This window comes from Syngnathus leptorhynchus, chromosome 21, assembly GCF_054491065.1.
Source record: "Syngnathus leptorhynchus isolate UIUO chromosome 21, UIUO_Slep, whole genome shotgun sequence".
Taxonomy (NCBI): domain Eukaryota; kingdom Metazoa; phylum Chordata; class Actinopteri; order Syngnathiformes; family Syngnathidae; genus Syngnathus; species Syngnathus leptorhynchus.
Genome location: NC_141215.1, coordinates 1,713,452 through 1,846,916, shown reverse-complemented (window position 1 = coordinate 1,846,916; position 133,465 = coordinate 1,713,452). Strand labels below are relative to the sequence as shown.

General features: G+C 42.8%; 4 protein-coding genes and 1 long non-coding RNA gene across 5 annotated transcripts in view; 3 read left to right on the top strand and 2 right to left on the bottom strand.

The window, feature by feature from the left end:
* The window catches only part of hgfa (hepatocyte growth factor a), a 20,302-nt gene extending 11,384 nt beyond the window's left edge, over nt 1–8,918 (top strand). Inside the window, exons 11-20 of the mRNA XM_085901737.1 lie at nt 1–29; nt 1,490–1,519; nt 1,598–1,730; nt 1,819–1,893; nt 2,732–2,869; nt 2,959–3,065; nt 3,139–3,272; nt 3,434–5,227; nt 5,570–5,719; nt 8,158–8,918. The exon at nt 1–29 is cut by the window's left edge and continues 111 nt beyond it. Coding sequence (XP_085757863.1) covers nt 1–29; nt 1,490–1,519; nt 1,598–1,730; nt 1,819–1,893; nt 2,732–2,869; nt 2,959–3,065; nt 3,139–3,272; nt 3,434–3,610 — 823 coding nt within the window. The 3' untranslated portion in view covers nt 3,611–5,227; nt 5,570–5,719; nt 8,158–8,918. The remainder of the gene's footprint in view (nt 30–1,489; nt 1,520–1,597; nt 1,731–1,818; nt 1,894–2,731; nt 2,870–2,958; nt 3,066–3,138; nt 3,273–3,433; nt 5,228–5,569; nt 5,720–8,157) is intronic.
* pax4 (paired box 4) lies at nt 5,583–8,428 on the bottom strand. Its single transcript, XM_085902877.1, has 10 exons — nt 8,360–8,428; nt 8,152–8,316; nt 7,234–7,449; nt 7,074–7,155; nt 6,906–7,010; nt 6,750–6,832; nt 6,633–6,681; nt 6,528–6,571; nt 5,901–5,958; nt 5,583–5,695 (listed from the first exon to the last, which is right to left on the bottom strand). The coding sequence occupies exons 1-10, from the start codon at nt 8,426–8,428 to the stop codon at nt 5,583–5,585; spliced, it is 984 nt and encodes a 327-aa protein (XP_085759003.1).
* Nucleotides 8,919–12,776: 3,858 nt separating the features above from the next.
* snd1 (staphylococcal nuclease and tudor domain containing 1) lies at nt 12,777–109,866 on the top strand. Its single transcript, XM_085902324.1, has 24 exons — nt 12,777–13,055; nt 14,188–14,337; nt 15,138–15,258; nt 15,460–15,541; nt 16,743–16,903; nt 17,906–17,997; nt 18,372–18,530; nt 18,623–18,729; nt 18,898–18,988; nt 23,324–23,428; nt 28,449–28,550; nt 34,338–34,438; nt 35,123–35,233; nt 36,091–36,163; nt 39,150–39,291; nt 44,371–44,480; nt 75,324–75,512; nt 90,789–90,930; nt 95,275–95,398; nt 95,550–95,619; nt 96,731–96,844; nt 99,568–99,771; nt 108,273–108,317; nt 109,663–109,866. The coding sequence occupies exons 1-24, from the start codon at nt 12,981–12,983 to the stop codon at nt 109,726–109,728; spliced, it is 2,736 nt and encodes a 911-aa protein (XP_085758450.1). The 5' UTR covers nt 12,777–12,980; the 3' UTR covers nt 109,729–109,866.
* lrrc4.1 (leucine rich repeat containing 4.1) lies at nt 56,959–62,364 on the bottom strand. Its single transcript, XM_085902323.1, has one exon. The coding sequence runs from the start codon at nt 60,766–60,768 to the stop codon at nt 57,919–57,921; it is 2,850 nt and encodes a 949-aa protein (XP_085758449.1). The 5' UTR covers nt 60,769–62,364; the 3' UTR covers nt 56,959–57,918.
* Nucleotides 109,867–115,679: 5,813 nt separating the features above from the next.
* LOC147040040 (uncharacterized) lies at nt 115,680–119,343 on the top strand. Its single transcript, XR_015063132.1, has 2 exons — nt 115,680–117,972; nt 118,087–119,343. It is a non-coding gene; the product is annotated as an uncharacterized LOC147040040 (long non-coding RNA).
* Nucleotides 119,344–133,465: the final 14,122 nt, after the last annotated feature.

Sequence of the window (133,465 nt, the reverse complement as noted above, 5' to 3'; positions counted from 1 at the left end):
GGCTTGGGATTACTGCAAATTGAAACCCTGTGAGTGGACGGCACGTCCTTATTTGTGTTGACGTTAATTAGCCTTTAAAATGCAGACCCCTCAATCATGCGGCAACACAGAACTACATATTTGGCGAGGCTGAAAGGAAAATTTGAGTCTGTTCCTTCAGATGACGTGTTAGCTAGTCATCAAAATGCTAACGTTATGCCGCTAATATGTTGCCTACTCTCTTGGTGCTACTGCTCGCACCATGTTCTCTGGTTGTCTATGCTGCATAGGCCTGCTGTCCTTTCTGTGTTGATGGTTGACGTGATCTGCAATCTGAAGTGCCTTGGCGTCCATCTTGATTTGTTTTGCATTATTTCCTTGTCACTTTGACACGGCGCATGACCGTAACCTGCACAGGCACGCTGCCGTATCTCTCGTGTCAGCTTGGAAAGCTTGGCCGCCTTAGCAACCGTAACTAAGGGAAAGGTCAGTGATGTCATCGGGCCTGATTAGAACGGACGACGTGGGAACTCTTCGGCAAGGCCTCAAGGGACGGCTTTGCGTTTTGCCCACAAATCCGCTTTTTTGGACCAGGTGCCAAGCGTTTGATCTGTGCTCGATCAGCACATCGGGTCCCAAAAAGCACACAAGGCCTCTGTTGCCGGGATTGTGTTTGGGAATGTTGGGAATGTGCGCAAAATAAAGAACAAGCAGGTGTCGGGTGCGTTTTGACACCTTTTCAGCCACCTGGCTAATTATCGGAGAAAGCAGATACGTATGGAGAGCCGCCAGTGTAACAAGTAGCATCTTGTGCTGCGAGGCTTCTTCTGGGAAACCGGAAGTTCTCGTTGTGTGCGTGATGTGTAAAACTCTGCCAGCCTTCTGATGTTTACAGTCCGCTAGCCAAGTACACTGTACACCCCGCTCACTGCCAAGAATGTGAACAATGTAGCGCGCAACACTGTTGCTTGTCAGTCCGACCGACAGAGAAACGCGTCTGATTCGCAAATGTGCCAAATAACAATCAATCATCGTAATTCATTGCTTGGATTTGGAATGAGTTCCACGATCCCGCCTATTGGCAACAAAACTAAACAAGTCTGAAAGTAAATTTACATGTCAGTCGTGAACTTCTATCTGCCTAACAAGATTTTTGTTGAAGAAATCAAAGGAGCGACCTTCAGAGGACAGTTGAAACCAAAATTAAAACCAGTTAAGACCAATTGTACAATTTCAACAAAAAAAAAGCTTACTTGGTTTGCTGTGACCTTTCATATAAATGAAATTTATATATATGATAAACAAATATAAATATTAATAAATATTTACTATTTATAGTATAATTGATATAAAACAATATGATGTCTTGTATATTGAATACGTGAATAAATAAAACAAATAAAATAATTGTTTTTTATGTGGTAAAAGATGCCATTTTTTTTTGCTTTATAAAATGGATTCAATAGAAATTGCTTGGTAATCCATGCTCTGCTTCGTTCGCTTTGTTCAGGTGATTCCACAACAGCCACACATCCTAATGGTGAGTAATTTGACCCGCTTTCCACCGGCTTGCCGCAGCCCATGTCGTGATGTGCCCCTTTTATCTGGTGACATCCAGCGACACAAACACCACCTGGTCCGGCACCGACCGTGCCCAAGATCTCGTGCTTCGTCCACATCACCACTCGCATCGTCGGGGGCCACCAAGTGCGAGGAGCGGATGGCAGCTGGGTTGTCAGCATCCAGAGAGAGTGAGAGGCTCTCCTGTTGTTGTTTTCAACTTCCCGTGAAAGCTAATAAAAAATAATAATCTTATGTTGTTTCCTGCTGTTGTTCCAGAAAGATCCATATGTGTGGAGGTTCTTTGATCAGAGAAGATTGGGTGTTGACGGACCAGCAGTGCTTCACATCCTGGTACGAGCGTTTGACGAATCCTGTTTACTAGGCTTTAATGGCGGCAAATGTCAATCAATTTTTAGTACAGGGTCATTTTTGTAAACCATTGGTGATATATTTGTTCCCCATATTCAATATTAATATATATGAAATATATTTTTTTAAGTCACGTATTCTGTTCACTTATATGACATTGTTTACACTTTTGATGCTTGATTTGTGAACTTTATTCTTGGGATTGATTTGCTCATATAATGTAATGTTTATCGACTTGATTGAATCAATTTATTGCATTATTTATTCCTTTATCGAATGTATAGTATTATTAACTGATTTGATGTGTTTATTGAATTAGTTTTTGAACGTTATACATTTAAAATTATTTCTTATTTTACTTAATTTATAAGAGGTGATTTGTACAGTAGTTATTGAATTTATTAAATTATTTAATTCGTTTTATTCTTGTTTGACAGAAATAATTCACTGCTCTTTAATGTATAGTATTATTGATTGATATGTATTTATCATATTAATTATTTGATGTAATTCATAAAAGTAATGAGGTTTATTTAAATGTTGATATAAAATGACGTAATTATACAGAGTAAAATGTTATTTTATTAATTTATTGAATATACTCACTATTATCTATTAATTTGTTTAATTGGTTTCTTTGACAAATGAATTTTGTTTATTAATCGATTGAATACAGGTCACTGCTTTAATGTCATTAATTTTATTTGTTGTTTTCAATTAATTAGTCTTTTTTTTATATAAATCCAGGGCTTGTGGTTCTTTCTTTATAATGTCCTCTGAAAGAATTTTTTTTTTTTTTCTTCTTGAATGTGTTTGCCAGCGTTCCCGACCTGAGGGAGTACAGCGTACAGGTGGGACTGCGCCACCTGAACGAGTCGTCGCGTCACCCCAGACTTAGAATATCTCGCCTTATCTGCGGCCCGGAGGGATCCAATCTGGTCATGCTGAAACTGGCCAAGTGAGTTACCAACATTCCTCCAAGTGAGCGCCCTTAGCTCCATTGTCAAGCCACGCGGCATGACTATCTATGATTGATGCGCGTTCTAGCCCCGCGCCCGTGTCAGAGGGAGCCGCCACCATTCATCTTCCCGTCAAAGAATGTCACATCGCCGAGGGCACCAACTGCACCATGTACGGATGGGGCGAAACCAGAGGTAGTTTATTTTTCTTTTGATTTCACTCGCATTCAAAAACTAAAAGTCTTCCCACAATCGCTGTGCTACACAGATAAGGAACGGGAACGGGCGCTGAACGCCGTGACCATGCCGATAGTGGACGACGACAAGTGTTCGCGGATTAAGGGGGACGCTGGAGAAAGAAGGATTTGCGCCGGAGGCAAGAGAGGAGAAGGCGTGTGCGAAGTAAGGGAGTTTTAACTTGCTTGTTGCTAGGAAGACTTCATAAAGCGCTCTAGCAGATTCAAGCAAATTTAGTGACCCCAGGTGGACACAAATAACCTCTCTCTTGGTAGTCGAATTCATATTTTGCTGATTTGTTTTTTTTTTTTTTTTCCTTTCTCCAGAAAGACAATGGTGGTCCGCTGGTGTGCCAGGAGCAAGAGCGCCGTGTGGTGGTGGGCGTGAGCATCCAGCGCACCAAGTGTGCATCATCACGGCCGGCGCTCTTCGTCAACGTGGCGTTCTACTCGCAGTGGATTTACAAAGTTTTCAAGCTTTACCCCGGCCCCGACACGAACTGACCAGAGCAGGCCTGGAGAAAAAAAAAAAAAAACTTGCAAGAAGGAGTTATTTTTTTCAGGGAAAACAATCACTGACTACCAAATGGAATCTCCACTAAGCAAATGAAGATTGTGTGAAGCGAACCGTGACTAAGAATCGTCTCCTGGAATTTACTTGAATACTCGGACGGTGGTCCGTAAGGGACAAGAAGCTTCGGCGAGCGATCGGATGCTGCTGTCAAGCTCCGAGGTTCTCGTGCTAATGCTTGTAGCATGAGCGAGCGGCGGCCCTCGCCAAGGCAAACATGCCTCCGATTTCTGGAGGGAACTGCCGTGGCCCCTGGTGGGCTGTGTGCGGTCACTCGGTTATTTTTCTCCTTTCATGCAAAGTGAAGCCTTATGTACATAACGGGACGGATATTCCAACGCGAGTTTATGGGTCTCATAGATCCAACTTCCCTTCCCATCACTTCCTTTTGCCGGTAATGATGTTTGATATATTTAAAAAAGAGAAAGAGGTAGCTTGACTATATTTATTGTCGACTGCGGTCCAAATGGTTTTGGAATTAATTAAGCCCAGATGAGCACATAGAAAAAGAGCCTGATGGTTTGCTGGCTAAATGAAGACGTTTTTGGCTAGAGACTTTGTCAGTTAGATGCTTATTCGTCATTTCTTTGGTTTAGGTTTGGACTATTTACTATTTACAACATCTGGATCGATTTTTCATGTGATGGAGCATTTGAAGGAATTGAGTTGAATATGTCATCTATGCAAAAAAAAAAAAATCTGAACATTTAAAATATATGTGGTTTTTGAATTTAATAGCAACAATTAGGGCGCAACCGATGAATTGGCAGGCCGATTTGGTCGGCCCATTTTTCGTCTTTTAAAATTGCAAAAGTCAACCAAAATTTTGCAATTTTTTTTATTATACACATATTAACACATTCGAACATAAGAAAAATATAATGACTGGAATATTCACTCCCAAAAAAATTGGCAAAAATAATCAGCTCTTTAAAATTTAACAAATATTGAAGGTGAAAATTATGTAAATCAGTCAAAAGCCCTGCCTGTAATTATTTTATTGTTGCTGTAAAAAAGGAAGAAAAAAGAGATTTTATTCATGATATATTTTTAATTAATCGATTGTTTAATTGAATCCCGAAAGTGAGAATCTGCATCGGCGTTAAAATATCCATATCAGTAAGCCCCTAATAACAGTTTCCTCAACGGACTGTGGCTCAATCCAAATAAGATACACATTTTTTTCAAGTGTTTTTTTTTTTTTTTTACTAACTCTTATTTAATTGCCCGACGTTGTACATAGCCCAGTGTAAAATTCTGTAAATATCACATGATATTTTTTAACATCACAGCAACTGGCTGAATTTATTTTTTATACAAGCTGCTATTTTTGGCCCTATGACTTTTTGGTTTTGTGTTTTGTTCCACTTTGTTATTCCCATTTTAATAAAAAAAAGAAAAAAGGAAACAAATTGTGCAATTGCAGTGTAACACAATCGTCTATTGCTCACATGATTTGATAAATGACAATAGCTGTACTAATCATATTTCTTCTGTCTTGTTGAAGGGAACTCCAAGATTCCTACAAGAAATATGAAAGTGGATTCCAGGTAATACTTTTTTTATTTTTATTTTTTTATATCCTTGGGATGACTAGACGAACACTAAAAATGCTCACAGATCATTTCCTTAGCACAAGCATGTGGACATGTCATCTACTTCTGCTTATGATGCGTGGCGTTATGATTGGCGGCTACTGTCTTTCTGGATGTTAAACGCGCCGTTGACGCGCTCGTCCAATCGTGCTTTATCACTTGTGTCAATAAATAGGAATTCTTTAAAAAAAAGTAGCAGTTTATCTGTGACTGTCAAGAAATCAAACCAAAAATGCAATAACAACTTTTTATTGAAATCATTGAGGCAGAATGGTGTGATCTGTGTTCCTCCTGCAGGTGGCGCTCCAGGTTAAGTCCAGGCCTTATCTTGTGCGCTGTGATGATAATGGTTCAACATGGAAGAGCTTTTGGGATGCTGGTGATCAAGCTGCGGGACGGAGATGCACGTGGACCACCCAAAACCTGACGCCGATTTTTGCAACAAAGGTTAGTGGCATGTTGTGGACTGTTAGTAGCTTCATGCTAACACATGCTAATATAGCATCTATGGAGCAATACAATAATATTTTATGGCTGGTATTTCCAGATTATTATTTTTTTAATTTGCAGTTGGCATCATCCCTACAATCTTAAATCACAATTTAATGCTAAACTGAACTTTACAAACCTGAGTAACCACCGGGGAACATCTGATATGTGCTGTAGTATGAAGGTCCATTGGTCATCTGACAGCATAATAAGCAGCATGAATATTTCTACAGTGTGTGTAATGAACATTTGGGTAAGAAATAACAACAAATTGGCTGAAAAACAGACCAGCCCAACAACACAGTTTGGTGGGTTATGCAGTTGACCTAATTTTGGGCATTCAAAAAATAACTTCCAAAATATGGTTGGTTGCTTTTTGACCCAATTTTTGTCATTTTGATAAAGCAATTTACCAATTAGTTAAAGCTACAGAGAAATTGGCTGCACTCAAAACCGATGGGTTGAAAATAACCCAATTTTGATACCAAATGGGTCCGACCCTAGTAGAGTGTCAAACTTTTTTTTTTTTTTTTTTCAAAAAATGTTAATTACTAAATTGAATTTATTGAATTGTATGACAAAACTGTCCAAAATGATGACCGGGTTCAGCCTGCCCCAATCCAATCTTCAACCCAATCTACTTGGTACATTTTTTTAACCCAACCTTAGGTAAAAGTAACCCAAGTTGGTGGAAATCCACAGCTACCAAGTGAACGGTTAATGGTAACAAACCGGCATTTTTTTTTTTGGGTGTGTGAGATATTACCTGTGAAGTTTGGATGCTTCCTTGCACTTTTGGATCTATAGCAGCTGGGAAGGACAAAATTATTGAGTGTCCCCACAAGTTTCCATTGACATTCAACAAACTTACATTGTTGGACTTCCCTCCTCCACTTGGCCCGTCTGTTTGAGAACCACACCTTGGAATGGAAACACAGCAAGTTCATTTTGGAATTAGCGAATTACCTAGAACTGTTTCTTCCCCTACCTTGATAGTGTCCTCGGGAAGTCTGATCCGGGCTGAGAGTTTCTCTCTGGTGTACACGTCGGCGTACTGGCTATGAGAAAACTCTACAGTACAAACACTTCAAATTGTGAAAAAAAATTCCTTCATTGTGACTTGAATTTTGTCATTTATTGCCACCTTCTTCCAAGACTTTGCTCTGCTCTGGAGTGAAGGTGGTCCGGATTCTCTGGTGGGCACCTTTGGGATTGGTCACCATGGCTTCTTCTTCTTCTGTGGTTGTGCCTGCCCCAAAAATTAGTTGAACTGCGATCGCTACTGATAAGATTCCAAACTATTAGAACTTACTACGTTCAGCCCTACAGTGTGCCTCGCTCCATGATCCCTCCTCCATTGGGATCCTCCTTAAAATCCGGTTTATGGACGACACCTTATGAAACAAAACATTCAAATGTGGCTAAATGTCCTTTGAGAAGAAAATTAATCACAATTCCAAGCTGTGACTTACGCTGGGAACCCTGGAGGCCTTGCAGCTTCTGGTGTCCTGCAAACTCTTCCTAATCTCCCAGGCGAAAATGGACGGATTGTACCTCTTGTGTCGGACGATAGCAGTGATGACGCTAGGCGTGAGGAGGCGCGGCCGGCTTCCGCCTATCGTCTTGGGTTGGACGAGGCCGGTGAGACGGTATCGATTCAAAATCTTACTCACGCAGCCTGTGGACACCTGGAAAAGACATGTAACATTTTGGGCAAAATTCGGCAAAATAAATAACAGTGGTGCCTTGAGATACAAGTGACCCAACATTTAAGTTTTGGCAATGCCCGAGGAATTGAAGCAAAATTATGACGTTCTGTTTCATAATGTAAATTCATAAATTTGGCAAACTTGTATGTTCACTGTGGAGTAACATGAACTGATAGTGGCCAGATGTTGTTAAGTTCTCTGCCGCCATCTATTGGCAGATAGTGTCCATTTTTGGTCACAAAATTCATAAAGGGTGTTGTTCTTAATTCAAGGCACAGCTGTTACTCGAAAAACTAACAAAATACCTTCAAAAACAAAAAATGCTTTTTAAAACATGAAAACAAAGAACTAAAATTAACTAAAATTGTTACAAATATTGATATCATACATAAACTTTTGAGCTCATTTTAAATGTAGTGTAATTGGTATTACTTTAATTCATCCAAATGATAGAAGATTTAAAATTTGTTTGAGAATTGTAAATTACTTTCTTACACAATACTTAAAATAAATAATCTTGCACTTGCTCAAAAGCTAAAACTAATACAAATCCAAAAAAAAAAAAAAAAAACTTGCTGTATAAAATAGAAAAAAAATAACTCAATTAAAAAGGCTCAAATAAAAGTAAAAAAAATAACCATAATGAAAAATCCCAAAATATTCTTGTCCTGCTCCAAATACCCTCAGGATCCTGGAGATCTGACTTGGTCGCACCCCCTCTGAGGCCAGCTCCACCATTTTCCACCTCTTGGCATCCGGAAGAGGTCTGCCGTTAAGGAACGTCCCACCTAATTGATTGACACTTCCACCTCCTGTTCTCCCCCCCACAAAAACAACAATCAACTCCTTAGTACATCACCTTCTCAAAATGACCCAAAATATAGCTGACCTGGATTTGCCTGCTCCAAATGCATCCCGCACATCCCGCTTGGAGGTGCAGGTGACTCGTGGCGCTCATGGCGTCTCCTCATCTTATTTATAGCTCAGTGTGTGCGTGACGTGGGAGAACCTGAAATGTCAATATTGGCTATTTCAATCTGGAGCCAGAGGCCTTTATATTAGATTACATGCTTTCTTCAAATAAGAACAAAAATGTCAACTTTCATCTTGTTCCCAGTCTTGTCATGTCACTAAATAAGGAAGGAAGCACAAAAACTATTATTATTATTTTAAATTTCTGTCAGTGCTTTTAAAAATAAATCCAAAATGCAAATATGCCATTACTCATGTCAATTTTCATCTTGGTCCCATGAGTTAAATAAGATTTTAACTACAAGGAAGCACAGAAATATGCTTCAGTTTATTTTGGACAACATGCAAATGCACAATTAAATATATCTAAATGAACTTTTATTGAACACTATGAGCTTATATTCCTGGCAGTGCTTTTTATACAAGCAACATTTTTCCCTCTCTCAACTTGTTTTTAGTCACACAAAATTAGAATTACATAAGATTTTCTGTTGATTTTTTTTTTTTGGTCTCTTCCATTAAAAGTCCTCAACTGGTGCCCCATTTTGATTCATTGTATTAAAATAAACTTTTTATCTAATATGACAAGGACTTGTCCCCACTGACGTTTTTTAAATGATGGCAGAAATGTTTTTTTAAGTAATCCAAATGGTGCCCATTATGCAATTAATTGTTTGGTAATCTACTTTTATTCATTCAACATGATCAACTCATATTCCTTGACACTTTTGAAAAAGCTGTATTTGCTATGTTAGCTTTCAACCTGTTCCTTATGCAACCATAAAATGAAAGTGAAATGAATTTTACAAATGCTTAAAAGACTTTAATTACAGGTATAAGCAAAATACGCAAATGATGCCTTCACGTCTGTTGGAAAAATGACTTTCATCCCGCATCTATGACACATGTAGATGGAGGAAAGCGAAATATTCCAAGATTTCAGCGTCATGAAATGTTCAACTTCTCTCAGGGGTGGTTGGTCACATGACCCCCGCATCCTTTTCCCACGTGCTGCGTTCAAGTGTGCGGGGATGAAGAAGCAGCAGCAGGAGGGGAATTTCCATAAAGCAAACATTTGGAAATGTGCCCCAAGGACCAGTGCCATATGGTAAAGTGCTTTTGATCACTCGTAAATCCATCCCGGAGTGCCTTTATTACATTTTCCCTGCGAACGTCAACAAATCGGGACGGAGGAGGGCCAAACGCGCGAGGGCACCTTGCTTGTGGGGGGCCCAAAATCACCCTCACAGATGTTCCTCACCCTGCCTGCAAGATAAAATGCGCTGTAAACGTCCCCAAGGGAAATATTTGACGAGCAAATATTAGTACATGCATGCGCACCGCGGACTGTTCGGGGGGGGCGGTGGTGACGAGACTTTAGGGGGGGGGGACTTGTTTGGTGACTAATTGAATATCATTAGTTGGGTCCACACAGATGGAAGTGCGTGGTGATTTGAAAAAAAAAAAAAAAAGTACAACCATATGGTGCAAATTATACATTAACCACCTGTGAGTGGACACACCGTCCGTGTGTGTGCGTGGAATGGATCCGAGCCGATGTGGATCTCCTTGCCAACCAGCGCACCCCCAATCAGGTCGGCCATTTCTTTGATTACACGCTGTCATTGATTGATCAACTTTTATAGTGTGCCGCGTGCACGCGCGAAATCCCACGCACACGTTACAGTTTGATTAGGAAAGCCGCGCCTCTCCTGTGCGTAAACTTCAAGTAAGATCGGATTGTTCGTCTTTGAGGAGACTCCACTGTTACTCTCCCAAAATGCAAGATGGTCGAACGACGCATGCCATGTGATTGTTTGGGGTGTTTTACACATAAATTCACGTCGATTGTGCCACGGAAACGATGAGAAAGTCGTCAAAATCGCCGGCGTAAAAGGCGAGGAAAAGTAGGCCGATGCGCGCGCGCCACGTCGGGAGAATTGTGCGTAAAAGGAGAGCGCGTTCTTTTTCTCAGCATCGTTTATACAAAATAATAAACACACTTTCAATAGAAACACGATTTAAGTTATGTATTTATTTCACAACAGTCTACTTGGGGCTTTTATGGGATTAATAACGTCTTTCCAAGATTGCCATGCTTGCTTTGTGAGTATTCTACTCCAAAGTGACCTAAAATGTCAATTACCGTTTCAGTAAATGTTTAAAAATAATGACATTTAATGTGATCATTCTTAATGTTATTCCTAGACTTTTCCCATTATTGTCGTAACCAAAGCAAACGTGAAAACTGTCCAAATAAAGCAATTACCATATATTTTTACAGCTGTGTACAAACGACACATTAATTTCAGATCCATATCAGAAGTCAGTGCTCTCGTGCTCTTACGTGATTAATATTTGAATTATTAATGTGAGTTTTAGCCCTGGCTGTCATTTATCTTGCATTTGAACACACCATCGCATTTTAAATATTTATACAATGTTTTTATTTGATGGCACCAGTGATTTTGAATGAAAACGTAAAAACATATTACGCGTAAAAATGATATCTTATTTCGAGATTTCCCTTGAGTTTTGTATATTCCCCTGACACAGATGACTTGACATTCCCATGATTAAAATTGGTTCAAAGTCACCGAAGCAGCTTGTTGTGAGTAGATTGGAGCTGTCTATGGTTCTGAAAGTGGCTTGTTTGTTTTGATGAGCCAAACTATAATGAGTTTAAATATTCAAACAAACTTTTTATTGTAGTTGTGCTTTGCAGTGTTGTACAACTTTCCCTTCGGTTCTAATACAGCCAAAATATTAGAAACTGCTCTTGAGTTTACAGTAGACTAGTACACCACTGCTAACCGTAAAAATAAACACATTAATTATATAACGTGAGCATCGTTTTGATTCGGAACTCGTACTGAGGGTGCATGCTGTGTTCCTCATGGTAAGTATCTTTTTTTTTTTATTCGTATTGTTTCCTCTAATAAACCAAACGTACCACAATATTTTTGTCACACAATTTAGAATATGTCAAAAAAAGAATCATAATATCAAAACGTGTTTATGGTCATATTGAGTCGTGATGCTGTCTTCGGATGAGAAAATGTACTTGAGGGAAAGGGCTAAACTGAGAATTTGTTGCAATGCTACCGTCTTGTGGCTAATTGGAGTAATTACAGTTGGTAGTGCGTTAATGGAATAAACACACCAATCAAATCAAAGCCTATTATTGGTCCAAAGGATGAGTGTCAAGTTGCTGGCAAGTAGTTAACAGGTCATATTCATAACGTCGTCTTTTCTTTGGTTACCCACAGATCCAACAAAAACTGAAATATCAAGCATTTATTTCTCTTCTAAATGCAATTGTAATGGTAATTTTTGAAGACTACATCGTCATTAATTAATTCATGTTATTTCTTTATTCAGATAAGCTTACCGGTATCGATTTGAAACTTGCTTGCTTCACATTAGATTAAAAACAAAGTGAGAGAAGCATCATTCAAAATTATTCACTGGTATTATCCATGCAATTTAAAAAAAACTTTTTTTTTTTTTTTTACAGTGGTTCGAAACACATTTTTGTGAAGGAGCTCCCAAAAAACGTGTTTCATTTTGAATTTTCATTTTGGGATTGTCTATTAGGGGCTATTTATTTATTTATGAATAAAACGTTTTATATAATTGATCCTATTGTACTATTGACTTGGCATATTCACACGCGATGCATTAATTTGAAACAAAATTTTTGTATGTTGAAAAATGAAGTCGAGCAATATATTAGAACTATTGGACAAACAAAAAAATTCTGTTTTTTTTAAGTAATGTTTTATTTGTGTGCATTTTGTAATATATTTCTGTCATACAAGTTGATTTGCTTCCATTATCCAATCTATGGCTATGACGTATGATCTGAGTAAAACAATTCAGCGTTGTTTTACAAGTGTAGTTAGTAAGATATACCAGTAGGTGTCAGCGACGATACATACGCTCCCAAATGTAAAAAAAAAAAGGTTTTGTGTATATGACAAAAAAGTTATATGTTGCAATAGGACCATCTTATAAATATTACAAACTATATTTTTATACATACATTGTTTCTTTACTATTCAACATGAACGAGACAAAGTTGAGGCGGCTGTCAATCATGACCCGACATCCCTGACGTCACACTGGAAAACACAAATGACAACTGAATCAAAAGAAATTGGTAGTAATATGCATTTAAAAGAACATAACCAAAAATAATAATATTTGTAAATGAAAATCAAAAGAGAACAAGTGCTTCAAGCAGTGCTGACGTGTCTCAGGCAATGTCCCGGAAGTGCTTCATTTGATTTGCTTGCGCGGCCACGAGCCTGCCCCATTCACTTCCATTCATTCACGAACGGAAGTAGCCCGAGTAGCTAAAATGACGTATGTGAGTGTCACGGTCTTCTTCCGGTACTACGTGTGTGTTGACCAACGCGCAGCCTTTTTCGCTTGGCTTTCTATAGAGCAGTCACTCCTCCAGTGTCCCAGGCTCCTTTTACCCGGTCTGCCCCTCTCTGTCTTACGGCGTCACGCAAACCTCTAAACCGCTGGACATGGCATCTGTTTCTGCTCCTGCTCAGACAGCTTCCGCTCCCTCTGCTGGGCTCCAGCGAGGGATAGTTAAGATGGTAAGAGCCCCCCTCATGTGTGGGCGCTAGTTAGCCAGCTAGCTTCTGCGACGTGATTTCCAGCAAATCACAATTAGGATTCAGCTGCGACATCGGACCATTAATGTCTTACGAACGGAGGTGCTGTCAGTGTCATCTAAAGTCACTGGAGCTAGCAACTTATATTAGCCCGCTGCAAAATGTGCTACTGCTAAATGACGTTTGGAACATACATATATTGGGGTTTTTCCCCCAACTTGCGAACGCGCAACGTGGCGGGTGACATAAGAGTTCGGCTGCCGTTGTGTAGGATTTTCAACTTTGAAAGTCGACTAGTTGGGCGACAGATGTGAGCTTTCCCAGCTAACTAGTGGTTAGCTTGAAGGGGGGGGGGGGGGTGCTAAAGCTGTTGGAGTGTTGACTGGACGACTGGGATGTGAACTTTGAACTTCGGAGTTGTCGTTCCAAGTTTGTTGCTGAAAAGAAACGCGCGTAACTTTTAAATCATTTTCTGTTCGGACATTGCTTAAAGTGCTGTATTTTTTTTTCAAAGAGTTCGTATGTTCGGAACCCCCCACCCCCCGTTTCCCCCCATCCACTGGACTGACACGTAGCTACTGTTTTCAAGCACATCATCATCATGCGCTCACTCGCGTACTGGTACATAGTTCCCTTTTTTTGCTGATTAAAAACTCAAATGAAAGTTACGCTACCTGAACATCAGAAGACTCAGAAGTTGGACAACCGTTGGGAAAATATCTCTTCACACGTGTTAACATTTAAAAACAAGTGTAAAACATTTTGTCTGGTCACTATTCACAAGTCTAGTGCTCGATGGTGACTCAAGTGAAAGTCTATTCTCTTCTGAATTAAAGTTTTCAGTCCAAGCCCAGGATTAATTAGCATTTAGTTAAATGGTGTGATTTTTTATTTATTTATTTTTTTCTCCATGTAGTTATCGCTCTCCATCTTAGATCAACATCCCCCACAGATAAGCCATTTGCACAGATCCACACAAATGCCAAGGTTGTCAAAAGCCAACATCTCCCTCGGGCCGGTTGTCGCCATAGCAACCGGCAGAAATTTGACAGCTCTGTATCCATTGTCTCTCTCTATTTTCATTGTTGTTAAGGTTTTGGTCATTTTTGTCCAGGTGCTGTCAGGGTGCGCCATTATTGTCCGGGGTCAGCCTCGCGGCGGCCCACCTCCGGAGCGCCAGATCAATCTCAGCAACATCCGAGCGGGTGCCCTGGCTCGGCGAGCGGCCCAAAGCCAGCCTGACACCAAGGACACACCCGACGAGGTTTGTTGCTTTTGTTTGTTTGACCTGTTTCAAGATAGCACTTTTATTTTGGGCGTGGTGGTGTTTGTGGGAGGAAGTTGAACTGCATAATTGCGATCAATTGCGCCGGCTGACTTCAACGTTGTCTTCAGTTCAAAACTGTTGGTCTAATTGCTACAGGGTCAAACAGCCACTCAGCTTTGTGAAAACTTTCTTGCTCTGTTGTGACATTTTAACATACTTTTAAGGGGATGTTAATCACTGTGTGGAAAAAAAGGATAATAAAGAAAACTCATTGTGTTATAAAACTAAAGGAAAGTCAAACAACTGTCAAAACTTCTAACAAGAAGCAATTATAAATGTGACAAACTATAGTTGGACAGCTGTGTAATAAAAGTAAAATAAAGTAACACTATTTGAATAGAAATTCAAACTTAACAGATAATAAAACCAAACCATAAATGAAAAAAATTATAAAACAAAAAAATGTCATTTATATATTATGCGTAATCCATATGTAAAAATCTAAATTATTGACCCAAACTGTTATAAAATGTGTACCAATACAAGTAAACAATAAAAATGTGAATGTCTTTTTTTTCTACCCGCCACATTGTGATGAGCTCGCACTGCCTGAAATCCATATCATGGTATTAATTAAATCCCTTCACAGTAATGGTTAGCATAAAAGTGTACATGTAAAACTAGTCCCTAAGCAAAATTAAATTGATTAAAAAAGAAAAAAAAAAAGACTTGGGTCTTTGCTGACTCTGCTTAGCTTCTCCATCTTCTTATTTCTCTTTTGTTACTCGGTGCTGCAGCCGTGGGCCTTTCAAGCCAGAGAGTTCCTGCGCAAGAAGCTGATTGGCAAAGAGGTGTGCTTCACCGTAGAGATCAAGACTCCATTGGGACGCGAGTATGGCATGGTCTACCTGGGAAAAGGTTGGTACGCTGTTTCCACTGGTAAAATCTAAGTACTCAAAATAGTTTCCATATAAAGCACTATAATGAAAAAAAAAAAAAAGTAACATAAGTTTTAGGAAGGCCGGAACAGGTTGTGCGATTTCGATTCATTTCTATGCTCACATTTGATTTAATTTTTGAAGGCCCGCTTTGGTAACATGAGTCTTTTTCCTTGTTCAGACACAACGGGCGAGAGCATCGCCGAGTCGCTGGTGAACGAGGGCCTCGCCACGGTGAGACGAGAAGGAATCAGAGGCAACAAGTAAGACGGTTTTCCTAATTTAAACCTGGCTTGAAGCTTGTGAGGATATTTGAAACGAGAACCTCAAGGATCCGCGTTGCATAACCAGGGGCGACACCGGCTTCTCTGGTTTGTAATTAGCGCGGTCCAACCTTGCAGTGGCTGGCAGGCAATAGTTGTGTTTCGGGCACTCGTGAAACAAACACACCAATCAAACCAAATGCTACTGTCGGGGAGAAAAAGTTTAGACTAAGGTAGTACCAGCAATGTCCAAATAGTGGCAGCAGTGTTCTTCCTGTCAAAGCTGATTGCTCCACCATAGACCTTAAAGTCACGTGACCTCTGATGAAGCACACCTAAATACTGACTGAGTTTCACCCCAGTGGCTCCATTAGTAAGTTATCCAGTGTGACTTTGTCCACTGATGGTTATGGGAGGATAATGAAGATTATGATGATTGCGTTGCCCAATGGAGGCCAACATGTGTTCACAAGCTGACTGTCATCTTAGGAGGAAATAGCTACCGGTCGTTTTGACGCACCCGTGTGTGTAAACGCTTCAATTTGGCCGTGGTGATGAGCAATATTTGGAATGACTCCAAGTATGATGGACAGGAGTAACAATCACAGCAGCATTTTTCAGTGGTGCGGTTCTGTCGAAATGAGATGAGGTAGTAGGAACTAGGAAGAAGACATTGTATATTTAGTGTTTTCTTAGATATTTTCTCAATGTTTCCGTGTACTATAGGATATATATTTATGGGGATTTTGTACATTTTTGTTTGAATGTATACATTTGAGTTTAAGGTTTTTAACAGTTTTTTGTTCATTTTCCTTTTGAAATTATATCATATGAATTTTTTTATTTTATTTTGTTATCTATATATTTTTTATATTTATTTTATTACATATTTTTACTTTGTAAATATTTCTATTATAAATCTTATTTTTCTGTCATTAATTAATTCTGTCATTCATTAATAAAATATTGCATTCCATACATTGTAATTTTTGTTTTGTGCTCTTTTTCTAAATTTATATTTTTTATTTTGTCATTTTTTGTATTGTGTGTTGCATAATTATTTTTTTTGTAATTCAGAATTGACTTTTTTTTTTTTTTTCTTTCTTCTCTGACAAAGTAGTAATTAGCTGTTGCACTTGGCCCATAACGTCTTGCGAGTGTTCTGCCTGATGTCATACCAATTGCACATTTCTTCTTCCAGTCTGGACCAGGTGCGACTGTGCGATTTGGAGGATCAGGCCAAAGCATCCAGAAAGGGCATATGGACCGAAGGCGGCGGCGCGCACACCATCCGCGATCTCAAATACACCATCGACAACCCCCGCAACTTTGTGGACTCAATGCACCAGAAGCCCGTCAACGGTATGCAACCCCATCTGGGTTTTTTTTTTTTTCGGGTTGTGCGACTCGGGAGATTCTCTTTAGGTTGTCATGTAACGGCGTGCCCCGCCAGATCAACCTTCAGAGGTTCAATGTGGCGCTCAGTGCCGTTAACAGCACTCAGCTCATTTCACCGGCCTGCGAGCCGGCCAGCTAATGAGCGAGAAAAACAGACTCTTCATTGCCCTTCGCCGCTGCAAAGATGGTGCTCCAAACGTTAAAGTGCCATTTAAGAGCAAATTGACTTTCACACAGGTGACTCTCATCCTGCTGGCTTTTTAATACGTGCAAAACATAAGACCTTGTTAAACAACATGAGATTTTTGTTTTTATTTATCCGTTTAATGACACATTTTAGCAGTTAGCATGTGGCTTTGTTGCAGTGCTGTTTTGGCAAGCAGATTTGTTTTTGTTATTAAAATATGCTAATTATGGAGCCTCACACAAGTGACTCGTTGATCTTAAATTTTAAAAAATTCTCCCTTTAGTGATATTACCTAGCTTTCATTTTTCAAATTGGTTTTTTTTACCTCAACTGTATAAACAAATGTATTGTGTCTTTCAGTAATTATTTTTTGTTATGAAATAGTTCGTATTTAATTTATTCTACAATTCAAGTTTTTTTTTTTAATCAAATGTATTTTATGAATTGTACTGAGATGATTCGTGTGCTATGAGAGGGAATCTGTTTACTAGTATTAGGATCATGACTAAATTAATTCAAAGTAGTCATTTATTTATCAATATTTTCATTTTTTGCTTTTTATTTTGAAATTAGTCAAATTTTGTCATTTCTATTGATTTCTCAGCATTTTTGATATTTTTAAATCTAATATACACACAGGCCTATATACTACATAGTATAATTTTTTTCACTGTATCCAATTTAGATGATATGCAATTGATATTTGTTCATAGAATGCTGTCATGAGAAAACACGACATTATCTAAAGATACCTGTGCCTCTGTCTTCACTCCCGTCAGCCATCATCGAGCATGTGCGTGACGGCAGCGTCGTGCGTGCCCTGCTGCTGCCCGACTACTACCTGGTCACTGTCATGCTGTCTGGAGTCAAGGTAACACTTCACTGATCCAAACAAAAAAGGCTCGCCTGAGGCTTGTTATGGGAAGATATATAAAAAACAAAACCCCCCAAAAAAACCAGGGCAATAAAAGAGCACTTCTGTTGCTCGTTTGTCTCTCTTTGTTCCGCCGCCATATCTTATCCGCTTGGCAACATTTCACCATCAATCTCATTTTTTGACTAAGCTGCGACCACTTGAGATAATCTTACTCATCTGCCACTTGAAGATTTTATACTTCATGCTGGCGGCTGAAATGCTCATTGTTTTTGGATCCTGTCAAGGTGACATCCAAGAAATTTGCTGGAACAAACAAGGCAATTGCACAAAGTTTATTCATTTATTTCTTTGTTGTTGCGTCCCCGCAGTGTCCCACGTTCAAACGAGAAGCGGACGGCACAGAGTCCCCGGAGTCCTTCGCCGCCGAGGCCAAGTTCTTCACCGAGTCGCGGCTGCTACAGCGCGACGTGCAGATCATCCTGGAGAGTTGCCCCAACCAGATCATCATCGGAACCATCTTGCACCCGGTAAGAGAGGAGAGCAGTTTGCACGCGGCCTGGCAGCGACCCCGACAAATATCCATCCAATCACAGTAATTACTCCTCACACTTCCCTCTAGAATGGCAACATCACCGAATTGCTGCTGAAGGAAGGCTTTGCCCGTTGCGTGGACTGGTCCATGGCCGTCTACACGCAGGGTGCCGAGAAACTCCGAGCCGCTGAACGGTACTAAAAACATATTCTCGAGGTCTATTTTGGGAGTCATGTTCGGGAGCTAACAATGGGTCATCACTTCAACAGCAGAAATGACTGAGGGTCCCTTTATAGCCTTTTTATTTGATCATGTCGGCCGTCTTACACGCTTCTTTTTTTTGTGTGTGTGTGTGTGTCCAGATCTGCTAAAGAGCGCAAAGTGCGCATCTGGAAGGACTACGTGGCGCCCACAGCCAATTTGGACCAGAAGGACAGACAATTTGTGGCCAAGGTGAGGCATTAAGTATTTTGTCGCTGTCAATTGGAATCCGTGCTATTTAGGCAATCATCATACGAAAAAAAATGCAGTGATAAACACCGCATTGAGTCATCGTCAAAACCTATTCTTACCGAAACTCAAAGTTTTAAAATTAAGTGTGCGATGCAGTAAGAAATTACAAAAAATAAACGCTTGAGCTGACTAGACAGTTTAATGCCGGAAATTAATCTGCACGCGAACTTCGCCTCTCGGCTTTTCCTTCTGCAACTCAGCAGTATAGCTATCGATTCTGAACAGAAGTAGGTCCGCAAAAATATCTTTTGCCTATTTTCACTCGTTTTGGTCGACAACATAGACTTTCAATATTGGGGCCACAAAACGCCGAGAGGCTCGACAAGGAAAGGAAGAGTTAGATTTGCTCCCAAGCTAGTTTCAAAACTTCCTATTAGTTAATCAGTTTTAAAATGGACTCACTATTCGCATCTATTTGTAAAATAGATATAGAAATTCTCTATAATTTGATATGGAGGTTTTCTACCTGACACATCCTGTCCGTTTTTATAGATGAGTATGAAAGCAGTAAAATTAATTAAAAATAAATAAACATAGAAACATTGTAAATACAAAGAAAATGTATGAAATGTAGTATTTTTTCATAAAGAAATAATTGAAATGTTATAACTATAATTTTATGAAATAGTAATTTACAGTTATGGTAATTTTCAGGGACTAAACAACACACACAAAAACATAAAAAAACAAACTAATTTTAAACGAAACTAAGAGACATTTTTTGAAAAATAAACTGTTAAAAAATGAAGAAAAATGACTGTATATCGGAATATCCTAAACAATTCGAACCCTGTTGCCAATCCCTTTCCCACATTCCCCTAATATCCGACGCCGCAGCAGCGCTCTGTTTCAAACACAAGACTTGATTACCTTTTCGAAGCGTCACCAAGGTGTAAAAGAAAAAAAAAAAAAAAAAAAATGCCGACCCCATTGCGTTCCCCCCCGACGCTTGTTTTCTCCTCTCACCATAAACAAACTGGACGGTCACTGGCCACCTTGAAAGGGTCTCCCGTCCAATTAGGCCCAAAAGCGCTGGCTCATCCTGCTAAAAGACAGCCACATATTAGCTTTGGAGGTTATTGGCCGGGGCCTTAGAGAGGGAGACGAAATGCAGTCCTCAATGCAGAGGATATGCGCTCCTCCTTGTCAGCACTTATTAGCTTCAATGGAGTCAGATGGACAGTGCTGTCGCTGTAAGATAATATTGTACATTTCCACAACATCTAAGCCCTCATTGCTGCCTTAATTTTCTTTTTTTCCACATGCAGTAGAGTATAAAAATAATAAACACCCCCCCAAAAATCTCCCTCCAGACTTTTTTTATACCATGCTGATTAAATTCACGGCTTGCCCGAGGCTTACATAAAAGCTGGCGATCAAGGGAGCTCGCTTAATGAATGCACACCAAAAGAGGTGGAATGAAACATTCATATTGTCTCTCAGATCTTCCGAAAAGACGGGCTGGGCATGTGCCGGGCAATATTTGGCAAGTCAAAGTTGTTGTGGTCAGCTCAGCGTCGCTCGGAGAACACCAAAGTGCTCATCCGGAGCTCATCAATGAACAGAATTTTTTTTTTTTTTTTATCAAATAATTGTATTTTTTTTTTTTTCTTTTTCCTCAACTGATTTATGAAAAAAGCACACTGATTGCCAGATATGTGCCATCTGTCCCCGGTGTACGGCCGTCCAGCCATCCATCTGTCTCGTTCCTCTCTGCTTTTCACTTCCTATTACTTGACTGATGGTGAGATAGTGGCGGGCCATAGAAGGGCCAATCCCCACAAGTCAATCCTGCTGACGCCTCTTCATTTTTTTTTATTCGGGACTGGATGTAGGCCATGTCCCGAAAGTCCTACCCTTCCCACCCCCAGTAAAAAAAAAAAACCAAAAAAAAACCAAGGTGATAGAGTGAAAATGATGTGGCGTAAAAGGCTTTTTACTCACCTTTCATGGTTGGGGAGAAGACGTGACACTTGATAATACATCCTGCCTCGTTTTCCTCCCCCGTAACATTTCTTAACTGTACTAATAGTATTTCGGCGAGTATAAAATGGAAGGATACAGTAAAACCGCTCACCCTTTGAAGACTTACTGATATTTAAGGGAGAGCAAGTGTGGATTTGTCATCTTTTATATAAGAATAAAAAAAAGTAATAACATAAGTAGCATGATTAATCTGTGGCAGCTCCCCTGATGTGTGTAACTTGGCCACTGGAGGGCAGTATAATATCGCAATGCAGACAAAAAAACCCGAATAAGAGTATCACAATTCATCCTATTGTGTGTTAGCATGAGGCAAGCGGACTGAAAGATTCGGATTAGTTTGACGGTAAACTTCACCTTGAAGTGACATTAAGCACCTTCAAGTATTTTATTTTTTAAACATGCATTGGTTTTTAGTCATCTCAAACTGGAGCAGCTCCACCTGTCACGTCAGTCCCATGATTTACTCACCGCAATTTTCTCGTATGCTGCTGGCTGGAAAACTCACACGGCCTGTTTATTTATCGGCTGCATCATAAACTATTTTTTGTATATTTCTTTTTGGTGACGAGTCACCTCTCGGGGTAGTTTTGATGGAAACGCTGCCAGAAATGAGTAAGTCTCTATTCCTCTTGTCTTTTTTTTTGTTTTGTTTTTTCCTTCCACCACCCTGCGGGTTAAAAATACTATCTCACTATGCTGTGACAGATCTTGCCCACTGCAGATGACTTTCACAGTGGCGGGCAATAGGTGGCAGTAGAGTGCCACCTCTTAAAGCCCCACCGACTGAGGCCATGAGTCACACCAAGTTACCCCCCCACTCCACACCCTACAACGACCCACCATCTTTGTCATATCAGATGACACGGCACCATCCTCCATCTTTGCTCCCGCTATTCGGGGCGTTGATTTGTCTCCCCCCTTCCTCTAATTAGCTGCTAAATGCCTTATTTACGTGCGTGGGCCGCCCAGTGACCTTGTGTAGGCTCGCTGATAAGCATGTGATGTATTATCGGCCACTGGGCCCGGTTGAATTCTTGATCCCCGCTGGCTGTTGGACGTGATTATTGGAATGAAAAATTAGGTTCCTGTTGAGCTTGTGTTTTTAATGATTTTTTTTTTAGGTTTTCAGTCAGAAACATGTACTGTTACGGTGTTTTTTTTTATTTTTTTATTTCTTCCCCCGTACCTGTATCAATATCACAATAAGGTGCCATTGAAACGTTGAGTTACATGGTGGACCTTAGCTCAACAAGTTTACTGTTACATTTTTAAATCAATTTATATCATTATGTATGACAGGGTAGACATTTTAAGCTAGACAGCATTCAACCACACGCATGATCTGAAACGACCCTCAAAGTTGAATTATTTTGGCGACATTTTGATTATGACATTGATTCTGATAAAGATGCAATAGGCTTTTTGTGGCGCTAGTATAGACCCACCGGCTTGTTTGTACTGTCCTCGTCACGAGATGAGTTCTTCCTCCTCTGTGAGTTAAAGCCAATCTATCCAAGCATGGGGAGGCCTTTCCAATATATATTTTTTTCCATGTAGAACTCACAATTTATTTTTTTTATTTTTTTACACACCACTTCATTGGTATTCATGACTTTAAATGATGACTTTTCATCTCAGGAGATTTGCATAATTTTCCCCAGCAGACTTGTATGACTCAAGTTATTTGGTCGCCGGGCACACGAGTCCCCGCGCGACGAGTGATGCTAATGCTGCGCGCGAGTAGTAAGATAATGATATTTTGGACCAACGTAGCTGACCCGCCCACTCGCAAAGTGTAACAATGGACCCAACTTGTATTTTAATTGAGTCAAGAGTTTGGGGAGGGGGCCACGCTAATGTTTTTTTTTTTTTTTTTTGGCAAATTAGCCTTTGAAGCTATTTCCAGAGTTTAGCGTGTTTCTTTTTGCCGTGCTGTTTCTGATGAGTGTCAAAATCTGCTGTAGCGTCTCGTGCCCGCTTCCCAAACGCAAGAGTGGCGAGCCAGTGACTTATTTTAGTGGGCAACACGATCAGATCAGCAATCTGTGTCCTTAGCCAAACTCGCGGATATTTCTGTAAAATATGGCCGTCCGCTCGGGGTTGCGACAGCAGTGTAACGCTCTGCCGACCAATCTCTTGACAGCTTGTTTGTGTTTTAAATCTCTCGTCTTCTCCCCCGGATCACGCGGCGGCGTCCTCGGTCCGTCCTTCAAACCTCACTGACAATGTCCCCCCTTTCCCTCCTAAATCATTCTGTATGTTTTATTTAACGCTCTTCCTCATTCGCAGGTAATGCAGGTTGTCAACGCCGACGCCATCATGGTCAAGTTGAACTCGGGAGAGTATAAAACCATTCACCTGTCCAGCATTCGGCCCCCCAGGATCGAGGGCGAGGTACGTGGAAAACATACAAATTGCATGCTGATGATGTCATTACTGATTTTTCGGACTTGTATAATTTTCTTTAACTGCCCAATTTTTGTTCTTTTGAAGATTTTTGGCATAGCATAGAAACGAAGGCAGTAAATATAACAGGAGGGTTAAAGGCTCTCGACAACCTTGTTGAAATGCCCGCGGGAACCCTTCGTGACCACCCGGTGGCACCCCCCGAGGCGCCGCTGGCACACGCCCAGCGTTTGCAGCACTGCAGAGAGCGAGGCGAAGCTTAAGATTCAAACTAGAAGCATATTGCTTGGTTACCTCGCATGGCAACCTTCTTCGTCGTAACCAAGGTGCTCTGACGCAAAAAAAAAAACCTGTGTCAATAAAAAGACCAGCAAAGAAATATATTGAAATGTCTCTTGCCAATAATAACAGTAGTGTGGGATTACTTATTTGTGGAGTTGCTGTCTGTAAATGAAAGCGCTTTCAGTGAGTCACTGCATTTCTTCTCATAAGACAAACAAGAATAAGACCTTTGTGGAGAATTATGTCATGCACACCCTGCTTGATGTCACTCTGAAAGCTCACACAGAATTGTTCTCCATTTTAGAGGTTCCACCATAGCGATGGCGCCTTTTCTTCTTTCTTGTTATAGACGGTTCGGGAGCAAATTTCTGAATTTGATTCCTCGAAGGCACTCACTTGTTGGTCACTCAATGGTTGGTGACACTTTTTAAATAGAGGCAGGCTAAGCTTCGTTAGCGAGGACCCCCGACGGCCGTCTGCTTGGTTCGACTCGCCGTCGCCATGGCAGCGATGCAGCAACACGATGGCTCGGCAGCCCCTCGATGGCGAGAGTTATCTGACAGCAATGAGCCTTTTACTGATATTTATTTGATGCATGTCGCATATGTGTCGTTGAGTCTCTTTCAGATTGCCAATAGTAAAAGCCTTCCAGGCGAGCCGAAAGCACAGTGTACTCGTAAAAGTCAACACATTTACGGCCCGTTAGCCTTGTTAGACGCCGCGCTGACGGACGCTCGCCGGCGGGTTGGAGGTGAGCGAGAGGTCGCGGCAGGTGCGTTTCTCGGCCGCTCGACGCGTTTTGACACCGCGGTGGCCATCGACAGTGAGCTGGCACGGGCAGATGGCCGAAAAACCCGAGACGTGCCGTTTAAGTCACAGCGGCGATATTTTCACTCAAAAGAATTGAAGGAGACAGCAGTGTCTGTTTAGTCATCTGTGACTGTCACTATCTTATATTTTTAGAGTCAATTAGTCTATTGATTATTCCATCCATAATCAGATAGCAAATTAATCCACCATTTTTGTCTGCTTCCCACCCAAACTTTTTTGGGGGGTGTACTTCTGAGCATTCTGCAAGCATATTCCTGTGTTTAGTGTGTACTTAAGTTGGGTTAGCGAGGCCAAACGCTATGTTAGCCGTGCACTGATGGAGTGTGACAGCCCCCCCCCCCCCCCCAACCGCGCCTTTTGCTTTCTTTTTAAGCCCTCGCGACCACCCGCTCTTCCGGCGCCCCCCCCCCCCCCCCCCCTCCTTTTTTGCGATGATTACAGTAATTGTTGTAAGACTAACACATGGCATGTTTCCTCTCACTATTAGCGCAACGGCACAGAAATTTCCAGCTGGAAGATTTCCCCCTTCCTCCCCTTCTTCCAGCTTTTTTCTTTTTCCTCTTTTGATTTTTATTTTAGTTTCTTTCCTTGTAGCAGCTGAGTCAAAAAAAAAAGAGTGAAGAGGGACATCGGTACCAAACAAGTGACTCATTGTTAGCTCTTGTCCACTCGCTTGCATGCTGTTTTTTTTTGTACCTATGAGCTTTTCAAGTAAGGTTAAGGACGTACTGCATCACTGTATAAAACTCACACTCTACTAGTCAGTCCAAACCCTCAAATTTCTCTAGACCGCCTCCGAGGCTTAAACAACATACATAACAAGTCAAATTCTCCCTGAAAGAGCAAAATCAACATGCAGAATATTTGGTCTCTGGATAATAAAACATGAAGGTACGAAAGCAATTTAAGCATCGTGCTGTAGTTCTATTTTTGCCCTAAATGCACCCCACTCCTCCCCTTCCACACTTCTGCCCCCCCCCCCCCCCCCCCCCCCCCGTCCCTCTTAATCCGAGCATCCTGCCACGACATGTGTGCGCCCACAGCGCACCCCCAGCCTGCCGTGACATGTCTTGACCCCTTAATTTGGAGCAAAGATGACACTGGATGGGGGGGAAGGGAGGGAGCGCTGCCCAAATCCTGAGTCACTGGTGCACCATTATTATTTTTTTTGCTTTGTTTTGTCTATTGCCACTGTCCATTAGCATTAGCTGACAGCGCAATGCACGTAACTGGGCTCAAACTTCACTTGTTTTGAACTTCACCCTGTAATATTGTATTTAAAACGATGACATCTTTTGGAATTAACCCCCGTGTGGGTTTGAGATCTCGAAAGATTGCATAAGCCTACGTTGATCTCAGGGTGGGATCAAATGATGATTTTCAAGGAGATTTCTATTTATTTGTGTAGTGTTGAGGCAAATTCTCCCTTTCGTCATTCAATGCACTCAAATGGCTTGGAAAAAGAAAGTGAGAGCCCCGAATGGAGCAAACGTGCAAAAACACGTGCGCATTCTCCTCCCAACGTCAATCTACCCTGAGTCATGCCTCCGCCTTTGATGTTCGTAAAGCTTGCCCACATCGTCGCTGTAGCATCCAGCCAGCGTCATGCCTCAACCCCCCCCCCCCCCACACACTCTTTCTCTCTCTACGGGAGTCAAAGACCATTCCTGAGCAGTGGCGCCTAATTTGGGGCGAAGGGAATTTACCCCAAATAGAACGAGAGCTTCCCCCGCAGGACAGCCAGCGCAAACTGCTGTTACTGGGTCACGCTTTGAGACACACGAGCCGAGACGCCGCCCCTGCCGCCGCTCTCCCCTGCCGGCCTTCCCCGGGCAGCTTTAGCTCGCTTTACGGGTGATGCGCTCAGACTTAGTCTCGTCACGGTAATTTCACCACGCCACCGTTGTCACTTTTATCTCCCGTCTGGGCTCGTTGTCAAAGGCAACAAAGATTTTTGGGGAGGGTGCAAATATCTTAGGTGAAGCAGCATGTGGCTCATTGTCGCAGCACCACTAATTTTAAATGTTGATTTCACATTTTAATCTCCATAGAATACTTCATGTTTAATATTACAGTTTTGGGAGTGACATATGTTGGACTAGACTAGCTTGATGTCATTCATTTGGAAACACCTCCTGACCTTGACATCACCATAATTATTATACTAATAATAAGCAGGCTACTTGAATGGCGACAGCTTCGTCCAATGCGTCTCTCTCTCTCTCTCTCTCTCTCTCTTTCTCTCTCTCGCTCTCGCTCTCTCGCTCTCTCTCCCTCTCCTCATTTTCATGTCTTCTGTCGCCGCCGCCTCCAACCCTCTCGCGCCGCTTGCCATTAACCTTCTAAAAGATGGAGAAGTGCTACCTTTTGTCAGCCCCCCCCCACCCCCAATCTCTGGCTCCCTGCGCCTAATTGGCTTAGAGTGCTGACATTTACAGCCCTCGGTGACACGCCTGCCTTTCCGCCGCAAAACAGCTTATTAGTCCAGAAATGATTTTTTTTTTTTTGCGTCCCTCTATATCCTTTTTACTTCCCTGTTGAAGTTAGCCGCTTGTTTGGTGTTCTCACTGTCCAGCCTATTCAGGGTGCGCAAAATTATCTTGAAGGCTGCAATTAAATCTGCTGCGCACAAAAAAATTGGATTTCCATTAATAAGAGATTGTTCTGAGCTACCATAGTGTAGCATTTCTCCTTTTATCAACCCACCATTTGTGCCGTGGGTCAAATTGACCCTTTTTAAAAGCAAGTCAATTAAAGACATAATTAAAGAAATGACCCGCATTGCATTGCAAGCTCTTAGAGATGATTGGGTTATTACTGGGTTTACAGAAATGGTTCGTAATGAAGTTCATAAGATGCCTATTGGGATCCTTTCGTTTTGGGCACTTTCAGTAAAATTTTACCAGGTCAAAGTGACCCAAGAATGTTATTGATGAACAGTGGAACCTCGAGCCTCCTTCAACTAAGGAGCTGTAGTCCTCTTCCACCCTCGTTTGTTAATGAGGAATTAGTTGTAAAAGTGTCTTCACTTATTTCTATTTTGTGTTTATATTTTTAACCACTCACTGAAAATAAAAAGAACAGAATATTAGCGATAAGTATAAGTTTGTTTTGGGACTGGAATGGATTAATTGCATTTCCATCCATTTCAGTGGGAAACATTACCTTGATTTATGAACAGTTCAAGTTACTAATGGCTTCATGGAACAAATTCCGTTTCTAACTCTTTAAAATCCCAGAAATAGAAATTTATTCTAATATAAAAACTTAGCAAAGTAAAAAGTAAGAAGTAAACATGCAATATTAAAAGAAAATTAACATCCCAAATATGAAAATGAATAATTATTGATAAAAAAAAAAAAAAAAAAAAAGGCGGACGTGCTAACCAGTGCGCCACCGAGCCGCCTCTATTATAGACATTAAGGGAAATTATTCAAATCTTCACAATATTGCGCACATGGCTGTGTTCATTTGGATGATGCCAGTTTCTCTTTGTGAGACTTAACAATGCTAAAGTTCGTAGAAACAATCAAAATAAAAAAAATCAGGAAGTTGTCCACCAGGCGTTTATTGTGTCTTCCTTAGCTTCCGCCTTTATTCTCCAGCTGCGCCATTGTCATTTCTTTATTTCTTTTTCAACTCCCGCACCTGTCACCGAGCGTATGCCTTTGTCTTTTTTTTTTTACGCAGCAAACCCCGGCCTCCTTTTCAAAATGCAAATGGCTTCTATTTGCGGCGCTTGTGTCAGAGCGTGGGCGAGTGTTTTGTGGCAAGTTGTTATTGTGTAGCAGTAGCGAGAGTACGCACAGCCGAGCTTATTATTCGCCATATTATTCCACGTATTCTCCTCATTCATGACTTTCTATTTTTTTTCTCCCTTCCTCCTTCCATTCAGGAGAAGAACAAGGACAAAGACAAGCGATTCCGTCCGCTCTACGACATCCCCTACATGTTCGAAGCTCGCGAGTTCCTCAGGAAGAAGCTCATCGGGAAAAAGGTGATTTGTTAAAGCGCTCTTTGTCGCACACGTGGCCAATGAACGAAAGCCATACTTGTAACATCCCAACTCAGCTGGCGCACGTCCTTTGTGTTCCACAACTGTCTATTGTTGTCCTTTCAGACTTTGTGTCCCACAAATCAATTTCAGTCAATTTGGGCTGTAAATGTCATTTTTAGAACAGGGTGCCAATTCAATTTTACTCCTGCTCACCCCCCTGGTGGGAGCCTGCACCACAATATACTGAATTTTTTTTTTAATTGGCTCATCTTGTTGCCTTTGTGCCTTCCAAGAACAGCCCCTATCCAAAAATTGTAAGCCACGCACCCCCTTCGACATCAAGGCACAGCAGGTGCACCCCCTCCGGTGTAACGCACGCCTTCGTTTTACCTTCAGACTTTGTGTTCCACAAATCAATATCGCCCATTTCAGGGAGTTTGGGCGGTAAATGTCATTTTTTAATACCATACCAGGTTGCCATTGCACTTGTGTGCCCACGCACCTCCTGGTGTTTTACAATCTATGTCCTGGAAACCCCCTTTTTAAATCTGCCCTTAGTGATTTTCAAGCACAGCCTTTGCCAAAAATTTTCAAATTTATATTTATCTCAAAATGCCGAGCGCAACATCTCCAGTCCAGCACCATTTTGCAGTTGTTTTCAGCCAGTGTAGTGTGTAAATATTTCATCTTTTAAGACTTTTCATTCTGCGCACCACCTATCAGGCCTTTCACACCACACTTAAGAGAATCCCAGTCATAGATGAATAGCTCGCGTTATCATTTGTACCCATATTTGACTTTGTACAACAGGCTTTTCCAAACTATTTTCACACCTGACACAGCCGGCGGAGCGCTTCGTTTTATTAGCATGCGATTATTTACTCTTTATCTCACCATCACGTTCTGCCAGTTTTATAATTGTACCAGTCCACCATTACCCTTTAAAATCACACGCCCCCCCCCCCCCCCCCCTTGAGGAAGGTACTCGCGCCCCAATTTGGCACCGTAATGGAAAATAACACATTAGCTCCAAACGGCGACTCAAAGTACCACCCGCCCACCCCCGCCGTAAATCTGAAAGTCTCAGCGACGTGATTGTGTGAATGGTAAGTACTCATAGCGCAGTGGAAGTCTCGGGCGCACCCTTTCAAACAAGGAGTGTTGATTTGCCCCACTCGTGTCTATTGATCTGCCGAGCCCGTAGACCTCAGGGGCGCTGCCGTCATTTACTCACCAGCACGCCGCTGCCGCTGAGCTAAAGAGCACTTGAGACTTGCGCTTACGCACCCACCGCTGTTTGACTAGAATTGCCACACCAACCACAAAGTTGCCCCCCGTTTACCTTTACGAAACTGCCACATTAGTTCACTTTGATCATTCCTTTCCTCTCATCTATCGCATTTAATCATCCTCGTTAAAATGGAGATGAAAGATGGCTTTGAACAATGACTTTTTTTTTTGGGCTAACCATTGTGTCAGGGGAATAATGGATGCATGCGTGGGTTAGGAATAACTAATTTGCTTTTAAAGGTGTGAAAACACAATACAAGATGGCACTAGAGTTTGCGGCGTCAACACTGACGTAAACAGCAGGCAAGCACTTTGAAAGCACCGTCCACTTGTAAAAGGCCAAAGATGGATTCTCTTCAAGTGTCATTTGCTACCTCTGTTTAATTGGAGAGCCTTTTTTTTCCCCCTATACGCTGCTAAATCAATAGCTTGACGGTTCGCACAATTGTTTTACAAATGCCCGTGTTTTAAAGAGGGAGTCAATCCCCAATTTTTTGGGGGTATATCTTCTGTGCAGCTCAACTAGTTTCATTCATCAGAAACACGGAATATGAATTCAACAAGCAAAATCCACCAGTTTTTATCTATCTTAAGTGGCGGCCATTTTGCCACTCGTCAACTGAAGGTGACATCACACTTGCCAGGTCTCAGGTCGCAACCAATCACAGTTCACCAGTTATCTGAAGCTGGGTCATGATTGGTTGTGACCTGAGACCGGCAATTGTGATGTCATTTTCAATTGATAGCAAGTGGCAAACTCATAACTCATATTTCCAAAAAAGGCAATTAGGACAGAAATGCTGTGTTTAGAGCATACAGCATGTTATTGTGAAGAAAAAAAATTGGGTGACTTCCCCTTTAAGGAACAAGCCTTGTTTTGATAGTTAGCATTATTGCTAAAATGACTTTTTTGTTTTTATTACTTTTACACGGAAACCTAAAGCCAATGTTTTCAATTTTCAACCATAATACCTGTTTTTATAATTTTGCGTTTTGCTCAAAAACTACAGGCAAACAATGAGCAGCAAAAATGACACTTTTTATTTTTTTTAAGTGCAAAAAAAAAAAAACTGAATCTTTTTTTAAGGTGGCAGCCTCTTTGGTGACCTTGGCAACCGGAAAAGAATTAGTATGGATTAAACCATCACTTGCCTGCTTTTGGGAGCGTGTTTATTTTCCAGCGTAACGACTTAACCCCCGGAGGCTTTCATGTTCATCTGCGCTACCTTGACCTACTTGGGAGTCGCGTCAGGCGGAGGTGGGTGCAAGAGCGCACCGCTTTGCGTTTTGGGGAGTTTAGTCGACCCACTTGCTGTCACACTGTCTCTGTCGCGCTAAGCCTGATGGAGAACAGACGGAGAACAGTGTTGAATCTATTTTTATGGCCAAAGATAATTAGCTTTGACCTATTCTTGGACAACGATAGTCACCTTCTGAGGCAAAAAAAAATCTACAGTCGACACATCATGTCCAGTCGCAAGGTTGACTTGGCACATTTCCCCCCCGTTCGTCGTCGTATTACCCGTCTTAAGCTCAGAGTGCAGCGCTGAGAAAACAAGCTCTACTAAACCCTCCAGGACATTACTCAGCATTAAAGTACGGGTAGCAGCGCGCTAAAGCTCCAGGCCGCGGCAGCGCTACGGCTCGACTTCAGCAGAATAAAGCGCCGCTCGCTCGCTCGCTCGTCATTAAAGCTGCTATTCATCATCCCTGTAAGGAAACCACCGTGATTTTCATCTCTTATCAGTAACGTGTCATTTGCATATTCAATTTTGCTTTCAGCAATGTGGGGCCCAGGTTTGATTTCTGAGGATGATTAGCGTATATTTTGTGTTGAAAATAAATCTTAGTAGAACCTCCAAAGTGGACGGCTTGTTTTTGAATTCATTATAAAAAAAATGAAATAAACTTAACGCTACTGGCAGTGTTTTAAGTATCATATTAATGTTGCTAATAACACTAAAATAACTACTCAACAAGTCTTGTCGTGTGTTAGTGTCTATATGACACCTTTTCTGGTTCCCTTTACTGTGAAGCGGCAGAAACCGTCAAACTTTGTTCGGCCTAGTTTTGCTGTTTCCTGCGAGTTGTCTCATGGTTGCTAATCAAAAATGCGCGTTCCCATAAAAAAAATACGTGTCAAGCAGCCGGCGCCATACCAATAGTCTTTAAATAGCTCTTAAATAGCTTTACTGTATGAATCATAATGATGATAATAATAATCATCATAAAATAAACCTGTGGAGGAAAACAGACAAAACAGCCTATAATAGTAAAAATTTAAATAATAGGACTGTGGTCGTGGTGCTCTTAAAATGTTTGTTTTTTTCTTGTTGCCCAAAGTTGATTGTTTGTGATGATGAATCGTCGAGTGTGCAGCAAGTTGTCACATAATCTTAAATTACATTTTAGGTAAGATGCAAGGTACTGTAGTTTTCTTTCCCTGTCATTTGTTTCTCGTGTGTGTGTGTGTGTGTGTGTGCGCGCATGTGCGTCTACATATAATGTATCCATGTCTGATTCGAAACGGCTGCGTTTGCATGGTGGCATAATCCCGAAAAGATCCATTTGGCTAACTTTATAAGTACTGCTTGTTGTGCATGCCTCGGTCTCAGCCGCTGCAACAACAGTTAAAAAAAAAAAAAAAAAGTCCAATGGAGATGTTGCATTAAGCCACTTATCAGGCTTGAGCACATTCGGATAATCCTGCGGGCTCCAAAGTGGCTTCTGTTCCGTGCAGCTGCTCGCGCGTTAGCAATGTTAGCGCTCCGTGTGAATATGGAGAAAGAATTGAAAGTATAACTGTCGCCTTCCTCTCTTCACTGAGATCGGTTACATTCATTCAGAACATAAACACCAAATGTCACGTTAAATTCATACGTACGTTATTGATTTGTTTTGCTTAATGACCTGATGAGAGGATAAATGATGATAGGACGAGGATGTTATTTGTCGGGATGATAAATTGAATAATAGCTGCTAACTGTGGCTGATTAACTCGCCAACATAAGCGATTGTCTTGGCACACCTGTCTTCTCTACTTAGCACTTTTTAGCATCCAGTTTTTCACCCACTCCTTCGCACGTTTTTGTTAACGCTTAAGAGATTCAGTGGCATTCTTCTTCTTATTTTTTTTTTCTCCCCCCTTCTAATTTGTTTATGTTGAATGAGTACGGAAATTAGCCAGTCAATTTTTTTAAAATGGCAGAAGTTGACATTTGGGGAAAAAAAACTGAGTCAATGTGCTTCACATAATTAAATATACAGCATGAAATGATTCGATAACAAAAGCGAACGTCTATTTTAGAGTTTTCACATCCTGTTTAATGGACTACTAGCTTACCAATATGCCATTGTTAACCCACCTTATATTTGGCTTTTAGTACGTATCACAACTTTTTATTCACCCCCCCCCCCCCCCCCCCCCCACCTCATTATACGCATCTCTCATTAGATTGTTTCTTTTTTTCAATTACACATGCCTGGCCATGCGCTGCCATTTAAATTCAAAGGCAAGCACGGACGCAACATAGAAAGCTTTTGTCTTAATTGCCTCACATTATAATGAAACGCCATGAAAGCACGTCTCGCGTTTGGGCTACGAGGCCTCGGAGGATGTCTCGGGGGAGCGGGCGAGTGAGCTTAAATGAATTTATGACGTGAAAATAAGCCAGTCTTATTCCACAATTGTTGCCAATTGAAGGTTTTTTTCCACACACATAAGCGCAAAATTATGTTATTTCATAACCCAAGGGCTTGTCAAGATTTTATTGGTAAAAATGCACGATTTCACAAGCCACCCTCAGGTTCGTGCCCCCTCCCCCTTCTTTTTTTTTTTTTATTTATTTTTTTTTTTTTTAACCTTGCATGCCATCAGCCAAGATCCAAAGTTAAGCATAATGAGTTCATTACTGCGGCATGAGCTGCAGTGCTCCACTGAAGAGCGATTTCATTAGACACCACAATTGAACTTATTACCAGGAAAAAACAAACAAACACAAACCTTTAAAAATAATAATAATAATAATAATAGTCAATTAAAATAAGCACTGGATAATCAGTGCCCGACACTCTCAAGTTGACGTCTTCATTACCATCCCACCGGGTCGGCGTAAAACTGTTTTAAATAAGCTTCCTTTGATCGGTCTGATTGCACCTTGTGATTGGATTCTGCTCTCGAAACACGCGGTACATTTAAGCGGCGAACTTAAACGCGGCTCATGAGACAAAAGCAAATCTCCAGGGTGTTTGAATTGGTTTCAGGGGAGAACGCGGTCCCCGAGTCATGTGGCTTCACGACTTGTGCCCACACTCGCAATCATCCTCTTGGGAGCTCTGCGCTCATGCCTGACATGATGCACACTGACTGGGGGTAACCTTGAGAACCCCCCCCCCCCCAAAAAAAAAAATGACAATCACTTTAAACTGTGCTTCCTATGGATACTTTATAGATAGAGGTAGAATATTTCATATATTCATTTTAATTTTTTTTTTTAGGTCAACGTGACGGTGGACTACATCAGAGCAGCCACCGGCCCAGGCGAAAGCACCCCTGCCTTCTCAGAGCGCACCTGTGCCACAGTCACCATCGGTGGAATGTAAGTTTAAGTAACCCACGGGCAAGCAGGATTCCCACCCGGCGCATAATGACACCATTTTGAGTGTGTAAAAATGGTCGTTACATTTGTTATGGGGTGGGATCTGCAAGAAAGCAGACTCAAAGGGTGTTTGACTGTAATCACTGTGATTTCAATATCTAGTGTTGTGTTTAACCTTGAAATCCTTTCATTCTTGCCTCTAAGTATTTTTTTTTTTTAGACAGAACCTCATTTTCTCTAAGGCAAACTATCGACACCTTTATTCTATCGAATAATCGTATAAAATTTCGTTTTGCATTAACGTGTGTGACAAAAACATTTGCCGCCATTTATGATTGATTGTTATTTTGGTTTAGAGATTAAAAACAACTAACCATGTCACACATAGTTGATTGTCTTACTCACCAAACTAGCAGACATCTTGTTTTGATTCAACGCAAAAGATAATCTGTTTTCATGAATGAATACAAAAAGTCATCAATAATTATGATTGACAGGATCACATTTGGACAATTGAAAGATAAAATTATTCATATTAACAGTTTTTGATTTATCGATTAATTTTGATCAGCTCTTCCTAGTTATAATGCCAACGTATCACACAATTTTGGAGACACATATTTGGGCATTAATTAGAATCTACCTCCAAATGTCTGGATACTTATGCCTCCTTGTTGCCCACAGTAACATCGCAGAAGCTCTGGTCAGCAAAGGCCTGGCCACGGTCATCAGGTACCGACAGGACGACGACCAGCGCTCCTCGCACTACGACGAGCTACTTGCCGCGGAGGCCCGGTGAGCAACTACCCTTAATTGTTCTTGCAAACAATCTCTGTGACCTTGACAATCGGGATGTTGAATGAAATTGACTTTAACCTTGAGGGGTTATTCCCCCCCACCCCTTCCCGTCCCCCATCTAAAATGGCTTTCCAGTGTTTTATTTTAGTCGCACGTCACAACCGATCATTTTTTTTTTGTCGTTTCCCCGGGAAGCGTTTGGTATATTTCGGAACACGCATACACACACTCGTATGACCGACTGCTGGCTCCCTTTATAAAGCTGCTATGAATATAATTCTATGGAGGTGCAGTGGGGAGATTTAGTGCAAGCTTTATTACTGTGCCATAGATTAAGATCTGGCTATAGGTAGAGCAGATGCAGCTTCCTTTTATAGTCCGCTTTCTCTCTCCCTCTGCCGCTGCTTCCTTCCTTCCTTCCTTTTCTCTCTTCTCGCGCCTTGCTTTTCTGTCCTTCTTTGGCCTTCCCTTTACTCGCTCCTGCTCTCCCTTAATCTCTCCCTCCCCCCGGCAGGGGTCTTATTAGAGCTGATGATAGGTTTCTGTCTTTAGGCTTGCTTGTATTTTTAGTGCCTTCAAGGAACCTCCCTCCCTCTCTCCCTGCCGGCGATTAAACACATACATGATACGTAGCGCACAAGAGCAAAAGTGGTCGACTGCTACCGTTTCCTGCTCTCGAGGTGTTTGATAAAACAGTCGGCATTATGTTGAAATTGAGACAGCAAAAAAAACCAAATAGCCCACTGAGAAAAAGCTGCAATCATAGGTTAAAGACACCAAGCTGAGTGACTCCTTGACTGAAAAGATTTGAAAATAGACATGTTGGCTTCATGTTTTTGCTGGTTTGATTGCAGGGCCATCAAGAACGGGAAGGGGCTGCACAGCAAGAAAGAGGTTCCCATTCACAGAGTGGCAGATATCTCTGGGGTAGGTCTTTCTCAACAACTACGCATGGACCCCCCCACCCCCAAAATAAACCCTAAAGCATCGTCTGGTTATTAGGAAGTCAGGAAATGTCTTATTAACTTCCAGTGCACCGTTGCAGCTGTTCACATTTGCCCGATCCGATGATAGGGTAGCGTTGGTGGAGGGCAAGCCAGAACACAGTGTGCAATGATGAGGACAATTAATGGAGAGTTGGGACTCCACTCGGTTAATTTGTTGCTCTTCCCAAATTTTGTGCAAAATGTCCCGCTGTACTCCTCAGGTATGGCAATTGTAGTTTGGGTTCGTTTGACCTCTAATGCAGAAAGTAAATAATGCTTCCAATCCATCTTCCAATCTGAGCCTCTGCCACAACTATGACAAAATCCCACCCAACCGACACAAACCTGAACCTTTTTACTCAAATTTACAGTTACTGGAGTGGCCAGTATGCCTCGACACGTGTCGCCGAGGCAAGCCTTATACATTTTAATGAACCACTTTAATAGTCCAGGCCGCCAAAGACTCTAAATTGAACTTTGGGAACATTAGCGCCTCATTGTCTCTGTCACTTGAGCGCTCTTGTACATCGTACTCGTGGCCACTCGAGAGACATTTGGGCAAATTAATTAGGCTCTCGTCTTTTTTGCACAACTTGGGGTACTTTAGCTGTATTTCTGCCATATTTATTCAGTGCAAACTCGTAGTCCATTGCAAATGACATCGCAAGGGAACACGATGCTGACGGTGCGAGAACAGTCCCGCCTCATCGGCGGCCAACACAACTTAAGCCGCCATGCTAAGTCAATGTGCCTTGAGTAATTGCGGCCGGTGGTGTATCCGCTGCTCAATAATTAATTTGCTTTAATAATGAAAGACCAAAGCAATATACAGTGGTACCTTCACATAAGAGTTTAATTCGTTAGGCAAGCTGGCAACATTATCAAATCATTTTATATGTTTAACAAAGACAATATAGCATAATAAAAGGGAGTGTTATAAAATATACATTTTTTTCACATCAGTGGGTCCACTGTGTGTACGATATAGTATTTGTGTGTTGAATTAGTTTGTTTAATGGGTCTGGCTGAGTTGAGCATCTGGGCGTGAGTAGTGGCCTACAGCAGCTGCTTGTGAGTTTTCTTGTTTTGTGTGTTTTATAAATGACTCAAACTGCCGTGATTTTGGCTTGCTTTCATGTGAGGCCATTACTCTAACCACACTACCTTAATTACCTTTCCCCTCCTCATGCTTGAATTGTGGCTTGCAAAATTAAGCAGAAAAACAACCAATCATGCGCTTTTAGTTTGAAATATTCGTAAATTGGCTCACTCGTGAATCAAGGTAACGAATATTTCATCTGGATGATACTATGTAGCCATCATTAGCCACATAATAGCTAAGCGAGTGTTACGGGTAGGTCGGGAAAAAAAAGGACCAAAATAGCCATCAGTACAAATCCGCTTTTCCCCCCATCTTTCCATCTCTCGAAGCCCACACACAAATCATACACACTCCCTATACGTCAGTTTAGAGATTATATACGTGGAGTGGGTGGCGTCCTCAAATAGAGCAGGCGTTCTTTGTGCACGCCAAACGTGTGAGACTCAGCAGAGTGGATAAAGCACTTGACTCACCTCGTACCTCCTAAAGGTTGCGTAATGATCTCCCCTATCATGTGCCGTGCTAGGCTACGTCCCTTCCCACGCACCGGGGCGATTGTGTCGGCGTGAACAAGAGAGCGCTCGCATCGCTCGGCTCCCACTCGAGCGGCTACTTTGGACTGCAGTGGGTGCAGTTCAGGCGGGGGACTCTTGTGCCTCCTTAGCTACGCTCCCACCCAGCATTGCGGGAACGCTACAGACTGACCTGGCTTGTTTTTCGGCGGGCTAGCGCTGTAGCGCTAGCTCCAGTAGCTAGGGCATGACATCATTGCATGGCAACTGCGTTTATCTGCTTTTCCCTCCTCTGTCATCAATAGATCATTATCCGTTTTTCTCATTGATCTCATACCCTGCAACTTTCCATCTGGTGTTCCCCAGGGATCCATTCCCAGCCCTCTCCTGTTTTAATTGACACATGCTCCCACTTAGTTCCATTATGCGACAGCATAACATATGTCATTCTTACACTGATGACGCAATTATGTCTGTTTCTGCTTGCCACTTAAGCCCACTTGAGAATCTCATCCAGCGCATTAGCAACACCGGATGACAAGAGATTTAATGAGGACAAAACCAAAAATTTAGCTCGAACTTTGCAGCCACTCAAATATAAAACTGCTCAAATATTTTTTGGGCTTCCTTATTTGAACGCCATCATCCTTACCTCAGAGAATTTGCTCCCATTCCTTTGGCTACTCTACAACATACATAAACACAAACACAGAAAAACAGTCTACCGGGCCGTGACTCACTGGTCTGTTGTGCCTACATGCTTATTGCCTGCAGTGGGCACATAATAAATAATTTTTTTTGTGTTTATGATTCCTAGCCCCTCTCGCCTGCCCTGCATGAATACACATCACTTCCCCACTCTCTTCTCTCTCTCCGTGTAATTTTGGGCCAGGCATTGCAAAAAGAAAAAAAAAAAAAAAAGCCATGTGAGTCACTGTTGCAGACTGAGATAGAAGCAGGATTGGGAATTACTTTGGATTGCATGAGCTTGCAGACGTGTCACTGAGAAGTCGACTTCATTAGGCCTGACTAAGATTTAAAGATGTCTGGAGGAACAACAATAACAACAACAAAAAAGCCTGCGCATCCCCCGTCGTTGCCAATGTCGTTTGTTTTGTCTATTCCGGTTGCTTTTAATAAAAAGTTGAAATCTTCTCCTATTTACTACTACCAACACTCTGCTTCTTTTCCTTTGCTTGTTTGTTGCTAGAATGACTTCAAATTTGATATCGGTTGTACCTTTAGCCAGCTGTATAAATCAGTGGAATTATATTTCATCTCAAATCCCGGCCTTGTGTTCTCTCATCCGCCAGGAAACGCAGAAAGCCAAGCAGTTCCTGCCCTTCCTGCAGCGGGCCGGACGCTCGGAAGCGGTGGTCGAGTACGTCTTCAGCGGCTCTCGCCTCAAGCTGTACATGCCCAAAGAGACCTGCCTCATCACCTTCTTGCTCGCTGGTGCGTACACACAAACCGAGCGCCAATTTACACACGCACGAGACTTTTCATTCACGTCCATGCGCCTCCGGCAGAGTGTTTGTTTTTATATTTTCTAGAGGGAGGGGGGGGGGGGGGGCGGTTCAGCCCCCAAAGCTGTTTCATTATAGCTACATGAATTTTGATAGGCATGATTAGACCAGCAAGAGCCTCAACCACTAGAAGAAACCCAGTTATTTTGTCTGTGTGTTTGAAAATTGTCTCTCCCCAACTGAATTATTTGAACATTCGGCCTCTCCCCAACTGAATTATTGGAACAATCCGCCCCTGAAACACTTTCCAGCATAGTTTATTTTGTGTTGGTAAGCATGTCTATCAACAATAGTAGACCCACCAGAGAATAAAAACCCACTGGGGAAAAAAAGAAATCGTAGAAAGTTGGCAATTTCCAGCCCACTTGAGCCTTTTTTGGCGGACTTGACCGGTAGATAAAGCGAAATTGGGCTCCAACAGGCAGTGGTGTTTGATTACTCTGAAAACACAAAGCTGTAAGAACTCCACTCTCCGTAGTAGTCAAACACTTCAAGTATGTATTTTTTGCTTGTTTACTAAGTGCGGCGGCATCTTAATAAGCCACCATGTGGCCAATGAAAATGTGTCAAAACGGTGGTTATACTGTATGCTTTTATTTTGGAAATTAGACTTCTGGCAGGGCATTACATTGCTGTTGTCCTAGTGAGAAAATTGATTTGATCAACACGTATTGATTTGGGGAAATGAACTAAAAAAAAAAAAAAAAAAGAGAAGATGTACGAAGGACCAAATTTCATACCAAAAGCCATTTTTAGAAAATTGTGAACCCATTGAAAACACTCTGGGTGTCCAAACACCATCTTTTGACCTTTCTCGCCACACGACTGTGCCCGGCGAGTGCGTTGTAAGGAAAATAGTGTGAAGTCGAGGGAAGACCGGCGAAAGGGTAAAATGCTGTATGTTGGCACTTTACAATAAAGCCCATACATTTCAGCACCCCCGCAATGATTTGCGCCCGTCTACTTTTCCGGCATTTACAAAGTACTTTTGCTTCCCATTGCCGATGATGATGCGTTAATGTTTTTCCAAGAAACTTTCCACTTGAAGAAATGGCGCATATTTCTGGACAAACATCGGCGGTTGGCCTAATTGCGCGCGACTGTGTCGTGTATGTATTAATTACTTTTGTCATTTGCTACTGATTGTCTTTGCGAGCTGCTGATAGTTTTTTAATTACATTTTGTGCGCCGCCTGCCGCAAGATGAAACGGCGGAGACCCTCGCCAATGCGAAATCTGCACGCTAGCATCATTTGACATCGTCTCCTAATAAGACGGTGCTAAGTATACTCACGTACTTTGGATTTGATATCAAGGCAAAGGTTATTAGCAAAATGTTGAGAAGCCTGTTGAAGCATGAAAGTCGATTTGAAGAAAAGAGACAACAAGCCTTGTCTTTAATATACACATTAGCGTAGATTAGCCCAGAGTGCTACAAATGAACTTCTTTCCTACTCTTGTTTATTTATAGCTTCCATTCCTATTAGTGGCTTGACACCTCTGCGCGCAGCCATTAGTGCCCCATTCATTTGTTTTTAAAGCAAAATGTCAACTTGCAGCCCCCTCTTCGTCATCACTTTGAGGTTTTTTGCGTAATACAGATGCATTCACAGGAGGCTGCTGTCAAAACAGTTCTGCGTTAGTCATATTCTTTCATTAGTGTTCCTTTCATGCTGCATTCACTCATGGCCAAAGTTTCCCCCCCCCCCCCCCCAATGTTCTATAACAATGCTGTGGGAGGCTGTTGAGGCAACACAGAGATCTATTGCTGATTAGCATTGACTGCTCTTTGAAGCCGCTAACTTCTTTCTAGTCATTTAACACCCGAGACCCCCCACCCCCCCCCGGTCCCACGGAGACACCTCAAAGCGTCCTATGGCCTAAAGCTGTTGTTTCAAGTCAGGAGAGGCTGGACTTGAAGGTAACTTCCAAGTCACCTTTGCTTGTTGTCTTGCCCGCTACTCCTTGAAAGGCTCCGTAAAGTTCTGACAGGCGAGGCTATTCGCACAGGAAGGGCCAATTCTGAGCCTGGATGAAAGGGGAAAAGGTGAAGTAAGAACCTGTGAACCAGAGAGGACAGGCCGGTAGATAAAAGCAAAGCGTGCCGCGGTAAAGAGAAGCACTACGGCCATGCCGAAGTATCTCAGGTATGGACGGCCCACGGAAACTTTGACGTGGCGCTTATTCATCTATTTATTTATTTGTTTATTTTGAGACCAAGGCAGATGAAGGGCACTTTGAAAGGTATGTCGAGCAGCAATCTGTCAAAATGGATGAGGCAGCCGTCAGACGTAACGCCAGAGTTTACCGTATCAGCGAGACACCACCACACAACATGCCGCTTTGAGCAATTTGTCTTTTGTCCTAATTCTTCTTTGTGCGCCGCATGCCAAACCAAACGTCTGCAATATGAAGCGCTAGTTTGATCTGTGTGTTGAGACTAATTTGACTGCTTCATGGTGTTAATTGGGGTCAAAGGCCTCTTATAATTGTTCTGTCGTCACGGATCCTAAGTGAAATAATCGCCACTTTTCAGCCTGTTCACACTAGTCAAGGAATGAGGCGTGGCAAAATGTCCATTTAGTTGAAGCAAAAAAAAAAAAATTGGCAAAAACTGTTAATGGCTTTACAATCTCTGAATATGACGTTACTCTAAATTACATTCTATAGTGGTTATTTTCTAATTAAAAAAGGATGAGTGTTTGGAAGATGGGTTAGGGTTGGATGGATGGGTGGATGGATGGATGGATGGATGGATGGATGGATGGATGGATGGATATATAGATGGATGGATGGATGGATATATGGATGGATGGATGGATGGATGGATGGATGGATATATAGATGGATGGATGGATATATATATAGATGGATGGATGGATGGATATATGGATAGATGGATATATGGATGGATGGATGGATATATAGATGGATGGATGGATGGATGGATGGATGGATGGATATATAGATGGATGGATGGATGGATGGATATATGGATGGATGGATGGATGGATGGATGGATGGATGGATGGATGGATGGATATATAGATGGATGGATATATAGATGGATGGATATATAGATGGATGGATGGATGACAATTTTTAGTCTACCCTCTAGACATGTTTTCCAACTTTCATGTTGCGAAGTAAAACTTGCTCAGCGGTCTGAATTTTCGAGTGATGTGAAAATGAAGCTTCAAAATTGCTTCACGAACCAGTTGTATTTTTTAACTCCTCTAGATGGCGCTGTTGATTTAAATAAGGGCTTTTAATTCAAGCCGAGAGCGCATGACTGCGTTTCACCTGCTAGTTATATTGTGCGGGTGTTACATATGTATTCCCATTTGCTGCATGTACTGCATATGACTTCGAATAACAAAACAATCAGAAATATTTCCAACATCTTTCGAGCAAGACATAAATGCTCAGACATTTACTGCCACAGCATCACGCATTTACTTCAGGCTCGGCAGATGGGGCACTGTTTGAGGTATCACCAGCTCCTCGGGAAAGAGGCGTCTTCTACGGGGTTTCTCCCTATTCCACTTTGTATTCAGTGCCACCCAGATGACAAAAGTGTTTTTATTCTGGTCCTGGTTCTGGGTGCTGATGGGCTCTTTGTCTTTGTTTTGGTACTAATTGGTACGCATCCTCTTCTTCTGGGCAGACTGAATTTTCCTGAATGTGATTTTCCCATTCGAAAACCTCTACTCATGATAAGCTTCTGTCCTCTCCATAATCCATTGCAAGGCCCTCTCAACAGCTAATCTGTTAACCATCTTGATCAGTTGTGATAGAACCACACTGGTAAAGCCATATCGATAGTGTTATGCCCCTCATTTGCGAATGGGAAAAAAAATATTGTTCAATTTTTCTTTTGATTAAAAACTGAAAACGGGTCCCATAGACCCGAACACCATACAAGGGTTAAGCAGCCACTCCAAACGTCCTCCCAGACCACATCTGATGATTGATGTGTCGCTTGGTGGATTGACATGCACGCTCGGGGGGGGGGCGCTTGTGTGTGTATGTGTGTCTCTTGTCATCAGTGTAGGTCTTGTTTCTCTGGGGGGGTCACATAAGATGAATCAGCAGTTGTCTGAGCCAGATGTTTGGCTTGGTGACAGGTGGGAGTTATGTAATAATAAATGTCACCAAGGCAACCGGTGCTTTGTAGGGAGGAGCTTAGTATATTACTAACGAGCTATACGAGTGTGTGTCTTCTGTGCAGAATGCTTCGTGTTCTGTTATGGCATTAAGAAAAAAAATGCCGGCCAGTAAAGTCGGCGCACTCCATAAAGTCGCCACGTCGCCGCCAGTCCCGTGTTTTTTTGGCCGCCCGCCCGCAGTCTTGTTAATGACATAACCGGTTGCTCATAGTCGGCCTGGCAGGCTTTCACTTCACTTTAACAAAAAAGCCTTTGAATCGGATGAACGGACGGAAAGGTATATTGATCTGGACCTTTCCGTGAAATGCACAAGCCTAAAATTTCAGGTTGGAAAAGAATTTGGGAGAAAAAGGCACTATTACAGATCAATGTAAATGGACGGATGCATTTTTGTCATTGATCCGAACGAACACAACATAGCCCTGTCTTGTCCGACCGGCTAGGTCCTTCAATGTTTCTTGTAACCGACTGCCATGTTTTCAAGTCTTAACGCTGTGTGAGCGAAAAGTCTCTTAAGTCGACAGGAACCGAGACCCGGGAACCGGGATCTCGCCACAGATTGCAGTACGTCACAAAGTGCTCGCTCGATTCCCGATGAATAATTCAAGAACCGCGAAACTGAGGCAGGCGATCTTGTTGTCAGGATTATTTCGGAGTTTGGAGTCGCACACTTCATCTCGGCCGTATAAATTGGAGCCCATGAATAATTTTTTTCAAACCATGTCACCTCGTTATTATCCTGACAGACTCGGCACACCCACTCCCTTCCCAGAAAGTCTTCTTCTAGCAAATAAAGCGGGATTTATATCCAGCGGCGGTTCTGTTGTATGTGTGACCCAGGTATCGAGTGTCCACGCAGTTCCAGGAACACTCCAGGCGGCATGCAGGTGGCGGAGCCTTTCAGTGACGAGGCCATGCTGTTCACCAAAGAGCTGGTGATGCAAAGAGAGGTAAGAGCCACCACCCCGCTTTCTCCATGTTGGTGCTAAAACCCGCCATTCTGTCTGAGAGTGCATTTTGGCGCAATGATGTGTGACCAATGTCTATTTTACTTTTATTACTGCGGAGAGGCCCCGCTTGGACTTAAAAAAAAAAAAAAAAAAAAAAAAAGCAAACCCCCTTCTGCTCTTGTTTTGTTGTGCACGCCACCATGTCAAAAATCCAATTTAGCCGAGTGGCGTATTTCAAAAAACGAGCAAACGACCGAGGTTTAACTCACTTTATAATCACGGGCTTATCGATTTGAAAATAGAAAAACGAACCGCTCGCGCATAAAAAACACGAAGAGCGGCAATAAAATCTTCGCGAGTTGCAAAAGAAGGCAAAAGAAAAAAAAACGGTAAACGGAAACTGGGGTTATTTAAGCGAAGCAAATGGAAAAATGGATAAACAAAGGAAGTGGGGCAGCGTCGACGACTCTTACAGGCGCTTAAAGCTTGACGTGTCCGACCTTCAGTAAAATAGCAACGAACAGCAACCTTCTTCTCGACTGAAATTCCCTTCCAGTGTGTTCTCGACTCACCTGGTTGCGGATCAGTGCGTTCAGGCTTAAGAAAACTCCATCCACTGTGCGCCCGTTCATTCACATGCTAATGGCTTTTTCATAGGAAGCGGCGAATGGACCAAAGCCACGATTGGGGAGCTAGCTATAATCCCGCCACCGCTTACTTGCTCAGGCCACACACACACAATCGCCCCCCCCCCCCCACACACACACACACACACACACACACTCTTCATCGCTATCTCGGCTTTTAAAGGGCCTTTTTGTGTCGGTGGCTGACACTCATGTCCTTTGGTGTTTAATTGTAATGGAAATGGTTTTGGTGGGGTGGGGGGGGACGGTTAGGGGGTTGCACACAGGTTGATAAAGAAAGCCTTGTTGCCTCGGCGGTTATGCAGACCTTGTCCGTTGGACGTGACAACAGGACGCATCGTTCGTGTTGGTAATGCTAACAGGCTAAGTGATGCATATCTCCTGCTTTCTATTCAAAGGGTAACTCCAAGTGTAAGGTTTTCCTGGTCACCTCAGGGAATGACTTTCTTCTGGTCAGGGTCCACTCTGGGGCCTGATCAGTTATAAAAGGCTTGCATTTCTGTAGTTGAGCTTAATTCAAAAGTGAGTTTTCCAATGTCCTAGAGACCGTGTGTGCAATTTAAAACAACCTTTTGAAATCAAAGGGCCCCTGACTCACTTCTGTCGCTTCCAGCCGCCCCATCCGAAGCCAAAGAAACTTTAGTCATCTTCTGATGGTTAAACAACCTTGCTCCAAGTTTGATTTTTTTTGTTTTTTTAAGTTAAATAGGCTTTGACAACTCAACTGACCAAAATAGAAGCCTCTTTCCCCACCTTTAAATGATCCTTGAAGGCGGAAAAGGAAGCACAGAGGTGAGAGGAAGTGCAGTAGGTACCGCTAATGAGGGCCGAGTGATGAAGTCCCTGCCGCTGCATCAAATAAATATCTAATGCAGTACGCCGAGAAGAAACTGGTCCATGCCCTTGAATCCATCCTCGCAGACGTTCTCTGGTTCGATTGCTAGTTGCTGGATGTGACACGAGTGAGGATTAATCTCTGAATGGCGCTTGATTGCGTACGTTTTCTCATGAATGACATTTGGCGGCATTCATCAAAGCAACAGGCGTCATCAATGACTTTTTGTCCGCTTGATGCCGTGTTGATTCAACCAACGCGTGCAAGTCTCTGCAATTTACCGATCCACTTATGTGGAGCTGGCTGAAAGTGTGATCTGCTTTGCCTCCATTTAAACTTGATAAACAGAAACTCTATCCACCTTTCTTGCCATAGATTTCGCTCACCGTTTTGATCCTTCGTAATTCCTCACCTTGTTACTTTTTTTTTTTTGCCACTCTGTGTATGTGTCCTGATGTTTTCCTGCAGTGGTCTCAGCGTGTGTCGGCACCATAGCAACATTGTAATAGCATCACTCCCCAGATATTCCCTTTTGCTTTTTCTTCCATCTTCTGTTCAATTTTTCCTCACCTGCCCCTCCCCCGACAAACTGAGCCTTTGTTGATTTTTGTTTTCCCTCAATACTCCCCAGTTATGACTTCAAAACAACCTCAGAGGGGGATGTTGTTGTTTTGTTTGGGGGTTTTTTTTTCCTCCTCAAAAGTCTTGTCTCTAGGATGAGTCAGCTCCAGACGAAGCACAATCACTCATGTCCCGTTGCATTCGTAAAAAGCGGAAGCCGACCTTAAAACGACTCCCAATGCACTGGCGCTGCAATTTTAATGAGTCGAGACCGAGACGTTCGCGAGGTCGACAATATTGGCACCTACCATGAGATTCTGCCATTGTGGCATCATTATGTTATGTAACTATGGTCAAGTGATGGAATCAGGGAGATCTGGTTTTAGTTCTTTGCTCTCTTTTTGCCGATTGCAACAAATCCATCACATGACAGTAGTCTTGACAGCCTTGTTCCACACATAATCTGGATGATTTTATGCTTGAGTACTCCCTTCTTATCAAATCCGCAATGGTCTGATCATCTGTTGGCTTTTGAAGTTGCGATTATCAGCTCGTCCCATCAGTCCACAGCGAGTCATTCGTATGATTTGTTTGGCACAGTTTTTACACCGGATGCCCTTCAAGACACAAGCAACCCATTTTTTCTATTGTATCGACACCACGTATGGTCAAACATTCTGTTTTGTGGAGTTTATACCAAAAACCAAGGAGTTTGCGATAAATACATGGAACTAGGGCTATCACTATCTGATATTTTTAGAATCGATTATTCTATCGAGTAATAATGACATTTTATTTTATAATTACTATTTATTTGGTATTTATAGTGATAAAAACAATTAGATAACAAAAAATATCACACAAAATGGATTCATGTTGTACTTTTGGCATTTGGCATCCTTTTCAGTTACTAGTGCGTTTACAAGTCTTCTTTTTTTGATTAAACACAAGAGTTTTTTGTCAGGAATGACTTTTTTTTTTTATTAAACACAAGAGTTTGTTGTCAGGAATGACTAAAAAAAAATCGACGCGTCATTGAAACCGATGATTTGACGTTTAGAAGGTAAAAATGGTTCCAAATGATTAATCTAATAATTTAATTGTCTATTGAGTTGATAATGATTCCTTGTCGATTAATTAATTAATTAAAATTGGAAGCACGACTGAGGAAGATAACAAAATCAAATTTTCTGTACTTTTTCCATTTTCTGGTAGTCTGGATGTCTTGCGTACTAGAATGTGTGGAAAGGTTTTTTAGTTCTAGAATTATCTATCAAGATACTGAAGTATGAACACCCTTACCTCTGTTTTGGTGCAGAAATCTCAGTTCTGGGCATCAGATGATCTAGAAGCGGTGGCTGTAGTCTTCCAGCTTTAAAGATTCCATTCATGACTTGATCGTAGCTTTCTTGAACTTCCCGTCCAATCAGCAGGATTTTCCGATCTTAATTGACCTCTTCAAGTGTATAATTATTTCGAGTCAGTCGGTTCAACCATCACGCGGGCAGTGCAACGCCAATCAATTCACTTTCAATTCCTTCTCCTGATTCGCACTGATGTGAATCATTCAAGCGTCATTTGCATCTCTTATTTTGCATTTTTGCGCGACACGGGACAGCATCCGCCACGGCATCCATGCGTTCTCATCGATTCCCATTCCGGTCCAGACATATTTTGGCGCGAGGGCGATTATGCGACTGGCGCAACTCGGCAGGTGTTGCTGGTGTCTCTTTCATCATAACGACCTTTCCCGCAAGTACTTGTGTTTTTCACTCCTTTCCCACCACCCCCGTCGTATGTTACCCATCAGCATGCAAAATGTGCATCCGAGGAAGATGTTGAATAATGTATGCTGTGGTTTCCTGCCCAGTGAAACAAGACAGACGGGTGGTGGTGGTGGAAGGGTTGGGGGGGGGGGTACAGCAAGCGGCCCCCCTGGGTCCTTTTTTCCACACCACACTCTGTAGTTAAACAAACCACCAGTGCAGACAGCAGACAGCCTCATATCATAGATTACTGCTGCTTTATGGCCACGGAGACACGGCGCCCTAACGCATTCATAAACATGGATCAACAGCTTGACCAGTTTGGACAGTATGTAAAGCTCTCCGTGTAAAAGCCAGTTTTACTCTGTAAAACCTCTCTGCTAGATTAATTACAGGCTGTATGGTTAATCTTTGTTGAATCATATTTGTGTTCCACGCAGTCGTGTTGTTGTTGCTTTATGAGCCATTCATCATTCCACCCGCTGTTGAATCCTGGTCAACCCCAACAAATGAAAAATGTTCCTCCGCCTGGAGATTTATCCCATGTATCCCGAGATAACGAGCTTTTAAAAAAAAAAACTGCAACCGAGGAAATATTAAAGCCATTTTATGAGCGTAAATAGCTTTTATGGCGTACAAGACTGACCATCTGATTCCCGCTGGAGATTGTCTTATCTTAGTTTTGGGTTTTGCAATAGTAGAGGGAGGTGGCGGGGGGGTTACGGTGGACAACGCTAACCCTTGAAAATGGTGAATTATAGCCCGGAGGTGCGAATAGGGCGACCCACATAACTGCATTCATGCCATTACGGCGGCGGAGAGATGGATGGGCCTGAATAGAGATGGCGAGATGAGAGCGAAGGGAGAAACCCGCTTACCGCTTTATTGCCCCCCGACTCGTTTACGAGGACGACCTTGCGCTTCAAGTGTGTGTTTGCGTTGGGGTGTGTGATGGAATGGCAACTTGGCCAGCCGCTCTTGATAAGCATACACTTTGCAAACAGTTCAAAGACACGGTCATTCGGCGCCTGGGGACCAACCGAATCCTCTCAGCACTCTTCCCTCCTACCTGAAGGGCATTCCGGTACGCTTTGCTGTCAATTAGGGGCCACAGAATAATAATGCTTATGCCTCTCGCACTGCACTTGATTCGCCAGGTCACCCTTTGCAGTCGACTCTCGTTTAACCTAGAGTTCTTTTGCCTTATTTGACTCCTCGGTCATTGTCGGTAAAAATGGACGGATTGAATTGGGCTCTGACAGTCGAGCGTGGTGTTTGATTGAACTCATTTGTATGAAGAGATGGTGTTCTGTGCTAAAGTATTGGAGACGATTTAGAGCTAATTCACAACTGAAGATGGGTCAAGTGATCGATGTGTCGACAGATTGAGTGTATTGGCCGATTATTTCGCTGTACTGGATGCCTTGCTCAACAGATTTGATGAATATTTCACACACCAAATTTATTGACTAAGCATTATTCTACACTGATTAAAAAATTTTTTTTTTAACAAATCACTGTCAGAATTAGAGGCTTCTAAATTAATCAATTAATCGGCAACAAACCGATGATCAAAATAATTGCCTGGTAGTTTTCGAATCGAGTAATTGTTAAGAGACATTTTGAAATGAAAGATTGTCCAAATCTTCTGATTTCAGGCTCTCAAAAGTAATAATTCTCGGATTTGTCTAGTCCTTCATGTAAGGGGACTGATTTATCTTTTTTGTTTGATCAAAATAAGACTATTGTAAACATCTGCTTTGACTTTGGAAATCAGTGACCATAAATCCTTCCAGTGAGTAGTCGTAGCTCCAGTAGCTCAACTGTTGTTCAGTTGTAATGACCCATCTTTATTTTCCTTTTTTGTGAATTTGGTTCTCCGTGGAAAAAGTTTGGAAACTCAACTCAACACAATTAGATCTAAGATGGCCTTAGCTGTAGTTCATGCAATGCGACAATGGAAATGCAAAAAAAAAAAAAACTGCTTAGTGACTATCTTGAGAAAACGGCTTGTTGGTTTTGTCAATATTAAACGGCGGGCATTTGTTACTTTTTTTTATACTTATCAGCATCCGGCTCCTGTTGAGGCGAGAAACCCCCCACTGACCCCTCCACCCCATTACGTCTTCCAATCCTAACCCTTTCTCTCGCATGTTTTTAATACTTTGTATTATCTCTGCGCACTCGCCAGCTCGACAGATAAGAATAAATAAAAATGAAGTCTGTGACGAGCAAAGATTTTAAAGGCGTTAATCCTTGACCAGCTTAGCCCATCTCAGCATCTCCTTCCATTTCTTTACAAGACGTGGCGGCTATCTGCTCCGTCAGCTATGAGCGACTCCCCGTCCTCGGCCCGCAACCTCCCAAGCCCCTTTTTCTCCCGGGTTTTTGCCAAAGGAGAGTCGGGTGTATAAAAGGAAGGACGAGTCTGGTGAAATCTTTTCGGGATAAAAGAACACGTCAGGGGATTGGACTGTGAGCTTTGAATTCAGATAATGATAATGGCAGCAGTGGGCGACTGACTGGAGAGATGCGCATGTTGCATTTCTTTGAAAACACTCTCGGCTGGTTCCATAAAACGCTGGCAGGGGCGCTGTGGCTTTCTTGAAAAGCTTTTGGTCGCCGGCTCAAATCTCTTCAAAGCCAACGTTTTCTTTGCTTTTCTGCAAAGAACCACATTTAATTGTCGTAATCGTCGTCGCTTTCATCACTCGACACTCTGCGCACTCAATTTGGTTCCGATGTTCCGGCAAAATTTGAAACATCTGGCCGGGTTGTTTGATTCAACTCCAGCCAAGGTTTTTGCAAAGCTTATCATGCTTCTTCCAAGATGCCCGCTGGTTTGTAAAGCTCCTCAAAACCTGACACACTTGCTTCCATGGGACATAGGACCCTACCATCAATTTCCCCAAAAACTGATAATGTGAACAAAAAGAATAGTTTTGTTATATTCTGATATTCTGAGACATACCAAGTGAGTGTAAACAAGCTTGGAATATGCTTTTAGCAACTGGACATGATATAACTGGTCAGTGATAAATTATGTTGCAGCTAGTTATGGTCGCTTCATTTTGGTATCCTTACTTGCTTCCATACATTTGCCACCGTATTCATCTCCGTCTGCCACCTCGTACCTCGGTTTCGTCACTTTTGGCGGAGAAGTGACACTCAAAGCGGGACACGGCAAGTTATCTCCTGGAACAATGCTAATGGACGCATGTACCGCTGTGAGCAAACAGTTTGTGCCCGCGCTGCCAAACGAGTGGGAGGCCGAGCGCTTGCCAAGTCTACTCTCCATGCAAAAGCGTTGATTCCGCTTTCCGTGTCGACGTCTTTATAAAATCATCTGCTCCGTGCCGGCTCGGCCCCGACGGAGCGCTTGTCCCTTCAGGAAAATTGGCTCGTTCAAAGAATGTGTGCTTTTATACTTGGGGGAAAAACGGGCCACAGCTCACTGCAGACACAACGTGGCCTCAGGGGCTGCTTTAAAGGGTCATTTCGGGATTCCGTGTATTTTGTTTTTACCGAGTCATGCAATGTTCACTTGCAAAAATTCTCTTTTACAAACTTAAAATATGAGCTGTATATATTGCCGGAAATATTAGCTGTATATATTGCAGGAAAGTAACCGTGTCGGTTAACCACTGCTTGCTTCACATCTGAGTTGCTTTGTGTTGACAGGTAATTAATTCATTAGGCAAACGTTCCTTCAAATTTCAGGAGGTTCCTTTTTTTTTTTTTTTTTTTTTATTGAAATGCTTCACGTCACACCTCAAAAACTTCACAAATCATTTCCTGAAAGAAAGCCCAACCAATTTGCCCGGATCTTTCCGGATTACTTCCAGTCTTAAGAAATATAATTGATTCCCTCCCTCCCTTTGCTTTTAGTCTTTCCTCCCATATCGGATTTAAGACATCTAACAAGTCTTTGCCGTTTTTTTCTCCTCCCATCCCATTGCTGCCTCATTGATGCAGAAGTTCCTCTGAGGTTTTCAACTGATGAAACTTTTAGCGTCGTCCCTGTCTTAATCTGCCGAACGTCTGTTTCATTCAAAATACAGGAAACTTTTGAACATCACAGTAACTCACGGTACGGCATTAACACAAAAAAGTGTTACGGTGATTGATATATTGAACATACGATGATGCATCACGATTGATGTTCCTATCCATTGGTATCAATAATGTATCAAAGACAACATCCTCACTCAGATGCTACTTAATAGGAAATAACATTGATTTGACAACTCGCTCAACCTCGACGCCGTCCTTATTTACATAAGCCCACGATTGCAGCAGCGCTTGAATAATTTTCTGCCCCAACATGAAAATTTCGCGAGTGATCCACACAGCTTTCATCTTGACATTGCTTTCATCACACGGCGGCGTGCTCAGCATAGCGCGGCATAGGCACGGTCAACGTTTCTTTTCAAGACCGACTGGCGCCTCGTGACAATTACAAGCTCTGCCAAGTGTCAATATTTCACATTACTTTTTTTTTTAATTTATTTATTTTATTTTTATTTTTTTCATGGCCTCTAGTTGCTTGGCCCTGCTCATATGGATGATCATAAATAACGCGTGGCTTTAATTCTTTTTCGGTCCTCGTTTTTCTGTATTAGGTCCCTGCTGCCTTTTTCTTCAATGTCTGCAGCAATGCAGGGAACCATTTTATCACCCCAATTCCACCCCTGCTCAATCCCCCAAATGTCTACAGCTAGACATTTATTCCTCGCTGAGAAAAGATGAAATCCCCCCCCCCCCCCCTGTCTAAAACTCTCGCAGCTTACTTGACGGAAAACCAATCTCCTTATTTTCCTCCCCCACAAACACATTCCTTTGTTACTGACCAAAGGTAAATGCACGTTGTTGTTTTTTTCTTTTTAGTAGCACAAAAATGACTTCAATAATCTGAAGCCGTTTCAGTCCTGTTTTTCTAGCCCACTTATTATTTGCGCTGGGCAGTAGATTTAAAAACAAATGCCATCTAGTTTAAAGCCAATAACTGGCTGGTGTCTTTGCATCTTAATCAGCGATACTCTCTCACCTCCTCACATATTTGTCCCCCATTTGCCGCTCTCTCCCTCTCGCCCCGAGACGTAATTTACGATGCAAACTCAGTCTCGACCTGCCGGACTCCCTCGTAAAAAGCGAGGATTCCCCATGACCGAATGTGGTCCCTGCTAAAACATGGGTGATGTTTTCACTTGTGAACGGAGCAATAAAAGTCTTCAGTCAAACGGATTCCCGTGACGACCAGATGAAAAAAAATGTTACATAAATAAAATCTATTAATTAAATGAAATTAATTGATGAAAAAAAATGTTGGCTAAAAAAAATTCTATTAATTGATTGGAAGTACATAACATAAAGACATGGTTAATTCATTTTTCTCCTCATCTGTCATTATAATACAGACATAAATGTAAGAAGGCCACAGCCCCTCAATAGTAGTAGTCATTATTTTTCCCAGAAGATAAAGATATGTTTACAAATGTTGCAGCTGCTTATGTTCAAATATTTGTTGCTTGAACACAGACACCAATTTTGCTAGCTCCCCTATGGCGTTGTCAGCCGTAAGCTAGCTATGATTCCTAAGGCAGTTATGGGAATGATTTAAATACACATGTGACTGTTAATATAGTACATATATTATATATATCTATATATATATAGTACATTTATGTAATTTGTATATTTAGTTTGATAGTAAACAGCTTGAAATCTTTGAAGAATTGTTGCTTGCTGTTAAATGATTGCTTCTCAAAATTTTCCTTCCATTTTTAAGAAATTGATTGGCCAAGGTTACGGCTAGTTCATTTCACACTATTTGGTATGTTGGTATAGTTGTACAAAATGATGCGATTGTATGAAGCAATATCTCGACATGGAAATTAGTCTGAAAGTCTTCGTTTTTGACATGAGGACCAAAGCGGCTGGCCCTGACTCATGTTGACTCACTCTGCAACATGCTCGCAGGCCTGCTCAGAATAGCCTGCTGCACTAGCAGACTGGCCAGTCACAGTGTACGTGTGCGCTCGCTGAAACGTACTTTGGAGCCGCGTGCCGACTGTTGGACGAATTGTCAAGATGCTTGTTTTGGGCGGTTGCTGGCTTGTTGAGTTACAGATGTTTTGAATTTGCATGGCAACTTGGAAGACGGTGTTTAAATATTTACCAATATTTTAAGTCTCATGAGTGACACTGTTGATCTTTCTGACTTGCTTACGTCAATGTCATTGTTTTAACTTTGCCTTAATCCGACTTTTTAAACAACACAAACACACGCTCTTCAGCAATTCCCATGTCACATCCTTTAAAAACATTTGTAACCTATTATCGTGCTAAAAGTAACCACAAAAAAAATGACCGTTACACTTCTGTGGCGCACCCCATGGTAGGTGCTCGGGTACCATTAAGATATTTTTTTTATTTATTTTTTTTATTCCTGTTTGCTATTGGTGTGCAACCTGTAAAATGGAGTCGCCCACTCAAAGAAAGCGCACACGTGCACACGTATGCATTTTGCCAGTAATTGTGCCCCCTGCCCCCCCCCCCCACGCTACATTTGTGCTGACCTCACACACCTCAAACTCTCATACATTCTCTGAGCCCCCCTCCTCTCACTCCTTAACTAGTCCCAATGGTCATTTCCATTACTGCTATCAGCAGTTCATATTCATGTCCTGCACTGCCCCCCCCCCCCCCCCCTCGCCGTCCTCCTACTCCCGTGGCGGCCACATGGCCCTGGCGTTCATATCCCCCGTTCCATCTGTAGCTGGCACTCTTGCATCACATTTGCGCCGCTCACTTCCCTTTCCCTGCGCCGCTGCTCTCCCTTTTTGCTGCACCTGTTTTTTTTTTTGGTTCTTTTTTATGTTTTGTTTTTTAATAAATCACCTTTTTGTTCTTTGCGCTTTTATCTTTATGTAACTTCATACATCCTCCATTTACTTCCTCTTTCATGACTACTAATAAACAAACCGGATGAGCAGGGGATGGGAAGATGGTGGGGGGGGGGGCAGGAGGGAGAGATGGAGCGGAGCGTTTCCCAAGGAGACGTGCCCTTCAGTAACGGCCGAGCCCATTGGCTGACGGATGACCCCGCGGCCGCGTTGACTGATGAGTATGACGAGGCCTTTTATAGCACACACACACACACACACACACACACACACACACACACACACACACACACACACACACACACACGAGAGAACGTCACGCTCTCATGAGCCGGAATGCGCTGACGCAATTTGCACATTGTCATGTATGGTAACATTACCAGTTTGAGACCAATACATGTCCATAAACGAAGCAAATATTTTACTTGGCTATGTGTCACATTTGATAATGTTGTTTTTGTGTTTTTTAGAAACACCCCCCCCCCCCCCCCTCCCCCCCCCGGCAGGGAAATGCTGACAGGCTTTCTCTCATGGCGTTTGCAGAAACGCACGCAAATATTTAAAACGCAGGCTGACTCATCAACACAAAGCTAGAAACGGCGAGCAAAGCCTTCGTCAATGTCACTGTAAGTGATTTTTGTTGGGTCGAGGGAGCGAGTGAGCGGATGCTGCACTGCGGTGGGCTTACCCCCCCCTCTCCCCACAGTCCAATGACAATTATTAGTAGGAAGTGGAGCTCACATCTGACAAGGTACTAATTAAGCCGCAGCCCTTTGGTATTAAAACAGACCCCCCTCGGAGTTATTATCATACGGTCCTCTACTGACGCCACAAGCCTTCCTGCTCAGGAACATCCAGTTCCTTCCTGTTTTTCCCCCCCAATCTGACAAAAAGATGAAAACACAAACTCCCGAGTTCAAGTGCCATTCCACACCAACACTCGCATCACTCTCCCTCTCTCGGGACATCATTAATCGCCCCTAAGATAACCACTACGCTGTCTTTCTCAGATTATAAAAAGACAGGCGAGACTGCAGGTACGACCCCCCCCCCCCCCCCCCCACACACACACACACACACACACACATTTTTCCACCACTTGTCAGTCCAGTTATGTAAACTTGCCCTCACCAGTCTTGTCGCATAGCCCTTTGGTTTTGATGCTTCTTCAATCTTGATTTCTCCTGATTTTCAACATTTGTTGACAATTAAGCCTTCAGATGTGTCACGAGGAAGTTTTCTGTTATCTTTTGTGTACATAGAGAGCACCGGGTGTCCAAATATGAATTGTACAAAAATAAAAAAGCACTTTTGATGTTCTAAAAAATGCACCAGGATGCGTTCGGATATTAGATGTCAAAGGAAAAAAAAGTATGTGGATCTAAAACACTGGTTGTAAATCGTTGTTGTATTCCGTGTATTTTTGAAGTAGGCCTGTAGCCATTACCTTGCTGCTATTTTGCAAGCGAATAAGACAAACTGCGCACTGCCACATATGTTGCATGTTATTGCTCTTTGTCAGACTCTAATCTGTGTAGCCACATTATGATAAAGAGGGGCAATCGTGTCAGAAATGAAGAATGCCCAGTTAACGGTGAGACCTAACCGACCCCCCCCCCCCCCAGCATCATGCTGATTGATGAAGCCACAACAACTGGCAGCGCAATGAAAAGTGAAATGACGATCTATATTTTCCGGGCGGGATGAGGTCTTCACTTTTCAGTCGCTATTTCACTCGAATTTATCACCTTTTTTACTCTTTGACATGCGATTACATCAGCTCGTAAATCTCTCACCCCGGAAGAGGTTTGCTTCATCATCAGTGGTCGGGGTGAACAATTCGCTTATTGTTGCTATGATTGCCATTCGTTCACTTTTAATGATGTCAATGTTAGGATTCTATTAAACCGGTATGATCTAGCACTGTGACTTGAAGCTGTAATGTCGAGCGTAGTAAGAGGGAAGGGAAAAGCAGCATGTCGGATATCGGAGTCATTCAGCACGCACTGGGTTAAAGGCAATAGCGCTGCATCTTGCTGCAGTATCTTAACAGCAATTGGCTGATCTTTACAGTAACACCGACAGGAGAACAGGAAACTACAGCAAATTAGGTTGTGTGTTTCTTACAAAAAAATCTTTTTATTGCATTTATAACATTTGGCACGGTACAAATTCTTGGTGCTTTTACAAGATGAACCTGTAAAGATCAACGCTGACCTTTTTGTTGTTGTTTTTTTTTAAGGTTTTTGTTAAAGAAAGGAATTTTTTTCTGTATAAATATTTCCTCGTATCACTGCATTCTCGGTAGCACGGTGTAAAAATCACACAGAATGCCCATCCCCCCCACCCCGCCCCTTTTTTTTTCCTTTTTTTTTTAAACAACTCTACCCTCATTTGTCAAAGTCAAGACAGTTTCTTAAACAACATTATTTTAAATAGAAGTTACAAGTTAGAAAATAGTTTCATTTTCTTTTTAATATACGTTTCTCTGTCACCAGCCCATGGTAGTTTCAACGTGTCCATATATATATATATATTTATTTATAAGCATGTACAACAAGAACTTGTCAGTCTTTGCGTCTGCTCTGTACAAAATAGACGTTTCTGTCCCTTTTTTTTTTTCATTGTGCATTCTATTGCATGATTTAAGTGGGGTCAGGATAAGGAGTGTGGCTTTATGGGCAATAACTGGGGCTTAAGGGTGGGATGTCTAAACTTTTTTTTTCAAATCTGAGTCTCCTGTACTTTCTCCTTGGTGTGAGTTTTAATGACAAAGGGCTCGGCCATTGCCGTGATGGTGCTGGGCAAGGTTCGAGGCAAAGAATTCCCCACGTTGTTCTCTGTCCATTTGGCCCCGTGACCACTCGGTTTATAGGTGTTGTATTTTGGCTTCATGGTGCTGAAGTCCATTTTATGAGGACTGTAGTCCACCCTATGTGGACTGTAATCCATTTTGGGTCTCTGAGCGTGGGCACTGAACTCCGATTTAAAGGCGCTGAAGTCCGCTTTGTGCGGGCTGAAGTCGGTCTTGAAAGCATTGTAAGGGTCCTTGGTTTTGTAGTTGCTGTCGGGTTTACATTTCTGGACACTGTAGTCCATTTTGGGTTTTGGCTGAGTGCTGTAGCCAGGCTTGTATGGACTGTAATCCGGTTTAGGTCTCGGATGAGTCCCAAAGTCGTGCTTGAACGGGCTACTATATTCAACCTTGTGTTTATGCTGAGTGTTGTAGTCCGACCTTAATGGGCTGTAATCGTGTTTCGATTTTGGTTGGGTACTGTAATCTCTCTTAAATGGGCTGAAGTCAGTCTTTTGCCTTGGATGAGTGCTGTAGTCTGATTTGAAAGGGCTGTAGTCTGACCTTGTTTTTGGGTGAGTCCCAAAGTCTGGTTTGAATGGACTGTTTTCAGCTTTGGATTTGTGAGCGTTGTAGTCCTGTCTGAACGGGCTGTAGTCAGGCTTTTGTCTGTGGAGGCTAAAATCTGGCGTAGATTTGCAAGTGCTATAGTCTTGGACCGACTTGTGACTATGGAAATCCATGTTGGGCTTGTACGTTGTGTACTCTGCTTTTGGCTTGTGAAGGGTGAAATCAGGCTGAGGTATGTATTCTGCCTTGGGTTTGTGATAGCTATAGTCCGTCTTGTGACTGAGATAGTCCATCTTGTGTATGCTATTATGGTCTCTTATTTCGGGTAGCGTCAGAGCTGTCTCTTGAGCCGCAGAAGCTGGTGGCGGAAGGTCCTCCTCGTCCACCTGGATGATCTCCACGGTGCGAGCAGCCGCCACGGTGCTCCTCTGCTGGTGGCGCTTTCTCAGTTTGTAGAAGGCAATGAGCATCACGGCAGCCAACAGCGTTACTGCTACAAAGCAGCCGATTATGATCTTGGTGGTTTTCATGACCTCATCCAGACTGGGGCCGGATTTGCCCGGCTTGCCGGTGGCCCCTTTGAGTCCGGGCACTGCAGATGGCTTGGCTGCACCAGGTGGACTGTCTGTGCTTTGCAGCAACACAGTTGGCGTGGAGATGAACACTGGCTGAAAGACGGAGGGTGAGGCAGTTGTGGTGGTCGTTCCAAGGCCCAGTCCTCCTCCCGCTACGCCAGCCACCGCAGTCGAAGCAGATGTCGTCGTGGTCTTCTTGGGTTTGGGCATCTCTGTGGTGGGCCCCAAGACCTCCACTGTCACAGTTGTGAAGTAGCTCAAGTTGGATGTGTTGAGCTCGGCCGCACTCACGTTGAGGTAGGCCGACGCGTTGGACTTCCCAGCCGCATTGGATACCATGCAGGTGTAGGTGCCAGTGTCCACAGCCAGGACGTTTGAAAAATTTAAGGTGCCATCGGTGAGTACAGATATCCTCAGATGACTGGAGGCGTGAGTCAGTATAGTCCCGTTGGGTAGGAGCCAGCGTACCGAAGACATCTGGGCCGTGCGACAGCGAAGCTCAGCAACTCTCCCAGCCGAGATGTTAAAATCCCTCGGTGCGTCTGCAATGAACGGCGCCGAACACTGGCTTGCAGCCCCCTCTCCTTGCTCTACCTCCACAAGCTGCCGACCCCTCATGTTGGCAGGCAAATGGCATCGTCCACAGCAAGTCGAGTTTGTAGGGATGTATTCCCTCAACCAGCGTGCTAACCATACAGCATCACAGCCACAGTTCCAAGGATTATGGTGGAGATGAAGCTCCACCAGGTACCTGAGCGGGGAGAACAGATCATGGGGCACAGCGCTCAGGTTATTATGGGCCAGATTAAGCTCCACCAGTGACGGTAAATCGTCAAAGGCATTGCGTTCTATCAATGTTATCTGTGAGTTCATCACCCATAGCTTTTTCAGTGAGTTCAGGCCTTTAAAGGAGCTTGGCTTTATCACCGGGAAGTGATTTTCAGAGATCTCCAGCTCCTCCAGGCCCTTCAGGGGACTCATGTTTGGCATATCTCCCTTGATGTTGCACATGCCCAAGTTGAGGTACTTGAGATTTTGTAGGCCTTCGAAAGCTCCTTCCGAGATGTACTCCAGTTTCCGCAACTCGCCAAGGTCCAGTCGCATCAGGGAGGGCACCCGGTTAAAGGCGTAGGAAGGAATGCTCTCAATGGGGTTGTTCCTCAGCCACAGTTCCCTTAGTTTGGACAGGTACTCAAAGGCCCCACTGGGTACCACCGTCAGCCGGTTGTCAAACAGCTCTAGAGTGTTGAGGCTGGTAAGTCCATTGAACGCGCCCACCTCAATCTGCCGAATGGCATTCCGCCCAAGCTGGAGCACCTCAAGGTGGTGCAGGTGGCGAAATGAGTCAGCCTGCACCGCCTCAATGGCGTTTTCCATCAGATTGAGGTGTCGCGTGTTGGCCGGTATGCCCGGGGGCACGCGAGTGAGGCCCCGTCGGGTGCACACCACCTTCCCCTGCTGATTACTGCAAGAGCACTGTGGGGGACAGCCCTGGGGTCCTTGAGAGGCCGCCGCCCCTAAGGCCAGGGAGGCGCTGCTCCATGCCCGTGCCATCAGGAACACTACACAGAGTAGGGCGGTTTTCCTGGCACGATGCGCAGCTACCCTCCCCAGGAGACTCATGATGTGGCACATTCATAATTCAGCATCATCTGGGGGGCTGGTGGTGGTGGTGTGTGTGGGGAGCGGAGGGTTTTGGGCACAGGAAGATGAGACGGTTGACTTGACTTTAGTTTTTTTCGGAGACCAGAGTCAAAAGGATTAAGGAGACTGAAGAAGGAAAGGGGACATTTTGATATCATCAGACTTTTTGACACTTAATCTCGAGTTAAAAAATGTATTCTGATGATCTGTGCTCACGAGCGAGGGGAGTGGGTCAAGGGTGCTGTCTGAATTGCAACATGGATGAAAAGGACACGGTGGTCAATTAAGCAAGCAAAAGCCATATTACAAAGACACAAGTCGAGAAGGTAGGGTGTCGCAAACTAATGCAAAGAGGAGTTGAAACACTAGACACCTACCTCAAGTTAACAATACAGGTCCTTCAACTGAGACATATAGCTTCCCCCTCACAAAGAGCTGTGGCACTCACTTGAGATGCACGTATTTCCCCCGAGCAGCAACGTAAAAGCCTTTTAAACAACTGCCCTGCTAAACCAGGATGAGCCCTTTTTTGTAAATCCATACATCCAAGCCGAAAGATTCGAAGGCCCTTTATGATGAACGGTTTGTCTCTCGAGCAACAGCAAAAACAAAAACAAAAAAAAAAAGATTGTACATAGGAATCCACTCAGGCTCCCAAAGAAGCAATGCTCCACTGCTGGCTTCTGGCAGTCAGCTCCTCTTGCCTCGCTTGTCCTTGGAATCCGACAGTTGATCCCCTCGAAAGACACCTTATCCTGGTTTCCATAGCACTGGTCGTGTTACACAATTGTCCAAAATAGTCAGATTAAGACCAAACAAAAAGGTTGAAAAGAATTACACAGTCCCTTTTTCCCAGTGTTCTTTTCTTTTTGTTTGCGGCGCTCCGGAGGTGAGATTGACAATCCGGGGGGGGGTAAAAAAAAAAAAGAAGCCCCCACCCTCCTCCTCCTCCTCTTTATATTCCTGTGCCCACTTTTCAGTGGTCAATCATTTGGTCGGTCGGTCAGTCTGACAGCTCTCCTATCTTTTCATCCTCAATGTGGCGTCGTGTCCACTTGGATTTTTTTTTTTTTTTCCTCCTCTCTTTTCCTGCGCACTCGGCAGGGGTTGCAAAGACTCGGCGCGGCTCCCGGCTTTTTTCCCGCCGTCCTTATCCCCTCGTTCCCTCTCGTCAAGTTGCCGCACACTGCGGCCGTGCGGCAAATTGCGGACGCACGCGCTTCATCCTTGCCAAGCGCACACAGCAGCAGCTGCAGCCTGCCTCCCGCGCACTTCCCAATAATCCGTCAATTTCTTCAGAGAAGGGAGGGGGGGAGCGGGATGGAGGGTAGAAGTAGGAGAGGAGGGGAGAGGAGGAGGAGGAGTGGTGGTGGTGTTGATCGAGAGTGTGTGGGGGGGGGGAGTTTAGAAGAAGGAGGGGTGGTGCGCAGTTTCTCCTCTCTCTGTTCTTTTATCCTTTTCCTTTCCAGTCCTCTCTTTTCTCTTGTTTTTTTCTTCTTCTTCTGAAACCCCGGCTCCTTTTGTGGCACCAATCAGCGCCTCCTTTCCGACGCTGCGTCCGCCCGGCGGAGAGAGCAGCAAGGCTGCCGAGACAAGCGCAGGGTGCAAGCAGGGCTCACAGGCGTGACGTTAACAGTAGCGTCGATGTGGAAAGGATCCGTTGTAGCAGCTAAAGGGAGAGAGAGCGAGCAAGCTTGGATCTTGCGCTCTCTGCCTCTCTCTCTACTCATTCACTCTCTCTCGTGCACTCTCTCTTTCGCTCTCTCGCTCTTGTTCTCTCTCTCTCTGCAGTGTCCTGAGGTAGTTGGGTGAGCTCAAAGCACTCAGACCTTATTTAGAGATGCACCTCTTGAAAAACCAGTTTTTCTCCTCTCTTTGAAATGTGCTCTCGTCGCCTGGCCTTAAGGGTATTTAAAGAAGCAAAAAAATGAGTAAAGACGTAAATAAAAAGAATGCCGTCTTGCCCTTCACATTTTGTTTCTGTAGTGGGAAAACTAGTGGAACATGAATGGAGTGCTGACGCATTGTGCTCCCAGAGCTTGTTCCAGATGCAGATAGCTACGATTACTCTCCAAGACTCGTCACCCGAGGTCACCCTCGTCTTTCGGGCTCTCCTTTCGACGTTCACTGTGTCACTCGTGATACTAGTAGCAAAGCATTTCATTTCATTTCCCATACCTCACCACGGAGGCCATATTTTTTAGCTTGAGACCCCTTTTTTTGGACTCCCAGGGCCCACAAGTTTGAAACTTTCAGGTCCATTGAAGACCCAATTGCCAGGCTTTCAATCCGTCTCTGTTGCGCTTCCAGTTGACGTCATGTTTCTGTCACTACATGTCCGTGCACTTAGTCTCCAAAACCTATTAAAGCCTCCAAAAGCATGGCGCTTAAACGCCTGGACCGAAGCAAAACCTTGCAATCTTACAAAAGGTCATTTTCAAGAAGGCAATTGGCAGGAAATGGGACATGCTCTACCACTCCCCCCCCCCCCCCCCACCGTGTCAGTAGAGCCTAAAACAAATGCACCCTACTGTCCCATCACCTCGATATCGCCGATGATTTGTACATGCCCCGTGTCCATTAAACCGGGAAGCTTTGTGGGTAATTGATGGTCGCTAAAGCTTGCTGTGACAGCGCTACTGGATGTGTGTGAGCTAGCAGATAAGCATGTGAAAGCGGGAGAAGGAAAAGAGAGGAAGAGCAAGCACGGCAGGCATAAAAGGTCATAGCGCCTGTAGCGCAGTGCACTATTCCCACCGGCGCAACGAGCACACAGCTTCGGCATTATACACCCACCGACTTTCTTTCTTTACTTCACCGCAATTGAATACCAATGGGCTTCAATCGAGCACATTGCAGTCACAGAAGGGATATTCCTGCGGAAAAGGTGAAGCCTTTCGCTCCGAAATGGGATTCCCCCCCTCGCAGGACTAGCCCCCGTGCGATGCCGTGTAACTGTATCTTCCTCATTGATTGCCTGATCTGAAATCGGACGTTAGGCTATTAAGTCAAAGATGTGTGTGATTGGAGATGACAAGTCGCTTCGTCGGTGTAGTGTTTCACTTCTCGGTGAGCAGGTGACCACGAATGAGTCAATCCAGTCCAAAGATTCAATGACCTGGCTTTTCGTCTTGTCGCCCGGTATCTCCTCGCTCAGTGGCGACATGAAACCGGTTTATGGCCTGTCAAACTTTAATGTGGTCAACCTTTGGGGGTTAGAGTGCGAGAGTTTGACCCAGAGTGCGGGGGGTTGGGCGGCGAATCAGGGAAAATCACTTTTCCTGAATGAACAACGTTCACCTGGAATACAGGCAGAACGCGAGCCAAGGCAAATTGACATCCTCGTCGATCCGCCGCTTTAGATTGTGCCAGTGTACACGCACGGTGAACGGCAGCCAGGAAGCGAGGTCACACAGTCGGGCCCCATATGTTCACAGTAAAACACACACTCGGCGTTGACGAGACGAGTGTTGTCAGGCCGTACCTCCAGGACCCACCGACTGGTGGTGACCCGATGAGCTGTCAGATATGTGGGACCTTCACACCATAACGCCAGCCTCCCGATGCCCTTTGCCTAGCCAAAGGCTCTCTGGAGCCTCCCTAGAACCGGAGGGCACCGCATGTGGTTTGGGGGTATCGCGCGACCTACTTTGGCGTGGCTTTATCGGCCGCGGTCTTTGGACGGGAGTATACAAACCGTACCCAACACCCCCTGCGGCGAGTGCTGGCAAATCTGGGCTTCGGCCAGTCACATGTAGGTCAGCAGCCTGTGTCCGTTTGCATATGTGTGCGTGTCACTAGTTTCATTTGGATTAAAAGGCCCGCCGAGTGCCATAGCGCCAATGACAATCAGATTAGTGGAATGTATATCTTGCATGTTAGGACGAATTGTAATGTCATTGCCTGAATCAAGGAGTCACTGCGCGAGTCCATAGGCGAGTCCTGCATGTGATTAACTTCTCTTAGAATATTTCATTTGCCTTTTTTTTTTTTTTTTTTTATCTGCTTAACAGTTTTGAGACTTCCATACGCTGCTTATGCACTTTGCATCAATCTTTCATGGTTTTCTTCCACCATATCCATTGTAATTCTCGTTTCGGCAGCTATGCTGCAATTTCCCCACCGTAGCTCTTTTATATGGAAATTCAAGCGACCGTGTCGAGGTGTCATTCGTAAGTAGTGTTGAGCAAATAAACAGTGTAATCACCCTGCCTCGAACTTGCTGCCTAAAAGAGTTTTTATTCAGCGGGGAAACGAGGCACACTATTTTCGTCCACGTCTTGAGGACGATTATGAAATTTTTGCACCGACACCAATGGCCTTTTAAGTGGCCTGTAATGTCCCAGTGCTTGATTACGTCGCCCGCACTGATGCAATATTATCTTAAGCCACTTTTTTCCAAGCTGCTGCACTGAAACACACACACACACACACACACGTGCAAATCAATGACGCTGACCTTCAGGCAAAAAAAAAAAAAAAAGATTATAGTCCATCCCGTTTTCATCTTCATTTCTAGGAATTAATACGCTAAGAGATTACAGACGCACACACACATACACACACCAGTCACAGTTTAAACAGCTTCCCCGTTTGTGATATCATTTCATAAGCGCCACACAAGTTTAATCAAGCAGCGGCTTTTCTAGAGATTAATATTGGGCAATAAGTGCATATTAGCAACGTCCGTCTGGCCCAGGTTTGTGTGAGACAAACTTTGAACTCGATTCCCTTTTTTGTAATTGACTTTCATTTCTAAATGAACACATTCAGCATATTTGTAGTCTCTCAAACGAGGGCAGCATGAGGTCTTGACAGTTGAAAGCAAAAGGATGAGTGTTTCCTTTGCATCTCATTCGGCGTTATTCAATGTTTGAGCTTTAGCGAGCTGCCATTGTCTCCAGACTAATGGGCTTCATTATGTCGAGCTGTGTTCCTAGCGGCTGCCAGAGCCGGGATTAGCCGTAGCGCTGCGTTAGCTGGAAGCAGAAGAAAAGGCGCTGCTTCGTTAGCAGTCCTTAACCCTATCAAGGCGACACGAGTGCACCGTTTTGAGCCGACACACACACACACACACACACACACACACACACACACACACACACACCAAAAAGTCGTCGTTCTCGTTCCTGTACTAGCCCACATTAAAATTCATTGTACATCTTTGTACGTGCGTTTATCACAATGTTGCGTTGCGAACTGACAGGTCCCAGAAAATGGATGTCTCTGTTGCCAGGCAATCCGCAGGTAAAACACAGTAAGTCACGGCAGCGGGAGGTTTAAATCTTTTGGAGGTGCCAGATAAACTGCCATCTTTGCAGAGATAGCCTTCTTCTTCTCTACTTCTATGTCCCGACAGCGTTGTGACTTTTGATTTTGGGCAACAAAGAATACAAAAAATTTCATTCGCCTTGACGCCGGCCGTCATCTGGGCCGATTTGAAACTGTTTGTAGCCTTGATAGATGAGTCCTGGCACTGTAAGTAGTCTTACAACGGAATATCTGCAGGTAATCTGATCAACCGTTTAAAAGCTCTTAAAAGCAAACCGCGATACCTTCAAGATATTCTTTATCAAATATCTCCAATAACGCCGTTGTGGCACATTTGAATAGAAACCTTCTTTGTTATCCGTCTGACCTCCAAGCATCCTTTCAAAGCTTATCGAAAGTCACCGCCTTTGTAATGTTGTTGCGTCCAAACGACTAATCCCGAAATCTCGCTCGCGCTTCACGTCGCATTGGGATTAGTCCGACCGAGGCCTATACATCGACCCGGCGACTGAATTAAAGCTCTGTACTCAAAGGTATGTCATTGATGGGGTTAAGGTCAGGGTGGCATCCCCCATCTGTTTCAACAAAGTCGGAAGCATAGAATTATAACAAAAATAATATCAATAATATCATGATATCAGCTACACTTTAATTTTTGTTGTTTCAGTGAGATTTGTTCCTAATTGGCAATTTTACATTCTGCTCTCAGTTGAAGTAAAGGTGCTGGTCACCTTCACTTGTTTTCATGTGTAAGGATTTGCTATTTACTATGTGTGCATAAAGTCAGCGCACGTTGCCGTTTATTTCCTCGCAGCCGGCCAATGTTGTCGCTGAGTAATGGACTGCGCATCGGCCATTTTTATGCCTCTTCCAGGGACAACTGAGGTTGATTTTTATTTTATTTTTTCCTCTCGACTTCATCTGCCTTTCCCCTTCTTGTGAAGGTGATATGTTGGGCTTTTTTTTTTTTCCCCCGAATTGACTCATGGGTAGACTGTTAAGTATGTGTCCGTTTTGACTCAAGGGTAGGAAAGACCTAAATCATCGGAACCTACAAGGACAGAACATGCCTTAACTCTTAAATACCTTCATTAAAGTCAATGTTGTGGATGGATGCTGCCGTCAACTGGTTGGTGCAGGCCGATAACAAGAAACAGCAAATGAATTGTGGTGAGAATTCACAGCGTGCCTTTAAAAAAACCTTTACAAACCTTTAACTCAGAGGTCTCTTTGCTTGAGTGTGTTTTCTGTAGCAGTGCAATCAGGTGTATCCCCTCCGGAGGTAGGTTTGTGGCAGGGTTGCGCGCTCGGTCCGGGTTATGGTGGGAAGAGGGAAAAACGGGGGGGGAAAAAAAGCAGCAGGCAGCACTTTCTAAATTAAAGTCAATAATACAGCGGCGCGTTCCATCAAAGGCGGCCCTCCCACGCCGTCGCTAAGGAGAGCGGCGGGGTCTAATGTCGATTGACTTCTCCCGAGTACCTGTGCACTGGGCAACATGTGTTTGTGTGGGTGAATACACACGGATTGAGCGGAGGGGTGTCAGCTATTGCTGTACAAAAGTCATAACCAGGCTACAGTCCTCCGCCAATTTTTGGTTTAGCTGTGGCTTCAAAGACACACTTGAAAATTTTCAAGGCGTTTTAATCGGGATCGATCGTAATTAATCGTGGTTGTGGCTAACCCTGGCGCTCCAAAATGGAGTCTCTAGCGCTCCTGACAAGTTTCTGAAAATTCAGAAACTTCCTGCATGTATTTGGGAGATTTTGTTTTGGTCATAACAGCCCATAGACAAGGAAGGGATAATGAACAGTTCAAAATAGCAGTCAATGTGCGCACAAAATATCCAGGTTTCTGCTCGGATCTCATATCTGGACCATCTGAATGGTATTCACGGTTAATCTGAGGTGTCCTGACTATCATACATTTGAATGTGAATATTTTTAAACACAGCCCCAACCCATTTGGAAGGTGTGCACACTTTTGCAACCACATTATTTCAGGTTTTTTTTTTATTTGTCAACTCAAAGAGAGAAACATCCACTGCTGCATTCTAGATTGTGTTCCTCATGAGACAATGTTAGTTTATGACGCAATTAAACCCGCCCGGACATGCAAACTGCCGATTTAACGAGCAGTTTTTGTGTTAATTAGACGAGTGCACAAGTTAGTTTCCTGTGTTGGTTGCTGTCAAAATGTCTGCTCATGTACTGGCAATCGTGTTTGACAATAGCTTTTTGGTCAATTGATGGCAGGAAAATGGCTGCATTCACTCTGTTTGAAATCTATTCAAATGCGACAACACATTAAAAGGAGCCATCGAGTGTAAAAGTGCCCAGCGCCTTACCTGGAGTTTTTTTTTTTTTTTTCCCCCCCAACTGATACCCACTTTTCTTCGAGTTAATGGACTCTTGCGAGACGGCTCGGAGCCACGGTATTTAGTGGGAACGCTGCGGTTATTTGAGGTGGCCAACAATCCACTTGTCACGTCTCCTGGGTTAGTGCTTCGGCAAGTTTTAATATCCAAAAGGTAAACGGCGACAAATGATGTCTGTCGAGTTATATCCAAGTTGTTGCTACTTTTTTTTTTTTGGAAGACGCTGCAGTTTTTGTGATTGTAAAAAAAGATATATATAATATATGTAGTTTTTTTTTTTTTTTGCCTGCCCCTCAAGTTGAATAGTGAAACCGTGCAAACGTGCCTTCTAATGTGTGTTTTAGCCTGCGGATGACTTGTCAGTCCGCAGGGATGCCATTTGTTTGTCCCGTTTGTTGACAACAACAAAATAAATGCTACTCAGACAGTCACTTGAGTTTTGTTTGAAGGAAGCCACAGTTGAGCGTCTAGCGGAAAACGCCACAAGACAACAGCCCGTGGGCGAAGGCATCGGCTTAAAAAAAAAAAAAAAAAAAGGTGTCGCGTCGGATATCGGCACAGGAAGTGCGGCCGGCAAATTGTTGTAAGCTTGTACCTGCATAATCCGCTACTAGTGTTGTCTGCCTGTGGCTATAGTTGGGGTAATTGAATCTGCCGGCTGTTTTCAAGGGAGTTCTACCTATTGTTCCACACAATAGTCATATCTTAACGGAGGATAGCGTTAAAAGTGCATCTGCCAAATGAATCAAACGTAATCAGTGATACACTCGGATACAGATCATTTAATTACGGCTACCTCTTGAGTGCAGGTGCTCTGCAATCTTCAATGCTTTGTTTATCTGGCTATTATACTCCCGTATCTCTATTCAGTGCCCAGAATGACAAAAGAATACACCCCCCCTGCCTCGAAAAAAAGCTTTTTAAAATCACAGCAACCCCTGTGGCGAAGCTCGAGGCCAGATAATGACAGTAAATTCATTCATATGTTGTTAAACGTGACAAATATCCACTGCCGTGATGGTTACGAGCAAGTTGTTCCGTCTTTCGGTTGCCCTTCTTTTGTCTTTTTGTCCTTTCGCCCCGTGCCAGCGTTAATCCTTCGTGTCCTCTCCAAGTTAGCACTGATTAGTGGCATCTGGATTATGGCGGGCATTTAGGGCGCCAAGATGAGGGCAAATGAGGACAAAAGTAAAACCCCTTCGAAAAAAGGCTGTTACCAACCAAAAGAAAACGTGATCTTTTTACGACGGTTTGAAATTCCCAGACCACCCCCACCAAGTAACAGACCGCAAATAAAGCACTGATGTTAAAGCTTCTCTGACCGCGTCGACACGCCACTTTACCAGCGCTCTATTTTGATGGGTGAAATTCATTGGAAAAGATGAGAACGCACACTCATTTTCGGCCCGAGTCCAATTTAATTTGCGCTCTCGCATCTGATGCCACACAGATTCATAAAAAGTCTTGGGGGCCGCCCGCGGTCGAGAGAAAAGGCAACTAGAGGTGAAATCGTATTTGCCACCCAATTGTAATTTGTTATCCGGCAACAGACTAACTCTGTTTACTCGGCGGCCGCTAAGTAGGAATGACACAATAACATCTGCCCTCGTCTGCAATCGGATCATTTTCGTCTTGGCCAGCCTGACCACCTGTTGTTGCTGAAGCAAGGTTAATTTGTTTCATAGCGTCATGGTTCATGTTGCACGTTCGCCCACTCACAGTTGTAACCGTATCGGACTGTCAAAGTGCGGTTCACAAATGAGGGGAAAATGAACTAGTTGAGAAAGGCTCCATTATCGGTTAATGGTTGTCGTTTTGGTCATTTTAAAAACGCTTAGAGCTATTTTTGGTAATCTGTTGGACTGTTTAGCGATGTTTGCAGAATATCGCAATACCGTGTAGTGCAGGGGTGTCAAACTCATTTTTATCGCGGGCCGCATAGTTTCCCTCGGAGGGCCATTATGACTGTCAACCCAAATAAATTAACGCCTCATATTATATACAGTATAAGCTACAAAACAAACTGACAATTTTTTTCCAAATCAGGAAACTTTTCAAATATTTTAAAAAGGTGATTTTTAAAAGTTAATACAATTTGCAATTTTAGTATGACATAACTTCTTTTTTTTTGTTATTATTTAGCACACAAAAAAACCCACATGTCAGATGAAGAAGAAAAAAATAATTCAAAGAAAATAGTCATGCGCAAGGAAGACGAGAAACCCTGAGGGGCTTATAAGTTGTCTCACTCAGACTTCAAGTTAAAATGAAAGAAAATTTTATAAAAATATATCTAATCAATCAATGCACTTTACTGCTACTTTAATGCACCTTTAATGCATAGTTTGTCTTTGCGGGCCACAGAAAATGATGCGGTGAGCCATATCCGGCCCCCGGGCCTTGAGTTTGACACCTGTGGTGTAGTGTGACTCTGCTACTCCGTGATTCCCACCCAAAGCCTAAAACACGACGACACTCGGATTTGTGTCTCTTCACTAGCTTGTCTTCTTAAGTTGAACCGCGCGGCCAGTGCGCATCTCACGCCGCTTTTGACAAGCGCACATAAATCGACCCCCCCAAAAAAAAAGGCATTTTGAAAAATGCCTCTGTCTCTGCTCTCTTGCGCGACCGTTTGCCTCATTCTCTCAATCTGTCAGCGTAGACAGTCCGGGAGGACAGAAATGGCTCTTTGAGTGACACGGGCTGGCGATGCCATTTGCCGCGTCAACTGGTGAAAAGGGGATAAAGAAAAGAGGCGGAGACGAATGATTACGGCCTTGCCGCGACCGCCCCGCCCCCTCCCCCCCTTTCTTTTGCCTCATTTTCTCTCCAATGTGGTCACCGGAGACTTAATAACCAGCAGATGTACAGACATTTTTCCAGACGGCTTGCTTGTAATCCCGTTGAGCGTGGTTTAATACACCCCACGTAGGATCGGGCTATCTCGGGCGCACTTTTGTCACGGCGGCAACGGAGGCATGAATATTTAAAATTCCATTATGAAATCTTAATTTGATTCGTAGAGTGGCGGCAAGTGGAGCGTGAGCGCGAAAACCGGAGCTCTTGTAGTTGATATGAATACGTACCGCCTCAAGTTTGACAAAGCAGGGAAAGGTAACACTTGAAAGTCAACTCTGGTGAATCTCAATCCTCTGAAAGATTTTTTGTTTGTTTGTAACTATTATTTTTTCCAGAATTGACAAATAGAAAATGTGTCCATGTGATTCACCTCCTTAATTTTTGCATAATGATTATTACGACCCTTTGAAAATAATTCAACTTTTGGTGCAGGAATTCTTTTGTGAAATAAAAGCAGATGTTTTGTTTTGATTCAACACAAAAGGTTTGTTTTCATGAATGTCTACAAAGAAATAATTGTTACTGTTGAAAAGCTCCCATTAGAGGATTTGGACAGTCCTAAGGGAAAAAAAATATCTCTAAACAATTACTCGATTAATCGGTGAATTTTGACCGCTTGATTTTTAAGCCTTGTTGAATCTCTGGAAAAATTCAAGACAAATACTAATAAAAGTTCTAAACTATGTTCATTTTCTCGCTTCAATCACAGTAGTCTCATATCACCCACACCCAATTCCCATTTGTGCTTCCTCAACCTGAAACCAGTTAAGAGGAATTATTTCATATTATTACATTACAAATGTAGCTCAATAATTATTGACCTACATACTATGTTGCCACCATTCTGGGGGGGGGGGGACAAACGAGCGAGAGAAAAACTGAGCGGGAATTGTAGTTATTGCTGTTATTGATTTTAATAACCAGGCTTTCCAGGCCCAGAGCAGTCGCTTCATTTCATTCATTTCATTTCATCTAGCAAAGGATCCATAAAGTCATTTCCAAAAAGATTTAGCATGATTTAGTTTGCTGACAAAGGTTCCCCCGTTTTTTGAAACCCTCCTGGAATTTTAAATTCCTACCGTAATGTTTGTTTCCGTTTTAATGAACTGCCCCCTCATAAAAAATAAAAAAAGATAAACTATGTATCGATTCCAAAGGGCAGAGATTGACTGACGCTGTATCTCGATATTGCCAAGAGGTCTCCCATTAGTCTTTGTCACTGATCTCAGCGGCCGCCTCCAATGATGACTATTAGTCATCTTGCTTTGGCAAAAGGCAGGAAGAAGGTGGGAAAATTAAGATCACACGGGTCATTTGGCATCACAAAGACCCCTCGGCGCCTCCTTTGAAGTCTCTTGCCGATTTTATTTCCTGTGATGTTTGTTCTTTGGCAAGCAGAATCATGGTAGTAGCTACGTGCTTTTCCCATGTTTGGCTGAGTTAGGTAAACATCCCTTCTCCAAATTGTGAGGAATAAAACGTCAAATTTATTTGTATCCGTGACTTATCTTGTCATGGCAACTTTTGCCGTTCTATGCGGTAACAACATAGCTAAACAGACCTCATTTTACCAGCAAAGATTTTTTTAAATTTTTTTTATTACAAGCTCCATTAACATGGTCTTTACATTCATTCCCGGTCAATACCATTAAGCGATCAATGGCGGTTTGTTTGATTCATTCATGTGTAGCTCACCGGTGATTTGTATTTGTAGACCTTTGATTGTGACGCTTAACCTTTTCAGGTCTTATAACAAAAAAAAAGGGGGGGGAAAGAATATACAAGACTCAGTCAGTTTCACCCGATCAACACAAAATGCGGCATTCGTTTATTTCATAAGATGAAAAAAATCTCAAGGACGCACACTCTGAATTGTACAAGTCATCCATTTTGGTTTCAAGCATCCATTTTGGCTCGCACTTCAACAAATGCGGTACTCTAGAGCCTTTTCGGTCCTATGTTGGAAAATGTAGGAGGAGCACTCTGGTACCACTTGACTCCAACGTTGGAGCCAAAATGGGTCTTCCCTATTTTGGGGAAGAAAAAAAAAAATTATGTTTGATTTTACAGTCATAGTCGGGCATTAATTGATTTCCACCCTCCCCCCTCTTCATCAACCCCACCCCCGTTCATCCGTTGCCTGGGACAGTTTGATTTTGTTTGCGGTTGAGCTTTGATTAATTATCTCCTCACAGCAAGCGACACCTTTACAAGATATTGATTTGGGTTGAAATCTGATCAAGGCTGCGATGGCGCGTGCTGCTGCAGGGCTAAAAATGTCTCATTTAACAGAAGCCTGCTCTTGTATGTCTGTATACGCACACTGTTGGTTTGCTTTTGCAAGCTAAGTAGCAGATGCATGTAAAGAAATGATCAGCATCATAATTTAATTGTTTAATTCCATTCATTGTGTTGTTCCTTCAGGCATGCATATTTTGGCCACTAGGGGCAGTGTAGAAAGTCATTCAACCGAAACCAAATTTGTTATCCGGGTTAGTCGTATCTCAAGGCCCAGCTGTACTTTAGTTTGTGGGTAAACAACAACACCAATTTCTGAAATGTAATCCCGCTGCATGCTTTCAATTTGTTTTAGTGCAACTTTTGGCTCTGACCAGGTGTCACCCACTGCAGGTTTTTTTTTTTATTTATTCATTCACTTTTTTTATTTTTATTCACTTCCAAAGAGTTAAGTGAATTAAATCAACCACCGTTTTAAACAATGACCTTGGGGCTCCGGTTGAGCTCTGGTACGATATTGTGCACACACTCGCACCCTTCCAACTTTGTGTGTTTTCTCCTTCTTTTTTTTTTGGTCCCCCCTGTCGCCTCATTTCCATCCGCCGTGTCGACACAATCCCCGGCATTTATGAGATTACCGAAGCCCATTTGGGTTCCGACGGGAGCCATCTTGGCTCGACGGAGTGGGCCTCTACTGGGAGCCATCTGGGCTCCAGTCAAAGCAGTTTCTAGGCCGCCTCGCAACTTCATCGCTGTTATATTTAGCTATTAAAAGGCCAGATCAACTAAGAAAGTACCCCTTTTTGGTAAAACGCGCTTTTAGCGCTTATGCTAGGCTACATAGCATAACATACGGCTACTAATCATTTTCTTTGTCTATTCCCCCTTCCATCTTTTAGCCTTTAGCCGGTAACCTTTTCTTGCCTTCGATCCCCCCCAACTCCCCCGTTTGACGTTTGACGGCGCTCTGTGGACGAGTTCATTCCTAATGGCCTAGTTATGTAACTGCCACTGCGCCCAGAGTGCTGAAGAGTCTTCATAGTGGAGGGCGAGTATAGAAATATTCATAGGTCGATAAGGTTTGAGTACGCTTTCAATTCTTTGATGTCTGTTGAGGTGATCTCACCCGGATCAGAAAAGCCGGGCGATTCCCAAATGAAATTGCCACGCCGTCAAGTTTGATGCCTCAGATTACGCCTGCGTTAAATAAACACTTTTTTTTTCCGGGAGCGGCGGACGAGGCCGAGCAGTTTACAAACTTAATTCTTGGCAGATTTCCCCCGTGGCCACGGCATTAACCGGCGGCGCTCCTAATCGCTGGACTCGGCCTCCTATCTCGCCGACGCACCTGCCCTCTCGCTTTCTCGCTGACTGCAGAGAAAGAAAGAAAAAAGCGTTTTTTTTGTGCTGTTTCCACCCATTTGCCCATCAGTGGTAGAAGGCAAATGAATAGATAATTGGTCTGAATAGGCACAAATTTTGTTATGAGTTGCAAGTGGCTAATTGCGGAGCAGTTACATTGCAAAAAAAAAACAAACAAAAAAAACGCATATGCCACAATAATTCCATGCTGCTCATGCTTTGACCCCTAAATATCAGCAAATGTTGCGAACAAAAGGTTCATTTTGATGATGACAAAGCACAGCGGGAAAATCCATATTAGCGAATCAATGGCAAGCTCCAATGAGGAACACTGCCAACTCCTTCGAGATAGCATCTGCACTTGATTCCTTGTAATGACACCTCAAACCTAATCTGCGCTGTAGATCTCTTAACAATGTTTTGCTCCCTGTTGGGTTCCAGGTGGAGGTGGAAGTGGAGAACATGGACAAAGCGGGCAACTTCATCGGCTGGCTGCACATCGAAGGCGTCAACCTGTCGGTGGCGCTGGTAGAGAACGCCCTCTCCAAGGTCCACTTCACGGCCGAGCGAAGCAACTACTACAAAACGCTGGTGACGGCCGAGGAAGGGTGCCGGCAGAGGAAGGAGAAGGTGAGTGCCAATTTTAATTCACTGGTTTATTATTTTAGAAAATTTTGGCTTCACAGTCATTGAAGCTTGTTTGTTGTGGCGTTGCACCTAAGACCAATAAGCAGCGATTAAGCTACAAGCTATGCTAATTGCTAAGCTAAACCCAAGATTGACCCAGCTAGCGTGTTTAGCACCCTCATTAGGTGCTTGGGTGATTGAGTACACTTTTCACAGATTTATAGATGGAAGCACAATAAATCATAGCTTAACCAACTTTGCATAAAACAATTGTATGCCAACTAATTGAGAGAAAATCGACTCGCTAAGACAGACTGGAAACTGTAAAATAATTTCTGTACGTTACACCCTACGTCATCCAGGAGTGGCCTTGATAAATTTAAGAAATAGACACATTTGTTTGCATTTAAAAGACAAATGATTTTTTTTTCATTGTTTAACATGGTCTCCCTGGGGGGGGTCTCAAAATCAGAAAGTTGTTCTCAGAATGGTTGTCTTTTTGCGCTGCTGTAAGCGCAAGAGTTAGCATTTTTGTTTGTTTTGCTTTGTCGCTGGGATATTGTGGTTGTAACCTTCATACATACCCTTCGTCTTTGTTTTCTTTATCCCTAAAATTGTATCACAGTTTTTCAAAGCATCGCGTTTGACGTCAGATTTGTCTACGTTACGTTAACATGTTACGTTACGTCGACGTTAACAAGAACTTGGCTGTTGTCACATTGAGACCTCCAATGGTCTTTTCACTTTATATCGTGGATGTTTCTCTAAGCAATGGCGAGGTACACCAGTTAACAAGCTTTTTGGGCTTTTGCCCAGTCGTCTTCAAATGAAAACAAAAACAAAAACAATTCTGCCAGCTTTAATCTCACCGCCGCAGGAAGGCTGGTCGGCGACACCTCCGATGACAACACCCGACCGCCCTCCGCTCGCGCCGAGTTGAGCCGGCTTGACTTTGACCGCCAGCTTTGTGACTTGAGCTAACCTGAGAGCAGCGAGCCAGACAGACGGTGATCTTGTTTGATGTCGCACAGTCTGAGCCCGGCCCCGCGAGTTGTTGGTTTTGTGCTCGCTGGTGGGTGTGTTGTGTTAATGCATAGTTTGCAACTTGCAGGCAGCTGAGATGGGAGTCTGTGTGCTCTAATTAACCCGTGGAGACCTCCTGGAGAAGGAAAAAAAATAAAGCTGAGATATTTGCTTTTATTTCCTCGTTTGAAGTCACGGGTTGGCCTTTGTCTTGGTGTAGCGGCAGTTGTGGCTTTCCTGCCTCCTTTTCCTCTTATCGCCTCGGCTCTTTAGTTGCGTCCCTCCGGCTGCGGTAACATGCTGTGTCAGGCTACCCTCGGAGAAAACGAGGTTGTCGTAATGAAATGTCGAGGCGGATGCATTAATGAAAACTTTGCCGTTCAGCGGGGAGTTAGCACCACGCCAACGAGGGGGGGAGCAGACTGACTGCATCCGGAACCCAAAACTGCTTAGTTTGGTTGGAGTCAATGAGGTTTTACTACAATTAGACCAGTGGGACAAAGTGATTGTGCTCCAAATGAAGCCTTCCAAAGAGGACGGCTCAGCATATTTGTATTTCTCGGGTGTCAGCTGAAAATTTGTTTTTGGATACTTGTCACTACAAAAGCCCTGTACAGTTGGTTCCTCGAGATTTAAGTTAAGCACCTCTGCCTTTGTTTATGGATAAGAGTGTTGCTTCAGGACTTAACAATAGAATAGAATTGACTTAGCCTTGGTAATGGCCAACTTGTTTATGCAGTAAATATACAGTATCAGGATGCAAACGGGAACAGCAGCAAGAGTCGGTCGAGTAAATTATATGCAGCAAAAACCCCTGGAGCTTATCAATTCTCAGCAAGTGGAGTTATAACGATACAAATGTCTACGGTACAATAGCTGCAACTCAGAATGTAAACAGCAAGTGATAGTTGGTACAGTGGGTCATTATAAGAAGCAAATCCAGACCTTCCAGTCATGAGGTAAAAAAAAGCAGTTTTACAAAAAAAAAAATCAAGTGTCAAAGTTAATAGATTTTCTGTGAAAGCTTTAAATTAGTTTATAGTTTGTTACACTAATGTCACGTAGGGACAGAACAATATTGATTGGTGGAGAAAAATGAATCGTTAGCATTGTATGTCGACAAAATAAAAATACCCATCCTACTGAAATTTGTAAGGAAGATTTTATTTTATTTTTTTTCTCAACGATACAATGTTGAGTTAGTTTAACGCCGACTTTAACCTCTGCTCTCCCACGCAGTCGAGCTATTTGATACTGCTTTGTTTCGTCAATATCGCGGCTTGAAAGCAAAGCAATCTAATTAAAGCAAAGCGGCCAGAGGAAGGAAACGGGCTGGTAATTGGAGTGTCCTAATTATGAATAGGTGAATCAACAATAGGGGGGGGCTCTCAATAATAACCTGAATGTGCTTTCTGTTGAGCAAGGGCTTTTTCTGCTGTAATTACCCAACCTTGAAGGAGATTAACACACTCCATTGGGCCAGCTTGGAAGAGAAGAGGAGGTAGAGAAGGAAGCAAAAGAGGATATGACAGCCCGCGTTGAAGACATTACATGTTACAGGACGCTCGTCTTTTCATCGCCACGTCTTCGTACTCCTCGCAGAGTTCTTTTCATCTATTCATTGTTCTCACATCCTTACGCAGTTTTTTTTTATTTCCGTTCCCCCACCGACTAATCATCTTTGAATCCATCCCCACTAACCGGATTAATGCTTGGCGCCGTGGCCTTTGAGCCCCCCTTTTGCTGTCGGGATCCCACGGGGGGGGGGGGTCCTCGAGCAATACGGTCAGAGTGTATTTTCGTTCATCTTTTCAGGAATCATAAAGCTCGGATCCTGTCCGCCGCTGCCTCTCCCCATACTTGAGCCATCCATCACTGCCCACCGTCAAAGCGCCGGAAGCAGCCTTGTTTTGACATTGAATACGGCGACGCGTCCTTGACAGTGCCTTTCAGCTCGCTTCTTTGGAGGCAATCCAAGGGTGGCAATACCGACATGACAGACGTCATTAATGCTTTAAAATCGTCACACTTTTGAAGCCAATTTGATCGTAGAAGTCGAGGATTGTTCGGGAATGCTTGTTGGGCTTTCCCCAAACGGTTGCCACAGAGTTGGAAGTATGAATTCACGTCACAGTATATCGCGATATGTTAAAAAAATATTAATTTTAAGTATATATAAATTTATGAATAAAATTATAAATATAAAATATTTTGGAAGTACCTCAACAGAAATAAATATATAAATAACAAAATTTGGGAAAAAAAAAAAAAATTATAAATATAAAATATTTCGGAATTCCCTTAGCAGAAATACATTAATTAAAACTGTTCACGTAATTTTTACTAGGGATGTTCGATACCACTTTTTTTTTTCTGACTGATACCTGTAAGACTACTAAAATCTTGAGTAGTCGCCGATGCCAAGTGCCGATTAATTGGTCAGTTTAGCGACGCTCGTCTGTCTGATAGCGGCTCTATTTGGGAGAATTCAGCAGTTACAATACAGTTGTACTAAGTTCATTTTGTTTTCACTTGTCAATCACTTCACTGGTTCTTTTATCACAAACAAGATATTTTAGGTTCCATTACCTGACATGTTTCAGCTTGTACTTCCGCCTTCATCAGAGTGTCACTGGTGTGGTTGTCCACAAGAACCAGATAAAAAAAAAAAAAACAGTGAAGTGAGCTACAATAATACAAAGCTCGCGTACCACCTTGTCATACTGTCAAAAACCATCACATCACGCACCTGGCTTAGCAGAAATCCGGATAGTTGGGCCTTTTATTCGACCTAATGGGCTTTTGTTGTAACTTAAGCCACTCCACACTACAATATCGCTGGCTCGAATGGCTTCTGATTAGCTCGGTGTTTTACCTGGATTGGGTCGCCAATCGTTTGCCTCATGTTTGTGGCACGCATAAGGTAAACCATTCATGGAGGATCTCATACAAGTCGCCTTGTTTGGTTTCCACGGTTGACAGTCTCTTTTCTATTAATACAACACTCGCTGCTGCTTTATGCCCCAGAGCCACAGAAATGCTTTCAGGGTTGCAATCTTTTCCTCCGTCCCACTCGACTCCTTTTTTTTTTTTTTTTTTTTGTTATAGTGGAAGGAATAATAACGCTTGCATTCTCTGGTCAGTCACGCACAAATGAAGGGGATTTACGTCTGAGTTGCTTGAGTTGTGTTTAGCCTGCAGAGATTGGATTCTTAGTGCCTAGCATGTAGGAAAATTGTGGATGGAAGTCCCCCCCCTTTAAAAACTTGGCAATGTCAAATTTGTCAGGTATGTCTATCATAAGGAAACCCACTAGAAAGTCTTACTCAGGTTTGTTAACATGAAGGAAGTTTGCCACTTGTTGTTCCCGCAGTTTATTTTTTGCTTACATTTTAATCAATATACGCACTTCAACTCAGCTATTTTTGCCAGTTTCATATTGATCGTCTCTATATTTTTACGGGCCCTACTAACACAATATAGTTTAAAAAATTCCCTTCTACTTGGAATAGTAACAAAGTCTCTCCGTGACCTCGCAAGATAGAGGTTGCAGGCTTTTTGCGGGGCCAGAGTGAAAGGACATCGAGATGGCGGCGAGCAGACGTCATTGCCCGCAGGGTGGTCACAATGAACAAGGTGACCCGCGTTCAACCTCTCCGGAAAAAAAAAAAAACGCAGCGAGGATCGGCGGTCTTTACATTTCCGTCTATTTACTGTTCCGTAATGTCTTTTGCGTGTGTCTTTGACGAAATGAACCACTGACCACACAAAAGCAAAAAAAAAAAAAAAAAAGCTGACTGAGGCGTTTTCATATGGATTACATAATCAGAATTCCAGAGTGCTCACACCATTCGAGCTGTCTCTTTCCTGCTTACTCAAAGCTACTCGGAGCATGTGCGGACGCTCTCTCGAGGGGCCGCCAATACCGTGTAGACGGCACGGCGGACCCTCGATGCCTCGGGTGGTGACAGGAAGACAGAGAAGCAGATCAGCGGGACGCAGTGATGTGTGTACCCCAGCCTCTGCTTCTTCCCCACATATTTATCCTCTTTCTCCCCCCCCCCCCACGTCGGCTCGTCATGGCACGCTCACGTGGCAATCACCTGCCGAGCGCCGTCCAGGGTGATGTTCCTGTGATCAAGGGGCGACTGCAACCCGCAGGGAGGCGCGGCAGGATGAGGCAGCAGTGACGGGCTGAATTATGCATGCGCACAAGTTGGAGAATTACACGCCGACTCGGACTGTGTCATCTGCGGAACGCACCCATCCACAAGGAGAAGCATTCCCCAGGAAGGCTACTTGGAATTCTCGTCATATTACCGTCTCCTTTTCATCTTAAGCATCACCGCCGTGTCCTTGGCCTTTTTGCGCCGGCTCCTTGGCGGAGGTCCTCGGGGGTAGATTTGCAGGCGCCATTAGTGCGGAAATGCCTCGGGCCGTTATCGCCCCTACTGCGCTGGGGAAGCAGAAGAATGAGAGAGGTGAAAGAGCGCCAGTGAACATGATGCTATATGACACACATTGCTACATTATGGCCGATAAACGCACGGCAAGTCTGCAAAACACAAAAAGTTGCCTCCTGGGTCTTAACCCAATTTCCTCCCATCTCTTTCGATAAAGGCGAGTGTGAAGGACATTCATCGATGGAAATCACGTTGGCTGATTATTTTGTTTCTCTCGGGAGTGTGAAGCCAATAGAAATGAGGCAATAGAAGATGAGCAAATATGTATCATAAAGTCTAAACATAATATCAATGAGCGGCCTATAAATGCTTACTACTTGTCAGTGGTCCCAATCCAATATAATTTTTTACTTCTTTTTGTTCGGGCATTACGGTTTATTGAGCCCCTTTTATCTAGCGGGCCTTTTGTTGGTGGTGAATGACCAGGCGCTTGATTGGCGGAAGACTCCGCGTCCGTTTTCGGACTTGATATGAGGATGTCGGAATATTGGCATTTCGGTATTCTTGCCATCGACCCGTCAAGGCCGCGGATGTCTTTCTTTAATCGCTCTTGTTTAACGCGGAGGTGTAAGCGAACGAGTTGAGCAGACGGTTTGTTCTGCAGACAAGTTGGACATTTACACCGTCTTGGACATTTTTTAGTGTGCCTGCTAGCGATTCTTTAACTCTTCTCCATGTGAGCAAAGTGGAGGAGGGGTGGATTCTTTGCCTTTCTCATCCTAATAGAATGTTAAGCATTTGCTTGTGGAGGGCACCAATTTGAAAATGCTCTCAAGGCTTGTGATCATTCTCAAACTTCGGCCTATTTATTGAGCTCATTAGTTGCGGACCTTGTTGGAATGCTAAGTGGCTCATCGTCCACTCTCCAGGTAGGTTCTTTGGGGCAGCAGAGGTATTCTAGCGCCTCATCAGTTGTCTTTATTACCCCCTCGTAGTCGATCGTCCCGCTCTCCCACAATGCACCTCGGGTTTTTTTTTTTTTTTTCCTCGCCTTCTCTTCGCTCCCTCAGTAATCGCTTTTCCCGTGACTCGACATCATCTTCCCTCCAGTCTGACTCCCAAATTTCCCGTTTCACACTCCATCCCTCCTATTTATCATTCGCGGCGTTCACCTCACATGCTTTCAAATGTGAAGTGAATGCAAAGTGCTTTAATTCATTAGGGCCCCTCTTGAAATTACTCAATCTCGTCAACGTTTAGGGCTTTTCTTTCCCTTGCTGAGAAATGACCGAGCTTGAACCCTGGAATTTGGCGCGCGGTGCCTCGTGGACGTTTGTAGGCAGTTTGGGTTGGCGACATAAAATTTGGTAGGTTTGTCAATCTTGAGTTCGAAACAAATAATTCGAAACACGAGTTTGAAGAAGTCGTGAATGAAACGGCAGACTTTCTACCAAAATAAGAACGCAACTGGACGAGCTAGTCTTTCTTGCCGTTTCTTTTTTTTTTTTTTTTTTTTTTTTTGCATCTAACAGTCATGTCCTCTTTGGTTTTGGGATGAGCCGTCGAGTCGCTCGAGTGAATTAAACCCTAATTGGAAGAAGTGCCCGCCCCACACTGTCCTATTACTGAGTCCAAATCAAAAAGACGTCCGCAGAGTATTAATCAGCGTGAAGTTTTTTTTTTTTTTTTTTTTCCCGCAACCGACCGCTTCGTTAACGCTTGTGGCCGTGAAACGAAAACCTCAAGGATCATCATGCGGTGACCTCGTTAGAACGCGAGCGCGCCGCACGAGGCGAAGCCCCCTTAATAGAAAATGGATGGGTGCTTGTTTGAAGGCTTGTCAACTTTACAGAGCAATAAGGGCAAGATAAATCCGTGCAATTGATTAGAGGCCTGAAGGTCGTCCGTCAAACGTGTGAACGTCATCGTAGATCTTGACATAATTCCGAGAGAAGATTCATGTTAGAGGGACATTTCTATTCCCCCCCTCTACTCAAATGTCCTATCATATTTAGGTCAGTCTACTTTCACTTTGTTCCGGCTACTGGGCTGGATGGAGTGCTAAAAAACACCAAGTCGTCAGAAAGAGAGAACACTTTGGTGTGTGTGTGTTTTGGTGCATTTTACAGAGTCTCTCTTCTTGCCCTCACGCCTTGGGGAGCGACCGTTACATAAACCAACCCTCGTCTTGTCTGCAATTCCAAATTTTGGGTTTTCCTGGTTTTGACTTTAAAATGACTAGTCGTCATGAGCATTAATCAGATCAAACACTACATTAGTGTCTTGACCGTTGGCATAAAAAGCTCTTGTATAAAAAAAAAAAAGCCAGAACTGGCCAATTTGTGGCAATGGAGTCTTTGTTCTCCATTTCAGTTGGCATCAGACCCGTGTGACCTCCCCCCCCCCCCAACTGCATTCTGGCTTTACAAAGATGTTAATTGGTTGGCGGAGTGGCTGCGCCAAAACTTTGCGATTCTCACACAGACACCATCACCCCAGATGGGGGAAGCAATTTCGGGTTCTGAACATCTTGATGCGCTGTTATTTTCGACCAATTCCACCCCCAGCGTCCTGTCCCCATTCACTTTGGTTGCCGCCGCCAGATCGGCATTAACCTCTGGGCCTCTGTCCCGCATGCCCGCCATCCCACTAATCCCACCCTCCTCTTCTACCGCCCCTGGTTTTTGACTCCCATTTTTCCTCGGAAAGTGTGATCAGAAAGAAAAATGATCAGGAGTCGTCCTCGGGAAAAAAAAAAGAAACGACCAAAGAGCAAACGCGCGTGTGCATGCGAGCCAGATAACAGCACCCTGTAAAGGCAGTTGTCATGGCAACACCACGGCAACCTGGGAGCAAGAGTGCCCTGTTAATTAAAAAGTTGATTTATGGCCCTTAAATTGCATACTTACACATAGTGGCTTTGAGGTAGTCCTCTTTCTTAATCACTCGAATCCGAGAGATCGTTCTCTCTTGGACGATGGAAACCCATGGCTAATACTTAACCAGGTGGCCACGTTTGCTTTGGGACCGAATTGCATTCGGCTTGCCATCCGTTTGTTAAGGTAGACATGGGTACACAAATAAGAAGTCATCTGGTAGCTCCGCAGTCCAAACTGAGACTCAAGCTGAACAAATCGGAGTGGTTGTCAAGAACAAAAACCCCAAAATATCAAAGGAAGAAAATGAAGTGGGGCATGTCATGCAAATATAATAAAATAATCCTTCAATAAACTGAACTTGTTCGATCAAAATTCACTTAATCAACAACAAACCGATTATCAATTTAATCACCTCGTATTTTAATAGAGAATTCTTGCACGGGTCATTTTTGACGAAAGACTCTCCAAAGCTTCTGATGTCAGGCTCTCAAAAGTATCTGATTTCTCTTGTCCTCCGTGAAAGCAGATTTGTTTATCTATTGTATTTAATTCAAAGATATTGAAAACATCTGCTTTTACGTTGCAAAACAATGACCGTCAATCTTTCTTGCGTCAATTGCTTCACTTTTTAGTTATTTCTTAATCACAAAATATTCCCAAATAAACAAAATAGTTGCCTTATAAACAGGTATCAGTTTAAAAAAATTAAAATAATAATGGAATGGAATTGGATGGATTGATTAATCGATGGAATAATCAATTTTTAAAATAGTCCATAGTGACAGCCCTTGCCATAAGCCTGAAACAATATCCGGAACAAGCAACACTATTCAGTCAGTCTGAAATCTGTCACAGTGTCTGTGGATCCCAAAAGGTTTTTTGTTTTTTTTAAATGAAGCTTTAAAAAGGATCAAACGACCTACAGATATATCTATATATCTATCTTTTTTTTTTGTGACAAATTCGACGTTTTGGCTGATGGAGATTGTAGTGGGCAGGACCTCTTATATCTTATGAATTTTTATAGCTTTATGCTTTCCATTCATTCACGGAATTCTACACAATCAAAATAGAAAACTAGTGCTAAACAAACAACACATTTTGTTTTTTTTGAGTATGAATTAAATTGAGACTATTAAGAACAGATGGGCAAAACTTATGTCTATGGATAAACTTTTTAATTGGTTTTCTGAAGTCAAGGCCTGAGTTATCTTTAAAAATGACACAATCTATTGTCAAAGGTCACAACCAACATAGTCCCAACTGAAACAAGGCGCCATATGCCCAAGCAACTCAGCTCCAAGGTTTGTCAGCCTGGTTTTGCATACCAGTCCATGTTGTTGTTGTTTGCGCGTCGCCCTTGAGGACGTCATCACAGGTGTTAAGTTTGCGTGAGCCCCTCGCCCCACTTACATATGCAGCAACATGTTCTGTTTCCACGGCAACGCCATGCCCTCTTTCGGGCGTACGCGAGAATTCCGCCAGCCAGGTGCCGCTAAGAATAGCCGCACCCAAAAGCTCACCAACATGTCAAAGCGGATCAATTTGTGTCAATTTGGAAAGTGTAGCTAGTTACGATCGCCCCGGATCGTCTAAGAACGCGGTGTGGGGGCTGTGCTCATATTAGTCTCGTAAGCTGGGCTTTGACGGCAAGAACATCTGCTGGCCGCGATATGACAGCGAGGGGGAGCATCTTGTCTTTTGTACGACCACTTCTCTCCGGCTCCCTTACACCTTTCGCCTGCCTCGCCATCCATCCGTCAACCCCTGCACGGCTTCAATGCATAATTTATCTGTTAAGTAACCGCAGCCGGGTGGTACTTACCCCTAGCAAGGCCTTCTGGAAAGTGAACATTTCTGCCAGCAGGGAGATTGGTGTGCCACAGGGTTTGCCTCCTTTTGACACTCAGGCTATAAGACTTTAAGAAGTTCAAGCAAATGGTACAGAGCAATCAGTCTTCTGACTGCGCACAAGCGGCTTCCTGATTCTGATCACAAACATACAATTGTACAAAATAACCTTGGATAATGAGCCACATGCTGTTTCACTCGAGACATAATCAGAGCACATCATGTATAGCCCCTTCTGGTAAATTTCCTTTTGCGTCTTCTCTCCATTCTTGTATTAAGTAGGCATTTCAGTTCCTTTAGGTCTCCGGTCTCGGACAATTTGCGTTCAAATTGGTTCTTTGCATTGTGCGTCACGCTAGCTCGTTCCACTTTTGCTCAATAGTCTGTATTGTAAAGTCATGTCATGGTAAACCAAGTGGCCCTGGAAAATCACAGTATGCAAGATGTTATAACGCGCGGCATTCAATTTTCATTTTTTTTTTTTTTTTTTAACAGCTCGTCAACTATCGTGCGGCAGCTACACTATTAAAACTGATGGAATAAGAAGCTAGCTAGCCCCAATTCCTGTAAATCACTTAATTTTGCAATGTACAATGAATTAAAAATCAAAATGATAAATGTACCCGATCCATTTCGTTTCGCCTTTTCTCCCCAGAGATCATTTCACTCGTGTACTACAGTCAGGTTATACTGATATAGTGTCTCCACCCTCTGCAAATTGTGAACCGAATCCAACAAAAAATGACCTTACACACAGGCGGCCTCCATTCTCTTTTTACAGCTCTGATATAAAATTCCCCGGTCGACTCGGTCCCTCGCGTTTGTGTCGTGTCATTTCTACAGAAAAGCAACTCGGCAGTGTGAAAGAACCTCTTCTTACTTTATACACCAATCAAATTCGTTTCATCTGCCTCCTCGCCGTATTTTATAGACCGACGACCCCCCCCAAAAAAAAGCGACGAGTGGACGAGGAAGAGACAGAAAGAAAGAAAAGTGTCCTCCAGTGAATTAATGAACCATTCTTTCCACCGAGGATTCATTAGGGCTATAATAGGGTCTAAATTGATTTACAAAGGGCACTCTTATGAATAACATGCTCGTATTGATTTCAATTGTTCTCAAAGCGCGATCGGCTAATGAACTGACTATGGCGAGCGTGCTAGTTCCAACGCCGTCTGTATGACGCCACCGTCGACTGATTCAGAAGGACCACGCGATGTTCTTTTAGAGAGACGCGTTCTTTTTTTTTTTGAAGTGCGTGATTAATCATAACAATGCAACACGTTCCATTTGGACGTTGAACTTGGAAGCTCCAGTTGGCCTTTCTGTGATTGTTTGTGCACTTAATTTGTATTCATTTATTTATTTATGTTTTGCTTTTGGATTGGTCTCAGCAGACCACAAACACACACAGTCACACACACTGATTGAAGTGACACACACCTTTTAATCAGCGTTCAAAGCGGCCTCCACCTTCCTCCGTCTGGCGCTGGCTCACCCATCTGCGACGGTGTTGGGTTTTTTTTCGCCACACCTGTGCTCGCCTTTCAAGGCGTCCTTGCTCACCATCAAACGGCAAATTTGCACTTGGACCCCACTTGTCGTTGACTTGCTTCTCCAGAGGGTCGCACCTCTTTAGTCACTTTGTGAAGCCTCCGAGACCGACTACAAAATTCTGAATCGTAAAAAGGATAAAAAGGACTGAACTTTAACTTCGATAACAAGCAAAATTCATATTGGTTTGTTTACATTTGGTAGGTGCTGCTTTTCTTATATGGCTTCATGGAAAACTGTGGTTTTAATGGAAACGTAAGGTGTGCCTCAATGATAACTTACTTGATAATAAATAAAACCCGATAAATAGTGCGTCTCTTTCGTCGGTGATTGATGTTACGATGACAAATCACATCATAGCATCTCGATAATAAAAAAAGTTGAGAGGCCATACTTGTAACCAATTCTTAGTTTTAATGTTAGTCTGAATATATTTCATAACATTGGCTTTCCTCATAGGGCATCAATCATCACTGCAGTTCAAAAAAATTCATTTGATAAAATGAAAATTAGAAACGTAAAACACATTACTTGAACTTTGATAAATATATATATATATATCCCCCTAACTTTTTCTTTTGCCACAATGCGGTTCACGCTAACGAAGAACTTTAATTTTATTATGCTGACATTTCATAACATTTGGCTGCACTAAACATTTTTATTGGCCTTAATACTAACATGACGAACTAACTGAACTCAAAACTACTTTCTACTAACAATCGCTAAATGTTAATAACGGTCACTCTCCCACTCCTCATTTTAGCACTTAAAAATGAGTCATCACTTCAGAGGCCTTTCCCTAAGTTAGTGAGAAAAAGAAAATGCTCGTTCACTTCAAAGGTTGTCGTAACACGTTGCACAAAAAAAAAAAAAATAGGTTCATCTGTTGGCTTTGATAGCATCCCTGCTGTTGAAAAGCGCTAAAGTCTGGCATCAGAGGTGTGAGATTAGCGCGTCCTCGGCGACAGAGAGATGATTAAACTCATAAGAACGCCTGCTTTGCCGTCAAAATGGCTGCGTCGGACGTCAAAAGAAAAGTTGAGGTCATTCGGGAGTTTGCGAAGGGCGAGCTGAGCGGCCTCCGTTAGTAGCGCTTTTTGTCCATCGTGTCTGCGCGCTGGTGTCTCTCAGCCGTTGGCTGCTGGCTGGCTGGAGCATCTGGCTGCAGTTGCAGAGCAGCAGTCACATACCTGCATTCGAGTGGAACAAACTGGATGGTTGGCTGCTCACGGAAGGTCATCAGCCCTGGGCACTGTGTGTGTGTGTATGTGTGTGTGTGTACATACCGCAGCGTTTCTCGTGATCCACTCACAGGACAGTCCAAAGTACGTTTTCAACGTAACTTTAAAACACTCTTCATAACATCAAAAATTGGACTTTTCTACTATTTTATCTTTTCATATAAAACCTAAATAAAAGTATTCAGTATGAAACAGAAACAAATTGACCATGCTGTTCCAATACTTTTGAAGGAGGCCATGAAGGGCTATAGGAAAACATTATATGTGGCATACTGTAGTTTAGGTGTAAAAATGAATCGATTCATCGAAAACAAATTCATCAAATTAATCGCCTCACATTTGAATCCTCAAGTAATATTTTAGAGATATACTAAAGATTGTCCAAATCTTCTGATTTCAAGCTGTCCAAAGTAATTCTCTGATTTCTCTTGTGCTTCATGAAAGCAGACTGATTTATCTTTCTTTCACCAAGATATTTGCTAACATCTGCTTTTACTTTGGAAAACAATCCTTTATCGTTCTTGCGTCATATTGCTGAACTTTTTATTTTCTTCAAATCGCTAAATAATACCGAATAAAAAAAATAATTGGTTAATAAACAGTAATTATTAAATATTTTTAATACATCTTAATGCAAATACAATTGTATGAGAATATTTAATTAATCAATTGAATAATCGGTGCTAAAAATATTTGATAGTGACAGCCCTTCTGTAGTTATGGTAACATTTGGAAGTATGGAATGTGTGGTGTAACATTTTTAATATGTGAAGTACAACTATATTGTTTTGCATTCACGTCTTTTCGTCATCTATTATCGTCCTTTCGTGATCTTCCATTCATTAATTTGCCCGAACAACTTTGAGTAATATCCCACCCCACCTGAGCAGCCTTACTGATGGTCAGCAGGTTAATGAATGGTGACCCGGCCTAATCTTTGCCACACATAGCTGACACTTCGGGAATTCATCCAAACTTAGTCTATCACGGCTACCCGTCTTCTCGACCACATCAAAGTCTTCATTGTTGATCCCTGAGTTTACAACGCATGATCACATTTTTTCCCCCCGTCTTAATTAACCCCTTGCCCTCCGTTCCAGGATTGCGACACCTCCACCGACGATGAGGAATGAATAATTGATTTTAATTGTGTGTCGCGGCCCCATCTCACATTAGCCAGAAAGCTTACAAAGAAAAAGAAATGGGGAAAACTCCAAACTTTAGCGTTGCCTCGTTTGCGCCACAATAATCACACCAAAGAAAGGTTGCATTGTCTGCTTGGGGTGGCAGGGCAGCCACTTGGCGGTGATTACGTTCTTGTTAAAAAATATAAAAAATCACCCGTCTGCTGTAATATTTGAAAAAGGAGAGAGAGAGAGACCACAGTTCGGAAAAATGATTAGCTGGCTTTCATCCTTTTGTGTGTGTTCACATGCTTTAGTGCTCTTAAAGATGAGTACACAACAGCCGCATTCTGCCTTAACAAGCACCCGCCACCCTGGTTTCTTTATACAGTAAACACACACATACACATCAGTTGGCATCTGTACGGTTTGATACGTGGCCGCCGGCGAAGCACTTCTTCCTAATGAGCCTCCTGCCCTCCCGTTTCTCCCTGGGAAGCCAAAAGAGACATAACCTCAATGCGGGAAGAATGGAACCTGCTTACACACAATCGTAACACACGCACACACTTCCATCAAAATAAGGCCGCCTCTTGTTTTTCCACTAATGCCGTAACAAAGTTGTTTGTTTGTTGAACTACTTCATATGCTTTGTGATTAACTGTCCACAATATTAGGTACACCCTCATGTATTATTATTATTATTATTATTGCAAGACATCATTATGACATGTTTGATGATGACATTTTTGAATGATGATACTTGGACATTATTTTCATTGACAAGATGTTTTTACAGTGTACTGAGGCGTTTTTCCACATGAAGACATTTTAATGACTAGCAAGGAACCATTTTATGGCATTCTTTTATGTATATGTACTGTTTTTGTCACAAAACATCACTTTTTTGTAAAATTCTGACATATTGAAGGACATGCATAATAATACATCCATTTGGATACGACTTGATGTCTTGTAAGACATATTTATTCATATGATAAGCACTCCATTTTGACTCAACCGATCCCACACGACTGACAATTCTTCGAAATCAATGAAACGATTAATCGATTCATTACACCCACGTCTCCTCCGACATGATGGAGAATGTAATCCCCTTCATCTTTTCATGCCATTTTAATCTCTCATTCTTGCAACGCCGACACCGATTTGATGTGATACGGAGTCTCGTGTGTTGTAGGTGTGGGCCAACTACGAGGAGAAGCCCAAGGAGGAAGTGGTGCACGTGTCCGAGGAGAAAGAACGCGTGGCTAAATACAAGCCGGTCTACGTCACGGAAATCACCGACATGCTCCACTTGTACACCCAGGACGTAGAGACAGGTACGTCCCTCCTTCCCCTATTTGTTTTTATTCGTCTTTAAACACCAGGCCAAGTTAAAGAACCCCAATTTCCCGCAGCCATAGACATGCCGCTTGTTGTTATCGCGATACAATGACAGGAATCCATCACCCGGTCGCTTGTGACTGGAGAACTAACAGTCCCTGCTGCTCCCGCTTGGATGCACACCCACACCGGCTGATGTATGTTTTCACATGAATGAATGCGTACGTAATACATCTCCTGGTGTGTTGTGCTCAGTACGACCCCCCCCCCCCAACCTCCTCGCATCCTCACCCAAAAAGCCGTACCGTCCCTCCCCGGATAATTCTAGATTAGAAGCACCCACCACAAGTGACAACAAACTCAGGCTGAGTATTATTTGCTCACTTTTACAAAGCCAATGGGTTGAGAGCGCAAACATGCGACTTTCATCATCTTGCTGTAGGCTCCGATGAGGAGGTTGAAAGGCCCCCAGTCGCGCCTGCGGCTAACACCGCTAGCCCGACCCTCCGTTCCCCCTCCAGGTGTAAACACAAGGATATAAAGCAGGACCACGTTCCAGTACCTGCTATTCCAATTGAAGTGAGCGGCTGACGCCTTCAGCGTCATTTGCCACGGGGCGCATGGATTTAATGACTCGCTACGAATAGTAGTATCAAACGCATTCAAATATTTTCTATGATCAAGCAGTGTTTTAGTGAGTAGCTCCTGAGCACGCTTGAAATCTTTCTTGATATTATCAAGGCTGATTTGAAATGACAGAAATGTTGGAAATTATTCTAATCATTAGACCTACAAAAAAGTCCAAAGGCCGTGCTCAAAAAGGCCCCAGGAAATCGGCCATTTTGGTTTAAAGCAGCCATTTTAAAAGCCTTCAAAGACTGACTTGTCCTAAAGATTTTGCCCGAGTGCGTAAACCCCATCGGGGAACTGGCCCTGCCTCCCCTCCCGCCGTCCTTCTTTCTCTCTCGGTCGCTTTCGTTTTCGCTGACGCTCGCTCAAAGCCGCATTAAGTCATAGCAAGCCCTTGAAGAGCACATCAAAGTGTTGTTGTAGAATCACGGCAGCCGAGCGCCGTACTGTATAATTACGTAACGGAACGGTGACTTGTTTTTAGATTTTCCTGTTTTGTGGAAAGTCATCCAAATTTGCCACCAGGCTCTCTCCACAAAAATTGCTAGTGACCTCTAAAATGGACACCTGAAACCAAAGTGTGTCTTTTTTTGTGAGTCTACTCATCATAGACATGTCTACAAAATGTTATGTTGCAAAGTTAAAAAGGATTTAGGGGCTTGATTTAAAAAGAAACAAAAAAAATGCTACCGAGCTACATCACTGTGTTGTGCAGGCTTGGTAAAGAAAAACTAAAAAGGCCTCACAGCTGTTTTTGCACTTGAGCGGGCACGTGCAGACCCACCAGATAACCTCAGCACTTTCATCTTCCTAGCGATTGTCAAATGACCTGGAGAAAATTCCCATTTTATCCCCCTCAGCTGGTCGCGCCAACTCTTCTCTTGAACCCAACCCTCCCATTTTAATTATTCCCCCTTTAATAACTCATAAGTGCAGCTTTCTTCATGCATGGCTATCTTTACACGCGCTCGATAAGTGATTAATTTCACGTTTGGAGTTGTTTTTTTTGTTTTTTTTTCCTTCTTCTTCTTTGCCAAATCGCCAGCAAGCGTGAGGGATTGCGCTCCGTAATCCTCACTTCATTGGACGGCTCTTTATCTGTTAATGTACTCATTTATCTGGTATTGTCTCACTTTCCTCCCCACACACATTATCTCCCCTTCAAAGGGCTATCACACCATTCCAACCCCGCCCGAGTTTTTTTTTTTTTTTTTTTCCCCTCCTCTTCTTCCCTCGGCGTTGGCCTCTCTCTCTGTAGGCTATATGTAATTACTGTCTGGAGTGGGGGACCCGCATAGATCTCTGCGACCTTGCGCACTCCAAAGACACGGGCCACTCCAAGAAAATGCAACCGGAAAATAGAACCCCCCACACACACACACACACTTTTCCGCTGCCAACCTCATCAAAAAACCACAACAACAATAATGTGCTAAATATAGCCCATTAAGTATTTAGCGGTATGGTGTGTGTGTGCCTGCAGTCTGAATATTGGATGCCACATCAGCTGTTTATCAAAGACACCAAGTCGTAGTCCTTGTAAGTTGAGTGAATGTTGACTTAGAGAATAAGCGCGTTCTAATTAAACGAGCGAGCAGGCCACTAAGGAGGATAAAGCTCAATCGTGACAATTTGCGCTGCAACAACAGCTTAGTAGCGATCACATGATCAATGTTTGATGGCCAATGTTGGCTCCAGGCAAATTAATCCAGCGGTGATTTAAAAACAAAAAACAAAAATGCAGACATAAGACAGACATTTCAGTCACATCGAGAGAGAAAAATAACGTGATTTATGGGAAAAAAAATGATCTGCAATAGATCTAAGCGTAACATCTTTGCAGAGAGAGCAGGGCAGCCCACTTGGGATTCATGTGGCCTTTTTCCGCACATCCCAAGGCTGTGTGGGATTCTCTTAAGCACCAGTTATGAAAGTCATTAAAGACAAAGCAGGTAAATAATCCCAATAAGACACGAGGCCAAAAGAGCAACAGGCTCACCGCGTCCCCATTGATGAATCGCCCGCATTACGCCTGAGATATATTCCAAGCCAACAGAGTCAAGATTTAAAAAAAAGATGGGGAAAGGGGTTTCGGGCTTTGAAGAGCGACCTGCCTGGAAGAGGATGGGTCGTTGGCGGAGGGGATGGGGGGAGTCTTCATTAGGTGATGAACAGCTGGTCTGCGTAGAAGGCGGAAGTGTGAATAATACGAGCCAAGAGGCAACCTGGTCTGAAGGCTCTTTATGTCAGGAAAACACGTATTATACAGGATGGAGCCAGCCGGAAAAGCCTGATCAATCCTTTTTAGGGTTGAAAGACCAAAATATTTTTTATTTTAGTCGTTTTTTTTTTTTTTTTATATATTCCAACAGCAACAAACCTCACTCACTGTTAGGCGAATTGTCTGTGTTGTAATTAGCAGGAGTCCTTCACATTTTCCCAATCAAGGGTATCCATGTTAAGTTTGAAGGCGCTGAATATTTTGGAGACATTGACCGTGATGGATTTATGTTGGGAGCAGACGTGACAGGACTTGACTCGGGAAGTGGCCGGAGTGAATCTCCAGAAGCACGCGAGGGGGGTCATAAATCGTCTCGTTAAAGGCGGCGAACCATGGCGACGCTTGTCAGCGGCCTTTGACTGCATCACTCCAAGCTGTAATAATCATGTTAGCGCTGGCGGCCAAGGCGCCGGCTATTTATGGCCCCGAGGTGGCGTTACACGCTGTTAACTCAGTCAGAAGTCAACGTAGAAAGTTGAGTCCGTGCCCCAACTTACGAGCTTGGTCAATTATTATTATTATTTTTGCTTTGTAGTTTTACCGAAAAACTGAGTTCTGCGTTGTTCATTTAATTCTCTATCTGGACGTGCTTTATCATTTACATAAATAGAACCGTAACATTCTCTCAAGGTTCATGTCTCTTTGGTCACAAAGCGGAAATAAATGTCAAAAGGATTGACGCCATTTTGTAAATCGTCGACGTAGCCCCCGCTCTCCAAAATGTCTCCCAATCCTCGCATAGCCCCAATTGAAGTTAATAAAATTATGCCGCCTGTCTCGACGAAGATAACCCCGCCGTGAGTATTTACATACGCTCCCCGCTCAAGGTGTTAATGACGACACGCGGTCGCCGCAATTGACCCGAGCAAATGCACTGGGTGCGTCTTCCAAAAACAAACATTGCGTTTGCGAAGGTAACCTGGGGGCAGATTGAAATGAGGGCGCATAGCATTAACCCGCCAGATTTAAGAAACGCAATGTGGGAGTAATTGCAAGACTGGTTGCCATGCAAGTTGCCATGTGTTTACATCTGCAGCTCGGGCGCCTTTTCCAAAGGGAGTTATCTAATATTATGTCTGTATTCTGACATTGAGGCTCTTTGGCTAACAAGCGTCTTTGATTCATGCATCTGCAGACTCGACACACTTTCCAACCACCTGCAATCATTCAGTACGAGCAGAATACAATACGGGGAATGTTCTTGGCTGCGTTTCTACCGAAAACTCCAGATTATTTTTTTTTTCTCTGGTTCAGTGTTCCTAGCAAATTGGTTCTGAGCTATTTCGGGACCTTGTCTCGGTAGGTTGCTGGACCTATTGAAGTGCTTACCTTCCCGGTTTTCTTGAAATCCTGATAAATTAGCCTATGATTGAACCGAAATAGCTTCACCCAACATCTCTCTCTTGTCAATCACTTTGTGCCCCGCTAGGAAGCCAGCTGGAGAGTCTGATGGAGAGCATGCGAGCAGAGCTCGCCACCCAGCCCCCCGTAGAAGGAGCTTACGCTCCGCGTCGGGGCGAATTCTGCATAGCCAAGTTCGCCGACGGTGAATGGTAGGTGTCGGAATCAAAGCAGGACTTCACTATGGACTGCTCCAATCAGCTCACACGTTTGTGGTTGCAACATAATAACCAGAGTTGTCTCCAGGTGGAAAAACATGCAATTGCGAAGTGAGAATAATGACAGAAACATTATCCCTTGCAGGTATAGAGCCCGGGTGGAGAAAGTAGAGTCGGCGGCAAAAGTGCACGTCTTCTACATCGACTATGGCAACGTGAGTGATGAAAAACAATATTTCTTTAACTTTTTATGACGCGGTTAGCACGTTAAAAAAAACGAGTTGGACCTCTTTCATTTTGAGTTTTCCTTAAACATGAACTCGGGTAGAGCAGCAGTTGCTATGCTATGCTATGCTATGCTTAGTGCAAAAACGGAGATAATTCTAAAACTTCATTCCTGAATTATGGCTGGGCGCGACTCATTTCATGAACCAGTGCACTTTTGCGGCATCACCTAAGGCACTTCCTCCTCGTGTCTTATCCAGTTTGCTCCGGGTCACTTCCCACAATGCATTGGGGTATCACCTTGTGCCCGTCCACTCTGACAAAGGGCTTTTGTCTCCTCTTTTTCCCTTCTTCAAAAGAGACACATTTACAACCGCCGTGCGAGTCTCTAATACGACGTCAATAAATCTGAAGGCGCTTGATTGGTAGCAAACGTTAAAGGTGTTCTCCCTCTCGACTCTGGAGTGCACTTGATTGCGTTAGTCTAATATACGCACCTCGTTAAAGGAGCGGCGCGCTTTTTCGGACTGACTTTATTTGTCACACTGTGCTATCTTATCTTGTTCATGTCACCCATTTAAGAAAATTCAAGCATTTATTTATTTTAGGAGCTCATTGATTGGTGAAACATTTGCTCGTGTGCTTTGAGCCGCAATATACCGGAATGCGTCCATAAGATTCTGTATGTATAGAAAATATCACTTAAAATTCAGCTTTTGGGGGAACCAAATTCAACTTGCAAGTGACTAAAAAAAACACACAGCGTGAGCTACTAATTGTCATCATTTGCAACATGCCATTTCCATTGTGGGGAGGGGGGTCATAACCCCCCACCACAAACACAAAAAAGTTATTTTCACAGCTCTGCCTCATTTATTACTCAAATGTCTTTATTCAGAGGCATAATCACAGCAATCAAGGCTAATTGTCACGGCTGCCGTATTGTCTCAGCGTGCACTTGACTGGCGCGAGTCGGCTTTTTGACTCCGGGCTCTCTGGCAGCTGCCAAAGCCTCATGTACCCCCAGCTGACACCCGGCCCCGAATTGGAAGCTTGACACAAATGACGACAATAAACACAATCAATATGTGTCGTTGCCAGAGAGAAATCGTGTCGTCCACCCGCCTCGCCACCATCCCTCCCGCCTTCAGCACCAGAACGCTGCCGGCACAGGCTACAGAGTACGCCCTCGCCTACATCCAGGTGCCGCAGGACGTAAGTAACAAAAATAGATGTTCTGTTTTGGGGCGGAACAGCATAACCAAATCCATTTGACATCGAGTGGGTACAAACACAATTCTACACGTTCAAATTTGAACAAGACACGCAAGGTTAAGGAGGATCATGTTTATGAATGTCTTTTTTTTGTTCATTTTATATTTCTGTCTTTCCAAACCACTTCTCATTTATTATACTCGTCAATACATGAACATCCTTCAATATTGGTATCATTTTTATTGAACCTATCTTATTATTCTATATTATTTCTAATTTTTAAGTTCAACTTGTTAGAATTATTTATCTATAAAAATATTGCTTAATCCATTTTTTTTTTTTTGCATTTTTTTTTTTTTAAATATTTTTCAGAATATAAATGTAAAAATCAAAGTGACAAGTTTTATCTGGATTGTCAGATGTATCAATCAGAATGTTTTTTTTTTTTATTCTGGGGTCACATTCACATTTGAACCGATTCAAAGTACCTGGGACTCAATACTGTACTCAATGGCACCAATCCTCGATACTTTTGTTCTATTTTTTGTGGTAAGAGAGGTTGTACCAATAAATCTAAAAAAAAAAAAAAAGTAACTTTAACATTTTTTTTTCAAATACAAACTTTGACAAATAACAGATGCTGTCCAAAATTTAACACGTTCAATAGATGAAAGAATTTCCAAGCTGCTATCAAAGAAAGCCCCAATGTTAGAGTCTAACTTGACCTGTTAAGATGTTTTTGATTTCAGAAAAAAAAAAAAAAAAAAAACTATTATCACAGAAAGGTTTGTTTAAAAACATTCTGATTATGTTGTAACATTTAATACTTGATGAGGCCATTAGCATAGACTATAAAAATCTGGGCAAAAAACCCCCCATCTCATTTGCATAATTTGAAACAGTGTATGTATCCATAATGTGCTTGGTCACTCGGTATCTTTGTGTGTGTTGAGTGTTGAAGCATGCTGTCACGTGGGATCTTCTGAAGTGGCCCATCTGTTGCAGCGCTCACAGGCGTCACCTATACTCCAAACACACATGCACACTTGCAAGCTGACTGTCGCTCTCGGCTGGCCAAGTCGCACCCACCTTATCTCCTTGTGCGACCCTCACCTCCGCAAAGGTGTACACTCAAGGGTCCATTTCCTGGGTGCGGAGAGTTCACGCCGCGTGGCAAATAAACATCACTCTCTCCAGCTGTTGCTTTTGGACAGAAATAAAAAGCAGTCGGTCACCTTTTTGAAAAGTCAGCGACGTCGGGGCATTGTTGCCACGACAACGCTCACTCTGTTGACCGACTGCACTCAGCTCGGTGAATTTATCAAAGTAGCTCGCTTATAAAGGTGACGTACTAGAAAATCAATGATTATTATTTTCTTTAAATAAGACGGCCTTGTCAAAGCCGCACTGCTAAGTCGCACTGACTTTATAAATCAAACCAAATGGAAAGTTCTACAATAAACACAGAATGTCAATTAATTAGTGATTACAGTCTACGACATTCTGGCTTTTAAGAGGCTTTTTAACTCGAGCGCTCTGAATGTTATGAAAACATTTGCACATTAGACCGGCTGAGACCATCAAACATCAACAAGTGCTTTAATTGGGACGCTTTCAATTTGAACGAGTTAGAGACGTTCCGTCGTTGACAGGAAAAGAGACATTTCCCCCCCCGAAATGCGAGTCAAAAAGTCATCCAGCAGTCAGCCTCCAAAACAACTTTTTTCGAAAATTGACATCCTTATCTGTGCTTTACTATTTTTAGCGTCTACACACTGATGTAACAAAAGAAACACTTCGTTTCAGTTCATTTGAGTTCAAGCGAAAAAGACACTTTTGTGTAACCGCCATGACAACCGACGGAGGAAAAACAAGCCGTTAAAAAACTGAAAGAACTTTGCATAAACAAGCCTCTTAATACTTGGGTATTAGCCTTTACGCAAACATTCAAACGAACTTTTGGTAAACGTCGGTTAAACACGTTGGTTGTTTTTGTTTGACTTTTGAGTACGTTCTGAAACGGCACAAACTCAAATAGCCTTAATAGGTCAACAGTTGTTTAGAAAGTTGAATTTCTGTCAGATCTAAAATGATTTAAAAAAAAAAAAAAGATATCAAAACACACTAAGGTAGCTGTAGCACGAGAACCAAATCAACAACAAAAAATCTTGTCATCCTGGACACTTGATTAGGTACAAATCAATGTGTCCATTTTGATTGTTGATTGGTGTCATTTACACTGTCACACTCTTCAGAAGGACTCATTATCTTTTACCTAATCAAATATCTGGGTGCACATTCAGAAATGCCCCCCACACACACACACACACACACACACACAAACACACATCCAAGGGCAGTTTGCTGGAAGGGGGTTGCCATGGAGACAAGACCAGGGCAGGAGGGGAGGGAGGAGATTGATGGGCTTAAAGTGGCGATGGCTCTGATTTTTCATTTTGTTTTCCAGTGTTTTTGATTTAGCTATCATTGGTCAGTTAGCATGAGGAGCCAAAAATATACATTCAAATCTGATAAAACAAAAATTAGCTCAAAGTGCCCAACCTTTTTAAAACGCTTGGGAGAAGTTTCTAATCCCTTTTGGAAATTGCTATTAAATTTAGCATCTGCTTGACAAAATGTCCTTTTTGTTTTAACTTCTGAGTCGTGTATAATATTGGTTGAACACGGCATTATTTTTGAATTCAACTCGTCTGTTTTTGTAGGAGGATGCCCGGGCCGACGTGGTGGACTGCGTGGTGCGCGACATCCACAACAGCCAGTGCCTGCTCAACGTGGAGTACTCTGGCGTCACCTGCCCTCATGTCACAATACAGTTTGGCGACACCAAGGACGATGTTGGCCTTGGCCTGGTCAAGGAGGGTCTGGTCATGGTAGATGCACGCAAAGAGAAGCACCTGCAAAAGATGGTCAGTGTCGCGTGCTCGGGTTTTGACTTTGTGGATTATTTCTAGGCTGTATGGTTTTTTTTTTCATACAATGTGGTAGTTAGCTTCCCAAAGAAGAGTTTACAATAATTAATGAGTAGGGCCCAGCCGATTAATCGTCCGGCCGATTATATCAGCTAATTATGGCTTTTCAAACATCGCTCAAAATAATAGCCTAATGGCCGATGTTTGTCGATTGGTTTTTACCTTTATTTGCCATTTACGGCCGCACACATTATTTATTCCGCATAAATCAATACCAGATGCAACCACCATTTTGCAAATGGCCCCCTTGAGTTCTTAAGTGTTGCCGGTTCGATAACGAGCGCATTTCCATCCACGCTATTATTATTACACATCAGAAAGGACTCGCCGCAGACATTTTCTCACAGCGCCGCCATGTTGCCCGTTGACTTTTCTGGTCGTTAAAATAATTTCCTCCATGGACCCACTCTGGTATATTAACATAAAGAAAAATTACATGTCTGCAATTACAGCCGGCGAATGCTCGCCGATATCAGTCACTCTGCCACTTAGTTAAAAATGTAAACGGGCGAGCTCACGGAGAAATATGTCCGCTGGCGTCTTAATTGCTCGTAAACGCTCAAACATATACGGTTATGACTGATAGGTCTTTCTTTGGCGAATAATCGGCCCCACGTGTGCTGAAGTGCCTCATTGAACCCTTTGCATCATTGTTTCGACCTCTTGACGCTAAAGAGGTGCCAGAGGATCACGATGTGGTCTGGAGGTAATGGACTTAATAGACAAAAGGACGGAAAACTCGGCCTAATAAGCTGAGCCGCTTGCTTTGGTTGCATTTAATGCTTTCTCTTTAGTATTCCGCGTCGGTTTCTGCAGTCCCTTCGACGTTCCACTCACCCCCCTTCCCCCTCAACCATATTCCAATCCGGAAAAAGCTTTAACAAGCTGCAGCGTTGCCGACGTACTTGCAAGTAAGATGCCCTGCTCGTAATTCCACCCCGCTTCCCGGCTCCAAAGAAGATCTCGCTCATTTTGTACGGGCGCAAAAAAAAAAGAAGATGATGCTACTTGAAAGCTTTAAAATGGAGTACGAGTCAATCCCACGGATGATGTACAACACCCGCTGGCCATCGCCGACTCCCACGAGAGGGAAAGTTAATAAAAAACACTCTGATAAGGTTTGTTTATTTCCTCTGCTCCCGGTACAACGGCAACAATCTGCTGTATTTTCACCGTTACAGTTGGTTAGAATTGGGGAGGAAGAAAAGTTTGTACATTGACTTGGACGGACTGCGGGTAACAAAACTAAATACTGTGTTTGATATGACGTTAACGGTTAGTAAAATGTGATCAAAATTATTTAAAGACTGAATAAATTGGACACATTCATGACAAACATTTTGTTAATTTAAGGAATTGAAAGAAAGCTGTTATCAGCATAGGTACTGATACCCATTTGTAGTTAGCATAATAGCATAATTGCATAGTAGCGTAATTGCCCAAGACATGTTTGAATGTTTTTGGAAAGGAAGAAAGAAAAACACAACAAATATGGATAGGAGCAGAGTCTGATCGGGAATAGCAAAAATCGGTGAATATTTGTCACTCATGTATAATCTGAAAAGAAAAAATATTCAAATAAATGTGAAAATGTACTGATCCAACTGAACAGATCTCACCTAGCCAATATAATAAGAGGCTAAAAACTTTGCTTTTCATGCTATCCAAGTAAACTCCTCCCAAGCTCTCTTGAGACTCATCTCGGGTGACTTTTGTCATTTGTCTCTGGTCTTCGCTCATTACCCGAAGTACGACGACGTCGTAATGTGTCGTGCTAAACATTGCGTAACAGATGGGTGCCGCCGTTTAGCCGTCGCGCCCGAACGCCGCTCGCCAGTGGAGTCGCGGCCCCGCTCAAGGTTAACGCCGCTTGTCCGCCATATGGATAAGTACGTCAAATGCGATCTGGAAGCAAAGGATAAACAGTCCTTTTTCTGAAACCACCCGTGTCCACAAAAGCGTCATATTCCTGACCCAGAGGTGTGCGCCCCATAAAGTGCGGGATTACCGTATAAATACGGCGCTGTCCTACAAAATCACAAATCAGCGCGTATAGTCGCTAGCACTCATGTCCCATACACGTGATTAGCGTTCATGGACTGTACAGCAGATGCAGGCCGTCCTAATGTAAAGATGAATTCTTTCCGCATCTGGCACGCAGCATGCGTTGTCGTTGCGCACCTGCCGGGTGACACTCGGAGCAGATGGACGCTATTCCCTTTTTTATGCCGCCGTAACACTGTTTGACGCAGCGCACATTACACCTGGCTAGCTCCTGCTTGTTTTGGTGCATCAGCAGCGCAGTGCCCAACACGCTGTGTCTTGTAAAACCAGCTGCTTTATATGAGAGGCTACTACTCATCATCTGGGTTCATTACTGAGGCTCAGAGCCACTCCTCAAAAACAAAAAGCAATCTTGCTGAGCGATGTCAAAGTGTGGATACAGTGTAGGAAGCTAGATTTGTCGGTGCGCAGATTGGGGAATCTCTTCACATTAAATGATCAGAAAGCAATACTGCATGTAGAACAAATAAAAATTGGTCAGCCAAATGCAGTCTTAAAAAATATAGATCTGGGTGAGCGGTGTCATTGGGTGGGAAAAATATAGCCATCTACATATATTTAATGTTAGCCATCTTAAGGAATCTTGCTCAATTTACTTCTTCATTTTGTGCTTATTCAGTTTTTTTTTTCAGTTTTAAAAAGCGATTTTACTATTGATTGGCTCCATAATAAAAATATATGTGATTATCTAGTAGATTTGGGGCTACGTTAAGCATATAATTGATCCGCTCACTCTCCTGTGGCAGCTGCTGTTTTTATTTATAAAATGCTATTTCGTTCCCGTAGATTAAATTCCAAGTGTTAGTGCGCATTGATTTTTCTCAGGGGTGTTAGAGCATCGATGGGAAAAAAACTAGCGGTGACCCAAACTCGATAAGCCAAATGAGGAAAGAAACTTTTCTCCTTTTTGAATATGCGAAGTCAACTTGGCAACTGGAGTTGTTAAATCTGTCCCCCTTTTTTTTTTTTTTTTTTTTTTTTTTTTTTTTTTTTTTTTTTTTTTTTTTGCCCCGACCTGAGACAGGCATAATGAATTCACTCACTCTGGCACAGTGAATGTACTGAGCTATCCTTAAATTGTCTTGGCACTGTCGAGACTAGACGCTGCTAAAATAGAAAGATGCCTGTCGAGCCCTTTAGTCGTAGTCATCAGCAATGTGTACGATTTTAACATTAGTTAGAGAAGTTTACCACTGGAGAATAAAGCTAAAATATATCTCAAATAAAGGGAAATTAGTGTCATAATGGACAATAAAAATGTGCCATTAGGTGGCAAACCCTTCCTGGTTGTTCCCCTGCTCGTCGTAGCCCGCGCTATTTCCGCTAGCATCTGCTTGGTTAAATTTTATTTGTGTATGCCGTTTTATATGTAATTACTTTTATAGCTAATATTGTACCGAGCAGCCACGCAATTTCTTTTAGATCCTCGTAAACGAAATAACAAATTCCATCTCTTGACTCCGCTGACCGCCGTTAGCGCAAACAAAAGTTCATTAGTGCTACAAGCTAATGATTCTCTCCTTGCTAATTGCTAATCCGATACAAAGACGCAGCGGTCCTTCTCTCAGTTATCATCAATCATGTTGAACAAAGGGCCTTGCCGCACTGATCTAGATGCTTCCGGCGTGAACATGTACAGATCGAGTATATTAATGTACAAGTCATCCAAATGTGTGAATATGTCTATTAAGAAAGCTGATAGTCGGCATAGCATTAGCAAGTTAGCGCCTTGGGAAATGTTACATATTCACACTTGGCTATTTGTGTGAATAGCTTTGAGGGGCCAGAAAGGGCGTCCCGCCCCGCCATTTGTCCGACTTGTATTTCATCGTCGCCGAGTCCCTGGCGTATCAGGGAAGTCCCGACGCGGCATGATTGCACTCATGGCTGGTGCCAGGATGGAACGACAGAGTGGGGAGAGTAGTGGTGGGAAGTGTTAAACACACGTGTGGAATCCATACAGGAAATGAGAGGAAAAGGGGATGCGCGCATATGCCAGGATGCCTCCAGGGATGCCGCCTTCCATTAATCACAGTTGGAATGTGCTGCTTGTCGCATGGGAATTTGGATCTTTTTATAAGACAGGTTGGCTTTTCCCAAATGAATCTGAACTTGGTATTTTTAAAAACTTTTTTTTTTTCTTCCTTGTGTCCATCCCTTTTTAGTTTCCAAGTCGTTTGAATTTTTGTGCAATATATTGTGCCTTTACCAAGGCATGGCGTTCTTCCAGCTTCTATTAAGCAAAATAGGCTTGAAGCTTTGAGCGCCACCTGTTGCTTCCGCATGCATTGACCTCAAATCGGAATAACCTGGTAATAAAACTTGTGCGCTTTGAGTTAAATTCGGGGTTATGTGGATCACGGTTGCTCCCAACCGACACCCATCCTCGCATGTCATCTATAAATGGCTTTTAGCTGTTTCCGGAACACCAATTGACAGGCTTTCAGGTCGCTGCCCTCGCTGTTCAACCCCAGTGCCTGTCACAGCTCATCAAGACCACCCCCCTCGCCCCCCCCTTCCATCCTGTCACCAAACACGCACACACAGACACTGAGTGTCATGGATGTCGGACAGCATGACCGCTTTCCACCAATGGCTCAATACCTAATTTACAAGCCCGAGTTAGAGATGCGGGGGGCCTTTTAATGGACATTTTCTGCTTGCCTGCTATTGACTGCACACACATACAGTCCCACTTTGTCCCCAAAGACCCTTCGGACATATCCTCCCTGACCCTTTCCACTTTTCTCTCACACACACACACACACACACACACACACACACACACACACACACACACACACACACACACACACACACACACACACACGGTTGATGGGATGCACATCTAGAAGTCAAACACGGCACTGATGTCCAAAGTTTATCTCCTGATGACCTGTTTTGGGAACAAAAACATTTCAAGATGCAGTAAATTTTATAGGTAAAATAACCTGAGTTATCTTTGCAAAGACATCAGACAATTGAACATGGAGACGTGCAGCATTTGGAAGATCTGCCCAAGAGGCGGTCTCAAATCGGGTGGAAATCCTTCACGGCCTCCATCTTTAGCTATTGCGCTCAAGTAGGGCGACTGAATCAACCAATTCATTATATTGAAGATACAAATGTATATAAGAAATAGTTATCAAATAGGAAGCTATCTGAAAAAAACTCAAAATCACTTAACTTCCTCAGGGTTACTGTTAGGAAACTTTATTTTTATGACCTTGCTGGAAAAAAAGAGGAAAAAAAAAAGACACAGCAGCATGTAAAATGTCTGCCTTCCATATTTGTGTGTTTTTATTTTCACAGTGCCCTTGAGGGGGGTGGGGGCCTAGTCTAGAATGTTCCCTCTCATTTGTCTCCCCCCCCCCACCACCACCACACCCCACCCTTCTTCGTGTGAGCACATGCTGGTGGGCTTGTCATGGCGCATTCCCAGCACAGCGCCTGATCCCCCCCAACAGCCTCGCTGGGAGGAACACCAAGGCCCCGTCAGGGCACCTCAAATACTACAGTAAAAAGAAAAAGAAAAAAAAATCCACGAGTTGTTTGTGATGTAAAATGGCAGCCTGGCTCATCCGTCTATTAAAATGGAGGTTCTAACACATTGCTGTGGTCAGCTGATATCAAAGCATACGCCCGAGGAGACTTCTCCTCTGCCCAAAATCCCCGCCGCAGGTCTTGCAGTATTAATGCGGCTGCCATGTTGAATGACAGAACCTCTCCCAGGGAGTGCCGACAACACGCCAACTCCAAACCATTTCATCTACAGGCATTGTCAGACGGACAACGATAAAAAAGCAACAAAAAAAAGGAAAAGGGAAATAGCGGCGGCGGGGCTTGTTTTATTTGGTCGGTTGGAGATGGACCGCTCAAGTCTGGCAGCCGGAGCGTCTGATCATCATCGCTGTTAATGAGCAAGGCCCGACACGCGACGTTGTTCCCTTCACGGCCGAGTGGCTTCCCAGTGCCGTGACTTTGATTAGTCACTAACAAAATCTGCTTTCGCATAGTGTTTTTCTCTGCGATGTTTTTCAAGCAGGCCGGGTCGAATCCTACGCACCAGATCGCGCGCAACCTGTCAAAAAGCCGCTGCCGATTTGTCACTCTTTAGAACGCCACCTGGAAGCGGCTCGCAGCGGCCGGCCAGCTCGGCCAACAGCTAGCTTGGCAAGTTCACCGAGCTCTCTCTCATAATTGCAGCGTCTGTCACTCGGCTTGCGGGAAACGATTGCACCTCCGACGTTTGTAAAAGTACGCGGTTTGCCTTCCACTTGTCCAGACTTTTAAGAAATGTCAAAATTTCACTTGAATTCCAACATTGTCCACACAATAAATGTTTTACAAATCCTTTTACCAAGTGACAAATTTCTGCAAAAATACGAGACGTTTTTTGAGGGGTCGACTTTGTGACCCGACGTTTCCGTAATTCTCTCGATCCGTCGTCAATTTAAAATCTTCATTCTTTCTTGTCAACCTTCGAATGAATTCCTTCTTTGTTGGCATTCTTTTGCACAATATTGTTGTTCCGTTCCTCCTCCGCAATTGAAGGCCCTTCAGCCTAGTCACAAAGGAGCACTTGCATGAACTTTTCTGTTTACGTCATTTCCAGATTAGCCCTTCTTTAGCGCCTTTTGTCGATTTTGCCTGCTTTAGAAACACGTTGAAAGGAGGAAAAACGGTCCACTGCGGGGTTCTCTGAGTTGTCGGTAACTGAAAAGGCCGTCCTTGACGTCGGTGGATAGAAGACGGCGGCGGGATCATCAGCGCTCATTGTGCTTGCTTCGCTCTTTTCTTTTACGATGACATCTGGCCCGATGACTACACCCCCCCCCCCCAACCTCCCCACAAATCTCTTTTAGTCTGATTTGACGGATGACTCGCGCAGCCGCTGCAACACTCGAGTCCGAGAACAAGAGCACCAGATGTTAGCGCCGTGTCGAGTATGCAGCGCCTATGCCAGCACATCTGCTGCTATAATAAGACACACAACGCCTCCATTAAGCAGAAGCGGGAATTCTTTCATTGTGGGTAGTTTGTCCAATCAGGTCTTCTCACTTGGCAAATATGTCCTCACAACAAACAAACAAAAACAAAATGCACATAATTACATCATGAAGACAGTAGTATGTCTATCAGGAGTAGCTCCACAAAAAAAAAAAAAATCAAATGATACAGGAAGTCCGTCTCAGTTTGAAGAGACCATTTCAGACTGTTTGGGACAATTTGCAAAATCAACTCCTCAAAGATTGCAACCAAAGTCAAACCTCATAGACTGATGCAAAATAGCCTTCAAGGTTTTTGTGGGTGCAGCATGGCGAAAAAAAGTTTGATAACCAGGAATAACGCGGCAATTTTTTTTTTTTTTTAATATTCAGCCCCTGAAGCCAGTTACACTTATGAACACTAAATTTGGTAGACATGAGTAGACTGACAAAAAAAAAAAATCTCAAGAACAGACATAGGAGGTTGGCGTCCAATTCTATTTTAAGTGTGTATACGAGACAGATGGGCGGAGCTCAATTGCAAACAATTTTTGTAACATGTAGAGCACCACTGTTTTTACTGTTATCATTCGACAAGAAGTACAACAAACCTTGGTCGTGTGGAGTGTTGTGTTCTTTACGACTCTTCCTCGTGACGAAGACCGCGTCTCCTCAAAGGATAACTTGCTACCCCCCCCCCCTCCCTTTATTTTTCCTCCCTATTACTCATGAGCGCTTCATTGAGCGAGGCTAAAAGGCTGCTCTAGCAGAAGCAGTCAATATGCTCCACACTGCTTCGTCTTCTTTATCTTTTTCTTTTATTCCCGCTTTCGCAAACAATTCCTTTCACACTAAACGGTTGCGGCGGCACAGGAACACCGTCCTCCCGCCGTGCACATAATTAGAAATATTCCAAGAGCCTTGTGTACACGCAGGAGTTATTAAAAAAAAAAAATAAAAAAAAATTAACTTTTGTATTTTGTGGCGCTCCTTTGAAGGCACTTCAGTTAGTGTCGCTAACGGCAACCGGCTCCCAGCGTTAAAGGCCCGGTTGCAGCTTATGCGAGTATTTGATCATGAATAGATCACATGTGATACTTGATAGTATAATCAATCAAATATAACACCGTTGCAATGTGTAAATATATATATTATATAATATATATTGAATGTTTTGAAGTCTTATTTTCAATACTGTCCATGTATAATCAATCAATCATAACACAGTTGGAATGTGTAAATATATATATATTATATAACAATATATATTGAATGTTTTGAAGTCTTATTTTCAATACTGTCCATTTTGCCAATCCCAATTTCTTAACATTTCTTAGCAAGCAATTTTCTAACCCTTATGATATATTCCCTCTTGTCTGCTCGCAGGTAAAGGAATACCTGAACAGTCAAGAATCCGCTAAGAGTGCCAGGGTGAGTCCAGTCTGCTTGGAATCTACATTAGAACTGTTCCACAATTAATATGCTAATGCTAATTATTGTTACACACACACACACACACACACGCGTGGTGTCTCCTGTCCTCCCCCAGGCTTCATTTTTCTTCACTATACGGCACAGCCCCATATGGGTTGCAGTAGTTAGCGCCAGTCCATAGTGACAATGTGCATGGTAGAGATAGAAACTGGAACAAGCGTGACACAAGGTGACATACTGTTCCTCGTGGAAGAGAAAACACAATGTGGAATGCAATTATGGTGTTCGTTTGAATGTGTACCAAAAATTGGAAATTCATTTGCACGCATGCACATACATACACAAACATACACACAGTCATTTAACACAAACGTATTGATTATAGCACCAAATATGACTCTAAAAATAAATCTTCAATTTTGAAATAATGGAGGATTTAAGAAAAAACTTAACTTATTAAAATAAATATTTGTAAACTATCATCAAACATATTTAAAATAATAGAAAATAAAATTATGGTAATTTTTCATATTCTAAAACACAGGTCAAATGTGTTTGAAAAAAAATAAAATCTGTATTTTTTTTTATTATTTATACATACCGGATTTATAACAAAAATTTGAGATCAAATTTGAGACCAAACAAACCAAAATCTCATCCACCTCTGCGATTTATGTAATAAAGTAATAAAATAGTCTTAGTCCTAAAAAATATTAAAAGTATATTTAAAAAAAAAAAGAATCATGAAACTATATAGAATCATCAAATAACCAGGATCAGTACTTATGCCATTTTTATTACACACACAAAAAAATCATTAGCTAGAAATACTTTATCATATAGTGTCAGAGCAAAAACTATACAGTAAATAATAGTTCAACTACTCAGAACAGACTTTTATACGTGTTGCCATTTTGTAATGTACGTATTCTTTGGTTCATTTCCAAAGTGAAGTCTCACTGCCGCCACCCCCTGGCGCAATCCCGATGACTGGTGCTCGATGGAGGTGGGGGTGCCCGCTGTCTTTGGTTCAGGGTGTTGCTTACCGTAGTGGGGAGCGCTAGACTATGTGTGGTGGTGGGGGGGGGGTAAACGTAAAAAAAAAAATGCACGCTACAAATGGCTCATTGATTTCTCTTCTAATAACTGGTGCTAATTAGCAGAGGCGCTAATTAGCTATGAATCACAACAATAACAGCCAAGCAGACCAGAAAAAGAAACATCTGAAGAAAAAAGAAAAAACGAAATGTCCTCGAATAGATGTTATAATTTGGTGTGTGTACTGATCTATGAAATGGTCAAATGAAAGTTGATTTTTTTATTTTTTTTGTTTGTTCACCAGCTCAACATTTGGCGCTATGGAGACTTCCGCGCCGACGACGCCGAAGAATTTGGCTACAGGCGCTAACATCGATGCGACATAAGAATTTTCACAAAAACAAAAACGACAAAAAATCAACCATCCAATCAACGCCATTCCAAAGACCAACTTGGACATATTGGGGGGAGCGGTGCAACAGTGTGTGTTTGTGTGTGTGTGTGTGTGTGGGGGGGGGGGGGGGAGGGGGGTTTGACTGACTGGACAGATGAATTTAAAAAAAAAAAAAAACGCTCAGTCTTATCTTTTTAAATTGTGAATATCATGGAGAGAAAAAAAAAGCACGCTAGCGTCATTTGCGCTCACTTCCCGCGCTATTTGATAATTCCCAGGCGTTTGAGCGACGGCCTCTCCTCCAATCACTGCTTATCTTCAAGGACAAATGTTCAATTTCTTTTTATTTGTGTTTTTTTCTTGCGATAACAACTCTGCTCCCCCAATGAACCTCTATGTCAATGAATTTAGCGAGGAAATAAAAGGACAAAAAGGGTGTCTTTGTTTGTCTTGGAGTGTAAAACGTGCGATGCCGATTTTTTTTTGTTATTGTCAAAACTAGTGAAACCATCCAGTGGCTTTTCTCCCATCTTCTCTCCTTCATTTTGTAGCGACATTGGCGGGCAAGCCATCTTTTCTGTCTCGCATTTGTCTCCTCACTTCTATGAAAAAGCTCAATAAAAACAACTAAATGACCTCTTTCCCCCCCCCCCCTCTTTATTTTGGAATGTTTTTTTCCGTTTATTTATAAAAGGGATTGCGTGTAAATCTCGCAGCTTGGCAGCATAACCACTGAATTATCATTACAGGCCAAAACAATAAAAAATAAATAAAACACGTCCGCGCGGAGGCACTCATAAACATTTAATACGAGCCCTCGTAGAAGTAAATGCGCCGTTTCGCCTGAAATGAACGCTAAGCGCAGTTGGCGTAAAGCGACTCACTTAACGGCATAATTCATGAATGCCGCCATGACGAGGCAGACGGACGGCCGCGCTCAACGCACCAATGGGGCTAGCTCGCCGATGCAGCTTTATGTGAAGCACTACATCAGCGAGCGGCTGCCTTGGCATGTTTACAACGCCTTGGCCTTAAAATAGCGCAAAAAATAAAAGTGAGGTAGGCTCACCGCAACAATTTATTTGGGGTTTTAATTTTCCATCCATTTTCTGTACCGCTACGTCCCCACGGGGGTCACGGGCGTGCTGGAGCCTATCTCAGCAGTCATTGGGCAGTAGGCGGGGGACACCCTGAACCGGCTGCCAGCCAATCGCAGGGCACACAGAGACAAACAACCATCCACACTCGGACCCACACCTAGGGGCAATTTGGAGTGCCCAATCGGCCTGTCAATACTTTCCATACTTCTATCATTCTATTTTTTTATCAATATGTCTTAATTTTGGTCTCTGTCGTAAATAATTTTCTATTGATATATTTTTTCTTTTTAAAATAATTTTTTTAAGCACCCCACCGTACCATATTGTTCAGAATGACACTTTTTTTTTTTTTTTTTTTAAATAATTTGACTTCAGAACTTAATTTGTTTATTAACTTAACTTTAATTTCATGTTGCATTGAGGCCATGCGTCACACAATAGTTATGACTATAATGTATTGTTAGTGGGTTTCAAAACGATCTTAATTTGTATTATGTTGCTAATTTTTCAGCTTTGCATTCAAAGCCTCAAAATTGATTTTTTAATTACACACACACAAAAACGAACTTGTTGCGATGGCGTCGTCACTGCCTTGTTTATTATTGTTCTATTACTACTACTACTACTACTACGACGACTGCTGCTGCTAGACGACCACTTGTCAGCCAGCAAAGTCAACATCACATCACAGGTACTTCCAATAAAACAAGCTACATCTGATTAGCATGTTAGCATCCCTCCCTGATGCCATGCTCTTTCCTTTCCAGGTGCCCTCAAGATATACCCAAATCAAATATGAGGTGAGAATCCTTGACGTAATGTTTTTAACAATAGCAGAAGTCCCAGTCCCTTGGTCATTCTTGATCACCTTATATTTGCCCGGCTACTTGTTGCTAGGTAGTATTCAAAGTCCTCAATCACTGCCCCATAAAAAAATTAAAAAAACTGTGAATCATCTCATCATGTGTTTTGTTTTTTAAAGTTTTGCAATCGTCAAAAATACCAAACTAAGTGTAACTGTGAAAAAACAAATTTTCACACTTTGTCCCACTCAGTGTGAAAACACCCACTCCTTCAACAGTCCCTTCATTAAATACACTTTTGCTATTTAACTTAAAGCAGCAGGAAAACTTTTCTTAAGTGGAAAAACATCTCCATTTCACAAATTAACATGACGTCCAAATTAAATTGACTTCATGGTCAAGTGCAATAACAAGACTCTTTGAATGGACCGTAACCTCCCGGACACCATCCACCTTCAATGCCGCCAATTAGTGCCGCAACACCTTTGTGCTTAGCAGTCACAACGCCACACGCCCCATTTTCTGCCAGGTAGCATGACATTTAAGTAGGCAATATAATTAGCCGTCATGTATAATTCCATCTTGATGAGGCAAATGGCTCGGTAGCTGAAATTAGCATGCTTTGGGTTAGCGTGTACCGTGTTTAATGCTAATAGATGGGTCTTTGTGTATAGTAACAGACGATGGCCATCGTGAGGAATTTCGAAAGAAAACGATTGAAAAAAAAAGGGGCGTTTGCAATTGGACTATTTCTCAAGAATAAGCAATGCTCTCGACCTTCCACAAATATGTTCGACGTGCCGTGATGTAATAAAACTTTTGTTGACCAAAATGGATATTTCATAATCATTTTGAATATTATTGCTATGAATATTTGTATTGTATGTCAATGAGGGAGAATGAATATTAGTCATGTTGGCGTCAAAATTTTCTGGCTTACAATTTCTTACAAAGCTATTGTTAAAGCATGCAAAACGCATTATCAATGATTATTAAGCATCATTAGTTTTTTTTTTGTATTCCACAGTAATCGCTGCCACATCTCCAGCCACAGCTTTGAATCGTCAATCACCATGGCGACAGGTGCACATTGGGTATGCGCGATTGCCCCGCCCCTTTGCAACTTGTCTGTTTCCCCGGCAACCCACACAGCCTATTAAAATGAATAATTACAAGTGGGTTTTTTTTAAGTGTACTTCAGACACAAAAGGAATTATGAAACTCATAAGAAAAAAGTAGCGATTGATTTCGATATTCCCGCTTTTTTCTGCCATCACTGTGTTTCGGAGTAACGTGCATTAATGGGATAACAAGGAAAGTTGATGGGTTCGTTGTACGCTTCAAACTCACGTTGAAGTCAAACAGCCAGCATGTTCGCCTGAGGGTCCGGCTGATGCTTAATTTAATTTTGCGGTCAACCGCAGCGATGATGTGTATGGGGCGGGGGCGCTTTTAATATCTGCCTTCCAATAATACAACTGGTGGCAGGGGTCTTGTCGTGGCATTAAAAGTTGTCCCCTTGCCATTTGTCGCGCATGTATTAGCCTTTACATGATTGATTGAATTCTTGCTCTTTGTCATCCAAGAAAAAAGAGGGAAAAAAAAGCCCAAGTGAGAGCGAATAGGGAATACCCGGTGGAGCGTAGCTAATTAACTAGCATTAGCATATGCAAATGATGGCGCCTATCTTGTGTACAAAGCTGCGCTGGCAGTAAACAGGCTTAGCACTTTTAACCACTTTTAAGTGCCACTAATTGCGTTTCTTAACAGCTGGGCTGAAATTCGGTCACCATGAACGAGATTATCTTGCGTAAATATATCAATTGTGTCAAACGTGCGTAAAAAACAAACAAAAAAACACTCCAAACCCGATAATTGGCTAGTTACAAGTTTGGTGGCTAGTTAGGATTGAGCCACTATCTCACGCCAGGTTTCCAAATTGCATTTGTGGTTCAGTGATTTGGTTGCCATGCCAACAATATATTATACGATTAAAGAATTGAGTTTTAAAATCTATGAAGGCTGTAATCCGACAGTCCGACTTTCTTGCAACTGATCCAACGTGCGCGAACGCTTCCTTCTCCAAGAGATTTTTTTTTCCCCTGCCGGCAGTAATTAATAAATATCGATTACCAGCGATGTTGCTTGCTCATTAAAGCACAAAATCCTGCAAAGCCTTTAATGAGACACTGAGCCGTGGAGGCCAAGGGCAACACGCAAACAAAATGATTACAAAGACAACGTGAACTCTTGATTTAATAATTATGAATACAAATGATAATGTGCTGATGTGAGCTACCCCGAGGAAAATCTACAACTTGGGTAAAATAATTATCCCTAGTTTCAAAATGGTGACTGGTAGAGTGGTGACACCACAATCCATCTTGACTTAAAGCATATATTAGCTGTGAATAAGAAAGATGCTAATGCTACAAGGCTAAAATGTATACACTATGAAGGTTGCGGAAAGTTCATGGAGTTGCTCACGCCAGCGCGGTCTCCTCGGGCTGGAATGTGTGCCGTGTGTTCTCGCGCTGTCTGGTACAAAGAGTTCAGCTTCACGTTGCCGTGGTTACGCTGGAGATGTTAGATATGTTCCATGATTTTTTTCTGTTCTGTTCTTATGGCGACCGTCTGAATGCAGCTAATTTGACGTCTCCGCCAACTGAAAATCAATAGAACAAAATCAAATGTTCCCGGTGCCTCGCAGCTAAAAGGATGCCGGGCACCTCGGTTGCCGTGGAGATAGGTTATCTTGCCCTTTATCACGCCACGTGATCCTCCAAGGACACGCCCGCCACTTTTTGCACGCCATTCCCCCCCCGAGGGGCAAGTAGCCGTTTGACACGTCAAACAGGAAGATCAGTGAGTGCGTTTAAAGTTCAAGGTGTCGGCGACCGGTCCGGATGAAAGCTCCTCGTTGGTCATTACTTTGTGAACACGAGCTAGTCGTGTTCTCATCTGCCTCCACTAATTAGCCGCCGGGCCCGCCAAAACCATCAGCCCGGCAAAGTGTTCCCGACTAACAGACGTTGCACCATCCATGGAGTGTTTATCCAGGAGGCCGGCCTGCGCGTTTTCCTGTCTGACATTCTATTTGCAGCTAATTAGGAAGCTTCTTTTTTTAATCAGGCGCTTGGGCAGACGCCTCTGTTTGACTGGATCCTTTGCTGCCAGACAATTGGTTGTCCATAGGATCAAAGGTAGCGTTGAAACACAATGTCCATTGAAATGAAACAAAACTGTGGTAAATTTGTTTAATTTACTGACAAGTACAATAGATTTATAGAGTGTATTTTCTCATTATAATTATATTATAAACAATTTTTTTCATTGCTAGAATGAATTAAAAGCACCTCCATTCATTTCAATGGGGATAAATGATTTAAGAGGTGTTTTATGTTATCAGTGTAGTCACAGATTGAATCAAACTCATCTGAAGTCTCGAATGTACTCGGGGAAAAAAAATGGGTTGAGGATGGGTTATATTTTTTAGGCTTTTTATAACACTTGCTGTTGATGTTTTTATTTGGTTTGCTTTATGACCCCTGCTTCACTGCTTTGTGCTTACACATACAAAAAAAAAAAACACTGCAAAGACCGGGCTGTTTTGTTTTTTTTTCAAGGAAAATAAATGCTTTATGCAAGAGAAATGTTCTTCCACAAAAGCATCCTGGTATAAAATAAGACACTATGGCGGCATATGGACACAAACAAGTGAATTTTGTTGTCATGATTGGATTTGAGTTCTAGCACACACACTTGACCGCCACGTGACCGGTTGCCATCAGCTAGCATGCGAATTTGGCCCACGGTTTGTGCACAGCATGCACAACTGTACGTGTCAGCATGTGTGTGTGTGTGAGACACTGAAGGTGGAAAGCGCCGGTCGCACGCACACACACACACACACACACGCACGCACGCATGCAGGCGTCCTCCAGGGCTAGATGAAGCAACAGCAGTCACAGGGGGGTTCTTGTTTTAAGTCGAAGTCACGCAAGCTTCATTGATTTATTTTGTTTGTTTTTTTCCCCTTCTCCATAGTGACGAAGATGATGACCCTGGTGAGTGGAACCCCTCCTCCTCCCTCCTAAATCTGTTCCTCCACGCCGGCAGCAGATGTCTTAGCTGGAAGCGCCCGAAAGCGAGCACAGCGGCGCCATGGTGTACATTGAGCCTTGAATATTGTTTGCAAATCAAATGTGGTTTTGCCTCGGGGTGGTGGGGGTGCTTGCTCGGATGTGTTTGTTGTTGTCATGACAGTGGTTTGTATGCAACGGTGGGAGCAGGGGCGCTTGGCCAACAAACGGAAAAGTAGAAATCCCTGATTACAAAATTAATGGATAATATTTAATTTTATTCAAATGTTATGACAAAACCACGTGAAGTTAATCGCAAAATTTTTTGTTTCTTCCTCACAATTCCACTCAAATTCCCTACCCACAGATAAAGATTTGTAATTAAAGTGAAAAATGATGTCATGTCGTTATCACGCCTGTTCTTTTCTTTTAAATAATTTATAATAATTGAGAAGAAGGATGCTAACAGATGTTAGCAATTAGCATGGAGCATGTATGATTGGAGAATAAATAGCATCAGAGCGGTGGTGGGTCCCCTTTTTTAGGTTAATGTTTTAATTCTTAACAATTCTAAAAAAAAAAAAATCAATTCAGCTGTTTCATTTGAACATTTCATCTTGACAATTGTTTTTTTAATCCATCTCATCAGGAAGAAAACCACTTCCTGTCAAGTTGTTGCCACACAAGGTATTATTTCATATTTTTTTATTAGATGATTTCATTTAATTCATCTGTCTTTTTCCGTCCCCACTCATCAAGGTCCTCAGCTTGTTCTTGTTAGATGTGACGGAACACTTCTGTGACATGAAGGACCGCAGGGATGACATGTCCATAAAAAGGAAACAAAAATGTGTTTGATGGGCCTTATGCTGCCATACTAGGCCTTGCCACACTTTCAGTGGGTTGACCTTTAGCAAGTGCAGCTGAGGGTTAGTGCTGGGAAATGGCGGCCACTTTCTGTTCTCTGTGTACGATATGGTACAGAACCCATATATGATGGCCATTAGATACAAATTTAATTGTTAATGAAGGGTAATGGCTGACACTGCATAATTAATTAACACCCACAGGCTAGAAATAAAGAAAAAAAATTGCTCAGCACTCTGATTACCATGACAACCAGCAATCACTGTACATATATGTCAACTTCCACTCACCCCTTTTTAAATAAACATAGATGCAGTGATGATGCTGCTAATGAGTTTGCAGAAATTCAAGTGGAATATATGTCAATGGAAAATGATCTTAAAACGACAATAGCCCTGAATGGGATGAACGGTATAAAGAATGGATAAGCAAATGTATTATTGTCTTTACAAATGTAATGTATTTCTATATTTAAAACTTCTAATTATATTATATAGAAAATATTTGAAATTTCAACATGTGAAAAAAATTAAATATAAAACCACATTGAAATATATGATCAACATTTTGATACGATTCCACGTTATATAAAAAGTAAATAAAAAGAAAAACAAGCCCCAAATCATTTCACACAATGGGAAAATAAATACATAAGTGGCATTATAAACAAAACATGACCTTTCCCCCTCCAAACCACACGGGAGCAGCATATTTTTTCTGAATTGTGTAAAAGTCCAAAATAAACCTATTTCCATTTTTGAGTATAAATTGAATGACTAAAACAAAACATAATGTCTATGTGGGAATGTTAGCATATGCAGTTCAAGCTAAAATTCATATGAGAAAAGCAGAATGCCTCCAACTGGTAATTTAGTTAATTATCCTGTCAACGTGGAGGATAAGAGCACGCAAATCCAATGATTGAATGAAGCAGTTTGTTTGAAAAAGCGGTTCAATTAGAGCACCGTTTGTTGACGACAAATAGCGAGCTCGTTAGCGCTCTTTGACTCACTCACAAAGCCGCCAAAGCGTCACGGATGGCGGCCGCATTTAATTCGACAAATTAATGTGACGGCATGTATGGACTCACAGAGGCATGTGAGAATTACATCGTTACACAGTAGTGTTGGCCCGTGAGTGAACGATTCGTTCAAAGGAACGAATCTTTTCAGTGAAGGAAAGTGAACGAATCACTTCCTTAAGTTTTTTTCAGTTCATATGACTTTAACCAGTAGGTGTCGGTAATGTGCATTGAAGCTGGTGCCACCTCGCCGTAAAACAAAACAAACACCATCGCTCCTGACATCCTCCAACAGAAGCTCATCCAGTCAGTGGATCACCAGCTTCCCGACCAACAGGAGACAGCATGTGAGGCTGGGGAGCATCACATCTGATACCCGGACCACCAATACTGGCGCCCCTCAGGGATGCGTCCTCACCCCACTGCTCTTCTCTCTCTTTACACCAACGATTTCTCCTCAGGTGACTCTCCTGTGAAGATTCTGAAGTATGCAGACGACACCACTCTCATCGGACTGATCCGAGACGGTGATGAGACTGCGTACAGACACGAGGTGGAGCGGCTGGTCCACTGGTGCAGCCAAAACCACCTGGAGCTGAACCCGCTCAAGACCGTGGAGATGACAGTGGACTTCAGGCAAGACCCTTCACCACTTTCACCCCTCACTATCCGCAGTAATGCTATTCTCTCCACAGACACCTTCAAGTTCCCGGAAACCACAATCTCTCGGGACCTGAAATGGACCGGCCACATAGACTGTCCGGAAGAAGGCCCAGCAGAGGCTGTACTTCCTGAGACAAGAGGTTCAACCTGCCGCGGGAGCTGCTGAAGACCTTCTACACTGCCATCATCCAGTCTGTCCTCTGCACCTCCATCACTGTCTGGTTTGGATCGGACTCCAAACAAGACAAGCACAGACTGCAACGGACAATCAGGACTGCAGAAAAGATAATTGGAATCAACCTCCCATCTATCCAAGACTTGTACCTGTCCAGGACCAGGAAACGTGCAAGTAACATCTCTACAGACCCTTCTCACCCAGGTTGCAGTCTGTTTGAACTACTCCCCTTCGAACGAGCTCTGGACCCCAAAACCAGCAGACACAGAGACAGCTTCTTCCCCCAGGCTGTTGCTCTGATGAACTCACACCACTCTTAGAGTTTTGCTGTGCAATAACATCCTGCTCTCCACACCTTTTGTGAATTGTCTACGCTGTTTGTACTATGTGTCCTCTCTGCATCCATTGCAGCTTGTCACCCTGGAAGAGGAACCCTCCCATCTGTGGTCTCTTCTCAAGGTTTCTCATTTCCCCTAGTTGGAGTTTTGAGTTTTTCCTTGCCCTCCTGGGAGTTTAAGATCATCGGATGTTTGAGAATATTTGTCATTTTGTCCTGAGTGTTGTTAGTCACCTAAATGTTGAACAAAGACTGTGATGTACTGAAGTCAAATTCCTTGTTTGGCACGCTCAAATATGGCGAATAAAAACTCTTGAATCTTGAAAATCTTGAAGGGATGTGCCGTTATGCAACAACGGTATGCTTCTCTTTGGGTAATCTTTATTTTACTTATTGTAGTTTTTAAATAACGTGTATGCATATATCCGCCGAAATATTGTTATCCAATATATCTACTCCAATTTCACATTAGATTGCTGGTTTGAAATGTACTTTTATTATTATTATTGTTATTATTTTAATAAACATTTATGTTAAAACGTGTTTTATTCCTTGTTTTTATGTTCGCTAATTAAAATATAAAAATCAGACATTTGGTTAACTGCTTTATATGACAATATGTATGTGCTTTGCGTTGTTATACGAGTTGGTGTACCCCAAAATAACAAATGTCGGAACAACGGAATTTTTTTTCAACCTTTTATTCAAACACAAACACAGTATAATAACACCATCAACTACAATCCAACAAATACGAAATTAAAACATCAATGACGGCATAACGTGTGTCGGCTGGCATAGCAGCAAGGCTCTCTGTCACTCGTGAATCTTCGTGAGCAAACCTGAAAAACGGGGTGTACCTAATGGAGTGTCCAAATGAAGTCACAGATGAAACCGCCAATCAGAAAGTGGGGGTGAGCGCGGGTGTGGCACTTTTCACTGTCATTTAAGCTTTGACCATGATTTTTCCCTAATGAAGTGGCCTGTTATTAGGAACACCTGAAAATGGCAGTGTACCTAATGGAGTGTCCGTGAGTGACGTCACAGATCAAACAACCAATCAGAAAGTGGGGGTGAGGGCGGGTGTGGCACTTTTCACTTTCATTTAAGCTTTGACCATGATTTTTCCCTAATGAGGTGGCCTGTTATTAGGAACACCTGAAAAAGGCGGTGTACCTAATGAAGTGTCCGAATGACGTCACAGATCAAACAGCCAATCAGAAAGTGGGGGTGAGGGCGGGTGTGGCACTTTTCACTTTCAGTTAAGCTTTGACCATGATTTTTCCCTAATGAAGTGGCCTGTCATTAGGAACACCTGAAAATGGCGGTGTACCTAATGGAGTGTCCGAATGACGTCACCAATCAAACAGCCAATCAGAAAGTGGGGGTGAGGGCGGGTGTGGCACTTTTCACTTTCATTTAAGCTTTGACCATGATTTTTCCCTAATGAGGTGGCCTGTTATTAGGAACACCTGAAAATGGCGGTGTACCTAATCAAGTGTCCGAATGACGTCACAGATCAAACAGCCAATCAGAAAGTGGGGGTGAGGGTGGGTGTGGCACTTTTCACTTTCAGTTAAGCTTTGACCATGATTTTTCCCTAATGAAGTGGCCTGTGATTAGGAACACCTGAAAATGGCGGTGTACCTAATGGAGTGTCCTAGTGACGTCACAGATCAAACAGCCAATCAGAAAGTGGGGGTGAGGGCGGGTGTGGCACTTTTCACTTTCATTTAAGCTTTGACCATGACTTTTCCCTAATGAAGTGGCCTGTTATTAGGAACACCTGAAAATGGCGGTGTACCTAATAGAGTGTCCAAGTGACGTCACAGATCAAACAGCCAATCAGAAAGTGGGGGTGAGGGCGGGTGTGGCACTTCTCACTTTCATTTAAGCTTTGACCATGATTTTTCCCTAATGAAGTGGCCTGTTATTAGGAACACCTGAAAAAGGTGGTGTACCTAATGGAGTGTCCTAGTGACGTCACAGGTCAAACAGCCAATCAGAAAGTGGGGGTGAGGGCGGGTGTGGCTTTTTTCACTTTCAGTTAAGCTTTGACCATGATTTTTCCCTAATGAAGTGGCCTGTGATTAGGAACACCTGAAAATGGCGGTGTACCTAATGGAGTGTCCGAATGACGTCACAGTATAACAGCCAATCAGAAAGTGGGGGTGAGGGCGGGTGTGGCACTTTTCACTTTCAGCTAAGCTTTGACCATGATTTTTCCCTAATGAAGTGGCCTGTTATTAGGTACACCTGAAAATGGCGGCGTACCTTATCGTGTCCGAGTGACGTCACATATCAAACAGCCAATCAGAAAGTGGGGGTGAGGGCGGGTGTGGCACTTTTCACTTTCCGTGAAGCTTGACCATGATTTTTGATTATTTGATTTATTTAATTGATGCCAAACCTATTTTTGGGTGAAAATTGGTGCCATCAGTTGTCTTTTTTTTTTAAACACAAAATCATTTCATTTTATTTAATCTTAAGATCATTTTTATTTATTCATATTTTTATATTTTTAAAACACTTTATTATCGGTTGTGTTTTAACATATTCTTTTATAAGAAACACATATATATATCATACTAATTTGAATCCTTTCTAACATTGTTTCTTATCTATTGTTTTTACTCTGTGCTATTTGCTTGTATGTGTTGTGTAATGTGTCTAGTCACCGTGGGATGGTGGGGAACGTAATTTCGATCTCTTTGTGTGTCTTAACGTGAAGAAATTGACAATAAAGCAGACTTTGACTTTGACTTTTGACTTTAATTTTATTTTTGTTAAATTTGAAAATTAATATATATTTTTTTATTTGAATTTACGGCGATTGATTACAAATGCATTGGTATCTCCTTTATGTTTTTTCTTTTCGGACATTTTGTTTTTTCGCCAAAATATAAATGCATTACTTGGACAAATACACTTCTTTACTTTTTCATGCTTCCAGTTACCTAATAGACACCATTTCATGCAATGGTGCCTCCTACATCTTTGGCATGCACATGAGATCCTGCAAGTGCATGTTTTTGTTTTCACAACTTTCTTTGTTGACATACTTTTATGCTGCAACTAATAACTATGAAGTATGAATAATCTGATTTAGGATTTATGGTGCAGCAGGCGAACGTTGGTTGCGGCATACATATTAATAGTCGCTCATGAAAATGCTGTCCCACTTCCAAATCAATCAGTGGCCCCCAGAAGGCCGCCGTACCATCAAAGCTCAACTTGCTGCGGCTAATCAATTGCTTCACCTGCGGATGGACAAAGCGACCAGTGAAATGATGCCATTTGTTATTCTGACAAATCACATTCGCAAAATCCGGTCAGCGTATTCTGCCCGACGACCGATGGGGTTTGCGCCGCGCAGCTGCTGCAGGTGTATCAATCTTTTCCCTCTTTTCGCATTTCTATGTTGCAACACAATGTTTTTTATGATATGAATGAATAAATTACGTAACTAAAAAAAAATCCTTCCATACGCCAGGCCAATGTGTGTCCAGGGTCACCTTGCACGCATTAGGATTAAATATGATGCTTCTCAATTCGGGGATTAAGCACCATGTTGTCCATAAACTGACAGAAAGTGAAAAGAGTCAACATACGAAACAGAATGAAGATGCTGATACAAAAAAGTATGTGTCAAATATTTAAGCGTGGATGCATTACGTGTTCCAATTATGCAAGGTTCTTCTATCCTCTTTTTTTTAGGTGTACCAAATGAGGTGTGCAAAATGTTCAAAATAATAGGTACACCCCAGTTCTTCCATGTAATCACTGGCTTTCAACTCATTCTAATTTTACTTTAGATCTCGATATGCGTTCAATTATGTTTATACATTCAAATTTTACCCTCTTGGTTATTGGACTTGGTTTCTTTCCATGCTGAGAAGCATCATGATGAGCCATCGCATGTCTATAGTGGCACAATTAGGATGTGTATCAAAATTATCGCAGTAGTGTAAATAGAAAAAAAAAAAAAAAAAACTTTGGAATCGGATAGCTTCAGAGGGGAATTGGGGCTTGTAATTATGGAGGGAAAAATCTGATTTGTATTGGATGTCTGCCAGTGTGAGCGCAGCGTAAATGCACTGACACACTCTGGAGTTTGCACAGATAACACTAATAAACACATTTTAAAAGACATCCGCCGTTAATCTACACGAAAGCGTTGACAATTAAATATGGTGTAAATATGCTACATTAGAGGTGTTCATTATTTAATATGCCAAATAATGTGGAGTCATCAAAATCAATTGGGGGCGAAAGTAACATTTAATTTTTTTATTTATTCATTCTTTTACAAGCGTTTGAAATTCCTCTTGGGAATTATATGGAGGAAAATAAATTATGGTAAATGTATGAGTTGTTCACTACCCTATGTTGCTCTTTGCCAACCACTCACACTCCAACATTAACACTGGGACAAGGTTTCCATTGTTTTTATTTTAAGAATTATTTTAAAATTTTAAGGCTCTTCATTTCCCATCAAAGGCATATTTACGCCTTTTAAAATGTAGTTTGCTATATCAGTATTGTTTTGAGAGAGTTAATGTCCCACTTAGCCATGACTCGAAGATGTCGCTCATGTTTTATTGCTAAAATGGTGTCAAGATTCTCAGTTAGCTGAGTTCGAAATGTTGTGTAACCGCTTCTCTTTAGCCACGCCCATCTCCCATAACCCCACCCAGTTTTCTCCAATCCCTTATGACTGACCATGCCAAATTCTGCTTAGCTAGCCAGTTAGACGCTTGCTAGCCATTGGTGTGACCACACCCACTTAACCCAATCCCCTCATTGTTGTGTGATCACGTCCACTTCTGAATAGACAGCCAACCACATACATTGTAAACTGTTTTGAATTCTTCTTCAGAGTACAAGTCATTTTACTAGTTTGATGACAATAACGACTATCTCGTGTCACTTCTAAGTGAAGTCGTTTGCCATTGTGTGAAGAGTTTAGACCAGGTTGTAGACAAGTCAAACCCCTTATGCTTCACCACCATCTTGTTCTTCAGGCAACGCTGGATCAAGTCAAGTTGCATCTAGATGATATGATATCAGGTAACTCCTTATCACCATCATGAACATACCTGTACATGTACATATGCACGTGCATGCACATATGGGTGAGTGTATGTGTACACCCTTAAAACTGCTGGGTTAAAATTGTTTTGCAAAAAAAAATATAAAAAAATGTGTGCAAAACTTTGGTCAAACCGCACATGTACAGGTTTACATGCAAATTCCTTGGTCGGTCTAATGTTTAACTAAAATTGGGTTGTTTTTAATCTAGTATTTTTAAGTATGTTTTTACATGCATGTACGTGAATTTACCACCCGTTTTTGTGCTCGCAGGTACATCCTATGTCTTTGGTAATCAACCAACCTGTCTTCGTGTAGGAAATACAAGCCGACCTTGGAGAGCCAGAGGCTGTCAGGAGGATGTCGCTGCTGCCTGCCCCGTGGGCTCATATACTTTACACTTAGTTTGCACTTTTGTTCTTAAAATTGATGTTGATTATTTTTCAATTCATTCTGACACATGGATCCAACTCACCGTACGAACGATGATGCATACATTCTAGAAGGTTGAGCGGCCAGAGTCAAAATGCTAATGCTACGCTGCAATATGTCATTTGTCCTTGTGCCCGCCTGGCCCGCAGCCCGACCGGGCCCAGCCCAACGGTGTCAGACCTGTCAGCTCAGCTCTCCTTCTCCAGAGTGGACCGTGACCCTGGCCATGATGACAGTGCCGCGCAAGAGATTATAGACCCTGATAGTGCGCCGCGCCAGCGTTATGCGCCCACTGCCCTTTTAACTAGAAAACACGGGCTGGCTTCCAGCTCTGTCCGCCCAGATCACATCTGCCCACTGGCCTGGCGAAGGAGCCACCGCGAGAGTACGCTCCAATCGAAAAAATGCTTTACACTTCTGATAAACCTATCTTTTAGTATAACAGTAAACATTGCACTATTTGTGATATAAGTCTCAACATGGCATATTACATATTTTGTCACACTGTACAGGAAGTCTATCAAGAAACATCATCATTTAATAGTTTTTTGTATGACTTTAAAATTGCAAAACCGTAGCATGATTCAGTGAAAGCAATGTATATATTCATGGAAAAATAAATAAATATAGCACATAATCTCATCTGCAATCATCCAATTATAGCCGGCCCTGCTGTCATCTTACTTAATTGCTCAATTAAATTGGCTTTAATTGAATTTCCCACTTGACTTTGGGGACTCTTTAATGTCACCGGATGGAAAGAGGAAAAAAAAAAAACCAGGCTCTGGGATAATGAGACTGAAGTCAAGTCAACGGAGGCGCCCCTCCCTCTCCTCCTGACCCCTTCGCAGCTGACAAATTCACTCCAGCGCACTTTGGTAATTTCATGTTTGAGAGATTTTAACTGCATGACGATGAAATTTGACCACCGCCCCAAATGGAGACGCTCCAGTGGAGAAGACCAAGGCCAGATTGCAGAGCCAGGTCAGGAAATTAGATACTTTTACACACTTTCTCGGGCTTACAAACATTATCAATCAAAGCTGGTGACGACCTTGTGTGTGTGTGTGTGTGTGTCCACAACTTGTACAGAACTCAAAGACCATAAAATAATCGGCTTTGTGCAATAGGGTCCATTTATCCACAAGGCATGTGACTGAACGGAACTATTTTTGGTTTTCTCTTTGCGTCACGACACAAGTCCTTGTACAAGTGTAGAACGTGTCATGTTTTTGAGAAAGAGACAAATCCGACACATCACACAGCAGCAAGTGACGCATATGACTATTGGACTCATCTGTGGAACATTTATTAAAGCAGCAGTGACACATGCAAGTGGGCGAGGAAGTCAAGAATGTTAACCTACAGAATGTGAAGTGACTGTTCGAGTTATTGTGTCTTGTCCTTCTACATCCATTTGAAGTCGTTTACTTTTAAAACGTGTCTTACGAGATGTGATGTCAGTAAAAATGTCAACTTGTGGCAGAAGTAAAAAAAAAAAAAAGCACACAATAAAAACAATGAAACTAAAAACTGCTTGATTTTTTTTGGAGCCTGGCAATGATGTCTCTTTAAGATAAGCTATGGAACACAAAATCAGAATACCAAATCGCTACTTTTTGCACAAGCTTTGTGCAAGTCTTATAGTCCGGTGCGGCTTATCAACTGAGTTTTTGTGATTTTTATAATATTGTATGATTTGTGCATATTCTCTTATATATGGAAATTAAACATTAAAACACCTGCGTCTTATAGTCCAGTGCGGCTTATATATGAACAAAACGGGATTTTCCCAGAATTTTAGCTGGTGCAGTTTATAGTCCAGACATGACGATATTCCAACTGCAATCACCAGAATAGTGTTGGGTTTTCACTCGTTTGTTATTTCTGCCAAATCTGTCAGTCAATGTGGAACCAGTCAAAGAAATCAAATTCAACCTTACAATCCATCATGTCATAATTACAATTGTATTTCTTTTCAAGCTAGGCCTAGTCTCTGATTATAGAGCATAATGTCTATTAAAAGCAAACACGAGCTCCAAAAGTCTCACTCAGACCTTCATCTCGCCGTCCCAGTAGCAGGCATTTTATCTAAATTGCCACGCTAGCTTGTCACCGGCAAGGCGTAATTTATCAATCACAGCTCACTCACACCTCTTAGACGTTCATACAAAAAATTGTAATAACAAAATGTTGCAGCAAGACGAAGATGGATCAGAGAAGCTACTCGACGACGGCACTTGAGATGCCGTCAATTAACCGCAGCTAGTCAATAAGCAGCGAGGCGTGCTCCTCGACTCATGTAGAACATCAGCAGCAAGCTGATGAAAGCTGTCACGCGTCACTGGCACCAACAACTGCAGGCTAATTGATACTTCTGTCCGGCTCACCTTGGCAAAGAAACACATTAACCAGGCATGAAGGCCGACCAACAAACGGCCTATTACAGCGTAGTTCCAAACTAGCTTGTGAGGTTGGACCACAGGAACTATTGTCTCGATTTAGGGCAATTTATTAGGACTTGATAGAAAAGGAGAGTCAGTACTGACTCAGATGGAGGGTGTAATGCGACAGAAACGACGGAGAGAAATATCTTGCTGCGGTTCAAAAGGAGAACACGTTCTAAAATCTTGTGGAGTAGCTTGACTTGATCTCAAATAAATCGTACAAACGATAATACGCAAAATCACAATAGACAAGGACCAAATAAAACTAAGCCACTGTGAATGATAATCTGATTAATCTTCCAAATCTGGTATTGTTGCTGAAGACGAACTCCAATTGATTGGGAACTGAACAAAAAAAATTGCCTATGAAGTTCCTTCTTAGCATGAATGAATGGAGACTTATTACAAATTGTGTGTGGCCACCCTGGCAAGAAACCAAATAATGTGTCTTTTGTCTCAACAAAGTTTTGTTTGATTTTATGCTGTAGTGATAGTGAAATGAAGCTTCAAATTTGCTTCATCGACCACTTGTATTTTTAACTCTTCTAGCTTTGTTCAACATTGGACTGAAACTGACTTTCCACTACTTTTTAAACCACCAGAAAAATACACCAACTGGTTCATGAAGCAAATTTGAAGCTTCATTTGCCCATCACTATTGTGATCATGTGACAATTCCAGAAAGAGTGAAGAACCAGGACTCAATTGTCAGAGGCAGTCCTGGTGAGAAATTCATGAATTTGGATTTTATCTCTGCTAATCTGCAAAATGATGAAAAGTCTTGCTTTCAATGTGATTGACTTATGTTGAATGGCATAGTGAGAAAAAAAAAACTGCTTAGATGCGTTTTTTAATTCGGGATGAGGAAACTGCAGCGGATTACCCTCCTCGAAGACACTGCCAGGACAATCGAGGGCACCTCCAGCAGCTTTTCGCTTTGACTTGGGCATCCACTTTTTAATTGATTTTCATATTACGTATTTTATTTGCCCTCTCGCATCCATTGCAGCCTGGTGATCCTGAAAGGGGGATCCTTCCATCTGTGGTCCCTTCTCAAGGTTTCTCATTTTTCCCCTGGTAGTTTTTTTTTTAGTTTTTCCTTGCCCTTTTGGGAGCTTAAGATCAGGGGATGCTTTGAGAATAATTGTCAATTGTTTGTCTATGTGAAGCGTTTTGAGACTGCTTGTGATTTAGGACTATACAAATAAACTTGACTTGACTTTTGAACGTCAATTCAATTGGTTCAGAAGTATGTCGAAGCTCTAAACAGCAAGCGGTTCCAGGGATAAGTGCTAAGCACGAGGCGGAACACGTGAAAAGATTAGCTCCTTAATAGTCGATCAAAGGCAGCACGCCGCTGCTCGTAAGCACTGCTCTGATCTGGCCAAGCGATCGATAAATCCGGAGTCGGAGGACATAGGGATAAGGGCGAGAAGTTAGAGAGGAAGGTAAAGCACTCCCCAAAGTTCTTCCGTAAAGGTAAAAGAATCGGAATGCCCTTTTCCCCGAGACTTCTCCATCCGAAGATAAAGAAGCGTAATGTCACCGTGTGCCTTACATAAGGAATCAATGCGGGGCCTATCTCCCGTGCCTGCCGCTATCCTGCTAACCAATGTTGACATTTGGCTCAAAGTCTTATTGATTCTCGACGAGGACGGTGTAAAACAAAACTATTCTTGAGGTTGAAACTTTCACTTAAGGAGCCGTACTTTCTCATCAGGCATGAAAAAGAGGATCAGGGCACACAATCAATGGCACATTGTGGACTCGGCTGAATCGGACAAAAAAAAAAAAAAAGGAAGGAAACGACATACATTGTGGACTCGGCTGAATCGGACAAAAAAAAAAAAAAAGGAAACGACATAGCGGATAAATACTTTCAAGGACAAATTTGTTAGAGCACTTCTTCCCCGACTTCATAATTGAACCTCTGGGCTTCTTTGGTAAGTGGAAATATTTCATGGCCGGGAGATCACGGAATCCACACAAAAGCAAAACCAACTTCTTTTTCTGACGGGCTTTAGCTGCGGTGATGTTTTATTCACTCTTGACTCGGGTCGCGAGGTTTCATTTCAAGGCCTCTGATTTCTTTGAACGATATTCAAGTTGTTGAAAGGACATTTCTTTTGTTTACCAACTCAACTAATAGTATTGACTCTGGCTCATTCTATCTTTTGTAACCGTCAGTGATGTCCTCCAATGTCTGCCTGGGCTACCTGTAAAGATTAAACTTATCACTTCCCAACAAGGAAGAATTAAATTTGCAATAAAACAAACAGTGTGAGGCAGAGGAAGAGGGGGGGGGGGGGGGGGGGAGGGGGAGGATGCAAATGAGGACATGAATACAGATCAGGTTGAATACATTCATCTCTCATTTCCATGCTGCTGATGAAGTGCTGCTTTTTCGTGGCGCTTTCATGGTCACCCGTTTGAAAGACGACCTTAATGGAAAACAAAAACAAAGATCAAAGTCAATCGTATTTCGTTTGTTCACTCCAGTACTGACTGCCCTCTGAACACACTGACCATCGTCCTGGGACTCCTTGGATCAATTAATACATTAGGCCTTGTTTACCGTTTGATACGTCATTTTAGATTTCCTTCTGATGTTGGTGGTGAATCGCAACATTGTACCGTCCATACTTTGTCCTTCATAACTTGTGCTGTCAAACAATTAAAATATTTCATTGAGAGGAATCGAAACTCATAATTAATCACAATTTTATTTCTTGTTAAAAAATATCTTGATTTTTTTTTTTCCTAATCCATTATTTTCGAAAATTTGGATAACCTTACAGACACCACTAATAATAACTTGACAACGGCAAAACGCCAACTAATTCCTCACACTTAAACCGCAGACGTCGTATTTGCAAGCGGCCTATAATTCCACGTCCATTAAAACCTTTTTACATGTCAGCGGTACTCGGGATACTGATGACTGATAGTTTCTTGCGGGGTGATTAGCTGCGATAATGACTCACATCCACACCTGACAAGCAGCAAAGACAACAAGCGTGTTGTACAGAAAGCCATTAGCATCCGTGTCGACATCTACTTCTTGAGTGGGGGATATAATTAGCTCTATGCTAACAGCGTAGATTAAGACTAATAAGAGTATATGGGGTACAGTATACTCTGCACGGGGCCAGATATGCTGCGCAAGGAAAAAATATATAACAACAGTGATATAAAAGACCTCCTCCGCCCGGGAGCATCGCATAAAAGTCGGTAAATAATTCAGACGCTGTGCGCTTTAATAGTTGTATAATATATAAAAGAGCTGCCGTGCCTTTGGGGGATTTAGAACAGGGTGTCTGTCGCATGAGGAGGTTGAATGACTGTGGACTTGACAGCCGGATGACAGATTCGGGTTGACTGACAGGAATAATGACTCAATTAGAATTTGGCGGTTGAGCTTCAACTAGTTGTAGGAACAAATGGCTAACCATTTCATATTTAGCCACCTCATACATCTTGGAGCATCTATGATCCTTATGATTTTGGTCCAGACTTGATTCTGGGCCACTTCCCAAAGGTCAAAGCATGTAACCTTTATATGGTTTATTAGGTTATGGTAAGATGAAAGGGTGCTTCATTGACTCCTATTTCTTTAAGTGATGTCAATCGCCAGTTTTGCTGAGTATGAAAGAACTTTTTTCTGAGTCGTGCAAACATTTTCAGTTGCCGATTGATTTGAATAGGCTGATTTAAAGTATTCCGGTTCACACGAGCACTATTGATTTTGAATGATGTTTCTAAAGAACCATTGCTTACGAGGGTAGCGCATCTCAGGTTTGGTCAAGGTCGTAAAGATGTTTGTTCCTCAAACATATCGTGATTTTCGGACTATAAATCGCATTTTTTTTCATAGTTTGGGTGGGGGGGTGCGATTTATACTCCGGAGCGACTTATAGTCCGAAAATTACGGTAATTCTCAAACTGTTTAATTCTTTACATTGGATGTAATGACGTTACTATCATTATTATCTATTAATGGCGCTTCCATTCATTCCAATGGAGAATGAGGATTTGAGATCTGCGTGCTTGGAGTGTGGTCAGGGAATGAATTCAATTTGTATCTCAAGGCACTTCCACATAATGTCATATACTGTTGCTCACAATTTATTGATTTCAAATACTTGCCATGCTTGCCTGTCATGAGTCCATATGCTCGCGTTAAGACATGGACTCAAGCAGAGAGGAAAAAAGTAGGGCGCATACTTGGCACGCAGTGTCAATTTATGAATAAATAAGGCAACATGCTGCTACACTAGCCTGCAGTTAGAACACACACACCAGCAGTTGCCCAACCAAACAATAAATGTTACATGCCAACGTCGCTAACAGATGGCTACACACTCCTCCTATGAAGCCGTAATCTATCGACAGTGGACTTCCTATGCGTTATCTCTTTCCACAAGACCTTTGGGATAAATATTCATGCGGGCTAGAAGATCCAGGTGAGGTGTCAAGGGCGGCGGAGGAGGTGGGGAAAGGGCGAGCCTGGTAATGCCATACATAATTGAACACCTGAACAATGGCCTGTTTTACCGCCCCCAAATTCGTGGGTGTAACTGGGAAGATTTGAGTCTACTTGCGGTTTCTAGTTCAGGGTGTGTGGGGTTAAGATTAAACATCACTACCTTCATTGATCTTTGTGAATCGTGGGCCTGTGAAGCCCTGTGAGACTCTTTTGTAGTTAACGGCTTTACAAATAAACTTAAGTACATCCTACAAATGAAATCCTCAGCAATTCTTGTTTAAGTGCTAATTACTGCGGCAAGGTGTCAACTCATATAATGCACTTTGGCTATGTGCTTGTCCCTCAGTGCATAATTGATTTGGTAACCTTGCAAGGTTTGCACTCGCCCTTGTATCGTCGGCAGCGAACGGATATTCGCGAAGGGCCGGAGCGGGGATGGGAACCGCATCGATTCGAAGGACCCCGAGAGGCCACTAATGAGCTACGGTGGCGTCTCGGCGTCCTGGTGCACTCCTTTGTCACGTCACGCGTCGTCAGCAGTTTGCGCTCAGCTGGAGCCAGGTGTCATTTCGGCGGGGGAGGTGCGTCTTCAATTTGTTGACCTCGGCAAAACATCCAAGGGTTTCACAGGGTGATTATGAATCCCTATTTTGAAACCTTAACCATGAGATGGCACCCAAAATTAAAACCCTGCCCTTGAAAGCCATGTTTGAAATCATCCATCTATTTTCTGAACCGCTTTGTCCCCACGGGGGTCGCGGGCGTGCTGGAGCCTTTCCCTGCCGTCATTGGGCAGTAGGCGGGGGACACACTGAACCGGTTGCCAGCCAATCGCAGGGCACACAGAGACGAACAACCATTCGCACTCACACATAGGGACAATTTGGAGTGCTCAATCGGCCTACCAAGCATGTTTTGGGAATGTGGGAGGAAACCAGAGTGCCCGAAGAAAACTCACGCGGACACAGGGAGAACATGCAAACTCCACACAGGGAGGGCCGGAGGTGGAATCGAACCCGCACCCTCCTAACTGTAAGGCGGACGTACTACCCAGTGCCGCCCTCCATGTTTGAAACCTTAACTTGAAAACCTCATCACGTCCTGAACCGCTTGAACTTCATTTCACACAAAACATGATGTTCACGAGCTGCGTCAAGTCGCACTCACTCAGGGTAAAAAACCGGGAGCGCGTCCAAATAAGGGCGTGACTCAGCGCCGCACCGAGTGCCCCGCCAGACACGCTCCAAATGTCAGAGCTCTTCCGAGAGCGAGTCAAGGCTGATATAATTTCAACCCAATTTTGCGCCTGTGCTTGTCTGCTGTTCCCCCTTCCAGAAAAATCCGCCAGTGGAGAGGCGGGAGCAAATGGGCCGTGGAAAAAAGGCGGCTTCGATAAAATGCTCGTGTGATGAGCGACACTTGCGTAAATGTGCGCGGTGTGCGATCCGTGTCATCCGTCACTTGTCCCCTCATGTCAGTCATGACACCGGTATGTCGATTGAACGATTGGGCCACCACGGCAACAGAAGTGACAGTGGCGGGTTAACGCGTCTCCATGACGACTTCATGACGGGAAAATTGTGAAAGGACCAAAGAAAGATGATGAGAACGACGACTGCCATAGAGACATCAAGAAACCCAAACCACGCCTTGAATCTCTAATCTAAAATAAAAAAAATCCAAAACTTTGCTTGAAAGTCTGAACCAGGTCTAGTCAAGTCAAGTCAAGTCAAGTCAAGTCAAGTCAAGTCAAGTCAAGTCAAGTTTATTTGAAAACTAAAAAAAAAAAAACTACCAGGGGAAAAATGAGAAACCTTGAGAAGGGACCACAACTGAAACTTAATCTTAGTTTGAAAAACAAACCTCAGAAACTATCATTTGAAACCTCAATCATGACGCGAAAGGCAAATTTCAACAAATATCCCTGGTTTAAAAAAGTTACTTTCAAAGCCTTACCATACCAACAAGCAACTTTGCTGGGAGTAACTAACAATATAATGTTCTCACAATCTATTTTGCTCTGCTGATAACAAGATTCAGCGAGATGTGATATTTGGTATGATGGAAGACACGGCATATTTGGACTTTGAGGGAAAACACATTTTCACATATTTTAGTCTGCTCAGACGAAAGCCTGTGTCTTCCGGGGATTCCCATTAACGTTGGTGGATGTGAACGTGACGCAAAGCGCCTTGGGGAAATGATCTGC

Excerpts from the sequence above, each read along its gene's own strand:
- pax4 (XM_085902877.1), bottom strand. The coding sequence starts at position 8,428 with ATGAGCGCCACGAGTCACCTGCACCTCCAAGCGGGATGTGCGGGATGC. Across the intron at positions 7,156-7,233 it reads AGGCCTCCAGGGTTCCCAGC|GTGTCGTCCATAAACCGGAT; the intron begins GTAAGTCACAGC and ends TTGTTTCATAAG. Across the intron at positions 6,833-6,905 it reads GAGCAAAGTCTTGGAAGAAG|AGTTTTCTCATAGCCAGTAC; the intron begins GTGGCAATAAAT and ends TTTGTACTGTAG.
- snd1 (XM_085902324.1), top strand. The coding sequence starts at position 12,981 with ATGGCATCTGTTTCTGCTCCTGCTCAGACAGCTTCCGCTCCCTCTGCT. Across the intron at positions 15,542-16,742 it reads GAAGGAATCAGAGGCAACAA|TCTGGACCAGGTGCGACTGT; the intron begins GTAAGACGGTTT and ends TTCTTCTTCCAG. Across the intron at positions 96,845-99,567 it reads ACATCCAGGTGCCGCAGGAC|GAGGATGCCCGGGCCGACGT; the intron begins GTAAGTAACAAA and ends CTGTTTTTGTAG.
- lrrc4.1 (XM_085902323.1), bottom strand. The coding sequence starts at position 60,768 with ATGTGCCACATCATGAGTCTCCTGGGGAGGGTAGCTGCGCATCGTGCC.